The 144,179-nt window shown below is 38.9% G+C and overlaps 1 long non-coding RNA gene and 1 other non-coding gene across 3 annotated transcripts; one reads left to right on the forward strand and one right to left on the reverse strand.

The window, feature by feature from the left end:
* Window positions 1-2,016: 2,016 nt before the first annotated feature.
* On the reverse strand, window positions 2,017-111,750 carry LOC126365764 (uncharacterized). 2 transcript variants are annotated; one of them, XR_007566257.1, is made up of 3 exons: window positions 111,639-111,750; window positions 7,513-7,640; window positions 2,017-2,630 (listed from the first exon to the last, which is right to left on the reverse strand). It is a non-coding gene; the product is annotated as an uncharacterized LOC126365764 (long non-coding RNA). The 2 variants fall into 2 exon arrangements; XR_007566258.1 differs by having other exon boundaries at window positions 7,322-7,640.
* Window positions 111,751-130,838: 19,088 nt separating this feature from the next.
* Window positions 130,839-130,913, forward strand: Trnat-ugu (transfer RNA threonine (anticodon UGU)). The gene has a single exon. It is a non-coding gene; the product is annotated as a tRNA-Thr (tRNA).
* The last annotated feature ends 13,266 nt before the right edge of the window (window positions 130,914-144,179 follow it).

Raw genomic sequence — 144,179 nt, forward strand, 5'->3', positions numbered from 1 at the left:
AACTTTATTAAAAAACTATCAGCATCTTTGGTAAATCATTTAAATGGCTGAAGAACAAAAATGGACTAAGTACTGCCTGGCGAGAAAGAACAGCATCAACACCCTGCAATGCTGATGTCAGGCAGAGTGATGGCCTGTGGTCTGACAGTGGGCCTTGAATTCAGCGGTGTTCAGTCTTGTGCCACAATGATGTACTGCAGTGTTGGACGCCCGTACTTAGACAGTTCAGGCCCAGAGACATTCATCCCAAAGGGAAAGGAAGACTGCCATGTACAGGACATGACTTGCTGCCTCCTGCCAGGAGTCAGATGGCAGTAGGAATGGATGACACATTAGTAGTGTTGTGATGCCAAGTCCCACAAGAAAATTCAGCACAAGAGGTGTCTGACCCAACCTGTTCTCAAATCATTGGCTGCACCTAGCAATGTCCACTTGCCTTGTTGTCTGGTGAGCCCCTGGCAATATGGTGGTGCTGCTGGAGTCTGAATGTCTTCACTTAAAAATATGCTACTATTTAAATGGCTCTGGTGCACAGTTGTTACACTAAAACCATACACCCAGGCACACAGCTCACAAGACTCTTGTCTTGAACTGTTGCCACCACCATGCCCACTCTGGCTATTACCACTCCATGGTACATAGTACTAAACCATCTTGCAATCCTTTTCCTTGCATGTTGCTCTCACTGCTATGATGCCACCCTATGCTTACTGCCCAGTTGTAGCTGGACAAAATGCTACCCTGCAGCTCCCTACAAACTATTTCAAGCTCTACTAAAACTAGTTAGTGACACAACATGATCCATCTCCATGGAACAGACCCAGCCCCTACGTTCTTGCTTAGGATCACTCCTCCACTGCAACCACTTCCAGTTTTGTACTAAGCTGTCAACTTTAGATACTATGCATTAACTATTTTATGGCTAGCTCCTGTCTTCTTCACTCAATAAGTTCACTCTCCATCTTTTTCTCTTATGATCCAGTCCACCAGAACCTTGATTATCCATGAATCAGATTTCCGTATGGCACATTGTCTCAGATAGACAAAAGCTATGCACAGCAAAATCAGAGTCACTATGGTGCTAGGAATTGCCACACTATAGGTCACAGCTACTTGTTGTCTACCTTTCCAATCAATACTGCTGCATGTGCAGCATTAACTGCTCCACAGTCATCTGTCCCTCCAGTGCAGCTATAATCTGACTTTGTGAACAAACTGGACTTGGTTTCCAAACATTATACAAAAAGGTAAGGTTTCACTTAGGCAACTTCCCTAAATGCTCATTTGACCAATACAGCTGCAGTTGTATTATATTTAACAGAGTAAGTCTCATTATGGTAGCTGGTAAATGAAAATTTGGCTCCATAACGTCCACATAGTCCCATTTATCAACAACCTATTGCCTCTTAATTCTAAGTATCTGGCTCCCAAGAGCTTCGCTTACTCTTAGCAACTGGATATGTTTTGCACTGAATATGGCTAACATAAACCTGCTCACTTGAAGTACACTTTGGTTCCATCACCTCCTTTTAGTTTGGATCACCCTCTGCCTTGCCCCTGAACAATTCCATGCCATAAGTACCCCCTCCCATCTGAATCCTTCTAGTAGGGCATAAAGATATCTCCTCACTCTGGCACTGCTACAACTCTCCATCAGTCATTGCCACATGCCAATCTCCATCTTCTGCTGTTACTGGCACTCTGTTCTCTTTCATGTGTAGAAACTTCCCCAGTATTTCTAACCTAACCAGATAAGTGTGCACCATGTAACACTTGCAGAATGTGTGTTTGTGTGCCACAACTATTTTCACCAAATGGCAAACTGAGGACAGGGACCCTCATCATCTCCTAACACCTCAGAAGCCTAACTGTCTCTAACCAGCTTCCTTCACACTGTTACTACATATCATTTCTACCCTAACTTACACACATAACCCTACCCATAACTATCCTTACAATCTATAACACACACAATCAGAATAACTAAAATTGCAAGAATCATAAAAAACATAACAGATGTTAACTACTACCTTACCTTAATGCATATGTCATATGACCTATATGGACCTCCTTCTTTCCTTCTTCCATTGTTCACTCTTCTGATCCTTTTTTTCTAACTTTCTTCCTTGGTTTCACTAACACTGCCCCTGGGATTGCTTCTGGCATACCTCTGAATCATCATAGATGCCCACCTTTCACATTTGTTGACCTCGTTCATAACTGTAGCTTCATATTTACAGGTGACATGGTTTCAGTCACTTCGTACGGACACTGATACCATGTCACAAACTTATTTGTCTTTGCTTTTGGAGTATACGAAGTTGACAACATTACCCAGTGACATACAGTGCCCTGAGGTAAAACCTCCTTATACTTCACTGCCTCCACTTGACTTTCCAATGCCTTGGTGTTTGCTTGCTGAACCTTCTTACAAACCTCTCTCTTGCAATGACAAAAAATCCCTTGGACAGTATGCTGAGGGTCTCACCAAGGCCTTACAGACAGATACTATCCCCCAGTCCTAGTCCACAAAGAGATTGTCCATGCAATTCCCCCTCATACCACAATTCTCCCACTATCCCCTGAGAACCAATCACAAAGCAGTGCCCCCTTCATCAGTCAGTACCATCCTGGAACGAAAAAATTTCATTATATATTGGCAGAATTTGTTTCTGAGTTTGTGTCATGTGAGAATTTTCTACGATAATTGAAGATTAGAGCTTCCCTTTTACTAACAATGTATTCTTTTTTATAGAGTTGTCAGCAGAGAATCACTTTTGTATTAATATTAACATGACTTGTATTCATACATAAAGATAAAACTCCTGTTTTGTACCCAGTATAAGAAATAAAATTATAAAATATATTGATTTGAGATGATAAAGTGGCTAAGACTCACTTTTACAAGGAATGGGCTCAAATATCCATCTGGCCATCCAGATTTACACTCATCAGCAAAAACATTATGCCCACCTCTTTAATAGCTTGTTTGTCCATCTTTGGAATGAAATACATCACTGATTCTGAACATCAAGCATCCAAAAGTTTGTTCATGGGTTTGTGGAGGTATGTGGGCATTAGATGTCTATGCACAGGTCATGCAATTCACATAAATAATGGGCCACTTGCTTGCATGTGTGATAGTGGCACCAGAAAGTGACCCAGGTGGGTTCCACTATATTTACAACAGATGAATTTGGTTGCTGGGACATCAACGTGAGTTCACTACTATGCTCCTCAAACCACTGTAGCACAGTTATGGCTCCAAGACAGTTATACTGCTGAAAGATCACATATCTGTTGGGGAAGACATCGAGAATGAAGGGATGCAGGTGGTTCACACACACACGCACACACACACACACACACATACACACACAAACTCTTTGATTACTACCACAGGTCCCATGCAAGTGCAGAACTATGTTTCCCATAGCATAATACTGCTCCCATCAGCCTGTGTAGGTGGCACGCTGCATGTTTTGAGCTGCTGTTCATTTCAATGATTATGATTTTGGAAATGACCATTGACGTAGTGTAGCAAAAATGTGATCCACCTGAAGAGCTGAAAAAATTTCATTGATTGATAGTTGAATCCTGATGGTCCTGTCCCCCCTGCAATTGTAATTCATGATGTCATTGAATCAGCATGTAAACATGTAGGGGTGGTCTGCTGCAGAGCTCCATCTATAATGAACAGTGTGCTCCAAAATACTTGTGGTACCCCAGCATTCTGCTCTTTTGGCAGAGATGCCACAGATCACCCTCTATCCTACTTTACAGAGCAAACAAGTCTCCAAACCCCATGTTCTCTGAATAGCAGTGGACATCCAACCACTTAGCACCTTTTAGTAGTTTCACTATCTTTCTGCCTCTTTCCATAGATGCTCACAAAAGTATGTAACATGACTAGCTATTGTAAAGGGAAGAAACACTTTATTCATTCACAAACACTTGACCATGGACACACAGATCAGGTCATATTTGTGTTGACAACTGAAATCATCTAGAGAGGAGAACACGGAGGTCCAGTTGCACACTATGTTCCACAGGTGGGGTTGTCTCTGAATTTCCACTGGCCACTAAGGTGACCACATGACAGGGAAAACTCATTGTTGGGCAGCATAATGGCTGCTCATTTCTCATGGCCGCTTTTTGCATCCAGTGCAAAATCCAGAAGGCTCATTTGAAGCAGAAAAGTTGGATGATTATACATGCGAGGATGCACCTTCAATATCCACATTAAATATGTAAGTTAAAAATAATTCCTGAACTGTAGAAGTTAGGCTGAAAAGTGGATTTTGCACAATTAAAATCAGTTTTTCTTACTAAATAAACAGAGAAACATTAAAAGTAGTGGCAATACAGTAAACTTAAAATACACAGGAAATTATTTAATGTATAATTTAAATTGTTTATAAGTATTTATACTTATAAATCTGAAAACAGAGCAAAGCCACAGAAATTATTATTTAGAAATTTTGGCAGATAAAAGAAAACTGATAACAGCATAACATTATTCAGGTATTTCTGTGTGGTTTGATGTATCATATGTGTATAAAAGATTAAAATTAAGAATTTCAGTTTTCATATTCAGTAGTGTAGCTGACTTCAGTGGTGCTCGACAAAGATTTTATGGGTGAACAGTGGCATTTATTTGGCGATTCTATGTTCAGACATTTCTCTAGGTGGTCAGGCTATCTTAGTCTATGTTTCAAGAAACTTTTATCTTGTGAGTGGTGAAATAGCTGCCAGTACATGTCTGCTAATTATTCAGAGTTCCTACTTTTGGACACAGAAATTTTTCAGCATCTAATTGACATTATTCAGGTTGCATGTGATATAAGCTGCACTCAGAAGGTTTCAATCTGTAGCCATCGTGAAATTTATAGTTTGAAATACTGTGGAACTTTAACAGTTTTTTAATGATAAGTCACGCAATTAATTGTGGTTTACTCAGTCAGCCACTGAAATTAATTTTTTGTGAACTGTAACTTTCCATTTTTCTGTGTCATTGTAAATGTACTCAAATTTGTGAAACTTTAAAAAATGTGAGAATCCATACCCAATTTTTGCATAGCACATCCTGCCTGCATTTATATTAAAAACTTTTGTGAATCACTGGCTACATTGCAACAAATGTGAGTTGGTGCCTCATTGATGAAACAGCCAAACTTGTATGTTCAACCACATTTATGGGGGCTCATTGAAGTGTTTGTTCTGTGTAATGTGTGTGTAAATCTTTTCATGCGGTAGCACCTGGAGGCTCCATGCTGATATAGAACTTGTAAACAGTTTTGAACTTTGATTTTTCTTGAAAGGATGAGAGGGATTGTATTTTATTCCATCATCACACCACATGCATGTTTGCATACAACCTGTATGGTCACAAGTACCACATGAACATTCAATCAACTTCACCATTTTCGAGATGCTCATTCACAGAGTCTGTGTAATAATAATCTACCCTTTGTCAAAGTCACTTATCTCAAGGAATTTCCCCATTTTCAGCTCGTAGCTTCACTAGAGTAATCCCTCAGTTGTGTCCGCTCTGCTTACCGCATCACATTGTGGGCTTAAAAAAAAAAAATTAATGGTGGCCCTCAACTACGTACCCTCAGTTAAAGTTTTGGCTGGTTTCATTGTCTATGGGCTGGGATACATAGTTACCGCATTACAAGCCAAATACTGCTGAGTCTACAGTATACAATAAGAATATACACATGAATCAAAAGTTTAAGGTTCCTGTCACTCGCAATTGCAAATTTTGAATGTAACATAGAAATTTATAAATGAAAGACTGCAATTAAATAAAATCTGCAGGTACTATTTTTAATGACTTTAAATGATGAGTATGATAGCAGAAGTATCTTTAAGAATGCCTTTTATTATTGCAAAACACTTATTGGTGTCGGTGGTCCAGCAATTAAATTAAATATAAGTTGGATAACAAGTAAATAATAGATTTCTACTTCACGTAATTAGTTATGCACAAGAACAAAGCTCGCGAGATATTCACTTCTAAACGCATACTGCATCTTCACTACAGAGCCATGGAAATCTCCCAAGTGCACAAGTCGGCACTATGAAATATTTCTATCTCCCGCGATCACGCGCAAACTGCTCAACACTCTCCAAGTATTTCCTGTGACTGTCCATCGCACTTTCCCATCCAGCACTCCCCCATGTCCTGTGTGGCCCGATGCTCCTCTCCCACTTCCACACAGTCTCTCCATTGACTTCGGCAGTTGCCTACCATAGTAATAAGCACTGTGATTGGCTAAAACGCTCCTGCCATGTCTCCAAGCCAACACACACTCACAAACGTATTGAAACACATACAAAATACTGGATTTACATTTAAATAACTTTCTAAAACACAGCAAATATTTGATCATTTTCTTTTTGAATAGTATACAGGGTGCATCAAAAAAATGTATACACACTTTGAAGCACCATAAAAAATTTATTTCCTGTTCTATAATGTCAAATTTCTGTAAATGGAAAGCTTAAAGTCCAATTGGAAAAATAAATGTACTTTGCAAATGTGATTAATGTTCAAACTGGTGGCCTTCAGCATCAATACATTTCTGAGTACAAGTCGCCACTGATTCCGTATATCGTATCAAAGTTTCAAATGAGATTTCTGCGCACACAGCCTGAATCTCATCCCAAAGTGTGTCTGGGTTACATGGTTTACATTTATACACCTCATCTTTTACTGTGCCCCATAAGAAGAAATCCAGCAGTGTGAGGTCTGGAGAGCGTGCAGGAAACTCGATTGGTACCCTGCGTCTATCCACTGGCCTGGCACATTGTGATCCAGGTATGCTCGTACGTCCCTATGATAGTGCGGCGGGGCGCCATATTCTTCGAAATAAAACTCATCATTACCATATAATGTATGAATGGCAGGGAATATGGAGTCAGTAAGCACTGTTAGGTGTGTTTCTCCAGTAACAGTACCTTCAAAGCGGAAAGGCCCAATGAGTCCCCTTGCAGACAAACCACACGACACATTTACACCAGGCAAATTCACAGCCTTTTCAACTGTAATGTGAGGATTACCTACTGCCCAGAACACATAATTGTGCCTATTGACAGTTCCATTGAATTTGAATTGGGCTTCATCCGACCAAATTATGCTACCCATAAATCCTGGTTCACGTATCACCATCTCCTGAACCCATTCACAAAATTCTAACCTTCGATCTGGATCGCCGCCACTTAGCTGTTGCACCAGCCTTGGAATGTACACACGAAACCTGCCTTTCTTCAGAATGCGTAGCACACTACTAGCACTTACATTACTGTCATGTACCGCTTGCCTTGAAGATTTTTGAGGTGAATGCTGAAACAGTTCCAAGACCACAGTTGTGGAATCATCACTTGTAGCTGTACGAGGTCACCCTGATCGTCCTTTAGGCACATCACACACTGTTCCATGAGTTTCAAATTTGTCTCGTAGATGTGTAATTGTTAACCTTGAAGGTGGTTCTGTATGATACTCACTTCTCCACTGTCTTCAAACCGCAGCTACATCCTCAAACTTCCAGTACCACTTAATTATCTGCTTCCGTGCTTCAAAGCTCAAACGCACGTCTGCCATGTTGCAATTACTTCCTTGCCACTGCTGCCACCTGTTGAAGAAACATAACTTTACTTTCTCACAGATATTTAACCTTTTGGAAAGGGAAATAAATTGTTTATGACAGTTCAAAGTGTGTATACATTTTTTTGGTGCACCATGTATATTGGATATAAACAAATACATAGAGGAATAAATATATTTATAAGTATGCTGCTACCAATTTTTCATGTAACTATGGAGTACTTATGGCCTGCTGCGATCAATAGTCATTGGCCACTTTGACCTCCAATAACTCACGTATTATTCAAGTTACATGCCTGTAATTCATACCAATCGACAAAATTGGATGAAGCATTTAGACTTTGGAATTTCATTTCTGGGTGTTACTTGTATAATTTACAGTCAGATACTAAACTTTAAACTAATAAAGATACTGAAAATATGATTACACTACCAGAATCGTGAAAATAATGATAAAGTACATGTTCTTTTTAAGGTATCATGACCCCCCTGGGTATTATTAATTTCTACATAATGTCTGCCATTACAGTTTCACAAAGTTCGCCATCTTTGGCACTCCCACCATACAAATCTCCTTCATCAACACAAAGCCCATTTCTTGACACAGTGTCAACATGGAATTCCTAGCCACACGGCCGCCTGGACCACACACTGGAGCTACCCCTCTTGCTCCAGCTAATGTTCGGCACCACACGGTTGCTGACAAGCCCTGGCTTGCCCAGCGGCCCATGCGGCCATGCCAACTCTGCACTTAAAATATTTTCAGGGCACCACAACTAGTCTGTTACCTCACAACATGCCCACAATGGCATCCAGTGTCGCGATGGGCAGTGGTCATAATGTTTTGGCTTATTAGTGTATGTTGTCTGTTGGTACTTTAAATTAATTTAGTAGAGTCCCGGGACATTCCCTTTGAAAAGGACATGACCCGGTCCATCTCCTATTTAAGCCTATCTTCCTGGCCAATGAGTTTCAAACCTTAATTTTCCTGATTTTTTTTCATCTTTCTGCAGAAAAATCATGTAAATAGATATGTATTTTTTAGTAGCAGATGAATTATTAAATTTATTGCACTTATATGTCAGTAATGATTTTAACTGATGGAGAAGTAGGAGTGGTCATATATTTGTTAAAAAAAAAAGGAAATGCTCTTGATCTGTACTGCACATAGGCTGGAGCATTTCAGTCACTGGAGGATAAAACTGTGCCTTATTTAACAAGTCTGTTTAACAAGTATCTGATGCAAGAAAAAAATCCATGGAAATTAGCCCATGTATTTGGTCATCTTTAAGAAAGAGAATAACAAGAGTCCCAACTGGCAAAGTCCTATTGGCCCACATGCCTTTTAAAAAATTTATCAGAAGTACAAGACAGCTTCTTAACATAGCTAAGAGAACTAAAGAGGAAGGGAGGGCAGCAGTGAAAATGAGTATAGATTCTGAATTGTGAAATCAACAGATTCCATTTAGTAAGTATTTAGCATTGCAAAAATGCAGCAGATACATACACCTTGGGAATAATAGTGGACATAACATGAGCATTTAACGTCACATAGGGCCCTTTTTGTTCTCATAGCTGTGTGACTTGTAGTGGCCTTATACTTTGCACAGAACTTTAAAGGACTCTTGTAGGAATAAGCAGACCAAAGTAATTTGCCCTGATAGTTACATTTCTTGGATATTATTGTGATGACTTAAACACCCTTGAGCTTCTACGTTCTGTTTGTGGTCTGCAACTACGTGTATTTTGTTGTGATCTCTGGTAGTTGACTGATCAGCTACCCACCACTCTATAATATTATTAAAGGCTTCTTTGCAGTAAGTATTAGAACAGTATTTTCATTAGGTTGTGCTTGGTTTTGATATATTGGTGGATTATTGTGCCTGTTTATGTTCATTAAATAGTATTAATTAATTGTGTCAACATGGTGCAGTCCTCTAGCATCAAAACAGTCATATTCCACAATGTAGAGCAAGTATAGGCATCCACTAACAAAACATTTTATTTTGCTTGATACCAGAATTTCAGTCTTCTTATGCTCTAAGTGTTCACTTATGTCATCCTTATATTGAAAATAAACGTTTTTATTGCCAATTCTGTAGATGCAACAATGATTTCCACATTGTGCATTTGAGTGTTGCAGCTTTATACAGCTTCAAAACCATCAGAGTCTGGTTAAACACAATTACGCTAGCCAAAGTGTCGTGATTTTCCAATATCACCCTTGTCATTTTTGGTGTATTTAAAGTTTCACTATTTCTAATAGGTAGTTTCTGCATTCATGCTGCAATGATCCACTTTCCATTACTAATCTGAGTAGTTCATTCATAGCCATAGCACTTGTCATGGATTTTAACTGTATTATAGACATCATTTGATTTGTATTACTAATTATTTCATTGCTGATGTTCTTTCCCTTCAAGACAGCTTGAGGGCTGTCATATGTTAAACATCCTTGACTTTGAACTAAAGCTGTGTACACCTTGTCCATACTGAATATAGCATTTTGTCTTTTCAATATTCTACACAGAAGATCATAAAGCTCTTTCTCATTCTGATGTTTGTTTATTCTGCTTAACTAAATCTGGTCTGCTACCTCTGGTACTGGAAATGAGATTCATCTAGCTTAGGATGAGTTCAATGTCTCAATGTAATAACAAAAATATTCATTTCCTCTATAGTTGTTATGCTCATATTACCTTCTTTTGGTGTACTTATGTTTACAAAACCTCATAAAATTGGCTACGGAGCACTCAAGACTTACCTTCAGGAGAATTTCAAAGCCACCTTCACTTGTACTGTCTTCTAGCTTTGTCATTAAATTAAAGTTGTATTCTCTTGTTATTCTATGAACATGAATGTCATGAAATATATTGTTTTGTTTTGGTTCAAACACCACCTCTTCTTTTATGAAGCATCTTCCATCCACTCTTCTGATCTTTATTTCCTCCTCTGATTCCAGTGTCTAGCAACTTGCTTTTCTACACTCCTTAAAAAAATCTATAGTGTCATGATCTGGCTTCAGTTTTTAAAATTCAACACAAAATCTTCCAGCTGCACCATCTTTCACTTCAATTTTTGTGAGTATTCTCTGTTTCTGTATGACACTTCTTTATCTATATCATTCCTCTTAAATGAAACATTTGCTTCCTTACATCTGATTTTACTTTGCAGTGATTGAAAGCTAGAAATTCTGACAATTCCATATGAATACATTTATCGCAGCATAATGTATATAAGAAAAAATCTTAATTTTTACACCATAAAGAGCACAATACATGACGATGGAACCAAATGCAGACAGTGTTTGCATCTAAACAGAAGAAACAAGTCAAAAACCCAAAATTAGTGTATTATACTATGAAATAAAACTGTACAATAGACTGTCATGAGAAATTAAAGATGCAAATGATCTCCACACTTTTAAAAAATGCTAAATAATAGCTACTACACTGTAAATGAATAATTAAAATAATTATAGACTGTAACTTAGTGTTCATGAATATTTTACTATATAACAGTTCATGATATGATTAGAAAAGTAGAACTAAGTATAGGAGCTGAAATACTGTAAGAGGAATGTTTATTTTAATAAGAAATATTTTGCAGACATTTGACAACATCCATACAATGTATATTGCTCTATGGATGAATAAATTAATTAATCAATCAATGCTTCTGCAGTTAACTAATACTATATTAACATTTTTATTCTCTGATCTACAATCATGAATGTTGTCCCTTTAATTAATGGTGCTGATATTCTTCTCTGTCTGAAATCAGAACATATCTGGTCAGGTCTATGGAGGAATTTTGCTATCCTGAAGATGGTGGTGGTGGGTAGTGTTTAACATCCCGCTATCCTGAAGACCCCACATGTTCATGTCGCATGTCACACATACTCTGATTTAAATTGAAGCAAAATGATCAACTGACATTTCAGTACCTCACCTGATTTTGAATTATCCAAGAGCTCCTTGCAATCTGCCTCAGTCTCTATTTCCACAATCAATGCAGCCTTTCAAGTTGTCATATGTTTTATTAAAATCCCCTGTTGTCTAGGATATGCTAGTTTTGCATCCCTAAATGAAGCCTGAAATTCAGTAGACAGCAAAGAGCATAACTCAGCCATATTTCTAGACCTCTCTAAAGCATGCGATGTCATCAGTCACAGCACCTTGCTTAAGAAACTTGAATCTGTAGGTATTAGGAGCTCAGTCTAGGAATGGATAAAATCATATCTCCAAAACAGAGAGCAATGAGTTGAGCTTGCCATCCAAGAAAGGAACAATATGAAGTTTTACTGCTCAAAAAACCAGACCATTAAGTATGGTGTACCACAAGAATCTATTCTAGGACCAATTCTGTTTCTACTCTCTGTAAATGACTTGCAACTGACCAAGTCCATGCCATAGTTACATAAAATTTGCAGATTTGTGATTTTTTAAGGTCGAGAGAAGAATTACTGCATGAGATTAAAATGTGTACCATCCACATTACAGATTAATTTTCTGTGAATAATTTACTAATAAACACAGAAAAAAGTTACAATGCACTTACACACAGTGCAAAATAAATGTCCACTAACACCAGACATAGAGTTGTTTAGCAGAACCCTTGAAAATGTAGACTCTACAAAATTTCTTCAAATATGGAACTAAGAAGATCTAAGATGGGTCCAATATGCAAAATACATTACAAATAATTGAATATCATTTGTTATACTATCAAAATTCTTTGTAGTTGCACATAAAAAGAGATATTAAAAATGTATACTTCGCTCAGGCAGAATCCTTACTGCAATATGGCTTATCTTTTGGGGACACATCTGCTAGCAAAAGTTGTTTTGCATGCCAAAAGAGAACTGTAAGAGCCATAGAAAATGCTGTCTCAAGAAGCTCATGTAAGCCCTTGTTTAAGAAACTTCCATTCCTTCCACTAGCATGTTTATGTATCTTACAAGTAATAATATTTGTTAGAAAAATCTTAGAAAATAGCAGCAATGTTGTATCAACTAACCAGAGTGTCCATCTGTATAGCACAAAGAGAAATCAGGATATACATGTTCAGCATGCATACACAACACTAAAACAGACTATACAATACACTTCCTAATAACATTAAAACAATAAAAGAGACTTCAAAATTTAAAATTGCTGTCCCTAATTATTTACTGCAATAGTGTCATTATAGTATAGATGACTATCTTGAAACATAATCATATATTGAATAAATGAAATGTTAATCAAAAGTTTATATCCAAAAAAACTGATTGAATTACTTGTGTTAAATATCATGTACGAAAGGTGAATTTTCAGTTGTGATAATATTAAGCCAAAATCAATGTAAATATTCCTGTATGATTTAAAAATATGTATTGTAAATCACAATGGCTTGCCCAATGTCACACTGTATACCTCATACAACAAATGACTAAAAGGACCAATAAAAAATGAAATGAAATGAAATTAGTCTGAAAATATCTCCCTCATTTTCCTTTGCATCCATGTTATCTCAAAATCTAACAATGTATTTCTTTGTTTCCATTAAATAATTATTTTCCTTCTACAACTCTATTACTTGACATTGAGACTTTTCAAGTTGAAATTACTTCATTTTTTATAATTTCCACTCCTATTAATAAATATTTTTTTCTTCCTTTCTGCTATTTATCCTATCTGGATACAGCTACTTAAGTACTTTACATTTGGTATCTACATAAATATTTCAAAATGTTATATAGGCAGAATTTCATTGGGATTCATTATTCAGGTTATTATTTTTAATGTGTTGATTCTTCCAAGATATGTAATTTTCTTGAAAGTGTTACTAATTCAAAGATATGAATAATTAAACTTTTTACCGTAGTAGGACTAAGCAAACACCATGTAAGCTAATACATATTTTTAGATTTAGTGACACTCACTCACTATAAAGACAGGAAATTCTTTGATACTCATTAACTTACAAGATAGTTAAGAGTAAAGCAGTTACATTTTCTATTGTAGATTTTGCCTGTATGCTTTTTAGATTCTGATATTTTCCATTATATTTTGTTGTCCTGATTTTTATGCACAAGGTGGCATTCTTGATTAATTAATTAAGCCATTAATTAAGATTTTTGCACAGTTTATCATAATTTTCAGTATGGTGCTTGTACTTATAAATATGGTACTCCCAATGTGGATTCATGAAATGTTTCCATAAACTCTTCTAAATTCCAGGAGCACCAAAGCAGTTTTTAATGATTATGTGTTTCTGAAATAACAATTTGTTTGTAGGCCAGTCTTTCAGTAGTTAGTCACCCAAAATTATCGGCCCTGGCTGAGTGAGTGAATCAACAACATCTATGTGAAGTATCTCCTGGCAATAACTCATGTATCACATATGTAACAAGTATGTGTAACATGTATGTGACAGTATGTCTCTGAGAAGGTACCATTTAACATCTCGGTTTGCACAATGACTTTTTTACCATTTGATTCTTTTATTGATGTGAATTTATTAAATACATTATCATGTGCAATTTTCTATTTATTATTCTACCAGTGTGTCATACCATTTTTGCGTTCATTGATTAGTGTGCCGTTGCACCAAGATGATGTTATTAATGTTATGTCTGGAAACAGTAGTGTGAACATCTCCAATTATATAAGATATGTGAATGTGAAATTTGACCTGGTCATTGCATAATTTGCACCTCTAATAAACTTGTAAAGAGCCACTTAACTGTAAAAACTGAGCAGAGTAAATCATTTTCACAGTTTTCAGCTATTTCACCATGATGTTGAACTTTGAGACTCTGAGAACTTAACATGATATGCAGATAGGAGATCATTCCATGTGGTACCATGGTCTTCATATCACATTGCAGAATCATTGCGAAAAAGGACTCATGAAATATTGAAATGACAGTGAAGGAACACACTGAGGTGAATGGTGGCAGTATAAATATGTCATAGGACACAAGTGAAACATCTATGTTTAGACAGCAATTAGAACATTTCAAGGAACATTAAAATCTTAATTGTGACACTGTATCAATGAATATGAGATGCAACCACACTGCAAGGTGCAGGGATAAATAGACTGACTGGACAGAGCAGCAATCAATAAGAAACCAGCCAGTTGGGAATCTAGACTGTAAACAATTCAACAAACTGATGTGGGAGTAATGAGAGGGAACATTAAGCAGATGAGAAAACTGACAGCAGTAGCAAAATACACTTAGACAATTTAAAGGCAAAGTTTAATTGTTGTGTGTGGATACCTTTTGCCCAAAATTTCATGGTATTTGTCTTTGTGCTCAATAAGGTTGAGTACTCTTACCTTGACTGAACCGAACAGAGAACAAAAAACAGTTTTGATTCCCTTAGTTAATATAATTAGTAATTATGTAACATGTTGTTAGGTATAACGGTGATACATGGCAAATCCATAAAAAAAATTGATAAGTGTATTATTTTGCTAATGTAAGACATTTTCTATATTCTTTTCATGTAATTTGTTGCCATTCATGAGTATAACCATGGACACTGTCAAGAGTGTCTGGAAATGTAGTCACTGCCAGGACATCTTGATAGTAACTAATATTTTTTTTGCATACAATGGTTCCATAAGCTTTTCTAAATTTCTAGAGCACCATATATTTTCTAAACAAATCTATGGTTAATACTTACAGTTTATCCTAAATAGCAAAATCTAACACAGCAGTTTTTCAAGGGATTATGTAGTTTCCAAAATGATAGTTTATTCATACTCCAGCCCCAGTCTAGCAAGTGAATGAGCAACAGCTATGTTCTGTATGCTCCCACTATTTACTCACATAATATCTATGTAACAAGTTTGTGTACTATCTATGTGATAATTCCATGTATCTGGAGAAGTATGTATCTGAACTGTTGCCACGCAACATCTGGATTTGTGCAGTGTTTGCTTTACCAGTTAATTCCTTAATTAATGTGACTCATTTAAATTGCTATTTTGTACACTGTTCTGTTTAATATTCTACCACTGTATCGTGTCATTGTTGTGTTCATTGATTAGTGTTCCCTGCACTTAGACACTGCTATTAAAATTTTATCTGCAGATAATATTGTGTATGTCTCTACCTGTGCAAGGCATGTGAAAGAGAAACTAGATCTGGTCATTGCATCATTAACAGTGCCAATAAATCTGGAAAGACCCATTTGACTATAAAAACTGAGTAGTTTACATCATTTGCATGATCTCTTAAAACAGCTTTCAGCTATTTCATCAAGACATCAAACTATGAGACTCTGAGGACTGGACAGTCTTACTTTTCAACCTAGAATGGAACATTGCCACGTCCAAAAGCTTTCTCTGTAATTCATTTACAGCTTGTGATTTCTTACAAGCACTAGATTATCGTCAACAAATTGTAACAGATCATAATTCAACCATATTCTTAGACAAATGAAAAACATTTAACTGAATTAAAATATTTATTGTAAACTTTATTTGTTCAGTTAATGTCACCACTACAGTGTTCAAAACTTCTAAGAAACTTTGTCATGCCTGTAGACTGTGACCTGCCTCTCAGCAATTACACCAAATGTAGTCATGGAGCATCAATTATCACACCAATAAAACAGGGAGCAGCTACCAGGAAGGCAGCTAGGTGGTATCTCTTCATGCAGTACTTCATGATGGTTGCTGGCAGTGGCTAAGAATGCAATGCACATCTGTGGATGTTTTCTCAAAAAAGTGACTCGCACTCACCTGGCTGGAAATCACTGACCTCTTCAGGGAAATTATGAATGACTACACTTCAAAATACTTAAGTAATGACACTACATATCTTACACTATATACTGACATAATGTTTTTGTTGTTGTGGTTTTCAGTCCTGAGACTGGCTTGATGCAGCTCTCCATGCTACTCTATCCTGTGCAAGCTTCTTCATCTCCCAGTACCTACTGCAACCTACATCCTTCTGAATCTGCTTAGTGTATTCATCTCTTCGTCTCCCTCTACGATTTTTACCCTCCACGCTGCCCTTCAATACTAAATTGCCGATCCCTTCATGCCTCAGAACATATCCTACCAACCGATCCCTTCTTCTGGTCAACTTGTGCCACAAACTTCTCTTCTCCCCAATCCTATTCAACACTTTCTCATTAGTTATGTGATCTACCCATCTAATCTTCAGCATTCTTCTGTAGCACCACATTTTGAAAGCTTCTATTCTCTTCTTGTCCAAACTGTTTATCGTTCATGTTTCACTTCCATACATGGTTACACTCCATACAAATACTTTCAGAAATGACTTCCTGACACTTAAGTCTATACTCGATGTTAACAAATTCTTCAGAAACGCTTTCCTTGCCATTGCCAGTCTACATTTTATATCCTCTCTACTTCAACCATCATCAGTTAATTTGCTCCCCAAATAGCAAAACTCCTTTACTACTGTAAGTGTCTCATTTCCTAATCTAATGCCCTCAGCATCACCCGACTTAATTCGACTACATTACATTATCCTCGTTTTGCTTTTGTTGATGTTCATCTTATATCCTCCTTTCAAGACCCTATGCATTCTGTTCAACTGCTCTTCCAAGTCCTTTGCTGTCTCTGACAGAATTACAATGTCATCGGCGAACCTCAAAGTTTTTTTTTCTTCTCCATTGATTTTAATACCTACTCCGAATTTTTCTTTTGTTTCCTTCACTGCTTGCTCAATATACAGATTGAATAACATCGTGGAGAGACGACAACCCTGCCTCACTCCTTTCCCAACCACTGCTTCCCTTTCATGCCCCTCGACTCTTATAACTGCCATCTAGTTTCTGTACAAATTGTAAATAGCCTTTCGCTCCCTGTATTTTACCCCTGCCACCTTCAGAATTTCAAAGAAAGTATTCCAGTCAACATTGTCAAAAGCTTTCTCTAAGTCTACAAATTTTCCATTTGTCTGTAAAGAATTCGCGTTAGTATTTTGCAGCTGTGACTTATTAAACTGATAGTTCGGTAATTTTCACATCTGTCAACACCTGCTTTCTTTGTGATTGGAATTATTATATCCTTCTTGAAGTCTGAGGGTATTTCACCTGTCTCATACATCTCGCTCACCAGATGGTAGAGTTTTGTCAGGACTGGCTCTCCCAAGGCCGGCAGTAGTTCCAATGGAATGTTGTCTACTCTGGGGGCCTTGTTTCGACTCAGGTCTTTCAGTGCTCTGACAAACTTTTCACACAGTATCGTATCTGCCAATTCATCTACACCCTCTTCCATTTCCATAATATTGTCCTCAAGTACATTGCCCTTGCATAGACCCTCTACATACTCCTTCCACCTTTCTGCTTTCCCTTCTTTGCTTAGAACTGGGTTTCCATCTGAGCTCTTGATATTCATACAAGTAGCTCTCTTTTCTCCAAGGGTCTCTTTAATTTTCCTGTAGGCAATATCTATCTTACCCCTAGTGATATATGTCTCTACATCCTTACATTTGTCCTCTAGCCATCCCTGCTTAGCCATTTTGCACTTCCTGTCGATCTCATTTTTGACACATTTGTATTCTTTTTTGCCTGCTTCATTTACTGCATTTTTATATTTTCTCCTTTCATCAATTAAATTCAAAATTTCTTCTGTTACCCAAGGATTTCTACTAGCCCTCATCTTTTTACCTACTTGATCCTCTGCTGCCTTCACTACTTCATCCCTCAAAGCTACCCATTCTTCTTCTACTGTATTTCTTTCCCCAATTCCCGTCAACTGTTACCTTATGCTCTCCCAGAAACTCTGTGCAACCTCTGGTTCTTTCAGTTTAGCCAGGTCCCATCTCCTTAAATTCCCAGCTTTTTGCAGTTTCTTCAGTTTTAATCTACAGTTCATAACCAATAGATTGTGGTCAGAGTCCACATCTGCCCCTGGAAATGTTTTACAATTTAAAATCTGGTTCCTAAATCTCTGTCTTACCATTATATAATCTATCTGAAACCTGTCAGTATCTCCCGGCTTCTTCCATGTATACAGCCTTCTTTTATGGTTCTTGCACCAAGTGTTAGCTATGATTAAGTTGTGCTCTGTGCAAAATTCTACCAGGCGGCTTCCTCTTTCATTTCTTAGCCCCAATCCATAATCACCTACTATGTTTCCTTCTCTCCCTTTTCCTACTACCGAATTCCAGTCACCCACGACTATTAAATTTTCATCACTCTTCACTATCTGAATAATTTCTTTTATTTCATCATACATTTCTTCAATTTCTTCATCATCTGCAGAGCTAGTTGGCATATAAACTTGTACTACTGTAGTAGGTGTGGACTTCGTATCTATCTTGACCACAATAATGCGTTCACTATGCTGTTTGTAGTAGCTTACCCACACTCCTATTTTTTTTTATTGATTATTAAACCTACTCCTGCATTACCCCTATTTGATTTTGTGTTTATAACCCTGTAGTCACCTGACCAGAAGTCTTGTTCCTCCTGCCACCGAACTTCACTAATTCCAACTATATCTAACATGAACCTATCCATTTCCCTTTTTAAATTTTCTAACCTACCTGCCCGATTAAGGGATCTGACATTCCACGCTCCGATCCGTAGAACACCAGTTTTCTTTCTCCTGATAGCGACATCGTCTTGAGTAGTCCCCACCCGGAGATCCGAATGGGGGACTATTTTACCTCCGGAATATTTTACCCAAGAGGACGCCATCATCATTTAATCATACAGTAAAGCTGCATGCCCTCGGGAAAAATTACGGCCGTAGTTTCCCCTTGCTTTCAGCTATTCGCAGTACCAGCACAGCCAGGCCGTTTTGGTTATTGTTACAAGGCCAGATCAGTCAATCATCCAGACTGTTGCCCTTGCAACTACTGAAAAGGCTGCTGCCCCTCTTCAGGAACCATGTGTTTGTCTGGCCTCTCAACAGATACCCCTGCGTTGTGGTTGCACCTATGGTACGGCTATCTGTATTGCTGAGGCACGCAAGCCTCCCCACCAACGGCAAGGTCCATGGTTCACCATGCTCACCTTTGCAATCTATGAATGTAAATACTAACAGCCAATTACAACTTACTTCTCACAAAAATGATACCTAACACAGAGCCAAGTTATACCACAACAGGTAAAAGAGGTATCCTAAAATAAGGTCTATATATGTGTCCACTGTTCAGGAACCCAAAGTTTTTGTTACTTGCCAGCAACAAGACTAAGCTAGTGCAGACTCAGCACAGGGAGAAATCTGGAACCACCTCCCAACATTCGCAGTATTCACTGATGGACAAGAAAGGATCACATACAGGTCCTCTTACAGGCATTTAAGGAAAACAAACCAGCAGTACAGTATACTTCTCATTTGTCTACAAGAATTAAGTTTTATAAGCTCCTTTGTGAATTGAGCTCTAAGTAGATTGTTAGTCTGCCACAGACATAAGTGTCTAGTATGTTTTCCATTCACTAGTCTGAAAAAATGCATGTGGTATTGGCTAGAGAGGACATTTTTACAACATCATAAAAGACCAATCATTCATACAGTGCTTGGACAGCTTTAACTGGTGTTTCTACATAGTAAGGAAAGTTTTGACACAATGTAAATAATTTAGGAGTAAAGGAGACCACTCACCAGTCAGTAGAAACATTGAGTCATTGACACCAGCACACAAAAGAGAATTCAAAACTTTACTAGCTTCCAGAAGAAATCCTTTGAAGAATTCAAGTACACATACACATATGCAGAGAGAGACAGACAGACGGAGACAGAGAACACCTGTCACCTGTGCATTCACATCATCCTGGCTAGACAAACAATGCTGGGATTACAGTTTGGCAGGTGGTAGGTAAGGGGAAATGATGCACGAAGCAGGAGGGAGGGTTGCATATGGGTTGGAGGGAGACAGCAGGTATGCAGGCTAGGAATATTAGAGAGAGGATTGGGGTGTGTGTGGGGTAGACATGTGACACGTGGATACTGGAGCCTGTGAGCTGTGACATATAATGAACATGGAGTGCGAGGTGCTGGCAGGATAGAGGAAGGAGAAACTTTTGGGTAGAGGGTGTGGGGACAGCAGGGACAGTTTCCCCTTCCTCTGTTTAGTCACTCTCTCCCAATCCATACCCCCCTGTTATCTTCATAGTGCACCGTACCTCATTGGGTCCAGTACCTGTGTGTCACATGCCTAGCCTGTGCAACTGCTGGTGCTCTCTCCCTTATTCCTAGCCTGCAAAGCTGCTGCCTCCCTCCAAGCTGCTAGCTACCCATCCTCAACTCCTCCTCCCACTTCCCACCACCTTCTCCCTCTGCCTGCCCCATGCAACACAACCTCCATCTAAGTCCATCTATCCCTCTGCTGAACCCCAGTCCTGTCACTGTGAGCCCAGCCAGCATAATGTGGATGCATGTGTAGATGAGTGTGTGTGTGTGTGTGTGTGTGTGTGTGTGTGTGTGTGTGTGTGTGTGTGTGTGTGTGTGTGTGCGTGTGCGCGTGTATTTGTACTGTAGCTCAAGTTTTCTTTCACTTTATTGTGTTCTTGTTGGGAACTTAGTGCTTCTGCTATTTGGTGAGTGGTTTCCTTCATTTGTAAATTATGTAACTGGTGTTTTAAATTCTATTTTGAAAATCCAGCCTGTGTAGATTCCTACAATCATTAATATATGATGTTGTTTTGCATTATGCACCAGATGTAGAGGATTACTACTAACAGATACATATTTGGATGAGGTTCTATTGACAATTAAAGCACACACAGTATCAAAACCAGTTGAATTTTAATTTTTAAAGCAATACAGGCTAGGGTAGTGCAGGGTTGACCACAAAAGCTAGGTAAGATACACATTAGCCATTTTGCTCATCATCAAACTCAACGCAGCCAGGGTCACAGATCAAATGTGATTTGTATTTAATTTCATTTTCTAAATCCATTAAGTTGTATCCTGCTACTAGTGCATGTGGGTGGACATACACTGAGTATAGTGTCACCATGCATGAGAATTTAAATCAACCACCAACTATATCAGCATGTACTGGCCACTAGTGGCCGCCTGTAGGAAGCGTGCAAACAGCATGGTCTCCGCCATTCTGTATACCAGTGACATGCACCTATATACATGCAGAGCACCACTGACTCAGTATCACTACATTCATTTAGTTTGTACTACTCACAGCAGTTGTTCTGTGAATCACTTATGTTGCACCTTCTACATGATATTTTTGTCATGTTACTTGTGGAGTTACGAGAGTCTCATTTCCAATATTGTTCAGAAGTTTATGAATCAAGCCATATTTGTGTTAGTTGGATTAGTTTCATGTCTTAATTGGTTACTACATGATCGGCAAAAAGTTTGGAATGGTTTCTGCATCTGCAGTCTTTTAAGTGTGGCTTCATCAGGTTTAGTCACTATGAACACCATGCTACTGACCCTGATTGAACAGCTCACTTCAGCAGTGACCACATTGTCAGCTTCCATTGACAGACAGGGTACTGTCCATATGATGATTCAGCCGAGGATATTGAAGCTTCCAAAAAATGACTCATACAGCATTTTTTGTCTTTCGGTGTGACAGACTAAAATCTGTGTAAAGCCTTATTCCTCTCGTGAATTCCACCTAAGGTATATCAGTTACTGTTTCCGTTTACCCCTTTACAAGAACCAGCGGCTCTTATTTTTATTACATCTGCAGTTTATGATCCAACTACCTTCACAAACGAATGCATGTCATAGCAGTGCAAGCTGAATTCTACTGATGCAACAAGAAACCAAACCAGTCATGCATGGCCGGAGCAGCCCAACTTAATGGCCTTAGCTGTAAGTGTCAATTTATTTCTGAGGATTACATACTGAATTGGGTCTTTCACTAGATTTTCTTCACATATAATGCTAATGGTTCGCATTGCACCTTGCTGGTGGTTTTATGATGTTTATTGGTTAATCTCCAGGATGCCTTAACTGTATCAGCTGAATGCCATATTGCATCATTGTTAATCTGTTTCCTCAGGTGCCTTGATTGCACTTCCCCTTAAATATATGTAGCTTTGTTTCTTTATATAAATGGTTGAGATCATGTATATTCCATCTTAAAATTAATTAGCCTAGGTGGAAGTTTTGATTTACTGTTACTTTGACTATGACAGTTTGTTAGTATCCTGGTTATTCCTTTGAAAGAGCAGCAGTAAATGAAATTTTTCAATATGGTTCTATGAAATTCATTCCATTTGCTCTCTGACACTTCATTTTGGTAAATAGTGTCCCATTTCTCCTCTTCTTGTTTAGTTTTGAAGTTGCTAATGTTAGTCCAACTCAGAATACACTTCGGACTTATTTTAGTTGCTTTTGGTACAGAAAAAATTAAATACACTAACAATACTGATCAGAGTAATGAAAATCAACACTTCAGCAGTTATTATTATCTTTTACATTTTGTTGACTATTGCATAATCTATTTTATTGGAGCTTGACTCTGTTACTCTAGTGTCAGAGCTTAGGCCAACTATATTTGTGAGATTATATGAATTTAATTTATCTGTTTGTTTTGTATAGGTTATATTACAGAAGATTGTGTCAATATTTACGTGTCCAACTATACTAAGGACAGTGGAGACTGTTGACTTAATTAACCTGTTAAGTCTATCAAGATAGAATAACACATCAGTATTTGGTGGGCAGTGCATTGCAGTAACTTTATTTTTAACTAATCCACTTGAATGAATGTTTACGTAGACCACAACACCAGCCATTTCAATTGTTCTTTCTTTAGTGTATTGTTCAACAAATGAGATTCTTTCAAATGTAAGATGCTCAGTAAGAAATACTGCCGCCTCATTCCCTTTGTGTTCTTCTTCTTCTTCTGTGGCACTACAGTCCAGGATGAACCTTGACCTTCCCAGCGAGCTTCCACCATCTATCACGGTTACATGGTACCCTCCTCCAGTTTCTGCATCCCAGCTTCCGTAGGTCTTCTTCCACTCCATCCAACCATCTTGCTCGAGGTCGATCTTGCCCTCTTTGTCCTCCTGGATTACCAAAGAGAATCTTCTTTATCACCTCAGACTCCTCCATTCTAGCCACATGACCTGCCCATCTTATACTTCCTGTCATATGATTTTTGTTACAGGAGCATTGTCATATATAGTGTTCAATTCTGCATTGTATCTTTTCCTCCATTGTTCTCTCTCATACACAGGGCCAAATATTTTTCTCAAAACTTTCCTCTCTAATCTGTCAAGTAGCCTTGTATCAGTTTCTGTCAAGGGCCATGTTTCTGAAGCATAAGTGAGAACTGGTCTAACAAGGGTTTTATAAAATACTGAATTTTGTTGGGCAGCTGAGGAGTCTTGACTGGAATAAATTTCTCAAGCTGAAATATGCTTTATTTGCTGACATCAGCATAATCTTAGTTTCAGTTGACATGTCATTAAAGCAAGTGACTGTGGAACCAAGATACTTGAAGCTATCAACTCTTTCAAATGTGTATCCATTCACACCGAAAGCTGATGGAATATTGGTTTGATATGCTTTCCCACAGTCCATGTATTTAGTTTTATCTTCATTTATCATGAGACCCATCATCTTACTTGCTTGACTTAAGACTGTAAAAGCTTCTTTCAGTGCTGGTACTGTCCTTGCTATGATGTGTACGTCATCTGCATATGCTAAAATCTGCACTGACTTGTAAAACATGGTGCCCCTGGTTTGTAAGTTTCTGTTAACTGCAGTGCTGCAATATTGTACCATTCTTTCCTAGTAAGTCTTTCTTTCTGAGCATTTGATATCCTTGTTCTTATCTTGGCCATTACAAGAAAATGATCTCAATCCATACTAGGGCCACGAAAGGTTCGAACATCCAAAAAGTTAGAATTATGCCTCTTGTCTATCAGTACATTATCAATTTGATTGATGGTTCTACCATCAGATGACTTCCTTGTGCCCTTGTGTAACTCCTTATGGGGAAACCTAGCAGATTCTACTGTTATATTACGGGAGGTTGCAAAGAGGATCAATTTTATTCCATAATCATTAGTGGATCCATGGTTTACTATGGGCTTCAGTTATGGCCTGGAACATGTCTTCTCTCCCAAGTTGTGCATTAATATCACCCAGCACGATCTTGATGTCATTCCTTGGACACTTATCATAAGCTTTCTCAAGGGCATCATAGAAATCATCTTTTAGGTCTTCAGTAGATTCTTCTGGTGGTGCATGTCCATTAATTATACTATAATTAAAGAATCTTCCTTTAATTCCAATTACTGATAGCCTTGGATTAATGGGTGTAAAATTCATCACCAAATGTTTCTGACCTTTATGAACAAGGAAACCTGTACCAAACTCATGTCTGTTATCAACATACCCCACTCCCTTTCCATTGAATTTCTTGGATGGCTATACTGCTCTCCTTGAGCTTCCCCTGCTGGCCTAACAACTTCTTTAGAGAGCCAGGGCTATATAAAGATCAAACATTCCAGGTACCAATTCATTGGGTTTTCGTAACTTTACCTTTTTTTAAAGGAAGAGGCTGTTAGCCTTGAGCCCAACCCCCATTCTGGAGGATCAGGATTGGTATTAGGCTTCACTATGACTCTAGAGCCCTCCCTGCCTTTGTGTTGTTGCCTGTATAATTATCTACTAACACATAACCCTCTAATTTGTGACATCATACTCAATGTCATTGACTTCCAGTTCATGTTCTGATAAACCAAAACTTGCTACAACCTGGCCTTATTTCTAAGCTACTGCACATTTAGGTTATTATCCTAAAAGGTGCCAGTACTGATCCTTTTTGTTTACCTTTCATTTTATGATAAGGGATTATGAATCAGTGAATTATTACACATGTCTTTCACACTGCACTGTAGCAACAGTATGCTCAATTCCAAGCCAGTTTCCTCACAGCAGGTGCATGGTTCTTTTATAACGAGGGTGTTTAGTTCAACATTTTCATGATACTTTTTGTGCCTAAAAACCTGTTGTGTAAAATCTAGGCTAATTGGATCGATGGATTAATGCAGTTCATTATTAAGTTTCATTGTCTGCTTCTCTAACTTGAGGTTTCCATTTCTGTTTAAGTCAAGTCTGTGCCTGGTATGTTCTCCAAACTCCATTTCGCTTATATCTAGTAGGTGCATGATTTAATTTTTTACACAGTTTCTGTCATTCAGAATTGTAGCATTCAACTTCTCTGTTAAAACATGAATACTTATGGAGATCATGTCACACTTGTGTTGCACAGTCTTGGCAATAACTTCTTGTAATCTGCCTATGATTACAATGTTACTATCTTTTCTCAGGTTGTTTATTTCTGTTAGATCTTTGACTACATCAGTAAATGTAGCTCTGGATTTAACTTTTTAATGCAGAATATTCTCTGTGTGAAACATCATGAAGGGAAAATGAAAGGCCTTCCTTGATGCTGTCTACATAGAGTAAGAACTTTGTGTGCTTCCAGGCATTAGGAGCTTTCTGTTTAGACCTTCATTGGGAGATTAATTACATTTACATTTGCCTGTAATGTTTGTTGTTTCGCCGACTGAATCACGTAGCGCAAACATATTCAGTGACACTGGCTCTTGCTTGTCACTTTCTTGATGGTTTCTTGCTTTGTTTTCATGCTTTATCATAGTCCACTTATATGTATTTGTAGGTTCAACATATTTTGAGTTACTCATTATGTCTGCTTTGTCATCAGTAATTTTTTTCCCACTTTTAACGATTTTAATTCGACTATCACTGTGGCTATTTTCCACCATAGGCTCACTGTTTTCACAAATCCATAAACTTCCTTCATTTAAGAGTTTTGTGTTCCTTATTCCAAGAACACTATTTCTGTTTTGAGGGTTCTGATGGCACTATTCAGTAACTTGATAATTTCTGTTTTTATTTTTATAACACTGTGTTCAGAAGATCTTAAATTTTGTCACAAACACAATCACAATGTGACCAACTAATATTGTCATTTATGAACTTCAGATCCACTTTCCCACACCTTTCATGTCACCAGAAACTGCACTTTACACTTTTTTGGTGTTTCTTACGTGAAGAGTTTTTATAAAATTGGTTTTTAACTGAGACTGATGTAGGACTGCATTGACTGCTGGTGCCATCTGGATCTTAACAGTGATCAGCTGATAGCCAAACAAGTTGGCAATATTGTTACAGTGACATTAAAAGCAGCTATAACCTGAACAATTTTGGCTGCAGCAATATCACCATCACCACAATCACCTGCAGCAGCAAAAGAATAATCATTGGATTCAAATCAGGAACATCACCTCCAAAAGCCTGCAGCTGACACATCATCATCCACATTACAAATACAGAGGGGAAACAACTGAGGATACGTCAATGACTACAGCATCATCAACAATTGCAGTACTGGCAAAACTAGCAGCATCTGCACAAACTCCAGCAAGAACACTAACATATGTGGCGCCACCAATAGTACCAGTGCAGTACTAACAACAGCGTCTGCAGCAGTACCACCATAAAACTGTGATAAAAGCTTCACCAACATCAGCAACAGTGGGACCATCAAACGGAGGGAATAAATCTACAGTAGTGTTAAGTGTTGTGGGTAGACAGAAAACAGTGCCTCCTCTCCATCTAAATGATCTTTCAATCAAAGACGGATGAATAAACCAATAAGAAAAGAAGTGTAAAAGATTTTATAGCCTTTCACTAAAATGTTCTATCTAAAAGGAATAATAGTTTTGATCTTAAAGTTTGTTACTTGAACATTCAAGGAGTAAATGATAAAGAATGTATTGTAAACAATTTTGAAATAAGTTTGCTATTTTTTGTTTGAGTGAACAATGGATTGCTGAAAATGAAATAACAGTTGTTAAATTTGATAACAATGATATTACAAACAGTCACTGCAGAAAATTGTAAGTACGAGGTGGTGTGGCAATCTGTATCAACTACTCACACAAATGCTCTCTTGTGAGACTGGACCTATTTTTTTCCTGTGAAGAAAAGAACTTTGAAGCTCCTGGTATGTTTATTGATAGTTTTAAGTCTGTACTTATGTTCTCTTACATTCTTATTCTTGCATTCTCTTATACTTTTAGAAACATTTGACATGCTGTTAGAGTTTGGAGAGACTAGATGAAAGCATTATGGTTTTGTAATAGGTGGAGTTATGAATATAGATTTTGATATAATAACATTTAAACATAGTGTAACTAAACAGGAAAGTCTAATATCCTAATCCCCAATCTCAGTCTTCCTCTATACTTTTTACCTTCTACAGCTCCCTCTACGACTATGGAAATTATTCCTTAATGTTCTATCATCCTGTCCGTTCTTCTTATCAGTGTTTCCTTGCTAATTCTATGGAGAATCTCCTCATTCCTTTCCTTAACAGTCCACCTAATTTTCAACATTCTTCTGTAGCACCACATCTTGGATGCTTATGTTCTCTTCTGTTCCAGTTTTCTCACAGTCTACATCTCACTGCCATACTATGACGTGCTACAAACCTCCATTCTCAGAAATTTCTTCCTCAAATTAAGATCTACGTTTAATACTAGTAGACTTCTACATCTACATCTACATCCATACTCCGCAAGCCACCTGACGGTGTGTGGCGGAGGGTACCCTGAGTACCTCTATCGGTTCTCCCTTCTATTCCAGTCTCGTATTGTACGTGGAAAGAAGGATTGCCGGTATGCTTCTGTGTGGGCTCTAATCTCTCTGATTTTATCCTCATGGTCTCTTCGCGAGATATACGTAGGAGGGAGCAATATACTGCTTGATTCTTCGGTGAAGGTATGTTCTCGAAACTTTAACAAAAGCCCGTACCGAGCTACTAAGCGTCTCTCCTGCAGAGTCTTCCACTGGAGTTTATCTATCATCTCCGTAACGCTTTCGCAATTACTAAATGATCCTGTAATGAAGCGCGCTGCTCTCCGTTGGATCTTCTCTATCTCTTCTATCAACCCTACCTGGTGCGGATCCCACACTGCTGAGCAGCATTCAAGCATTGGGCGAACAAGTGTACAGTAACCTACTTCCTTTGTTGTCGGATTGCATTTCCTTAAGATTCTTCCAATGAATCTCAGTCTGGCATCTGCTTTACCGACGATCAACTTTATATGATCATTCCATTTTAAATCACTCCTAATGAGTACTCCCAGATAATTTATGGAATTAACTGCTTCCAGTTGCTGACCTGCTATTTTGTAGCTAAATGATAAGGGTTACCTATCTTTCTATGTATTCGCATCACATTACACTTGTCTACATTGAGATTCAATTGCCATTCCGTGCACCATGCGTCAATTCGCTGCAGATCCTCCTGCATTTCAGTACAATTTTCCATTGTTGCAACCTCTCAATACACCACAGCATCATCTGCAAAAAGCCTCAGTGAACTTCCGATGTCATCCACCAGGTCATTTATGTATATTTTGAATAGCAACGGTCCTATGACACTCCCCTGCGGCACACCTGAAATCACTCTTACTTCGGAAGACTTCTCTCCATTGAGAATGACATGCTGCGTTCTGTTATCTAGGAACTCCTCAATCCAATCACACAATTGATCTGATAGTCCATATGCTCTTACTTTGTTCATTAAACGACTGTGGGGAACTGTGTCAAACGCCTTGCGGAAGTCAAGAAACACGGCATCTACCTGTGAACCCGTGTCTAAGGCCCTCTGAGTCTGGTGGACGAATAGCGAGAGCTGGGTTTCACACGACCGTCTTTTTCGAAACCCATGCTGATTCCTACAGAGTAGATTTCTAGTCTCCAGAAAAGACATTATACTCGAACATAATACGTGTTCCAAAATTCTACAACTGATTGACGTTAGAGATATAGGTCTATAGTTCTGCACATCTGTTCGACGTCCCTTCTTGAAAACGGGGATGACATGTGCCCTTTTCCAATCCTTTGGAACGCTTCGCTCTTCTAGAGACCTACGGTACACCGCTGCAAGAAGGGGGGCAAGTTCCTTCGCATACTCTGTGTAAAATCGAACTGGTATTCCATCAGGACCAGCGGCCTTTCCTCTTTTGAGCGATTTTAATTGTTTCTCTATCCCTCTGTCGTCTATTTCGATATCTACCATTTTGTCAACTGTGCGACAATCTAGAGAAGGAACTACAGTGCAGTCTTCCTCTGTGAAACAGTTTTGGAAGAAGACATTTAGTAATTCGGCCTTTAGTCTGTCATCCTCTGTTTCAGTACCATTTTGGTCACAGAGTGTCTGGACATTTTGTTTTGATCCACCTACCGCTTTGACATAGGACCAAAATTTCTTAGGATTTTCTGCCAAGTCAGTACATAGAACTTTACTTTCGAATTCATTGAAAGCCTCTCGCATAGCCCTCCTCACACTGCATTTCGCTTCGCGTAATTTTTGTTTGTCTGCAAGGCTTTGGCTATGTTTATGTTTGCTGTGAAGTTCCCTTTGGTTCCGCAGCAGTTTTCTAACTCGGTTGTTGTACCACGGTGGCTCTTTCCCATCTCTTACGATCCTGCTTGGCACGTACTCATCTAACGCATATTGTACCATGGTTTTGAACTTTGTCCACTGATCCTCAACACTGTCTGTACTTGAGACAAAACTTTTGTGTTGAGCCACCAAGTACTCTGAAATCTGCTTTTTGTCACTTTTGCTAAACAGAAAAATCTTCCTACCTTTTTTAATATTTCTATTTACGGCTGAAATCATCGATGCAGTAACCGCTTTATGATCGCTGATTCCCTGTTCTGCATTAACTGATTCAAATAGTTCGGGTCTGTTTGTCACCAGAAGGTCTAATATGTTATCGCCACGAGTCGGTTTTCTGTTTAACTGCTCAAGGTAGTTTTCAGATAAAGCACTTAAAAATATTTCACTGGATTCTTTGTCCCTGTCACCCGTTATGAACGTTTGAGTCTCCCAGTCTATATCCGGCAAATTAAAATCTCCACCCAGAACTATAACATGGTGGGGAAATCTACTCGAAATATTTTCCAAATTATTCTTCAGGTGCTGAGCCACAACAGCTGCTGAGCCCGGGGGCCTATAGAGACATCCAATTACCATGTCTGAGCCTGCTTTAACCATGACCTTCACCCAAATCATTTCACAATTCGAATCTCCGTCAATTTCCTTCGATACTATTGCACTTCTTATCGCTATAAACACGCCTCCCCCTTCACTGTCCAGCCTATCTCTGCGGTATACATTCCAATCCGAGTTTAGGATTTCATTACCGTTTACGTCTGGTTTCAGCCAACTTTCTGTTCCTAGTACTATATGGGCGTTGTGACCGTTTATTAATGAGAGCAGTTCTGGGACCTTTCTATAGACGCTCCTGCAGTTTACTATAAGCACATTAATATTGTTATTCCTTGTTGCATTTTGCCTACTCCTGCCTTGCCGCGTCTCAGGAGGCGTCTTGTCGGGCCTATGGAGGGAATTCTCTAACCTAAAAAAACCCCATGTGCACTCCACACGTACTCCGCTACCCTCGTAGCCGCTTCCGGCATGTAGTGCACGCCTGACCTATTCAGGGGGACCCTACATTTCTCCACCCGATAGCGGAGGTCGAGAAATTTGCACCCCAGCTCTCCGCAGAATCGTCTGAGCCTCTGGTTTAAGCTTTCCACTCGGCTCCAAACCAGAGGACCGCGATCGGTTCTGGGAACGATACTACAAATAGTTAGCTCTGATTCCACCCCGCGAGCGAGGCTTTCTGCCTTCACCAACTCCGCCAGCCGCCTGTACGAACTGAGGATGACCTCTGAACCCAGACGGCAGGAGTCATTGGTGCCGACATGAGCAACAATTTGCAGTCCGGTGCACCCAGTGCTCTCTATCGCCGCCGGTAGGGCCTCCTCCACATCTCGGATGAGACCCCCCGGCAAGCAGACAGAGTGAACACTGGCCTTCTTCCCCAACCTTTCCGCTATTTCCCTAAGGGGCTCCATCACCTGCCTAACGTTGGAGCTCCCAATAACTAATAAACCCCTCCCCCCATGTGCCTGCTCGGACCTTGCTGAAGGAGCAGCCACATGTCCACTCACAGGCAGAGCGGGCGATGCCACACGGCCAGCCTCCACATTGACCCTCCGCCTCGTGCGCCTCGTGCGCCGCGAACGCCGCTGAACCCGCCACTCCCCTTGGGGAGAGGGTGGCCCAACCGCGCCCGGTACCCGCGAAGACGTCTCGACAGCAGGGACAGTGGGTGAAGCATGTAACACCTGGGGTGTACCTTGCGACGCACCAGACTCCCCACTGCTGCTACACTCCGAGGCAGCAGCCTGAAGATGGCTGACCGCGGCCATCAACACGCTCAGCTGTTCGCGAAGAGTGGCCAGCTCCTCCTGCGTCCGTACACAGCAGCCACACATCCTATCCATCCTAAGAAGTCAATTTACTATAGAGTGTTAATAAACTTTTAAATAGACTGCTAATTCACTAAAGGCGGTTGATTATTGACTAAAGTGTGATTGCTAACCACTCCTTGTAGAAAACAAGGAAAATAGGACTACCTGTCTCTGGACTGTATTCAAAACAAACACTAGCACTACTAGCACTATGGCTGACTAAAGGGACTCTCTGACTGTATTCAAAACAAACACGAGATCTATGGAACACTTAATAGCACTCGACTGTTAAAGCTTCCTAAAAGCAAAAACACGCAGAAGAAGAAGTGACAAGTAAGAAAAATACAGTTAATACTTAAATTAAGGTAGCTCGCTGCACAGCAGACGTGAAGCAGACGGCGGTTAGGGCGACACTGGCCAGGAACGCCCTTTTTTCTAATGCTAGTCCGCTTTTTATGTCCACCTTGCTCTCTTCATCATGGCTTATTTTTCTGTATAGGTAGCAGAATTCCTTAACTTTATCTACTTCGTGATCACCAATTATGATTTAAGTTTCTCACTGTTCTGATTTCTGCTACTTCTCTTTACTTTTGTCTTTCTTAGGTTTACTCTCAATCCATATTCTGTAGTTATTAGACTGTTCAGTCCAGTCCATTCAACATATCGTGTAACTCTTATATTAGATTAGATTAGATTAGTACTTGGTCCATAGATCAAGAATACGACACTTCGTAATTATGTGGAACATGTCAGGTTAAAAAAAGGTGTCTATACAAGATGTTACATTACACAAAATATTATATGACACTTAATTTTTTTCTGACATTCCATGCCATGACTTGTAAACATTATCATTTCACTGGTTATATAATCTTTTTCTTATAGTCACTTCCCCCTTAGCAGTCCTCTTGTGGAGATCTGAATGAGAGACTAGTCTGTAATCTTTTGCCATGGAGAGATCATTATGACACTTCCACTGAAGACAGCAGTTTTATCAGCAAATCTTAACATTAATATCCTTTCACCTTGAATTTTTATCCTGCCCCTGAACCTTTCGTTTATTTCTGTCATTGCTTATTCATTGCACAGACAGGTGCAGAGGTGAAAGACTACATCCCTGTCTTACAAACTTTTTAATCTGTGCACATTCTTGGTCTGCCACTCTTATTTTTCCCTCTTGGTTCTTGTATGTATTGTATATCACTCATCTTTACCTACAATTTACCCCTACTTTTCTCAAGATTTTGAACATCTTGCATCATTTTACATTTTTTCCAGGTTGACAAACCTTTGAATGTGTCTTGATTTTCTTTTCAGTCTTGCTTCCATTATCATCCCAATGTCAGAACTGCCTCTCTGATGCCTTTACGTTTCCTAAAGCCAAACTAATTGTCATCTAACAGATCCTCAGTTTTCTTTTCCAGTCTTCTGTATATTATTCTTGTCAGCAACCGGGCTGCATGAACTGTTAAGCTGATTGTACAATAATTCTTGTCACTTGTTGAATCTTGCAATCTTGGTCATTGTATGGATGATGTTTTCCTGTAAGTCTGATGGTACATCAACAGTCTCATACATTCTAGACACCAATGCGAATAATCATTTTGTTGCGCTTCCCCCAATGATTTTAGAAATTCCAATGGAATGTTATCTATCTCTTCTGCCTTATTTGATTTTTACAAAAGCTCTTCTAAATTGTGATTCTAACACTGGATCCCCTCTCTCTTCCCCATCAACTGATTTTCTTCGTCTACTATGCCATCGTATAAGTTCTCTCCCTCACTGACGCCCTCAATGTGCTTTTTCCACCTATCTGCTCTCTCCTCTGCATTTAACAGTGGAATTCCCATTGCACTATTAATGTGATTGCTGTTGCTTTAAGTTTCACTGAAGGTCATTTTGATTTTTCTGTATGCAGAGTTAGTCCGTCCAGCAATCATTTCTTTCAGTTCCTTCATATTTTTCCTGTGGCCATTTCACATTAGTTTCCCTGCACTTCCTGTTGATTTCATTCCTAAGGTACTTGTACTTCTGTATTCCTGAATTTCCCTGAACATTTTTTGCACTTCCTTCTTTTGTCACTCAACTGAATTATTTTTTTTTTTGTTACCCATGGTTTCTTCACAGATACCTTCACTGCACCTACATTTTTCTCTCTATGACTGCCCATTCCTCTTCAACTGAAATGCCTACTAAGCTATTCATTATTGTTGTATCTATAGCCTCAGGGAACTTCAAACATATGTTTCTTAGTAATTCCATATCCCGATTCTTAGCATGCTGATTCTTCCTCCCTTGTCTCTTAAACTTCAGCCTACTCTTCATCATTACCAAACTGTGATTTGTGTCTATGTCCGCCAATCTAATATCTGATTTCAGAATCTCTGCCGACCATGACATAACCTAACTGAAATCTTTCTGTTTCTCCTGGCCATTTCCAAGTATATCTCCTCCTCTTGTGATTCTTGAACACAGTATTTATTGCTACCATCTGAAATTTATTGCAGAATTCAGTCATTCTCTTTCCTCTCTCATTTCTAGTACCAAGCCCATATTCTCTTCTAAACCCTTTCTGCTACTCTTTCACTTACACCCAGATTTCAATCCCCTTTGACTATTAGATTTTCATATTCCTTTATGATGTGAAAGACCCATTCACTACCGTACCCTCATATCTTTTTCTGTCTCTTCATCTTCTGCCTGTGACATAGGCATGTATACCTGAACTATTATTGTCAATGTTGGTTTGCTGTCAATTCTGATAAGAACAACCCTGTCACTGAACTGTTCACAGTAACTCATACTCTATCCTATGTTCCTATTCATAACAAACCTTACTTCCATTATACCATTTTCTGCTGCTGTTGATATTACCCTGTGCTGTCTGAACTGAAATCCTTGTCTTCATTCCATTTCATTTCTCTGACCTCCACTATATTTAGACTGATCTTTAGCATACCCCTTTTCAAATTTTCTTGCTTCCCTTTCATGTCCAAACTTCTGACATTTCATGCCCTGACTTGTAAACATTATCATTTCACTAGTTATATAATCTTTTTCTTATGGTTCCCTCCCCCTTGGCAGTCCTCTTGTGAAGATCTGAATGAGGGACTAGTCTGTAATCTTTTGCCATTGGAGAGATCATTATGACACTTTTTCAATTGCAGACCACATGTCTTGTGAGTACATGTTATGCGTCTTTAATGCAGTGGTTTCCACTGCCTTCAGCATCCTTATGCCATTGATCATTCTCATGCTCCCCCTTTCAGGGGTAGTTTCCCACACCAAGGACAAGAGACTGCCCTGAACCTCTGTCCACTCCTCCGCCCTCTTTGACAAGCCTGTTGGTATGATGAGGGTGACTTCTTATGCTGGAAGTCTTTGGCTGCCTTTACTGATGATTTTTATTCCAAATTTAGGATTCAAACTCAAGATTGAGGACATTTTGATTGCTAATCGAAGATGCTACACCTATACCAAGGTATAATTTCCACTCTACCAATGACAGACCCACAAGGGATCATGCATATCTTGACAAGATTTTTGTCAATTTTAAAACTACAGAAGAAACATGTGACATGACAGTGTCTCCATTTTCATATTACAATTCTGTACTTTAAATTGTAGTAATTTCTCTCTTGATAAGAGTAATATAAATAAGCCTCTCCCAAAAGTTGTGACATCTATGCATGTCACTAATGATAAAATCGTTGGGCTCTTTAAGTCTCTAAGTGATAGAGACTGATTTGACCAAGATTATGGTGACACACATTACATTTTAAATAACAATTTGTCAGAAAATCAGAATACATCACAATACATGTTATCTTCTTTGTGTTTTGGCTCCTTTTTTCTCCAGATGCAGTTGTGTAGGTTACACACTGTCTTTTGCAACCATAATGAATACCTTTAGAGTAAAGCAAAATGTGATTGGTCTTAATACAACTTTCATTAAAATTGCAAAAGATGGCATTTAACCTGTAAAGTCATTTGTAATGTTTGAATTGGTACCAATTCATTTATCAAATCCTAGATTATAATTCTATATTGTGATTTTTTTTAATACACAGTGCAAAACTTGTAACACACAAATTATGTTGGGTAGCAGGAACACAAAATTGTAAGTGACAGTACTCATCTTTTGATTTTGTTCAGCCATCAATAATAGGGTTGAGTAACTCTTCACAGCAGACTATTATTTTCCATGCTTTGGTTCTGTGAAACATTTTTACAGCATTATAATGAAAGGCAACAGAGGAAAGTCCACTGGATCTGACGGGATACCAATTATATTCTACACAGAGCATGTGAAAGAACTTGTCCCCCTTCTAACAGCCATGTACCGGAAGTCTCTAGAGAAACAGAAGGTTCCAAAAGATTGGAAAATAGCACAGGTAGTTCCAGTCTTCCAGAAGGATCGTCGAGCAGATGCACAAAACTATAGGCCTATATCTCTGACATCGATCTGTTGTAGAATTTTAGAACATGTTTTTTTGCCGCGTATCATGTCATTTCTGGAAACCCAGAATCTACTCTGTAGGAATCAACATGGATTCTGAAAACAGTGATCGAGTGAGTCCCAACTCACTTTATTTGTTCATGTTGTTGTTGTTGTTGTTGTTGTTGTTGTTGTTGTTGTTGTCTTCAGTCCTGAGACTGGTTTGATGCAGCTCTCCATGCTACTCTATCCTGTGTAAGCTTCTTCATCTCAGTACTTACTGCAACCTACATCCTTCTGAATCTGCTTAGTGTAGTCATCTCTTGATCTCCCTCTATGATTTTTACCCTCCACACTGCCCACCAATGCTAAATTTGTGATCCCTTGATGCCTCAGAACATGTCCTACCAACCGATCCCTTCTTCTTGTCAAGTTGTGCCACAAACTCCTCTTCTCCCCAATTTTATTCAATACCTCCTCATTAGCTATGTGATCTACCCAACTCATCTTCAGCATTCTTCTGTAGCACCACATTTCAAAAGCTTCTATTCTCTTCTTGTCCAAACTATTTATCTTCCATGTTTCACTTCCATACATGGCTACACTCCACACAAATACTTTCAGATACGACTTCCTGAAACTTAAATCTATACTCGATGTTAACAAATTTCTCTTCTTCAGGAACACTTTCCTTGCCATTGCCAGTCTACATTTTATATACTCTCTACTTCGACCATCATCAGCTATTTTGCTCCCCAAACAGCAAAACTCGTTTACTACTTTAAGTGTCTCATTTCCTAATCTAGTTCCCTCAGCAACACCCGACTTAATTCGACTACATTCCGTTATCCTCGTTTTGCTTTTGCTGATGTTCATCTTATATCCTCCTTTCAAGACACTGTCCATTCCGTTCAACTGCTCTTCCAAGTCCTTTGCTGTCTCTGACAGAATTACTATGTCGGCAGCAAACCTCAAAGTTTTTATTTCTTCTCCAAGAATTTTAATGCCTACTCTGAAATTTTCTTTTGTTTCCTTTACTGCTTGCTCAATATACAGATTGAATAACATTGGGGGCAGGCTACAACCCTGTCTCACTCCCTTCGCAACTGCTGCTTCTCTTTCATTCCATCGACTCTTATAACTGCCATCTAGTTTCTGTACAAATTGTAAATAGCCTTCGCTCCCTGTATTTTACCTCTACCGCCTTTAGAATTTGAAAGAGATTATTCCAGTCAACATTGTCAAAAGCTTTCTCTAAGTCTACAAATGCTAGAAATGTAGGTTTGCCTTTCCTTAATCTATTTTCTAAGATAAGTCGTAGGATCAGTATTGCCTCACGTGTTCTGCGGAATCCAAACTGATCTTCGCCGAGGTCGGCTTCTACCAGTTTTTCCATTTGTCTGTAAAGAATTCACATTAGTATTTTGCAGCTGTTACTTATTAAACTGATAGTTTGGTGATTTTCACATCTATCAACAGCTGCTTTCTTTGGGATTGGAATTATTATATTCTTCTTGAAGTCTGAGGGTATTTTGCCTGTCTCATACATCTTGCTCACCAGATGGTAGAGTTTTGTCAGGACTGGCTCTCCCAAGGCCGTCAGTAGTTCCAATGGAATGTTGTCTACTCCCGGGGCCTTGTTTTGACTCAGGTCTTTCGTGCTCTGTCAAACTCTTCATGCAGTATCATATCTCCCATTTCATCCTCATCTACATCCTCTTCCATTTCCATAATATTGTCCTCAAGTACATTGCTCTTGTATAGACCCTCTACATACTCCTTCCACCTTTCTGCTTTCCCTTCTTTGCTTAGAACTGGGTTTCCATCTGAGCTCTTGATGTTCATACAAGTGGCTCTCTTTTCTCCAAGGGTCTCTTTAATTTTCCTGTAGGCAGTATCTATCTTACCCCTAGTGATATATGTCTCTACATCCTTACATTTGTCCTCTAGCCATCCCTGCTTAGCCATTTTGCACTTCCTGTCGATCTCATTTTTGAGACGTTTGTATTCCTTTTTGCCTGCTTCATTTACAGCGTTTTTTTATTTTCTCCTTTCATCAATTAAATTTCTTCTGTTGCCCAACGATTTCTACTAGGCCTCGTCTTTTTACCTACTTGATCCTCTGCATCCTGTATAAGGAAAAAGAAGGCATATCAAAAAAGGCTACATACTAGAACTCAGGTAGACAGAGAAAGTTATGTTGAAGAAAGAAACAAAGCCAAACAGATAATTACAGCATCCAAGAAGAAATCTTGGGAAGACTTTGGAAACAGGCTGGAGACCTTGGGTCAAGCTGCTGGAAAACCATTCTGGAGTGTAATTAGCAGTCTTCAAGAGGGAGGTAAGAAGGAAATGACAAGTATTTTGGACAGGTGAATCCTGTTGATGCCTTGGGCAGATGAAGGGAATATTTTGAAGAGTTGCTCAATGTAGGTGAAAATGCGACCAATAATGTTTCAGATTTTGATGTACAATGGGACTGGAATGATGATGGAAATAGGATCACATTTGAAGAAGTGGGGAAAATGGTCAATAGATTGCAGTGCAATGAAGCGGCTCGGGTGGATGAAATTAAGTCGGAACTCATCAAATACAGTGGAATATCAGGTCTTAAATGGCTACACAGGAAATTGAAATGGCGTGGGAGTCAGGACAGGTTACATCATCAGACTGGACAAAAGCAGTAATCACACCAATCTTTAAACATGGAAACAGAAAAGATTGTAACAACTACAGACGTATCTCTTTGATCTCCGTTGTGGGTAAAATCTTCTCAGGTATTGTTGAAAGGAAAGTGCGAGTATTAGTTGAGGACACATTGGATGAAAATCAGTGTGGGTTTAGGCCTCTTAGAGGTTGTCAGGACAGATCTTTAGCTTACGGCAAATAATGGAGAAGTATTACGAGTGGAATAGGGAATTGTATCTATGTTTTATAGATCTAGAAAAGGCATATGACCGAGTTCCTAGGAGGAAGTTATTGTCTGTTCTACATTATTATGGAGTAGGAGGCAAACTTTTGCAAGCAATTAAATGTCTTTACTTAGATAGTCAGGCAACAGTTAGAGTTGACGGTAAATTGAGTCCATGGTTCAGAATAGTTTCAGGGGTAAGACAAGGCTGCAACCTGTTTCCACTGTTGTTCATATTATTTATGGATCCTATGTTGAAACCAATAGACTGGCTGGGTGAGATTAGGTCAACACAAAATAAGCAGTCTCGCATATGCGGATGACTTAGTTGTGATGGCAGATTTGATTGAAAGTTTGCAAAGTAATATTTCAGAGCTAGATCAGAAATGTAAGGACTGTGGTATAACGATTAGCATCTCCAAAACAAAACTAATGTCAGTGGGAAGGAGATATAAACGGATTGAGTGCCAAATAGGAGGAACAATGTGAGAACAGGTGGATGGTTTCAAGTACTTAGGATGCATATTCTCACAGGATGGCAACATAGTGAAAGAACTGGAAGCGAGGTGTAGCAAAGCTAATGCAGTGAGCGCTCAGCTACAATCTACTCTCTTTTGCAAGAAGGAAGTCAGTACCAAGACTAAGTTACCTGTGCACCGTTCAATCTTTCGACCAACTTTGTTGTATGGGAGCGAAAGCCGGGTGGATTTAGGTTAGCTTATCAATAAGGTTGAGGTTACGGATATGAAAGTAGCTAGGATGATTGCAGGTACTAGTAGATGGGAACAATGGCAGGAGGGTGTGCACAATGAGGAAATCAAAGAAAAACTGCGAATGAACTCTATAGATGTAGCAGTCAGGGTGAACAGGCTTAGATGGTGGGGTCATGTTACACACATGGGAAAAGCAAGGTTACCCAAGAGACTCATGGGTTCAACAGTAGAGGTTAGGAGGAGTCGGGGTAGAGCAAGGAGAAGGTACCTGGATTTGGTTAAGAATGATTTTGAAGTAATAGTCTTAACATCAGAAGAGGCACCAATGTTAGCACTGAATAGGGGATCATGGAGGAATTTTATAAGGGGGACTATCTTCCAGATAATGCTGAAAGGCATAATCAGTCTTAAATGATGATGATGATGATGATGATGATGATGATGATCCTCTGCTGCCTTCACTACTTCATCCCTCAGAGCTACTCATTCCTCTTCTACTGTATTTCTTTCCTCCATTCTTGTCAATTGTTGCCTTATGCTCTCCCTGAAACTCTGTACAACCTCTGGTTTACTCAGTTTATCCAAGTCCCATCTCCTTAAATTCCCACCTTTTTGCAGTTTCTTCAGTTTTAATCTACAGTTAATAACCAATAGATTGTGGTCAGAGTCCACATCTGCCCCTGGAAATGTCTTATAATTTAAAATTTCGTTCCTGAATCTCTGTCTTACCATTATATAATCTATATGATACCTTCTAGTATCTCCAGGATTCTTCCATGTATACAACCTTCTTTTATGATTCTTGAACCAAGTGTTAGCTATGATTAAGTTATGCTCTGTGCAAAATTCTACCAGACAGCTTCCTCTTTCATTTCTCTCCCCCAATCCACTATATTTCCTTCTCTCCCTTTTCCTACTCTCGAATTCCAGTCACCCATGACTATTAAATTTTCGTCTCCCTTCACTACCTGAATAATTTATTTTATCTCATCATACAAATCATCAATTTCTTCATCTGCAGAGCTAGCTGGCATATAAACTTGTACTACTGTAGTAGGCATGGGCTCCGTGTCTATTTTGGCCACAATAATGCACTCACTATGCTGCTGGTCGTAGCTTACCGGCACTCCTATTTCTTTATTCATTATTAAACCTACTCCTGCATTACCCCTATTTGATTTTGTATTTATAACCCTGTATTCACCTGACCAAAAGTCTTGTTCCTCCTGCCATCGAACTTCACTAATTCCCACTATCACAGCTGCAAAATACTTACACGAATTCTTTACAGACGAATGAAAAAACTGATAGAAGCTGACCTCGTGGAAGATCAGTTTGGATTCCATAGAAATGTTGGAACACCTGAAGTAATACTGACCCTACAACTCATCTAAGAAGAAAGATTAAGGAAAGGCAAACCTACGTTCCTAGCATTTGTAGACTTAGAGAAAGCTTTTAACAATGTTGATTGGAATACTCTCTTTCAAATTCTGAAGGTGGCAGGGGTACAATACAGGGAGCGAAAGGCTATTTACAATTTGTACAGAAACCAGATGGCAGTTATAAGAGTCGAGGGGTATGAAAAGGAAGCAGTGGTTGCGAAGGGAGTGAGATAGGGTTGTAGCCTACCCCCGATGTTATTCAATCTGTATATTGAGCAAGCAATAAAGGAAACAAAAGAAAAGTTCAGAGTAGGTAGTAAAATCCATGAAGAAGAAATAAAAACTTTGAGGTTTGCCAACGACATTCTCTCGGAGACAGCAAAGGACTTGCAAGAGCAGTTGAAGAGAATGGACAGTATCTTGAAAGGAGGGTATAAGATGAACATCAACAAAAGCAAAACGAGGATAATGGAATATAGTCGAATTAAGTCGGGTGATGCTGAGGGATTTAGATTAGGAAATGAGACACTTAAAGTAGTAAAGGAGTTTTGCTATTTGGGGAGCAAAATAACTGACGATGGTCGAAGTAGAGAGGATATAAAATGTAGACTGGTGTTAGGAAAAGCGTTTCTGAAGAAGAAAAATTTGTTAACATCTAGTATGAATTTAAATGTCAGGAAGTCGTTTCTGAAAGTATTTGTATGGAGTGTAGCCATGTATGGAAGTGAAACGTGGACAATAAATAGTTTAGACAAGAAGATAATAGAAGCTTTCGAAATGTGGTGCTACAGAAGAACGCTGAAGATTAGATGGGTAGATCATATAACTAATGAGGAGGTATTGACTATAATTGGGGAGAAGAGGAGCTTGAGACACAATTTGACTAGAAGAAGGGATCGGTTGGTAGGACATGTTCTGAGACATCGAGGGATCACAAATTTAGTATTGGAGGGCAGCGTGGAGGGTAAAAATCGTAGGGGGAGGCCAAGAGATGAATACACTAAGCAGATTCAGAAGGATGTAGGCTGCAGTAGGTACTGGGAGATGAAGAAGCTTGCACACGATAGAGTAGCATGGAGAGCTGCATCAAACCAGTCTCAGGACTGAAGACCGCAACAACAACATCTAACTTCAACCTATCCATTTCCCTTTTTAAATTTTCTAACCTACCTGCCCGATTAAGGAATCTGACATTCCACGCTACAATCCGTAGAAAGGCAGTTTTCTCTCTCCTGATAACAACGTCCTCTTGAGTAGTCTCCACCTCGAAAATCCGAATGGGGGACTATTTTACCTCCGGAATATTTTACCCAAGTGGATGCCATCATCATTTAACCATACAGTAAAGCTGCATGCCTTCTTCTGAATTAGGCAACATACACACAAACATTCATGCAACTGCAGCTCACACACACATGACCATTGTCTCTGCCTGGAGTGGCCAGTCAGTGACAGTGGTCGTGGGTGTGAGTTTTTTCATGAATGTGTCTGTGTGTTGTCTAATTCTGAAGAAGGCCTTCTGGCTGAAAGTTTACTCGCTTAGCAGTATTTTTGTTGTGACTGTCTTGGAATCAACATTTCCACTATATGGTGAGTAGCAGTCTACCACTTTTATAATATTGTCACTATTCCATTCTGGATTTTCTAAAATTAATTCATTCATTGTTTAACCTATAATTTTAACAAATTTACAATTACAAAAATAAATTTTGGTTCAGTTAGATTGCACTGCAGCATAGATTTGTCACTCAAAACAACAAAGCATATGATAACTGTGTCATAAAGTAGTAATATTAACAGTTTTAACAACATGTATACATCAAGTTTTAATCAAATTTCTAATTTTATCAATATTTATGATATTTTACAACATTAGCTGCTATCGAGTCATGTGTTTGTTTTCAGCAGAAAACAAGTGCGAACAGTATATGCTGTAATGTTTACATATATGATTAATTGAAGTTTTACATACCTGAAAACAGAATAACTTGGATTGTAATCAGTAGTGTCATATTTGCAATGTAAATGAATAGACAAATTCATGAGTTTGAATATTTTGGAAACCAAACTGAATGTGTGTCATGTGGTTTACAGAATATGGCATCAGCCACTTCTCTTGTTCTGTCACATTTTCCCACCATTGATCTTTTTTCCAGTCTTCTACCCTTGAATATACTTCCCAGTAGAAAGAGGTTGATCATTTATATTTTAGTGTCCATAATTCACCACGCTTGTGGTGCATCCACCTCACAGTCCTCAAAACAGCTGAAAGGCCATTTGTCTCATGGTAACAAGATAAGTATTGCTCTACAGTCAGAAGCAGATGTGCAGCTGGTTGTTTAAGTGTAGACAATCTGGTAAGAATCTACCAGTGTTTTGGTTAACAAGAGTATAATTCCATCAGATTTGTAAGAAGAGTCTGAAGACATTGTAGCAGAAGTTTCTGAGCTGAATCAGTCATCCTGCCAAACCAACACAGGTGTGGCAAAACATCAATACAATTTCTGGGAGGTCCCAGGAGAGATCAGTTAGTTGCTGCCTAATCAGCAGAGGGTGAGTGCATGACCTTAGTTTTTAATATGCATAATCTAGCCAAAAGGGATTTGCTCATACACTGTTGCTTTAAACCCTCATAGAAGCACCAATTATACATGAAACTTCCTGTTTACTAAAGACAGTATTGAAAATATACATCCAGAAAAAAAATGCAACATCCCCCAAGGAGCAGGTCATTTTATTGACAATTGAGGTGACAGGTAGTTCATCATTGTAGGAATATCAGACAAAATGAAACACAGATGTCACTGACCCTCATAATACTTAGTGAGGGTGGAAACTAAATCTTCAAGAACTAAATACTCCACCTTACTAGTCAGGAATATTCACTGAAGGCTCAAAACAGTGGAACGCATGGAGGCAGTGCTGTGGATGTGGCTGGTTGTTGCAGTGGAGTTGATGCAGCAGCAGCTTGTGCATTAATGAGTTGCTGGACTGCCATCAGCAGTCACAGGCACAGGCAAAGGTGGTGTAGGAGGCGGGTTAGAGGCCATTTTAATGAGAGAAGTGCTGCGAGAAAATAATTAAACACTAGGCAAATAAAAAAACAGTAGAGCATTGCAGTAGGTCTGCAAGAAATAACACAATTAGTAGCAATGCTCCTCTGAAAGGAAAGAGAGAAATATTAGTGACACACTGTGATGGATAGGCGAAGAGCAAAAACAGTGTTGGTTCTGGAATCCATGGTGCCAGTTGTGTTGGCTACTGTGGGAGTCAGCACTGACACAAACAAGGAAGGAGAGAAGTTGTGATGGCCAGTAGCAGGAATCCAAAATGATCGGTACAGAACACTTCCAAATCAATAGAATTTCTGAAAAGGAAAGAAACATAACTTGGGTGCTTCCTGTGCCTCCTACATGTAATTACATTTACTGTCTATTAATACTCGCAGACTGCAGGCTAAGTAGCATCTTCCTGTTACTCAGTACTGATTATCTTGAAGTCTGTGACGCAACTGGGTCTGACCAGCTATGGGCAGCTAGTTAAGTAAGTTTTGACAGGAGGTGCTGAAATCTGTCTTCCTGGAGGTGTGGCACTGCCAGCTCTTTCCGTTGACACAGGGGTCGGCACCTTCTTGATGCCGTTTCATTGCATTGCACTGGTTGGTGTGCAACTTATGCTATAGGACTGCACTCGTCCAGAACCTGGTCTACAGGTTTGAGACTACTGTTAAAAACAGTGACACACCACTAACACATTGTGCCAAACATGAGCAGCAATACCATCCAGCTTCCCATATGCATTTAATACACTCCTGTTCAACAGGATTGCAAGTACATACTCGTCAGTGGGTGTGGTTGTATCCTGTAAAGGATGTTGGAAACACTGTTCAGCTCTAAACTCTGCACAGTTACTGCCTACAGAGTGATAACAGAGGGTGGATAGACATGCCTTCTGAGTGCCATCTGATCACCAATGACCATGACACATGAACCAGTAACACTACAACCCCTCAGTATGCATATATCACTGAACACAGTCTTTGTTGGTGCTGCATTATTTTTTTTAAGCAGTGTAGTTAAACAAATAAATAAACCAAAAAAGATCGTTGTACGATGACACTAAGAAATAATCCCAAAGGATGGTAATGTGGGTACAACAGTTGGGTTAATGTTTGACTGTTTTTTTATTCAAATAACACACACAAATTCATTTTAATGCTGGCCTCACATTGATCATTACTGAACACAACGTGTATCCAAGGTGGAATAAAATTATTTGCATTGGAAGCAGAACATGCACTGACAGTAACAAATGTGAACTAAAGTTTTGCAACTGAGCAGAAGAATCACTAATACTGAAGTGAAAAACTCAAAGTTCAACAACAGTGTACAAATTCATGGCAATTAAAAAAATAAGTTCAGTCACTGTTAATCCAACTGGGAGTCTAAGTTCACTGGCATTTAGAGTAACAAAATATTATTAAGTCGTGGACTGCCTGACACAGAAAATATTTCTAAGTTTTGAAACAACACGTAAGCCAAAGTGGTACACTGGCCACACAATACCTTCAAACACTTTACCAAAACCAACATCACTCACCAAAAGACAAAGAAGAAAAAACTATGAGCTGTGCTCTGATTACTCAATACAGCAATTTACAACTTGGCCACCATCTTTGAGATTAAACATATTATACGAATTAAACATTTTAAATACATTCAGCAACTACTCTTGGTTTATTAGCAACCTCTTAACACATTATTCAGTTTCAAACATAGCAATAATAACTGGTTTTATTCACCACAAACAAAGCTGCAGTAAAACTGTTCAACATTTCAACTCTATTCATCTTGGTGATGCAGTCCTACATTAGTTAAATGACAATCTTACATATATTAAGTTATCTCATTAAACATACATATGATTTGAGCAAATAATGGAATAACTCTCTCATACTGGTGACACCCATTTGCGTAGTTATGGAGATACCTTTGTTTCCATTTTCTTCGTCAACAAATCCAATACATATTTTATAACTACTTGTTTATTTGTTTAACAATACTAGAAACAGGTTCAATCTGTAGCAGACATCCAGAGCTACATAGTGATGTGTCACCCATGCACAGTAAGTACTTGTAATATTTATTATCTATTTTATAATCAATTTTAGGTTAAATATTAATGAATCCATTAATAATAATTTTATAAACAAGGCAATAATTTTAGAGAGCTCACCTCACTATCGCTTTCTTTATATTTTGCATAGCATGTCTGTAAGTAGTAATCAAACAATGGAAAATTCAGGATGGAATTTTGTGAATATTTTTGTTGTGCCGGTTGTTACTCAGCATCTCCATTATATGGTGAGTAGCAACTTTCCTCTCTAGTACTGTAAGCAGTTATGGTATTTTTAGTGAATAACTGGTTGTCAATTAAATGCATTCAGTTGCTTTGCCATCTTATTCACTTGTTTGCATACCACTACTGGCTGCCTCTTTTCCCCTTTCCATCTGGAGTTCCTGACTTGCCAAGTCACTGTTACCTGCCATCCGAATTTTGCCACTGCTGTCAGGCCACCCTTCCCAGCATCCATCCTTACTTACCTGGTCCATTCACATCTTGGCAACTTGCCAGTCATTCATCACTTAGCAAAACAGTTCTTAACAGATATGCCACTCTCTCACAATGTCACACAAGGTGCCCTGAAAAGATGTAATGAGGAATGGGCTTCTCCAGACCAGCAAAGAATGCAATGTCCAATGCAAGCATCACTACTTTGCTGAAACAAATGATAAGAGGAGCACAGTTGTGGGTCTTAGTTTACTATTGCAGTTTCTCTGGGAGGGAGGCAATTTCTCTAAGTGGGAGGTAGTTTCAGTCTTGTTTAAGGAATGTTACATGTAAACAAGATATGAAAAAAATGGTTACATCCTATATGTGTCTGCTTGGTACACATTCCAAAGGCACAGAAGGAGGTAAGGTGTTAGTGACAGAAGAATTTTTTCATTAGATCATACTCCATGAATTCCCTTTAACATGTTCAGAAAATGTACCCAGCAGAGGAAATAACAGAGATGATCTCCTGCCATAAAAGCATGTGAGAGAAAAAGCATTCATTTGGGTACCAGAGCACATCAGGAACCAGGTCAGGAAGGAGCTGTCATAGCAGCCAAGTACGCTTGTTGGGAATGCACTGTACCCCTGACAAGATGTTTCTTGACTTTCAACTCAGAAGCAGCGAGTGATGCACAACCAGTTGTGGTCAGAGAAAGCAACTTAAGTGTTGTTCTTTGCAACCACAGCTGCAGGATGAAGTTGCATTCATTGCTTTCAGAATAGAGCACTGTTCACTGACACAAGGGGATCTATTTTGGCAAGAGTACTTACATCTTTGCTTATAGTGCTCACAGATAATTTACTTAGTTTTAGTTGCTTACAGATATGGCTGTACCAAGGTGGTGAACATGGCATGTCCACATAACCTAAATACGTTGTACCATAATTTATTATAAAACCAAATTTGCCTTTCTCCTATTGTCCATAATCTTAGGCATTCTGCCCCTATGGGGCCAGGTATTTCAGTATAGTGACACTTTCAATGAATAGACTGAGACTATCCTTTGGTAAATTGTTCCTTTCAAGCACTCCTCTACCAACAAAAAAGTATTTACCTTAATTGATTTTCCTTGATTTCATGTATATTTTGTAGTGATGGTCTTTCCTTCTCTTATACACCCCATCAGTAACCAGTCTTTGTCCTATATAAAGCCATACATCCTCACACAAATACATACACACATATACTTATTAAATTTTCCAAATTTTACCTCTCCTCATCCTTTGTGCAAGTATATCCCATTTCAGTCTCTTAAAAATTAATGTGACACTTGTTTTCTGCCATCTTCCATTATTTACCTGCTTGCTCTCCACTGCACTCCTTCCATCTGCTTTTTGGCAGTTATCTTTGCTAAGAATCCCATATCCCTGCAGCAAGCTCCATCTGGAGTCTTACAAGCAACTTGTCAGCTTTCTCATCTGTACCCTTGCTTGCATCCTTCAGAAACCACATTAACACATGCACAGACATATATGACTTTCTTACTTGCTCACCTATGTGTAGTCCCCACTGTAGTTCTCTAGCACTCAGTGTCACAACCAGGTACCTGAATTGTTGTCCTTTTCTGATATTATCAGATCCCAGCCTCTAGTCATGTCCTGCTGTTCAAGATGATGACCATTTCTCCGAATACAGTTTCTGATGTCTTCTAGGTCTTTCTGTAGACTCTCACAGTCTCCTATGCTTTTCTTACTTCTTTGGAAACAACTGTGTCATCAGCAAATAGTCTTAATTTCCCAAAATGACTGACATAAGTCAGAAACAGCAATGGTCTGGAATTACTGCCTTAATGAGCACCTCTATCTATCACTGCTACCTTTAATGCGAATTCTTCTCCCTTGCCCACTGCTTCCTGTGTTGTAGACATGTTGGCACCCAGTACTCATATGGAAATGTTTCCCTGAATCCATGCTGTCTTCTGCACCACTACCATACTTCTAGTAAACATTGTTTTATAGGGGTGTGACAAAAAGTAAGGCCAAACATTCAGGAAACATTTCTCAGACATAGAGGAAGATAAATGTAATAAGTACATGGCTCCTGAAATGTTTTACTTCCATTAATTATAGAAAACACATAGAGACATAATATAACAGCATTACATGAAATGTTTTCTTACATGATATGTTCAAAATGCCTTCTTAGTTATGTTTTGTTACAATGTACAGTAATTTGTACTTCTTAGGTTCAACAGCAGTGTTTGTTATTCCAATTGAATGAAGGAATAATAATAATAATAATAATAATAATAATAATAATATTAAAAATTTTATTGTCATTTGGCTGATTACAGCAATAGTCAAAGTCAAGAGCATATATTTCTACATAAACTACTATATCGATGTAAATTGGTTTACATAAAAGAGGTACACATTAGAATACAGTATTTTCATCTTCAAAAAATTCATCAATGGTGTAAAATGGATTGTTCACTAGTAGCTTGTATAATTTAGCTTTAAAAATATTTACAGGCAGTTCTTTAAAGTCAAATGGCTCTGAGCACTATGGGACTTAACATCTGAGGTCATCAGTCCCCTAGAACTTAGAACTACTTAAATCTAACCAACCTAAGGACATCACAAACATCCATGCCCGAGGCAGGATTCGAACCTGTGACTGTAGCGGTCGTGCGGATGCAGACTGAAGCGCCTAGAACCGCTCAGCCACACAAGCCGGCTTTTAAAGTCAGCACTTAGTCTATTTAACATCCTTAGTCCAAGAACTGGGTGGGAGTTCTGCAGTTTTGATAATCTATGATATGGCATGTTCAGTTTGTAGTATAATGGCTATGAATATCGCTTCTCAACACAAAATTAGACACATTGTTTCTAATGTATAATAAAACATTGTAGATGAATAAGTTTACTACTGTAAGACACTGCGATTTCATAAACAGAGGTTTACAATGTTCTGTTTTATCAGAATCCGTTATTATTCTTATTACTTTCTTCTGTAAAAGCTAAATGTCATTTAGATGACAGCTACTGCCCCACAGTAGGATTCCATAAGAGATGATGCTTTGGAAGAAGGCAAAATATGCTGATCCCACATAGTTATTGGGAACATGTCTTTTTAAATTTCTAATCAGATAAAAACTCTTGAAAGCTTGGCCAATATTTTTTAATGTGTGGTTCCCATGTTAATTTATTGTCAATAGTAAGACATAAAAATTTTACCATTTCTAATTCTTAGTGGTTAGGAATCTCTCTGGGGCTAAAGTAAAGTGTCTGGGTTTTATTTTCAGTTAACGACTGAACAAGGGTATTTTCGGTCAGTGTTTTCAGTGTACCTAGATCAGAGCTTTTATGTAGAAAAGTTGTGTCATCAGCATACAATATTGTGTGAGAATTTATGAATGTGGGCAGGTCATTAAACATTAGTATAAACAGTAAAGGTCCAAGCACCGACCCTTGAGGCACTCTGTACCTAAAATTAACTAAACAGTAGTAAAATTAACAGAACAGTCCATGGATGTACTGCTGGTCCATAGTGTCCAACGGGCACAATATTTCGGTGATCAGACATGTCGCCATCATCAGGTGCGCTGGCGACTGAGCTGCTGAGGGCAGGCGACCGTCCTGAATTCCCTTCCCCTGCGAGGCGTTCTCTCCGTGGTCTGCACCCGTGGCCGCGACTCGACGCTCACTGAGAGGCTGGCGTCGGCGTCTGTGGTGGCGTCAGTGTAACTGCCTCGTCCACTCTCGTAGCTCGTTCGTTTTCTTTGCTGAGCCTCTTTTTAATTAGACTCAGTGCTGCTTCCCATGCCTTGCTGAGGTTATAGCTGCAATCTCTGTTGAGGAGTCCGCCCCTGGTACAGAGATTGCGGCTATAACCTCAGCAAGGTATGGGAACCAGCACTGAGTCTAATTAAAAAGAGGCTCAGCAAAGAGAATGAATGAGCGACCAGGGCAGACGAGGCAGTTACACCGACTCCACCACAGACTCCGATGCCAGGGGATAGGGGGAAGGGATTTTAGGACGGCCGCCCACCCTCAGGAGCTCAGTTTGTCAGCACACCTGACGATGGTGACATGTCTGATCACCGAAATATTGTGCCCGTTGGACACTATCGATCGGAAGTAGACCCGTGGACTGTTCGAGAAAGAAATTGCAGGGAGAAGTTGAAAAATCACATCATTAACCAAATTTGATTTCTCACTACCAATGCACACAACTTGTTGACAGTTCTCTAGAAAAGACCTGAACATATTCATACTGTTGTCATCAAAACCATAGTAAACTAGCTTATTCAGCACAGTGTCACGCTCTACACAATCAAAAGCTCTGCTCGGGTCACAAAATGTAGCCTGGGCATAGTCCGTAGCCATGAACACATCTAGGACTAATTTTTACGAGGGAGTCCATTGCATCTGTTGTGGATTTACCTTTCCTAAATCCAAACTGTTTATCACTAATTATATTTAGTTTACCCAAGTAGATACTAACTTGCTCATACATAATTGTTTCTAAAATTTTTGAAAAAACTGGGCTTGTGGTTATAGGTCTGTAACTAGCAGGACAGTTCTTTTCCTCTTTTTTATATATGGGCACAACTCTAGAAATTTTTAGTAAGTTGGGGAACTTACTTTCAACTAGGCATTTGTTAACACAAAAAGTTAAAGGATAAATCACACATTCAATAACATCACCAACAAATTACATGACATATCACAGTAAACAACACTAATTGAAGGTTTGAAATTTTTTACTATTTTTAGGATATTATTTGTGTTGACACGTGACTCCATTGCTTGTGTTGGAACGTGACTAAATTCATTGCTCTACTAGAATAACAGATTCTGTGGTGGATAGGTAGTAGACAAATTCCTTACCCTCCTCCTTCTCCATATCTAAACCCACATGACTTTCATTTGTAGTGTATACAGAACTACAGTACAACATGTACAGAATCATTGTGCCTGTATTGTGAAAAGCTGTGAAATAGTACACTGTTTTCCAGGGATACATCAGTGCATCAGGAATACAATGTAAGGGTGGGTATTTTGAACGTTTCATTTACATGATTAATGTGATTATGGAGAGAAGAAGAAAATGAGCTTCATCATGGAAATAAAGACCCATATCCATGTGATATGTTTTCCTCCTCTGTGTGTGAGGAATAATTCCTGTAAGACTGGCCATAACTTTTTGTTACATCCTTTATATGTATCAATGATGCTTTCACATATTTAACTTGCAATACATGTAAGACTAATTGACCTGTAATTTTTGCTATTGTTGCTTGCCCCTTTCCCCTTTTATGGAGATATCACTTCTGCATCTTTCCATTTTTCTAAGAGCACACTATTATTTACACAAATTTCAGATGGGAATCTTGGGTAAGACACAACACTCCAACGCTTGATTTTTAGAATTTCTACACTTATTGTGTCCATCCCTGCAGTCCTCCTTCCACATATTGGTACTATGGCAATATGTATTACCTGTTATTAAATGTCAACCCTTCAACAATATCACTTGTAACCTTCATTCAACATAATTATAATTGATTTTAACAGCTGCTGCTGAATATGGCCATGCAAACAAACATTTATTTCAATTGTTAAGCTTGCTGTGATTGGACATCCATAAGAGACAGTTGTAACAGGAAGAACATACATTTTTTTTTTAAATGCATATATATATTTCTGTGAGTCAAGCAGCTGACCTATTACAAAATATAGGTGACATAGATCATTAACAACATATACCAGTTATACAATTTGTTTGTAAATGAATTGTGTAATTTTAAAAATTAATAATACATCAATTTATTCCTTTATATGATAAAACTTTACAGCACAAGCAGCAGCAACTGTGCAAGTTTTTGATGCACTATGTAATGTTTCCTTGTCAAGCTTACTGTATGGGAATAGTGCCTGTTTCCAAGATGGAATCACTACATGAAAAGGCCTTCTGTGTGCTCTGTTTTGAGGTGTGCAGATCCATAGTTACAATGAAGCAAGAGTTTTGTGTACAGTTTAGAAAACACCCACCACATAAGAATAACATAGGTAAGTGGTACTAACAGTTCATGGAAACCAAATGCCTCTGCATGGGGAAGATGAGGTGAATCCCTGAAGTTCTTGCAGGTCACTCAGTAAAGCAAGCAAAAAATTGTTCATGCCGAAGATTATGGAGTGGAAGGTGATTTTTAAATGGCTATTTTTAACCCCTTCCATCAGCAGACAAAGAGAAAAGCATGAATTTTGTAAAGAGCTGCAGTTAGAAATGGAAAATGCTGGTGTTGCAGGAAGATTCATCTTTTGTGACGAAGCCACTTCCACGTGGTGAAAGTACACAATGTCCTCTTCTGGGGAAATGAGAAACCACAAATGCTGATGGAGCATCAGTATGACTCTTCAAAAGTGAACATTTTCTGTGCTGTGTCTCACAAGGAAATGCATGGGCTATTTTTGTTCAAACAACAAACAGTGACGAATAACTCACTTCGAGACATTTTAGAAACTTGGTTGTTACCTCACCTGAACACCAGTTATGATGATAACACTTTGCAAGTGGATGGTGCTCCACATCATTTTCGCAGGAATGTATGAGAGCTCCTTCACCAATGCTGGATGTGCCAGATGAGACATGTTGCAACAGCAGACTTCAACCTTCTCACCTGCCCACCCCATGTGCAGATTTACAGATTTAACACCCTGCAATTTCTTTCTGTGGGATTTGTAGAAAACTGAACTAATGTATTGCCAATGCCAGTGTTCCTTGAGGAAGTGTGTGATCAGATAAAGCATGCACTGCAGACCATTATGGAGGACATGCTACACCCAGTATGGGAGGAATCTGATTACCATGTAGATGCATGTCATGTGACCAAGAGAGCACACAAAGTTTTGTGGTGAATGCATCAAAATCTTGGACAGCTGCCACTGTTTACATTGTAAGGTTTGCCCATATAAACTAATAATTCAATTTATTAATAGTTTTTAAAACAACACTGTTCATTTATAAACACCCTGTTTCATTTCTTATCATATTTATAGTGTTGAAATAATAAAGTAGATTCAACATGATACTGTAAAGGAAGTAAGAGGTACATATTGTGTAGGACAGAATGAATGACAGAAGCAAGAATAATGTGACTGTGGAAATCATATTTTTTGAAATAAGAATCACATTGCTAGAAACCAAGTGTTTGCATTTGATGTGTAAAGATGACGCATCCCCAAGAGAGGTTTACTTTGACTTTTAGAAAAATACAGAAAATTTCTTACATACATCAGCATTAAGTTACTACTCTTTTGTGATGACAGATGTTATCTACCAGTTTCAGTCCCAAGATTATATAGTTTCAATTGTATAATATTTCTTAGCACAAATAACTTTCTTTTATTTTGCATAAATTTGCTTATGAGCATTTCGACAGGAAACCTCCTGTTTTTCAAATGGCCAATGTACATGTCACAACATTTCATAATGATTGTCCTCCGCTTTCCATTAGTCTTCACAAGAACCAGGTCAGCCACCTTAAATTGTGTTTCTTTCACTCTCCTATTATGTCTCCTCCATACTTTTTCTATTTCTTCTCTTTTTTATACAAAATTACTTTTTCATACAGGGAATTCTTTCATTTCAGTTATTTTTGTTGTACATGATCTGATAAGGCGAAAACATGAACAACTTAAAATGTCTTCAAAGCCACTTATATATTCAATCCAATCTGAATGCTCTTTACTACAATATGTCATACATAATCTACCATAGTCATAAAGTATGAAGAAGTGCCGAGGTTGACAATCTTAAATTCCTGGGATTCCAACTTGATAATAAATTTAGTTGGGAGGAGCACACCACAGAACTGCAGAAACGCCTTAACAAATCTGTATTTGCAATTTGAGTGTTAGCAAACATATGCAACATAAAATGAAAAAGCTGGCATACTTTGCCTACTTTCATTCCATAATGTCATATGGTATAATATTCTGGGGTAACTCTTCAAGTCATACAAAAGTTTTCAGAGTCCAAAAACGTGTAATATGTATTATTTGTGGAGTAAATTCACGGACGTCCTGTAGAAACCTCTTCAAAGAACTGGGTATACTAACTACTGCCTCTCAGTATATTTACTCCTTAATGAAATTTGTCCTAAATAATATATCTCTTTCTCCAACAAATAGCTCAATTCATACATACAATACCAGGAACAAAAATGATCTGCACAAGGACTTAAAAGCACTTACTTTAGTTCGAAAAGGGGTCCACTATCAGGAACACTTATCTTCAATAATTTACCAGAAAACATAAAAAATTTAGTTACAAATAAAGATCAGTTTAAAATGAGCCTGAAATACTTACTAGTGGCCAACTCCTTCCACTCCATTGACGAATTTTTTAACAGAAACAAATAATGTATTTATATATTCATACTATTAGTATTGTTACTTCAGCTTAAAAAAAATTGACATGTTTCACATCCACAAGGATCTCCTCAGCACGGATCTATGGAACGAAAAAATAATCTAATCTAATATAATCCAATCTCCCTCCCACATTTATAGTGGGGTTGCTTGTTGGATGATACACTGATATTATTATGTGTATTATATTTTCCTTCTCTGTACAACTCTTCCATGATTTTGAAGTGAACTGAACTCTCTCCTCAGGAAGAATAATCTCTGGGCTGCTTACATTTCCAAAGAAGTCATTTTTAATTTTTTGTGTTACACTTTTACTGTTTGATCTCTTTATATGATATTACTTTATGAATTTAGGAAACAAGTCTATCAAAACAAAGATATAACTGTACACATCCCTTTTGTTTTCGACAACTGCCCAAACAAGTCAATTCCAACTCCAACCATCTTCATGTGCTTTTTTGGAATGATATTCTGTGTGTGTCCTTTCTTAATTTGGTTACTGATCTGATCAGAGGAACATTCATATATTCTCATGTTATGCTCCGAAAAGAGGCTGCACACAAAAGACAAAAGATGACTTTTGGATGTTGCTTGATGGTAAGATCTTAGAGTGCCACCTGAAGATACTCTCATCGCATCTGGCGATCTCGGTTAGTTAGGTTAGGTTAGTGTTGTTTAACGTCCCGTCGACAACGAGGTCATTAGAGACGGAGCACAAGCTCGGGTTAGGGAAGGATGGGGAAGGAAATCGGCCATGCCTTTTCAAAGGAACCATCCCGGCATTTGCGTGAAATGATTTAGGGAAATCACGGGAAACCTAAATCAGGATGGCCGGAGACGGGATTGAACCGTCGTCCTCCCGAATGCGAGTCCAGTGTGCTAACCACTGCGCCACCTCGCTCGGTCTCTGGCGATCTCAATGGCTATGTTGGTTCAAATTCAGATGCATACCAATACCATGGTAGTAATGGGGCTGGACATAGAAATGTAGATGAGGAAAGAATATTGAAATTTGCATAAACACACAAACTAATCATCACGAACATCTACTTCAAGTAGGACCAGTGGTCACACATGAGCCAGATACATTTAAATCTTGTACAGTGACAGGACCTAAGCTTATTTTTGGATGCAAAAGCTGTTCCATATGAAACAGTTGCTACACAACACTGCGTGCTAGTTGTCAAATTGAGCATCAACCTCCAAATCAAAACAAAAGAGGATGCAATGGCGCAGCGCGTACTAAATGGTGGTGGCTCAAGGAAGCAAAAGAGACATTATTTCATGTGTCACTCATCCCCCTATTACTGACATAGTTACAACAAAGGTTGTACTGAGTGACCATTTCATAACAGTGGCCCAGGAAAAATTAGGCAGCACAAAACCAGGGCAATGTAAAATTGATCGCCAAAAATGGCTCTGAATTGAGGAGGTGAAGAAGGCTATGCACTTTAAAAAGCAGCTATACCAAAAGTTCCTTGACGCTAAGACAGATGAAAACTGGAAGGATTACTGTGAAGCTAGGAGTGCAGCAAAGAAGGCAGTTGCAGCAGCCAAATCAACCCACTTCAGGTCTGCGATAAACTAGAAACACCTACTAGAGAATGAGAAATTTATTGACTGGTGAAGCAGTGCCATAAACAAACTGCAGACATTAAAAAATTATGTGGAATCAATGATGAAGAATGCAAACTTTTCACCGACAGAAAGAAAATATCATAGTGATGGAGGAAATACTTTGAGGAAGTTTGCAATGAGGAGTTTCCACATGGTTCATTTCCAGTGTTAACTCCAGTAGAGGGACCCATTGCACCAGTCACCAAGGATGAGGTTGTCAGAGCACTCTGAAAAATGAAAAATGGGAAGGTAACAAGGCCATATGATCTTCCTACAGACTTGTGGAAATCAAAACACTGGGAGTCAGCTGAATGGTTGATGGATTGCTTTAATAAGATAATTGAGGAGGGAAAGATTCCAGCTGACCGGACATGTAGCACAACAGTTCCAGTTTGGAAGCAGTAGGGAAGTCCAGCTGAATGTAACAACTATCACCCAATACACCTTCTGTCACACACCATTAAATTATTAGAGTGTGTCATTGACAAAAGGATCCAACAAATTATCAGTCTCTCTATCATTCAACGTGGATTCATGAAGGTGTGTGGATGACAGATGCTATCCATGCAGCTCGCCTGCTTATCAAAAAGCACCATGAGAAGTCAAAACATCTTCCTTTGCCTTTCTTGACCTCAAAAATGCCTTTGACCGAGTGCCACATGAGTTAATTTGGCTTGCCCTGAGCTCATTACATAGGTCAGACTGCTCTACCAGAAGCCAAAGAGCCAGATACAGTCAGCTGCCGGACTATCTGACAACTTCCCTATTTCCGTGGGAGTTAATCAGGGATCTGATCTCTCACTGCTCCTATTTATCACTGTCTTGGATACTGTCACAAGAAACCTGCAGAAAACCTCACCGTGGATGTTACTGTATGCTAATGATGTGCTACTGGCTAGAAGAAATGATCTACAACTTTGAGTCCAAGCCTGGAATGTAGGACTATGACTCAATGTGTTGAAAACATTTCACCTTTCCACAGATTTAAATAACTCTGTAACCATCAGAATCAATGGTGTTGACCTCCCAGCAGCAAGGAATTTTAAGTACCTGGACTCGACAATTGCTGCCGTTGGAAATCTCAGTGTAGAAATCTCCCACCGCCTTACCAGCACGCGATTCACATGGCGTTCTGTTACTAGAGTACTATGTGACAAGAAAATTCCAAACAGGCTCAAATCAAAAGTTTACTGATTGGTAATCTGTCCAGTTGCTCTGTATGTGGCTGAATGCTGACCTTCACCAAAGGAAGTAGAGAAAAGACTTGCTGTTATGGAGATGAAAATGGTCAGGTGGACATTGGGATTAACATTGCATGACCACATCACCAATAATGAAGTTTGCAGGATCATACGGGGTTGCACCAATAGCAGACAAAATGAGAGAAAACTGCCTACGTTGGTAAGGGAATGTCCTTAGAGCAGACAAGACAACAGTGGCAAAGACTAGCTTCAACCTAAATGTAAATGGAAAAAGGCCAGCAGGACGACCAAGGCAGTGATGGCTTGACATCCTACATGATGACCTCAAGATCTCAGGCCTTCACCGTGATCAGCCACAAGATCATAAGAAGTGGCGACAACGAGCCAAAACAGCGGACCCAGCCAGCATGAGGGACAAACGCTAAGCATGAAGACGAAGACGATTTCTATATAGCATGAGTAATAAGGACCAAGAACACTGCCCTGCAATATGCCTATTTATGCTTTCTTTGCTTCTGAAAAACATTTGATTTTCTGGTTATTGTGATCTGAGACGATTTCTACAACCTGAGTTCTATCTTGAAAATAAGATTCAAACCATTTCCACACAACTTCTCTTACTGCCATTGCCACCATCTTGTTTAACAAAATTTGGTGATTTCCTGTATTGAATGCTTTCGATCAGTCTAAGTTAATTCCCACTACAGATTTTTTTATTGTCAAGATTCCTGACAATCTCTCCAGTATAGGCACAGATGGCTGATTCTGTGCTGTGGCCCAAATGTAAGCCATGTTGATTACAGTTCAGAAGTTTGTATGCATCTAAGTAATTTCTGAGTCTGATATTCATCAATGTCTCTAAAATTTTGGAAAATAATTGGAGAAGGGAAATCGGTCTGTAATTTTCTGCCTTATATGGATCTCCTTTTTTAAACAGTGGTCTAACATTTGAGATTTTCAACCTCTGTGGAAACGCCCCTTCGCTGAATGACATATTGACAAGATGTACCAAGGGCTTTATAATTTGTTCAGCAACTTTCTTAATTAGTGACACAAGCACTTCATCCACACCTGCAGACATTTTTGGTTTCATACTCTTTATCATCTTTAATATTTCATTTTCATTTGTGAGAGTTAACATTGTACTACCGTCTACTTTTGAAACTGTTAATTTCTGATGTTCGTAAAGTTTTTGCTTAATGACACATATCTGCCTGAAAATTGTTACTATTGTAATTTGCCAGAGTTTCATCTTTCAATTCTATCTTTAAGTACTATTCTAATTCTATCCTTAAGTACTACTTCCTGATCCATAAGGCTTTTACCTGTTTCCCTTTTCACTATTTCCCCATAGTTCTTGATTTATTTCCTGATTTTCTTATTAATCTATCATTACTCAGTAATTTTGCTTCTGTAATTACCTTAGGAGCCAGTACAGGATTTCAATTTAGAGTTAAGGATTTTCATTGTCCTGGAGGAATTTCTAATACCTGTCATAACCCAGGAATTAGTATGTAAATGCACATTTGAGTTTGTTCTGACAAGGTTTTTAGGAAAACACATGTTGAATTTTAACATGTAGAAGGAAGAGAAAACATTATATTCATCATTTGTGCTTGTCTGTAACAACACTTCTGACCATGATTGGTTAACCAGTGTATTTGCGAAATGACTGTGACTGTTAGAGGTGAAAGTTCTTTTGAACATTTGATGTTAAGTATTTTTAGTCAATGGGGCTGTGAGAATTTTAAATGATTAGTGCATTGTTATTGGATATTCCTAGGCTGACATTAATTACATCAGTATCTATGGTTCCTATATTTGTGAAGAAATTATCTATGAGATTTTCTGAAGAGTTTGTTACTCTTGTAGGGCTAGTTATATGTGGATACAAGTTGAAGCTCTGTAGGGCATTCAGGAACTGATCTTTAAATGCACTTTCAGTTAACAAGTTTGCATTAAAGTTTCCACTTATAATTATTGCTGTTTTTTATCATCATTGTGTTGAACAATGTCTCTAACTTATTTCTAAAAATTTCAGAATCACCACATGGTGACCTGTACACTGACATTATTATTAATTTACTCTTATGCTTTTTCAGCTGTACTGCTGCAACATCAAAATGTTTTTCTTCATTCATAGATTCAGCTACAGACAAGTTTTTATCTTTTACAACATGTTTTACATAAATGCAAACATAACCATGTCTTCTTTCCTTCCTGCAATAATGACTGACTAAATTATATGTATAAATATTAATGTTTACTAGTTCATAACTCTTTCACCAATGTTCTTGAACACAAATACAGTCCATACTAGCTTCACAGGCTGCTACCTCAATTTCTAATATTTTATTTTTAATACACTGTACACTGAGGCTCATTATTTTTTAATTATTAAAAATAGCTTGAGAAGAATTCATACCTATGCTATCCCATGTTACTGGCTGTTCCTTTTTGAGGCTCAGTACCAAAAATCAGTAAGAATTATGTGTTTCCTGCTCCTTGTATTTATTACCCCTGGAGGTTCTGCCATTCTTGATGTTGCATCTGATATTGTAGCTAATGTTTCTGTGGATGATGGAATTGTTTCTGAATCTGATGTTGCAACAGATAAGGAGATGCTGCCAGTTCTGATGTTGAATATGTTGTAGCAGTTAATGTTTCGGTGGATGCTTGACATTTTGTTGAAGCTGTAGTTTCACTGAAAGCTTGAACTGTAGAAGCCACTGGAGTTTCAAAGGATGTTTGTGCTGCAGTTGAAGCTGATAATTGATGCTCTGATTATGTTGATTTGGCTACTGCTGTGGTTGATGTCCGTGTGGCGGATTATAGCACTGGTTCTTCTGATTTCTGGCCTAGTCACTGATGTGGCTAGGTGAAAGAGTGATATGTCTGCAGCTGATGGAGATGGTTCAGCTGTTATTGATGATTTTGACACCACTGACGAGTAGTCAGTTGTGGCTGCTGTACTGGGAGACACTGCAGACGCAGATACACATTGTTTTACTTAATTTAATGTAGAAAATTCATCTATTGTTGCCAATGATTAAGGGACATCAGCTCTTTCTGATTCCAATGATTCTGATATTGCATTAAGTTCTTTATCAGACAGTGTGATAGTGTGTTGAACTATCGTTGATAGCATTCAGTATTTAAGCACTGATGGCTTCTTTCCCTTTCATGTTTCTGTGAAGTTCATGCTTTGTAGAATGCTCTCTGCAATCACAATTTATTCTTACATATGTAGCATTATGATAATCTCTAGATATCTTAGCAAAAAGTCTGTTGGCAGGAGTAATCTCAGTATTCATGCACGAGTTTTCCCCAGGATCATACCTATGAGGAATACTGACAATGAAAAATTTAACTTCAGGCATTTTGCACATTACTTTCTTTAAAATTTTTGTAGCTTGTCTAGTTTCATTGTAGTATATATTGTTGGCATCTCCAATTACCAAAACTTCCTGTAGCAGAGCTACTAGTTTGATTATGCCTATTAGTATTATGCTTTATTAGTACTCATAATTTCAGCTATACCTGTTCTATGGCTGCCTGCATAAATAAAGGTTTCATGTCTATTTTCCAGGATGTATTTCTTGCTTCGTTTACAAATAGTACTATATACTTTGCGTTGCAGGCTCAATTCAGCATTGATCATAGAACTGTCCATATGGATGGTAGTACAGTTCAATTGTTCTTCCTTCTCTGTGTTATTTTCAAGCACACTAAACCTATTACTTAGTTCTATAGCAAGTTCTGAGATTTTTGTCATAGGTCTGGGACGGTTTTTTAGTCTGACACTGGAGAACTCATGTTGGCTAGCTTTTGATGAATTATCCACTCTTCTTACCAAATTTTGAAGCGTATGAGAAAATCAAGTTCTTTCCTAAGTTGATTCTCTACATTCACTTGCAAACCTGCACTGTACATTTCAATACCACCATCCTAACCATTACATTCCATACCAGAGTTGCAATTATTTCGAACTTCCATCTGTGAGAAACAATAGATGCGACACCATTTATGATTGAAGGCATAAATTTTTAATCCATTTAACAGAATTTCATAGCATATAGTACACTTCACTGATGAAATATTGTGACAATTTATAGAGCAATTGTGTACTCACCGCCATCTTGGACTCATGTTCATATTATATTCTGTATCCTCATCCAAGTACAAAGTCTTTTCTTTCACGAATATCATTTTCTACTTATGAAATAAAATTCTCCCAGCTCTACTGTTTAATAGACCTACAAAAGTAATTCACTTCTGTTGTTATTCTCTTGTATTCATTTTTGCTTTCTGTTGTTTTGTTTTGTAAACATCCAGTATTTTAATTTATTTGATTTCTTCCTTTGACTTCTTATCCATTAGCTTCTGAGGCAGCTTTTCCTATTATAGTTTTGATGTTCCCCCATTCTTGCTGCAAATGTTTACCCTTGCTTATTTCATCGTTACATTTATTCAGTCAGTCCATAACTTATCAATTTGCTTTTGTATGTGTCTTGTAAGTTAAGTAGAATTTTTCTTCACCTTATTTCTTGATAATTATTAAGAACATTAAACAACTGCCAAAATGATTGTACATAAACCAGTTGTGACCAACTTTCACTTCATTCATTTTTATTGTTCACGCACATTTTATAAAATCAGCTTGCTTGTCTTAATAATAATAATAATAATTTTACTATCATTAAGCCATTACAGAAATAAAAATCACACACATAATATAATACAGTTGTTAATTTAAAAGAAACAACAGACTAGTTATTAACATTACATTTTTATGTTACAGTCAGTAAATTCCTTTATATCGTACAGTGGGTTGTCATTCAATTGAACTTATTAGATCAGTAAGCTACATGGTCTATTATTAGCCTACGGAACATTAACAGATAATGACATTATTAAACATGCTGTTTTGAAGAGAATAATGTACAGAAAGTTCTGGTTGAAAATTATGAATCATTTGGGAATAAAGAATATGACTCACCAAATGGCAGAAGAGCTGTGCCATTGATAGCTGCACAAACAAAAGATACAGAGCTTGGCCAGCTTTCACAATGCACTTCCTTTTTCAAGCTTGTAGTAAAAAACATGGACACAAACACACACATTCACTCACATACACACGCCTGTCTCGCTACATTGTGCTCAGTCGACTGCCATCTCTTTCCTAGTCTATGATCAGTGTACTGGAGTGAGTTGGGGGTGGGTGGGGTGGGGTGAGGGATGGGGAGAAGCGGGAGGCAGGAAGGTTGGTGGGAAGCATTTAGTGGCTTGTGGGAGAGTGGGGAGCTTCCCGTGGGCTAGCAAGGACCGGGGGGATGCCCCAATAGTGTCTTCATGTGTGAGTGTGTGTGTGTGTGTGTGTGTGTGTGTGTGTGTGTGTGTGTATACCACATCCCCTGACCCAGTACCCCTGCCCAAATTGTGTCCCCACATCAGCTAATTGGGTGCTTTTATCTCATGCCCTAATCTAGGAATTTGCAAGTCCAGCCATCAGCCATCTGCCATCTGCCACCTGTGTCGTTCCTGCATCCCTCATTAGCCCATAGATTGTTTCCCATTGTCCCATGAACTACTATGTGCTTCCCCCAAATCCCCTCTCTGCCTCCTGCCTCTCTCGTTCCCTCAGGCCACACCACGCCATACACCCCACTTCACCCAAATTCACTCACCACGGGCCAAGAAAGAGCTGGCAATCACCTGAGCACCATGTAGAGAGACAGGCATGTGCTTGTGAGTGAATGTGTGTGTGTATTTGTGCGCATGTTTTTTCCTACAAGTCTGAAAAAAGAAGTGCATTCAAGAAGCTAGCCAAGCTCTGTATCTTTTGTTTGTGTACCTATTGATGATGCAGTGCTTCTGCCTTTTGGTGAGTCACTCCCTTTATTCCTAAATAATTTGTTTTGAAAAGAAATTTACGTATTTACTCCCAGATGCAGGCTGACATTTCTATGTCATGTTGGTTTCCTGATGTGTACCAACTTTCTGTGTGGTGACTATTTAAAGACACATGTAGTATACAAGTGACAAAATAGTAAAATACTGAGTTATTACTTTCCAGATACTAACTCAAAAAGCAGAGAAAGAGAAATGTATGAAAACAAAATAGGTATTGAAGTTTTAATTGAATCAACTTTGGGTTCTTGGTGAAACACTGTAAATTAACTAAACAAACACTGTTTTTAGCCTTGTTTCACAGTTTATTATTAATGTTATTGCAGATTCTAGGTGTATGTGTGTGTGTGTGTGTGTGTGTGTGTGTGTGTGTGTGTGTGTGTGTGTGTGTGTGTGTGCTTGTGTGCATGTTTTTTCCTACAAGTTTGAAAAAAGAAGTGCAATAACATTAATAATAAATTGTGGAACAAGGTTAAAAACAGTGCTTGATGGGCTTGAAAATGGGCTTAAAACCTGAAACCTAGGTTGTGCAATAACATTAATAATCAAATGTGAAACAAGGCTAAAACAGTGTTTGTTTAGTATTGAAGTTATTTTAATTGACTATACGCCATACAATCATAAATTGGCACAATTAAAAATACTATTTTATTATGTGGACATTTTAATATGCATTGAAATTTCCAAAGCATGCCAAGAACATCCTGGAAAGTTACACTTCATAATTCAGATATTTCATAAACTAATAGGCTAAAGAAAATTCTGGCAGAATGTAAATAGTTTAGGAGCAGAGGAGACACTTCACGGAATATCAGAAGTGTTGAGTCATTGACAGACACACACAAAAGAGGAAACACATGTAGAAGATCTATAGAAGAAACAACTGCATACTGATGATGATGAAGTTAATCTAATTTAGAACCAGAACCAGATATTTTAGAAAGTAAACTGACCCAAAACAATATTGCTAAAAGCAAGGCTAATCAATCTGATGGAGTTCCTGCAGAATTTTTCAGCATTCAGTCACTGGAAAGAATGCGATGAAAGTGTTGCATTCAATATGTCATAAAATATGGAGAATCCAATAGTGGCCAAAAATAGGAAAAGGTCAGTACTTAACTTGATTCCAAAAAAAAAAAAAAAATAGTAATTTCCAAAAAATTTCGCACATGCTATCAAAGTCATGCTTAAAACCTTACAAAATATACTTTGCTAGTATATAGACCAAGAGCTACCTGAAGAACAAGTTGGATTTTGCAAAGGCAGAGGGAACAGAGATCAAATTGCGAACATCCAATGGATTACAGAGAAGGCAAGAAAATTTCAGAAAGGTGTGTCGCTCTGCTTTATTGATTATGGTAAATCCTTTCCTTGTGTTGACTACAATAAAATATGGGAGGTACTCAAAAACATGTGAGTACCATATCACCTTATTTACATCATACAGAATTGATGCTCTGACCATGGTGAGATCTATTTATGGAGCAACTAAATGGCTCAAGATTCAGCAAGAAGTGCAGCAAGGCAGTATATTGCCACCTTATTTATTCAGTCTGTATGTAGTGCACATTATGAGCAAATCAGAATTAAAATAACTGGGATAAATACCATATTTGCAGAAATATAGTCTGAGTGCAAATATAGGCCACATAACTTTTGACACAAGGGCATAATAAAAAGTAAGTCTCGAATATAGGCTGCACTACTAAATTTGTGATTAAATTTGATTAGACTGTGAAATCATCTGGTTTGTGATTGATGATGGGAAAGGAGCATACTAGTTACATGGTTAAATTTAAATTTTCCATTATCAGCTGTGCAAAGGAACACAGAAAGTGGGAAACTGGTCACAAATTTCATGTTGATGAAAAAAGTGAAGCAAAACTCTTAAATAGTCTGAAAAGTTGGTGTTCATTTTGAGGGCAAAAGTGCAAATATCCAGATGTGGAAAAAACTTAACTGGGTTGATTCTGTAGTTCAAAACAGGTCATGTGGATATGCTACTAGAACTGAAATAGTTGAAATTGAAGGCTGCAAAACAGCACATAAAATAAACATTTCATCAAGGGAATTTAATGCTTCTTGCAGGTGGATTGGTGATTCACACAATGTAATGATCTATCTTTTTGTCACAGAACTGCAATTATGCAAAAACTACCTAAAACTTATGAAAAGAATTTGATATCTTTCCAGTGTTACATGATACAACTTCGATGCAAACATTTTTATTTACATCCCCAGATAGGAAATGCAGACCAAACACTGGCCTATTTTGATATGGCAAACAGCAATACAGTACATAATGTAAGGGAATGTAATGTGCAAATACATATGCATGGTGATGAAAAGTAGTATGGCACAACATTGTTGAGCATTACTGCTGATGGATAACAACTGTAAGTGCATGTGGGTTTTCATTGGAAAGCTTCCTGCTTGTTACTATTATAAGAGGGGAGCTGGTCCTAGATTGGATTTCAGTAGTGTGGAGTAAGCAGCCAGGAGATCTGCACTCAGAATCAGTGCTTCTGTTGCATAGTTTTCATTGGCATACTGGTGACTGACATAAACAAAAACTGAAAGAAGGAAATCGTGACCTATAGACGATTCCTGGTGGCATGAAAAGTGTATTTCAGTCTTTGGATGCATGTATCAGTTCTCTCTTCAAAGTTAGTGTAAGACAATTTTCTAGAAATTACTTTGTGAACAAGAGAACTTTGATACCAAGAGGCCATTTGCAGTGTGTGTCTGTTTCAGACCTGTGCCACTGGATTTTGGCTGCTTGTTGCTCAATATCAAAAGAACTAGCTATGAAAAGTTTCTAAGAAACTGTAATTTTCAATAATCTTGATGGGACTGAAGATGACCTTCTTTGTGATAGTGTCTCTCAGCAGCATTCTCGATCATCTACAGATGGTGAAGAATCAGATGCTTGTGATACTGACAAGGGAACCTCCCCATCGCACCCCTTTCAGATTTAGTTATAAGTTGGCACAGTGGATAGGTCTTGAAAAACTGAACACAGATCAATCGAGAAAACAGGAAGAAGTTGTGTGGAACTACGAAAAAAATAATCAAAATATACAAACTGAGTAGTCCACGCGCAAGATAGGCAGCATCATGGGTTAAGTGAGTTCAGGAGCACTGTGGTCCTGTGGTTGGCGTGAGCAACTGCGGAACGAGAGGTCCTTGGTTCAAGTCTTCCCTCGAGTGAAAAGTTTACTTTCTTTATTTTCGCAAAGTTATGATCTGTCTGTTCATTCATTGACATCTCTGTTCACTGTAATAAGTTTAGTGTCTGTGTTTTCTGACCGCACCGCAAAACCGTGCAGTTAGTAGACGAAAGGACTTGCCTCTCCAATGGGAACCAAAAACATTTGATCACAAGGTCATAGGTCAACCGATTCCTCCACAGGAAAACACGTCTGATATATTCTATATGACACTGGTGACGGCATGTGCGTCACATGACAGGAATGTGTTGTCGACCCACCTAACTTGTACACCTGGTGAATGGGTAAAAAGATTCTTCTACCTTGTCTGATTTAGGTTTTCTTGTGGAAGTGATAATCACTCCCAAAAAAGTGATGAAAACATAAGAGTTTGTCACATAAATTGCAACAAATGAATGCAACAGTTTCGCAGTCACACAGTTTTCCCTGTGCTCTTTCAAAACATTTCTTTTTAACATTTTCAAATTTTTCCATTTAGGTGTAGCATGCCCGTACTACGTCACAGTTACCTCGCATCAGACGGATGGACGGACAGATGATAATTGCCTGAAAATAAAAAATTAAACTTTTCACTCGAGGGAAGACTTGAACCAATGACCTCTCGTTCCACAGCTGCTCACACTAACCACGGGACCAAGGCGCTCCTGAACTCACACTACCCTTGATGTTGCCTATCTTGCACATGAACTACACAGTTTGTATATTTTGCTTATTTTTTTCATAGTTCCATACAACTTCTTCCTGTTTTCTTGATTGATCTGTGTTCAGTTTTTCAAGGCCCATCCACTGTGTCAACTAAATCTGAAGGGGGGTGCGATGGGGAGGTTCCCTTGTGAGGTGGTGGGAAGTGACTGCGCCTGATTTGTGTAGGTACAAACAAGCAGATGCAGTTCCACAAAAAAGGTTGCTATTCTTCCTTCAAGAACAGCTACTGTACTTCTGAACAAGGTGTAGGTTTTCTGCTATTTTCTTCTTAAGTCTTTGATGGTTTACAAAAGCAACTTGTAATTGTAGTAATCTCAAACCACAAGATATATGTACATGTCATTCTGAAATAGAAGATTTGTGATCTGAAGGGAAAAAATCTCAATTATAATCTGACGTTTTCTCAGTCCAAAATTTGGGAAAAAAGTGCAGCCTATATTCATGTAAATAGAGTATAAATAACCACAGACATGCAGATGATACCATACTGATGGTAGAAAGTGAAGAAGAGAAAGATACTCTTACTGAATGTGAACAATGAAAGTAGCTCCTATGTTCAGTTATCTGAGCTACCAACAGTGACTGCTGCCATGACAACAAGAGACGCTTGTTACTTGGTAGAAAGGCAATGTCCAATCTTGACAAAGTTTTAAGGTCTAGAGCCAATTTTTCACTTGTGATGTACAGATGTGAGGCCTAGGTCATAAAATATATCTCTTTGAATTGTAGCACTGGAGGAAACTCTTTAGAATACCATGGACTGCAAAGAGAACAAATAGGTCAGTACTACAGTAAATAAAAACCAGAATACTCCTTGGAAGTTCTGATACTGAAAGAAACCCATCTTACTTTGGGCACATAAAGAGAAGACATGATTCACTGGAAAAGACCTTAATGCCAGGGAAGAGCAAAGAACAAGGGGATAAGGGGAAGGTGAAAAAGGATGAGATAGATCAATAGCATCACAAAGCCAATGGATTCTAACCTGGAAACCCAGTGGGAGAAAGTTCAGGGTGGAAGAAACTGGTGTGGTTTAGTTCATGGAATCATGAAGAGTTGGAAGTGACTAAATAAACAGAGGGGGAGAGGGAGAGGGAGAGAGAGGGAGGGAGGGGGAGGGGGAGAGGTGGAGAGAGGGAGAGGGAGAGAGAAAGAGAGAGAGAGAGAGAGAGAGAGAGAGAGAGAGAGAGAGAGAGAGAGAGAGAGAGAGAGAGCTGGAGGCAGCCATACTGCTCATCACGTGTCATGTGATTTCCAGTGTCAAAAGAAAGCTTTGATTTGCTCTCCATTACAAACTAAATTATTTTTAGAACAGGATCTTAGGTGGCCATTTGGCAGAGCAATCCCAAATTAGTCTAGTGTGATATTCATTCAGTATTTGTTTGGGGTTACTCTAGTTACACATGGCAAAAATTGAGTTCCAAACATCTGCCAAAATGCCAGAGAAAATGTGTAGGATGACTTTTAAGAGGGGAGTTATGTATGCAGATGAGCCAAAACATTATGACCACTGCTCACTACAAAATTAAATGCCACGTGGTCACACTGTGGGCATATAATATAGTAAGAAAAGTAAAAAGCAGAGTTGAGACAATGGGGAACCATTCTAGCACACATTATGGGCATATAACATAGTAAGGAACGTAATAACCAAAGTTTAGACAAATGGGGAATCATTCTATCAATGATACCAGCTGAAAATGGGAAAAAATCCACTGACATTAGCAACTTTCAAAAAGTGGAGACCAGTTTGATCCAGCACCTGGGAATGGGCGTCTCTGAAATGGTGAATCATGCTACTATCATTAGCATATATAAAAATTAGTCAAAAGATGGTGAAATCCTTAGTAGTTTTCAAGCTGTTGGAAACCCATGCATCACCGCAGAACATAAAGCTCAGAGGCTTCCCCACTCCACAGAGCAGACTGTGTGGCAATCTGTGGCAAAGTACAGTGCTGGTCAAGGAACAAGTGCTTCACAGCACACCACTCAGCACATGTCACTGACACAATGGACTCTGTAGAAGACGACCCCCTACCCCTGGTATCCCAGTGACATCATCAATTACAATTACAGTGGGTGTGAATCACCAAGCTTGGGCCTTGGAAATTTATTGCCTGGTCAGATGAATCACATTTCCTTATGTCTGGATGTACTGTCACCAAGGAAGACAACTACTTGAAACATGCACCATACTACAGATACAGGCTGTTGGATGAACTGTTATGCTACAGGGGCTATTCACATTCTTTCATGGAAGCTATGGTATCAACTGAAGACACCAAGACAGCTATAGTCTGCATGAACAATGTGGTTAACCATCTGCATTCCTTTTTGCTTTATGTCTTTCCTGACAGTAGTGGCATCTTCCTTCAGGATAACTGTCTGTGTCACAAGGCCAGAATCACGCTAAAGTGATTTGAGGAGCATGGTAGTGAACTCAAGCTGATTGATCAGGCATCAGATGATCTGAACCTGATGTAACACATCTGGGATGCTATTTTGTGCCAGCTCCAAGCCCACAAACCACAAACCTATAAATTACGGGACTTGCATGACCTGAGAGTAGACATCTGGTGCCATGTACCTTGCGAAACCATAATGTTCTTGTCAAATCGATGTCAAGCTGAATGGCTGTGTTATTGTACCGGTATTTTGAATATGGACTAACATGCTATGAAGCATATTTTATACATTTGTGTTACAAATTCTTAAATATCACAGCGGCCTAAATTTAATTAAAAAATAATGTATTATTCTTTGGAATTACTGACTTTACATGTGGAAACTTGCTATATTTAAACCAACGATTTTCATCTACATTATACCACACATACTACTAGGAACTAATTAAGATTTTATCTGCAGAATATTCTCTGGCTAAAATAATTGATTTCAGATTAGATTTAAAATTTGTTTTATTATCTCTTAGACATTTTATGTTATTGGGGAAATGATGCAAGACATCTGTGTTTGACTGCAAGTAAATAGCAGCTGTACGTACTTACTTCTGTTATGAAACGAGCAGGTATCTATATTTAAATGAAACTTAAGTTGATATCTTAGACATTGGCTCCTTTTTAGACTTTTTAAAAAGATCCTGTTAAAATATCTAACTTAATTAAGAAGCTCCTCAAAGAATGCTACTGGTGAACAATACACATTTCTTTTGCTTTGTATACTCAATTACTTCTTTCTACGAAATCATTTGTCCCAGAGAATACGCAAAATATGCTTGGACATTCTTTGTTCATTTCTGAAACCAACAGTTGTGCAAAGAACAAAAGTTGATGAATTTATCTGCCTGAGTAACTTAAACTGGAACATTCTGCACCATTTACTGACTCCTATTTTTGTGTTGCATTTACTGAAGGTATTAATCTATTTGCTGCACAGAACTGAATGTACTGTTGTAGAATAAATCTGATGAACTTTTGTTCCATATGCCCATAGTGAGGAGATTCTCAGGGATGAAAAACGAAAACATTATATGAAAAAGTATCGCAATATTGTGTCCTAAGTGACATGGGCCTCGAGAATGTGGAAATATTAAAGATATTTCAAGATTTAAATCTATAGCAACATCTATGCTTTGCAAACCACTGTGATGTGCATGGCAGGAGGTACTTCATTTTGTACCAGTAGTCTAGGGCTTCTTCTTGTTCTTTTCATTTGTAGAGTGTGGGAAGAATGATTGCTTAAATACATATGTGCATAATCTAATCAGTTTAATTTTGTATTTGTGATCCCTATGGGAGCAATACATAAGTGATTGTTGTATACTCCTAGATTCCTCACTTACAGCAAGTTCTTGAATCATGGTAAGTATGTGTCCATGGGATAGTTGGCATCTCTCTTCACGAGTAAGACAGTTCAGTTTTTTAAGCATTTCCATGATGACCTCCCATGGTTTAAACATATCTTTATCATTCATGCTGCCTTGTTTGTATTCACTGAATAACCCCTGTTAGTCCTATTTGGCGTAAGTCTCACACACTTGAGCAATATTCTGGGAGGGGTGGCATGAGTGCCTTGTAAGCACTCTCCTTTATTAACTGATTACATTTTCCTAAAATCCCACCAACGAATCAAAATCTGCCACCTGCTTTACCTATATGACTGTTCCGTTACATATCCCTACAAACCGCCATTCACAGGAATATACATAATTGAATGATTCCAGTTATGACTTGTTGCCATTTCAATAATAGAATACTACATTTTTTAGTTTCCAAAGAGCAACATTTTACATTTCTGAACATTTAAATCAAATTCCCAATCTTTGCATCTCTTTGAAATCTTATCAAGGTCTGACGGGATGTTTGTACAGCTTTTTCTGGACAGTACTTCATGATAGATAACTGCCATATCTGCAAAAAAAAGTCTAAGGTTACTATTAACATTGTCTGGAGGGTAGCAAGGGGCACAACACACCTCCATAAGGTATACCTTAAGTTACTATCTACATACATCAATGACTCTCCATCTAAGATGACATGCCGCTTCCACCCATGCAATCTTCTGTGACCTAAGCAAAGCATTCGATTCAGTGAATCACTCAATGCTGCTCTATAAATTAGAGAGATATGGGATAAGTGGTAGTGCCCTCCAGTGGCTGACCTCATACTTGACAAACAGGAAGCAAAGAGTTATAATAACATCTAACTCTGCAAATTGCCCATCAAAATGGGAAACTATCTCACTAGGTGTTTCCCAGGGCTCAGTTTTGGGACGAATTCTCTTCCTGTTTTATAAAAATGATTTTCCCTTGAATATCAATGCAAAGTCAGTCCTATTTGCAGATGACACTTCAGTGCTGATTGAAAGAAGTAACTCTGCAGAAATCATTGACTGTATTGTAAACACTTTGGATTCTCTGGAAGCCTGGTTTCAATTAAATGGTCTGAAACTAAACATTACAAAAACACAACTCACACAGTTCAAAACAAAACACTCTAAATCAAGTGAGGTCTATGTCCTACATAAAAACGAGAAGACAGAACCTGAAAGCACATTGAAATTCTTAGGACTAAACTTTGACGAAAACTTAAGCTGGCAGGCACACTCAGAACATTTAGGTAACAAATTAAATAGCCTTTCTTTTGCAATGTTAATATTACATGATGTAATAGACATGGAAAGCCGAAAAATTGTGTACCATAGTTACTTCGAATCTGTCATCAGATATGGCATACTTTTTGGGGTAATTCAAGTTATATGGCACGGATATTAAAACTTCAAAAAATAATTAGGAAGATGTGTGCTGCACATCCAAGAACCTCATGTCACCCATTGTTTAAAAAAACTGAATATATATTATGTGTCCTGTCATTATACTTTTTTGAAATGCTATTTTTTCTGTACAGTAAACCTGAAATTTTCAAAGAATTTCACTTCAAACACACTTACACAACTAGTCAAAAACAAAATTTTATGCTGCCTCAACACTGATTTAAGCTATATTTTATGACTCCTCAATACATGAGCATGAAAATATACAATAAATTAAAGGGCTGTGATATTCTGAGCATGGAAATTGGTCACTTAAAGAAAAAAATAGGTGGACTCTTATTGGAAAAATATTATTATTCAGTGGAGGAGTTTATGAATGACAATGTGCTAATTTAAACAGGGCACTAACATTTCTGTAAATAAAAAACTTTTTGTGCAAATTGTAAAATTATTGTACTGCTAGAAAATTGTTTAATAATTATACTTGTTATTATTTTAAGTCTGTAAACAAAATCCCTTAAAATATATACTGACATGTACTGGAGACATGATCTGAATATTGTATGTTATGAGATGAAATAAATCAAATCAAATCACCCTCCCAAGACATCCTCAAACCTGTCATATTTTGCATGGTACCCCATATAACAATCTCAGGTATGGTACTGAGTCAAATTATTTTTGGAAGTCAAGAAGTACTGCATTTACCTGACTGCCAAGATCCATAGCTTTCAGTATGTTGCATGAGAGATGTGTGACTTGTTTTTCATATCACAGACATTTTCAGAATCCCTCCTGGTTGGCATGGAAGTGGTCATTCCATTCGAAATACCTCCTCACATTTGAACTCAGAATATGTTTTTAGATTCTAGGACAAATGGATGTCAAGGATAGTGGACAGTAGTTTTGTGGATCATTGGTACGGTCCTTCAAATTGAATTTATTATAAAGTTGTAATTTCAAGAATTCACGTCTGTCAACCTCTTCTATCAGATTTTCATCACAATTATGGTAATGGAATGTCCTCATTGTGATTTTGATAATGACACCACCAGTAAGCTAAACAAGTTACAAATAATATATAGCACCATAAAAAACACATTCAATAATAAGATCAGGAGAGACAAAATTCTACAAAGTAATGGCACACCTATTCTCACATATGGAAGGTAGACCTGGACAATAACAATACAGATAGAAGAATACAGCCAGCTGAGATGAAATTTTTGAGGAAAGTAGAAGGATGTACTCTGAGATATCATACAAAGAGTTCTGAAACAAGAAAAAAATGGTTCAAATGGCTCTGAGCACTATGGGACTTAACATCTGAGATCATCAGTCCCATATAACTTAGAACTATTTAAACCTAACTAACCTAAGGACATCACACACATCCATGCCCAAGGCAGGATTCAAACCTGTGACCGTAGTGGTCGTACGGTTCCAGACTGAAGCGCCTAGAACCGCTCGGCCACACCGGCTGGCAACAAGAAAAAAATTAAATATATTTTGCATGGACAAAAAACCGAATACAGAGTAACAAAATGGGAGAAGTATATTGAAAGAATGGGAGCAGAAAGAATAATTAGATGTATGACAGGCTATATACCTAAAGGAAAGAGAGATACAGGAAGACCACAGAAAAGGAGGCTTTTGTGAAGACAGAACAGGTATGAACCTGCTCGTTGAAGTAAAGAAGAAGAAATTCCTTGGAGAAATAAAAATACTTTTAGGAGCAAAGGTAGCAACACAGGCTTTTGTGAAGACAGAACAGGTATGAACCTGCTCGTTGAAGTAAAGAAGAAGAAATTCCTTGGAGAAATAAAAATACTTTTAGGAGCAAAGGTAGCAACACAGTGAATAGTTGAAGCACTGTATTGATAAGTGCATCAACAGGGCTGAGAACATTGCTGTCTTTTGGTAAAATTCTTCTTTAGACTTACAGAGTACACTTACACATGTATAGACCTGTACAGCTACATTGCTCCCATTGACTGCACTGAGCCAGCTTTGCAGTTCAACAGAGGTGAAGAGCTGTCTCGTGTGAAGTGAGCATGTACAGAAATGAGATGGGGAGTAGGAATGAGGTTGCTTGTCATTTTAGACATGTACTGAGAGGAAACCTCTTACAGGTCCTGAACTGCATGAAGAAAGCCTTTTCTACGTTTGGATGCAAAGAGTTCTCTAAGAACCATTTACTAATATCCACAAAAATTTCGTTGACTGCTCTTACGAAAACTGAACTTGATTTTAAAACTTCTAATTCTGATTATATATGTCAAATGGAAAGACATCCTTCTATAAAAGGATAGAAATGAACATAAAAAATACTGAAGACCATGGAACTCTATTAGTGATTTCTCTTCAGCCATTAAAATTTTGTTTCCATCTTGATTTATTTGAATTATTCAGCGGCACTTTTACATATTTTTAGTTAACTATGGGCTCAAGCCAATTGTTTTTAACATCTTTAATTTCATAAAAATTAAGCTTTCCTTGGAGATTAGATGCTTTGGACAGATCCTAAAAAATATCAGATGGTTATATTGTGCTGTTTAAGAGCTTTTAAATTATGTGTACATAGGTGAGGTAATGAGCCACCTATAATTGGTACAAGGTAAACTGAATTTGTTTGTGAAGGTGTGCAGCCCAAGGGACGAGTATGTGTTGCAGCTGTGTGGCCAGCCAAGCCACACCAGGTGAGCCAGATACAGAGAGCAGCAAAAGACCAGATGTGGGGAAAATCCTAGTATGGGAAATTTGGATCACCCATCAATTGCTTGAGAGGACCAGCTATGGTCTCAGCAATGGTGGACTTTGTGACAAGCTGATAGACAGTGTCTTACGGCTCTTTAAGAGTCTATAATAACTTACAATAAAATATTAATACAAATCTGAATACATCAGCAATCCAAGAAAAAAGTGGTGCAGTTAATGACTTAACAATGCTTCCAATATCTTTAAAAACTACAAAGGTAATATCTCACATCGAATAAACATTTTTACAATAACTCTCTGAATTAACAACTTTTAATCACATCATGTAATTTCAAAAAACCTTATCTCAGATGTGCTAAAGCTATAATCCTTGAAAGCTACATATCTGTATCTGTTTTATTTGTTGATTTACTATAGCTTTTTTTTAATTATGATTCTGTCACAAAGGTATAAATAATTATTTAAATAACATTTAACAATAGTCTGTTGTCATTTATCGTGAGCACACTTGCACAAAACTACTGGCTCTTATCCATTGACAAACTTTTGTTTATAATTATTGTAAATGATCTAAGTGTGACTGAATATTTCTTTATTTAAATATTCTTGTAATATATTAGTTTATCCCAGGAAGTGGTCATGATGAGTCAAATCATGTTTGTAGAACATCAGGACGATGTATTTTTGGTGGGAATGGCCTTCAGCCAATGGAAAAGCAGACAGTAGTGGAACACTATGCGAATCGACAGGAGACTGGGAGGTTTTGAGAGAGGAGCTCAAGGGAGCTATTAAGGACACTTTATGTTGAGTTGTGGAAGAAGGCAGACCTGCCTGTGGTAACAAATGGTATTTGATAATGAAGATGTTTGGGTCTGGGTGGTGAACAGCTGCTAATGTACTTTTTAACTTATGAAGAGACTTTATGTTTCAGGAGGTCTGGATGTGCTCCAGAATAGGACTCTTAACTATTTCTGTTCTGGTGTAACCACAGACGCCGGAATGAAGAGGTGGCATGCAAGAGCAGAGAAGGCAGTGAAGAAAGGGCGTGGAATTGGTCTGCACTACACCAGGTGCGCCTCCTGCAGCAAGTGAATATATACGCAGCTCCTGTTAGCCTCGGCCATTTAGATCAGCCTGAGTCTGAAACATGTTTAGTACCTCACTATCAGAGTTTAGTGTTTTCGTGTCACCTGTTGTTAGTGACATTTTCTATAGCCAAGTTAAGTATTGGCAATTTGCTTTCTGGAAATAAAACAACTAATGTTATTTGATTAAATTGTTGTATAGCATTCCAAGAATGCTGCACCTCATAGGCACCCTATTAAGAATGAGGGGGGAAAGACGTCACAATTTCCACTTGATTAACAGAACTGAAAGTAGACAGAGTATAAGTTACTGGCTTCAGCAGCAAGAAAGTGGTCATGTGTGTGTGACTTGAGGTTTTGTGTGTGTGAGTTGGGGTTTTGTGTGTGTGTGCTTATGTGTGTGTGTGTGTGTGTGTGTGTGTGTGTATATTTGCAATACAGGTCTTGACGGCCAAAAGCTCACTTTCTGACAGTCTTTTCGTTGTGCCTATCTGTGATTCAACATCTCCACTATACAGTGAGAAGCAACTAAGCTGTTTCATAATATTGTTACATTCCACCCTGGATTTTTCATGGATTGATTTACTTACTACTCCATGTATTATGTGTGTTAATTTGTGAGTTATCATGTTGAACTCTGAACTGTTTTGAGCTGGTGAATATCTCATGTGCTGTGATTGTGAAATGGACTTTGTTTTCATGTCTCTTTGATGACTATTTAATCTAGCAAATTTGCTACCATTCTTGTAACACTCTCAATGTAATGTAACTGCATTTGATAAGGATATTTTCTGTCTGTATTTTAATTGAGTTTCATAGGACCACTTCCCACTTATTTGAAGTGTCCTTACTTCTCTGTTATCTACAGCAATTACAGATGTTAGAATATAACCCTTGTTATTAAATTATTCATTTACTTTTATTCTGTATTTCTTTATCCTTTATTAAGTTGCAATTCTAGCCCATTCATAGACTGACTGCAGGATCACAGCTACAGGTTATTATTTGCAGTGAATTAGCTGCAGGGCTAGAAATCATACGTGTGTGGTTTGACCCTGTGACTACAACAAGTTATTCTTTCTCAACAGTTCCATGCGTAGCCCAAGTACCTAAAGTACAAGCAACTGCAGGTAATGATACAACTGGTTTGCTCATATGGGGTACTGTTAGAAAGAGCAACTACTCAGCAACAGTAATCATTAGGTACCAACACAATCTGTAGTATTTGATTAATAACTGTAGTACTTTTTGAGTAGACTTATAAATGGCACTATCAATTGGGTAAACTTTCTTGATCTAAAATTGTACTAAGTAAATTGTTTCAACATAAGTGTAATACCACCCTTGTGTAAATTAGTTTCACAAATATTTTAGAGAAATAGATCACTATGCCTCCCCCATGAACCATGGACCTTGCCGTTGGTGGGGAGGCTTGCGTGCCTCAGCGATACAGATGGCTGTACCGTAGGTGAACCACAACGGAGGGGTATCTGTTGAGAGGCCAGACAAACGTGTGATTCCTGAAGAGGGGCAGCAGCCTTTTCAGTAGTTGCAGGGGCAACAGTCTGGATGATTGACTGATCTGGCCTTGCAACATTAACCAAAACGGCCTTGCTGTGCTGGTACTGCGAACGGCTGAAAGCAAGGGGAAACTACAGCCGTAATTTTTCCCGAGGACATGCAGCTTTACTGTATGATTAAATGATGATGGCATCCTCTTGGGTAAAATATTCCGGAGGTAAAATAGTCCCCCATTCGGATCTCCGGGCAGGGACTACACAGGAGGATGTCGTTATCAGGAGAAAGAAAACTGGCGTTCTATGGATCGGAGCGTGGAATGTCAGATCTCTTAATCGGGCAGGTAGGTTAGAAAATTCAAAAAGGGAAATGGATAGGTTAAAGTTAGATATAGTGGGAATTAGTGAAGTTCGGTGGCAGGAGGAACAAGACTTCTGGTCAGGTGACTACAGGGTTATAAACACAAAATCAAATAGGGGTAATGCAGGAGTAGGTTTAATAATGAATAGGAAAATAGGAATGCGGGTAAGCTACTACAAACAGCATAGTGAACGCATTATTGTGGCCAAGATAGATACGAAGCCCACACCTACTACAGTAGTACAAGTTTATATGCCAACTAGCTCTGCAGATGATGAAGAAATTGAAGAAATGTACGATGAAATAAAAGAAATTATTCAGATAGTGAAGGGAGACGAAAATTTAATAGTAATGGGTGACTGGAATTCGAGTGTAGGAAAAGGGAAAGAAGGAAACGTAGTAGGTGAATATGGATTGGAGCTAAGAAATGAAAGAGGAAGCCGCCTAGTAGAATTTTGCACAGAGCACAACTTAATCACAGCTAACACTTGGTTTAAGAATCATGAAAGAAGGTTGTATACGTGGAAGAACCCTGGAGATACTAAAAGGTATCAGATAGATTATATAATGGTAAGACAGAGATTTAGGAACCAGGTTTTAAGTTGTAAGACATTTCCAGGGGCAGATGTGGACTCTGACCACAATCTATTGGTTATGACCTGTAGATTAAAACTGAAGAAACTGCAAAAATGTGGGAAATTAAGGAGATGGGACCTGGATAAACTGAAAGAACCAGAGGTTGTACAGAGTTTCAGAGAGAGAGCATAAGGGAACAATTGACAGGAATAGGGGAAAGAAATACAGTAGAAGAAGAATGGGTAGCTCTGAGGGATGTAGTAGTGAAGGCAGCAGAGGATAAAGTAGGTACAAAGACGAGGGCTGCTAGAAATCCTTGGGTAACAGAAGAAATATTGAATTTAAATGATGAAAGTAGAAAATATAAAAATGCAGTAAATGAAGCAGGCAAAAAGGAATACAAACGTCTCAAAAATGAGATCGACAGGAAGTGCAAAATGGCTAAACAGGGATGGCTAGAGGACAAATGTAAGGATGTAGAAGCTTATCTCACTAGGGGTAAGATAGATACTGCCTACAGGAAAATTAAAGAGACCTTTGGAGAGAAGAGAACCACGTGTATGAATATCAAGAGCTCAGATGGCAGCCCAGTTCTAAGCAAAGAAGGGAAGGCAGAAAGGTGGAAGGAGTATATAGAAGGTTTATACAAGGGCGATGTACTTGAGGACAATATTATGGAAATAGAAGAGGATGTAGATGAAGACGAAATGGGAGATACGATACTGCGTGAAGAGTTTGACAGAGCACTGAAAGACCTGAGTCGAAACAAGGCCCCCGGAGTAGACAACATTCCATTAGAACTACTGACGGCCTTGGGAGAGCCAGTCATGACAAAACTCTACCAGCTGGTGAGCAAGATGTATGAGACAGGCGAAATACCCTCAGACTTCAAGAAGAATATAATAATTCCAATCCCAAAGAAAGCAGGTGCTGACAGATGTGAAAATTACCAAACTATCAGTTTAATAAGCCACGGCTGTAAAATACTAACGCGAATTCTTTACAGACGAATGGAAAAACTGGTAGATGCAGACCTCGGGGAGGATCAGTTTGGATTCCGTCGAAATGTTGGAACACGTGAGGCAATACTGACCTTACGACTTATCTTAGAAGAAAGATTAAGAAAACGCAAACCTACGTTTCTAGCATTTGTAGACTTAGAGAAAGCTTTTGACAATGTTGACTGGAATACTCTTTTTCAAATTCTAAAGGTGGCAGGGGTAAAATACAGGGAGCGAAAGGCTATTTACAATTTGTACAGAAACCAGATGGCAGTAATAAGAGTCGAGGGGCATGAAAGGGAAGCAGTGGTTGGGAAAGGAGTGAGACAGGGTTGTAGCCTCTCCCCGATGTTATTCAATCTGTATATTGAGCAAGCAGTAAAGGAAACAAAAGAAAAATTTGGAGTAGGTATTAAAATTCATGGAGACGAAGTAAAAACTTTGAGGTTCGCTGATGACATTGTAATTCTGTCAGAGACGGCAAAGGACTTGAAAGAGCAGTTGAACGGAACGGACACTGTCTTGAAAGGAGGATATAAGATGAACATTAACAAAAGCAAAATGAGGATAATGGAATGTAGTCAAATTAAATCGGGTGATGCTGAGGAAATTAGATTAGGCAATGAGACACTTAAAGTAGTAAAGGAGTTTTGCTATTTAGGAAGTAAAATAACTGATGATGGTCGAAGTAGAGAGGATATAAAATGTAGACTGGCAATGGCAAGGAAAGCGTTTCTGAAGAAGAGAAATTTGTTAACATTGAATATAGATTTATGTATCAGGAAGTCGTTTCTGAAAGTGTTTGTTTGGAGTGTAGCCATGTATGGAAGTGAAACATGGACGATAACTAGTTTGGACAAGAAGAGAATAGAAGCTTTCGAAATGTGGTGCTACAGAAGAATACTGAAGATAAGGTGGATAGATCACGTAACTAATGAGGAGGTATTGAATAGGATTGTGGAGAAGAGAAGTTTGTGGCACAACTTGACTAGAAGAAGGGATCGGTTGGTAGGACATGTTTTGAGGCATCAAGGGATCACAAATTTAGCATTGGAGGGCAGCGTGGAGGGTAAAAATCGTAGAGGGAGACCGAGAGATGAGTACACTAAGCAGATTCAGAAGGATGTAGGTTGCAGTAGGTACTGGGAGATGAAGCAGCTTGCACAGGATAGAGTAGCATGGAGAGCTGCATCAAACCAGTCTCAGGACTGAAGACAACAACAACAACAACAGATCACTATGGAAAGTCCCTTGTATTACAGAGAAGATCAACATAGAAATATCGTAATATGTCTTGAAAAATAATCCCTGTGCTAGAGATGCAGTACACAAAGGGGCAGTCAAATGAAAACCAAGTACACAACACAACAGGACTGTGGAATTGTTTTATTCAAAAGTAATCACCACACATGTTACAACATTTATCCCACTGGGAGATGAGACAATCAATTCCTGTTTCATAGAATGCAGTTGGCTGCTGACAGATCCACTATCACACCCACTCATGCTCTTCTTTGTTCAACTGAAACCAACATCCACACATCTTTCTTTGCCAAAGATGTGAAATCAAACAGTGAAACATCTAGGCTGTACAGCAGATGCTGCAGTGTTTCCCGAACAAATCACTGAAGCATAGCCCTCTTTCGATAGGTAGTGCAGGGGCAGGCAACATCATGCACTAGGATGATTCTGTCTGACAGCTTTCTTAGGCATTTTGCCTTAAAGCACACCACAGTTCCTGTAAAGTGTTTTCATAGGACTGTGCATTCATTATGGTTTCACACTCAAGTATCTCAATGAGCAGAAGGCCCCTGCAGTTGAAAAAGATCATCATGACATTACTGGAACTACGGTGAAAAACTTTGGGTTTCTTTGGTGTAGGAGATGTGTGATGTTTCCACTGTTGGCTTTGCCATTTGCCATCAGACAGTGAGAATGCTGTCAGACAGAATCATCCTGTGAGATTATAATGCCCTCCATCACACTGCCAATTGCCCAAAGGCTACAATTCAGTGATTTGGTTGGGAAACACTGCAACATCCTCCATACAGCCTGCATCTTTCCCCACACATTTTTCATATCTTTGGTGACCTTAAGCAAGACAAGTGTGGACATCAGCCAGATGAGGAATTGCAAGGGTGGAAGTGGCTGTGGCTATGTCAGTGGACGGTTGCTTTCTAGGAAACAGGAATTGATAATCTCGTCTCCCAGTGGGATAAATATCTTAAAGCATGTGGTTGTTACTTATGGTGGGTGTTAGCTTCTAATTTGACTGCCCCTCATACATACCACTATAGACATAATTCATTAAATTATCACAAGTCTTCTGTATGCTGTTCTAAACACCATAAAAACCACACAATCTTTCATATTTGAGAAGTTTCATAATTTTATTACTATCACTGGAATATACCGGTAATACTACTAATTGCTTAAATTTTTGTTGAATGACACTGTCTATACAACCTCATCCTCCTTAAATTGCACTGGTTGTCTTTTTTATGCCATGCAATTATTAAAAATATATTCAACTTGTGAACTATCTGTAACAGAATGGTCCTTGCTAAACTGTGCACTTTCTAGTTGTATTGTCTTTCACTTCACAATATTTTACTTGCTCTCAATTTATTATCAGCATCAGTGATTTCTGTTATAATATGAATGTTTCCAGATCTTTTTAATAACTTTTCTTAATATCATACACTTTTTGTAAAATGTAAGTGATACAGAATATCTACTTGTTCAGAGTGTTGATAAATTTGTCTTCTTCATTTAGGATACATTTAATACTTCCACGGTTTACATATTTTTAATTAAATTCTGGACAGTCTTTTCATAGAACTTATATAAAGTTAATATCACTGTTAACTGCAGCTTCAGATCTAGTAAATGTTTGGAGACCTAAAACAATAGTCCTACATAACTCTCTGAAGAGAGTTAGTTCTCTACCTATTACTGACCTTTCTTGCAATAAACAGTATTAAAGTAACTGTTAGTATTTTAATATGATTCTGGAAAATCCTGTGCGGAACACATCTTGGTAAATATGCAAATAAATATGGAATGAAAAATGGCAACTCACCTTACATGTATACATACATAGCTACATCATGTTATGTGGCAGTTTTTGACAAACTGATACATAACCGAGTTATTATTCCTTTATTTAAAGTACGAGAACTCTGTAAACAAATTTAGTTTCATTCCAATGTTGATTAAACCTTTTTTTTTAACAATGTAGGGAAAGATAGGTTGCTACTTACTGTAAAGAGGACAAGTCAAGTTGCAAACAGGCATGATTAAAAGACATTCACATATAGCTTACAGCTACAGCCTTCATTAGTAAAGAGAGACAAACACACATACACACAACATTCTCACACACACACACACACACACACACACACACACACACACAAAAACACATGCACGCATACACATATGCTTCAAGATGCTGGAGTTGGCAGTCGCATGTGCCTGAGGTGTGCTTGCTTGTATGTGAATGTCGTGTGTGTGTCTCTCTAACTTACGAACGCTGTGGCTGAAAGCCACATGTCAGTGTCTTTTAATTGTACCTATCTGCAACTTGATGTGCCCTCTTTACAGTTGGTAACAAACTATCTTTTCCTACATTGTTGATATTCCTACATGGAGTTTGCATTGTTTGATTGAAACATATCTTTAATATATCAACGTGGGCTATGGACCCAAGTGGTATTTGTTGGGGCCACCCCTGTTGTCAACCCAGTTTGCAATAGTTCCCTTTACACAACTTTTCATTAATTTCATATGATTTCAAGGGTGGGGTGATCTCCCTATCAATTAGGTCACCAGCTATGGGTCTTACTAGCACCATAAGGGCATGCTGAGTACCTAACCATAGTCCCACATAATATCTTGTGGACTCTGGTCCAGGATTCGGAACTCTGCCAGTTTTCTGACATACACAGTTGTCATAACACATAGCCTGCACCTGCTATACGAACGTCTGAGTCACAGCTCTCGTACAAGAAAAGTAATTTAAGTAGTAATAAACTGTTTTTAACACTTTAAACTAATTTATTACGTTAATTATCGTGCTCTTCAAGCGTACCACTAAAGGTTTTTGTCTTACTCGCTTATTTTCACAGTAATCACATACAGTTTGTTTTGTTTACATATCGCGACCAGGCCGAGCTATTGAGCTTTCAGATTAAACTTCATACCGCAATTTTAAGTGCATTTACTGATAGTTTAGTGTGCTAAATACGTTTGCTGCCCCTTTATATCTGTAGAGTATCGTCATCTCTTAAGTAATTTCCAGTAAAAAACTTCTGAATCACTTTTTACATAGTCGCGAGTAGGCCTAATTTTTCGTACACGTTTTTCATTGTTTTCCGGTAACTTAATTGTCTTTCTGTCACTAAAATCGATTTGTACCATGAGTGTAAAGTGCCTGACATGCCGTAGAATCGTTAGCTCCGGGATCTGGTGTGATGGATGTAGTAATTTTTTTCATTGGGGCGATTGTAGTGGTGTGGGAATTGAGAAAATGAGGAAGACTCATGAGTGGTTCTGTAGGCTGTGCAGTAGAGATAGAAAGATTGTGGAACAGGAGGAGAAAATTGCTGCTCTTCAGGATGAGTTAGATGAGGCTAGGCGAGAACTGGGCAGGTTAAGGGGGGAGAAGGGTAACAGGGGTGGGAAGTGGCAACAGGCATAAGGAAAAGGCCAAGAAATTCTTCTAACAACTTTGTTATTAATGTACAAAATAGGTTTGACCTGTTGCCTCAGTCAGAAACTGATGAGCCTCTCACAGAAATAGACGTAGACAGGGCTCAACAAGCTTCCAGCAGCAAATTGAATAAGAATGTAGCGAAGTCTGCAAAGAGAAATAAAGCCTTGTTGCTAGGTAGTTCGCATGCTAGGGATGTGGGCCAACTTCTGCAGGATGAATTAGGGTTAGAATACCAGGTCACAAGTTTTTTTCAAACCTAGTGCTGGACTGGGGCAGGGTTACAGAGGATTTAGGTTCACTATGTAGAGGCTTTACTAAGGAAGATACCATGGTTATTGTGGGTTGGCCGGGCAACAGTATTGACAGAGATCTGGGGTACAGCATAGAGTCTGACCTGGCCAAGACTGCATCAACATCGAGTCATACCAGTGTTGGGTTTGTGTCGGTTCTGGAGCACCACGACCGACCTCATTTGAGCTCTTCTGCCACGAGAGTTAATTTGGAGTTGGAATGGCTACTTGGATCTGGTGCAGGGTCACACATTGGTGTGGTTCCTGTTGATTCACTCTGTAGGTGGGACTATACTAGACATGGCCTACACCTCAACAAGAAAGGGAAGGGTAAACTGGCTGGGCTGATAGCAGGAAATTTAAAGGGGGGAGGAACTACATCTCAAGGTGGAAACTCTTTTTTAGTGTAAGATTAGTGTCCAGTGGGAAACTCAGCCAGGCAAGTACTAAAGATGTTAAAGAAGTTCAAGATACTCAGTAAAGTGAAAAATAATGTTAGTATATTTCATTAAAATATTGGGGGACTGAAGAATAAAATTGATGAGCTTCTGCTTTGTTTAGAAGATACAGAAACTGAGAATGTAATAGATGTACTATGCCTGTCTGAGCATCACATTGTCACTGATATGCAAAAGGTTAGCATCAATGGGTACAAAATAGCTGCACATGTAAGTAGAGATAATATGATGAGAGGAGGAGTTGCCATATATGTCAAAAGCTTCCACAGTGAAAAAATTTAGAAACTAAAAAATTTTTTGTAAAGCAACATATGGAAGCATGTGCCACTAAACTTAAACTAAATGATGGTACTTTCATAATTGTAACAGTGTATAGGTCCCCCTCAGGGAATTTCCAGCTATTTTTAGAAAACTTGGATGCTTTGTTGTGCTATCTGTCAGACAGGGGGAAGCAAATTATCATTTGTGGGGATTTCAATGTTGATTCCATGAAAGAGTGTAATAGGAAGATTGACCTTGTAGTATTACTCAGTTCTTTCAATTTGAGCTCTGTCATTGATTTTCCTACTTGGATAACAAAGAACAGCAGTACATTGGTAGATAACTTTTTTATAGACCAAGATAAGTTTAAAGACATAAATGCTTATCCTGTTGAGAATGGTCTTTCAGATCATGGTGCACAGCTAGTTACAGTACATGACATAGCTCCATGAGGTATATCAAATCAGTCTTTCAAAGCAGTGCATTCTATTAACAATATAATTATTGCAAACTTTAGGGAAAGCCTACAGCAGCCGGACTGGGATGAAGTGTATAAGGAATCCGATGCAAACTTGAAATATAACTTATTTCACAATACATTTTTAAGTGTATTTGAAAATTGTTTTCCCAAGAAAATTCCAAGAAAACATATAAAAAACCTTGGCTAACTAAAGGAATAAGAATATCTAGAGGGAGCACTGACCCCGAAATTGTACAATATTATAAAACCTATCGTGCGGTACTAAGAAAAGTTATCAAAAAGTCCAGAAGCATGTGTATCATGTCTGAGCTCAGTAACTCTGATAATAAAATTAAAGCAATTTGGAATATTATTGAAAGGGAAACAGGGCAACCAAGAGCACAGGAAGACTTTAGTGCCATAAAACTGAATGACAAGTGTACTGACAAACAATCAGAAATTGAAAATATTTTCAATAATCATTTTTTAAATGTTGTGGAGAAAACAGGATATAGATCTTCACTAGAAGAGGCAAGGCTACTAATAGAAGAGCCCATACCAGTGCAGTTTGAAACAACTGTAATTCCACCAACCTCTCCCTCTGAAATCAGTAAAATAATAAACTCACTGAAATGTAAAAGCTCTTACGGAATTGATGGCATTTCCAGCAAGATACTTAAAGCTTGTTCCCCACAGATAAATAGGATTCTCAGCCACGTATGTAATAGCTCTTTGGAGCAGGGTGTTTTCCCCGATAGACTGAAATATGCCATTGTAAAACCATTGCATAAAAAGGGGGATACCTAGGATGTCAACAACTACTGCCCAATCTCTCTTCTGACAGCTCTATCAAAAATTTTTGAGAAAGTAATGTATTCAAGAGTAGCCTACCATATTTGTAAAAATAAAGTACTAACAAAATGTCAGTTTGGTTTTCAGAAAGGCTTTTCAACACAAAATGCTATAAACGCTTTCACTGATCAAATATTAAATGCTCTGTATAACCGGACATCACCCACTGGTATTTTTTGTGATCTCTCAAAGGCCTTTGACTGTGTAAATCATGGAATTCTTTTAGATAAGCTAAATCATTATGGTTTGAGGGGGGCAGTGCACAAATGGTTTAATTCATACTTAACTGGAAGAATGCAGAAAGTTGAAATAAGTGGTTCATGTAATGTTAAAACAACAGCTGATTCCTCAAACTGGAGGGCTATCAAGTACGGGGTCCCACAGGGTTCGGTCTTAGGTCCTTTACTGTTCTTGATATACATTAATGACTTACCATTCCACATTGATGAAGATGCAAAGTTAGTTCTTTTTGCTGATGATACAAATATAGTAATAACATCCAAAAACCAAGAGCTAAGTGACGTAATTGTAAATGATGTTTTTCACAAAATTATTAAGTGGTTCTCAGCAAACGAACTCTCTTTAAATTATGATAAAACACAGTAGATACAGTTCCGTACAGTAAATGACACAACTCCAGTAATAAATATAGACTTTGAACAGAAGTCTGTAGCTAAGGTAGAATTTTCAAAATTTTTAGGTGTGTCTATTGATGAGAGGTTCAACTGGAAGCAACACATTGATGGTCTGCTGAAACGTCTGAGTTCAGATACGTATGCTATTCAGATTCAGATTCAGATTCTTTATTGGTCATTCAGCATTATTACATGCAATAGACTTCATCAGTTCACTTAAGCTAATATTTTTATTAAATATATTTAACACATTTAACAGGGTTATTGCAAATTTTGGTGATAAGAATCTCAGTAAATTAGCTTACTATACCTACTTTTATTCACTGCTTTCGTAATGCATCATATTCTGGGGTAATTCATCATTGAGTAGAAAAGTATTCATTCCTCAAAAACGTGTAATCAGAATAATTGCTGGAGCCCACCCACGGTCATCCTGCAGACATCTATTTAAGGATCTAGGGATCCTCATAGTAACCTCACAGTATATATATTCACTTATGAAATTTGTTGTTAATAATCCAACTCAGTTCAAAAGTAATAGCAGTGTGCATAGCTATAACACCAGGAGAAAGGATGATCTTCACTATGCAGGGTTAAATCTGACTTTGGCACAGAAAGGGGTAAGTTATGCTGCCACAAAAGTCTTTGGTCACCTACCAAACAGCATCAAAAGCCTGACAGATATCCAACTAACATTTAAAAATAAATTAAAAGAATTTCTAGATGACAACTCCTTCTACTCATTGGCTGAATTTTTAGATATAAATTAAGGGGGAAAAAACAACAACAACAACTTAAACATTAGTGTCATGCAATATTTTGTGTAATGTAATATCTTGTACAGACATCTTTTATTAACGTGACACGTTCCACATCATTACGAAGTGTTGTATTCATGATCTATGGAACAAGTATTATTCTAATCTAATTTAATCTGTTGCCTAATTAAGGTTTCTGTGATACTTTTTTCATGTGCTTCCCTTCACTGCTAACTCCAAATGTGCAGTAATATACAATTTAAAGCATTTTCTTTTCTTCCATTTTAGACAAGAAAACCTTAATAATAACCAAAGAAAACTGAATAAAATAGATTTAAGTTGCTTGCACTCTACTACTTTGTGCTTCTTTACAGGAAAGGTTAGTGAGTAAAGTCCATAGTTTCCTTGTTTCATTGCTGAAGACTTTTTGGGAGATATTGTTATGTTTGTTTTTTGTGTTGTTTTTGGAAGAATTTACTGTGTTTTATTACATGCAGGGAACCAAACAACAGTTTTTGAAATTTTTTGGTTGTTAATTTTTGGACATTTGTGTATGGGTTAGCAACAGCAATGTAGGTGGCCCCAGCAAGAAAGTGCCAAGTCACATTTTTGGACAAATGAAACTTTGGGTCAAGCTGCTGGAAAACCATTCTGGAGTGTAATTAGCAGTCTTCAAAAGGGAGGTAAGAAGGTAATGACAAGAATTTTGGACAGGTCAGGAAAACTGCTGGTGAACCCTGTTGATTCCTTGGGCAGATGGAGGGAATATTTTGAAGAGTTGCTCAATGTAGGTGAAAATATGATCAGTAATGTTTTAAATTTCAATGTACAATGAGATAGGAATGATGACTGAAATAGGATCACATTTGAGGAAGTGGAGAAAATGTCAATAGTTTGCAGTGCAATAAAGCGTCTGGGTAGATGAAATTAAGTCAGAACTCATCAAATACAGTGGAATGTCAGGTCTTTAATAGCTACACAGGATAACTGAAATAGTGTGGGAGTCAGGACAGGTTCCATATGACTGGATAAAAGCAGTAATCACACCACACTTTAAACATGGAAACAGAAAAGATTGTAACAACTACAGATGTATCTCATTAATCAGTGTTGTGGGTAAAATCTTCTCAGGTATTGTTGAAAGGAAAGTGCAAGTATTAGTTGAGGACAAATTGGATGAAAATCAGTGTGGGTTTAGGCCTCTTAGAGGTTATCAAGGATCAGATCTTTAGCTTACGGCAAATAATGGAGAAGTGTTACGAGTGGGACAGGGAATTGTATCTATGTTTTATAGATCTAGAAAAGGCATATGACCGGGTTCCTAGGAGGAAGTTATTATCTGTTCTACGAGATTATGGAATAGGAGGAAAACTTTTGCAAGCAATTAAAGGTCTTTACATAGATAGTCAGGCAGCAGTTAGAGTTGACGGTAAATTGAGTTCATGGTTCAGAGTAGTTTCAGGGGTAAGACAAGGCTGCAACCTGTCTCCACTGTTGTTCATATTATTTATGGGTCATATGTTGAAAACAATAGACTTGCTAGGTGAGATTAAGATATGTGAACACAAAATAAACAGTCTCGCATATGTGGATGACTTAGTTGTGATGGCAGATTTGATTGAAAGTTTGCGAAGTAATATTTCAGAGCTAGATCAGAAATGTAAGGACTAGGGATGAAGATTACCATCTCCAAAACGAAAGTTATGTCAGTGAGAAAGAGATATAAACAGATTGAGTGCCAAATAGGAGGAACAAAGTTAGAACAGGTGAGCGGTTTCAAGTACTTAGGATGCATATTCTCACAGGATGGCAACATAGTGAAAGAACTGGAAGCGAGGTGTAGCAAAGCTAATGCAGTGAGCGCTCAGCTACAATCTACTCTCTTCTGCAAGAAGGAAGTCAGTACCAAGACTAAGTTACCTGTGCACCGTTCAATCTTTCGACCAACTTTGTTGTATGGGAGTGAAAGCCGGGTGGATTCAGGTTAGCTTATCAATAAGGTTGAGATTACGGATATGAAAGTAGCTAGGATGATTGCAGGTACTAGTAGATGGGAACAATGGCAGGAGGGTGTCCACAATGAGGAAATAAAAGAAAAATTGGGAATGAACTCTATAGATGTAGCAGTCAGGGTGAACAGGCTTGGATGGTGGGGTCATGTTACACGCATGGGAGAAGCAAGGTTACCCAAGAGACTCATGGGTTCAGCAGTAGAGGGTAGGAGGAGTCAGGATAGACCAAGGGGAAGGTACCTGGATTCAATTAAGAATGATTTTGAAGTAATAGGCGTAATATCAGAAGAGGCACCAATGTTAGCACTGAGTAGGGGATCATGGAGGAATTTTATAAGGGGGACTATGCTCCAGACTGAACACTGAAAGGCATAATCAGTCTTAAATGATGATGATGATGATGAATTTTTGGACATTTGCATGTGAGTTAGCAACAGCAATGTAGGTGGCCCCAGCAAGAAAGTGCCAAGCCATAATTTTGGACCAATGAAACTGACAGTGTCTTTTTGTACAATGAGTTATACTGCAGATCATGGCATCAAGTGGTTCTGCAAAAATCTGATGAGATGACACTGTTTTTAGGATCCTGTCCTTGCCTGAATGCTTTACATATCTTTCACATCAGCAAGTCAATGTCAAACAACACAATGAATTTGATGGAAGATGGCTTCCAGAAAGAAACTGAACTTTTCTACAGAAAACATTGATGACGACAAAGACTCTAGTTCTCATTATGAATATTTACCATATTCCGAGGATGAATTAACATCAGAAAGTGAAACTCAGGTATGTGTTTCTTGGCATTATATCGTTCTCATCGTTCATCATGTGTATTTGCTGGTTGGGCAAAGTGTGGATTTCTGTTTAAGAGACAAGATTCTGATACTAATTTACTTGTCTTTATGAAATGATTACAGCATACATCACTTCACACCATTTAGGATCCTTAATTTTATATATATATCAAAATATGCTAAAAGCAAAATTATTGCTTCACGTTTTCTTGACTTAAAGGTTCAAAATCTAAGTTCATGAAAAATTTAACAGGTATTTTGAATAGTATAAACACTTGAAGTAATAGATTGTTATTATGAAGTGTTTACAACAAAGTGCTTTTAATCTCTATACTTATATTTCCTATTGTGAAGATGACAGTAATTCCGTTTCATGGAGAAAATACACATCACACAAGACACTGCCATTCAATAGTCCTCTGTTAAGAGTCAACACAGGTGAATAAGTAAAAGTGAGTAAAACGCATTTAGTGCCAGTATCCATATTTGCACTTCCAGGTAAAATACATACAACACAACAACCAAGGAACATTTAATTGCATACGTAAAACTCAGAGTGTACAATAACACCAGAGAGGTCTATTATATTCCACATGATACACTTCACTGCCATTTCACATGAAATATATTGTTCATACAATTCCAACACCCCCCTTTGAACACATAATTTGTGGCTTGCCTTCACGATATAAACCAAATAGTCCCACAATCTTTTCAGGATTATCTTTGTCCAAGGGTTTTGTCAGAATTTCAGCCAACATGTCTTCTGTGCGCAGGTATTCCACGTGATGTTCTGTTGCTCTATGTGGTCCAAATAAAATGGTGCCTTATATCAACATGTTTTGTTATAGCTCTAGTGACATCATTTTTAGCTAGGTTAATAGCTCCTTTATTGTCACAGAAGATTGTTATGGGTTCCACTATTAAATTGGGTTCTATTTCACATATTAATTTTCTTAGCCACAATGCTTCCTGTGTGATGGGCCATATACTCGGCCTCTTCGGTACTCAGTGCAACAGTTTTTTGCTTTTGACAGTGCTTTTGACAGGACCATGAGATGAGGCCTCCCATTAATTTAAAGCAGCAGCCAGTAGTGGAGTGCCTATCTCCCAATTCACTCCTCCAGTCTGCATCACTATAGATTCCCAGTTTTGCATTACCTTCTCTATGGTATCTTAATTCGTTGTTTGAAGTTCCTTTTAGGTATCGGAATATCCTTTTCACAGCTTTCCAGTGCTCTTCCTTTGGGTCTCTGCAATATTTGCTCACTGCATTAGTGGCAAAAGCAATGTTGGGTCATGACATTTGAGGCAAATATAACAGACTACCCACTGCTTCTAAATATGGAACATTCTAATCACGATCCACATCTGTCTCATTTCTATTTAACTTCACTCCTACTTCTATTGGAGTAGTTATGGGTTTACAGTCACTCATGCCAAATTTCTTTAAGATTTTTTCTGTGTATGATGATTTATTTATTCTCAATTATTGTCTCTCTTCATCCTTAGTAATCTGCACACCTAAATAATGTTTAACTTCTCCCAAATAATGCACTTTAAACTTGGTTTGTAGCTGTTTCTTAAAAATTCTCATTTGGGTTTCGTTTTCAGCTAGGATAAAGAAGTCATCCACACATATTGCCATTATTATTATCCCTTCTCTTTCACTTTTATAGTATATACTGGGATCTGCCTTAGAGTGCTTCATATTCAGATTTATTAGAGTTTTATGAAGACATAAATTCCAGCAAGTCTTCACTCTGTTTAAGTCCATAAATTCTTTTTTGCAAATGCCAAATCCTTTCCTTTTCCAGTCTGGTTTTCATAGATTCTCTTGGTGAAATGACATAATAATAACAATAATAGTAATAATAATAATAATAATAATAATAATAATAATAATAATAATAGCTTTATTCAACATCGAATGGTACACTGCACATGTACAAAGAAACAGTAATGATTAAAGTTATTTGTACAATACCCAAGACACATTCTTCTGAATACGTCATTAATTTACAGCAAAATTACAATAAGATGTTTACTGATTTCTATTCACATAATTTCACAAAGCATTTGTTGTTCTTCATATAAGTATGGTACTCTTCTAATGAGTAGAAAGGGTGTTTTACTAAAAATTTCTTAAGTTGATGTTTCAGTTTCATTGTAGGAAGAGCCATGACTGGACAAGGCAGTGCATTAGCTAATTTTATACCTGCGTACTGAGGCCCCCTTTCGCAAAGTGCTGTTCTGTGGCTGCCAATGTAAAATTTTCTTTATTTCTAGTATTGTACTGGTGGTAATCTGAATAAGTGTTTGGGTGCAGTCTTTTCACAAGCAATATGGCTTTGAGAATGTATGTGTTTATAACAGTTAACACCTCTGTTTTTGGAAACAAGTTGCGACAAGATTCCCTATATTTTGCTCCACAGATTATTCTCACACCCCCTTTTTTTTTTTTTTTTTTTTTTTTTTTTTTTTTGAAGAATGAGTAGCTTATCTAGATTAGCTTTGGTTGTTGCCCCTCAAATTTCAATACCGTAGTTCAAGTGAGAGGAGAAAAGAGCATGGTATGCAGTCTTTAGGACTACGGTGTCTCTACAGAACTTGCTAATAGTACTGATTGCAAATATATTTTTTGACAACTTAGTTGCTAGGGAGTCAATATTTGTGTCCCATTTCAGGTTGCTTTGGATTGTTATGCCAAGAATTTTACACTAGACTCTTTCTTTACCAATTCGTTGCCCATGTATAATTTAATTTCAGTATTCAAACTACTTTTGTTAAACTCCATCAAACATTTTTTACTGGTGCTTACATTTAAATGGCTTTCATTAAAAAACTGAACAATTTCTTTTGTCACATTATTGCACTCAGCCTCTAGTTCATTACATGATTCCTTTTTACATACAATGGACGTGTCATCGGCATACAGAACAATTTTGGAATTTATAGTACAGTATTTAATATCATTTACATAGATCAAGAACAGAAGGGGGCCCAACACCGAGCCCTGGGGCACACCATATTTTATGCACATGATCTCAGTTTTAAGTAGAACAAATTGTTTTCTAATGCTCATATAACACTTTATTAGGTCATAAGCAGCGCCGCTAATGCCCATTTTCCATAGCTTGTCTAATAGGATGTCAACATTCACACAATCAAAGGCTTTTTCCAGGTCTAGGTATACACCTGCCACATGTTCCTTGCTTTCGATACCCCCTATCACCTCTTCAATTAGTTGAGCAGCTGCAGTGCTAGTCGATTTACCTTTTAGGAATCCATATTGATTTTTGAACATCAGGTTGTGTTTGTTAAGAAAGTTTATAATCCTGTTGTATATAACTTCCTCAACTATTTTGGAAAAGACAGGAAGGATTGAGACTGGTCTGTAGTTTTCTATTTTGTTGTTGTCACCTTTCTTAAAAATGGGTGTTACCTGTGCTATTTTGAGTCTGTCTAGAAAGGTGCCTGATTCTATTATATTGTTGACTGCTGCAGACAGAGGTACAGCGACATTTAGGCTACAGGCTTTTAAAACATTAGTATTTAGGCCATCATGCCCAGCTGAATTAGAGGGTTTTATAGAGCTAATGATGCCCATATTTCCTCCTTCAATTTCCCATTTAAATATACTGTTTTTACATCCATGTGATGAATTGTTAAATTTCATTTTGCTGCCAAGGCTTAAAGGTATCTCACTGAGGCATACATGAGATTCTTTGTAATCTACCCCCTGCTTTTGCAAATATCCTTTTATTACAAGTCATGCTTTATATCTTGGTGATGAACTTTCGGAACTCTTCAGAGCGAATACCTATCTTGCCTGTAATGGCTTCTTATCTGCTGGTATATTTAGCCATTCAAATGTTTCATTCTGAGGTAAAGATTCCAATTCTTTCCCCATCACTTCTTTCCATTCTTGAGAGTTCAGGCCGTTCATTGCTTCTTCTGCTGTTAAAAGACTGGGCTACATAATTTCAAAATTCAGATATTCTTTTGGTTTTGGTACACGAGAAGAACGCCTTACATTGTTCTCTTCATATTGTTCGTCCTCAAACTCATTGTCATCATAAATAATCTCAATTTGCCTTTGACTGTCCTCTTCCTGTTCTTCACTTTCTCTTTATTCATAAAGTGTCACTCTTGGAACTAGGCGCAATTAACTTTGTAGTCTTGCTCCCTTCAGATTCCTTTCTATTTTCAAAGAATACTACATCTCTGTTTGTAACAATCCTTTTAACAATGGATCCATTAATTGGTAGCCCTTTGAATTCTCACAACAGCCTACAAAAATATACTTTTCAGCTTTTGGGTCCCATTTTCCTCTTAGCTGTTTTGGAATGTGCACCATTGCATCACACCCAAAAACTCTTATATTGCTTAGGTCAGGTTTCCATCATACCCATATCCCATAGGGGGTTTTATTCCTAAATGCTTTTGTAGGTGGTCTATTGTTCAAATATACATCTGCTCAAAACTCTTTTGATAACCCAGCACCAGTTATCATTCTCCTTGCACTCTGCTGCTGTTTCACATGAAATATATTGTTTACACAACTCCAACATCCTCCAAAACAACAAAGATCAAGAAAGAGGGTGCAACTCATGAAGAAGGTTCATAGGAATAAAAAAGGAGCAACAAAGGTCATGAATATGCATCTACTACAGATAATCCTGTTCCAGCATCAACAATAAGAGAAATGTGTAAGTGTCCATTAAAATGCTTTCAGTTGGATAAAGAATGTGTTCACTGGATTTTGGGCCTTGGGAGATTTTAATAAGCAAAATGCCTACCTCTTTGGCAGTTTGGCAGTATAGAAGCATGTTCTGTAAGATGGAGATGCAAGAAAAATTCTCCAGAAAGTTGTTGCAAAAACAATATTTTCATTTTATAGAGCAAAAATTAATAGAAAGTCAGTGTGAGTTTGTAAAAAATCATTTATGAGCGTTCATGGCCTGCACAATCACAGAGGCGTATCAACAATATAATACTTAGAATAACAACCTCAGATGGAACACCTTCTTCTGGTAAACGACATAAACATATAAAAAGGTCTAACGTTTATACCACGATGCAGTGAATGGTGTCCATGCTCACATTAAGTCCATTCCCAAGTACTGTTCTCATTACAGTAGGTCACAAAATCCTGAAAGAGTCTACTTGGGCAGTGATATGAATATCACACAGCTGTATGAAAATTACTGTCAGTACTGGAAGGATGGCATCAAGGGATCACCAAGTTAGTATTGGAGGACAGCGTGGAGGGTAAAAATCGTAGAGGGAGATCAAGAGATGAATACAGTAAGCAGATTCAGAAGGATGTAGGTTGCAGTAGGTACTGGGAGATGAAGAAGCTTGCACAGGATAGAGTAGCATGGAGAGCTACATCAAACCAGTCTCAGGACTGAAGACCACAACAACAACTGCAAGGATGCAAACTACAAGCAGTATCTGAAAGTAAGTACAGAAAAAATATTATGTGAAGAATATATTATAGGCTTTAAATTCCCAGCAGTAGATACATGTAAAACATGCAACTCCCTCCAGATAAAAACAGAAAATCGAACAGAAGAAGAGAAGTCTGTTACACACATAAAAAGGGACTGCACTTGCATTTTGCTGAATCTTTGAAGTCCAAACTAAATGAATTTTCAGAGTTGTCCAAGCATGATCCTAATATGCATGTGATATCCACAGATTTGCAACAAACATTGCCCACTCCCAACCTCAGTTCCTCTGTTGCCTTCTACTCAAGAAAATTGTGGATATTTAATGTTGGAATACCTGATTGTGGCCAGACTATTGGACACATGTTTGTATGGGATGAAAGTATTATATACTGAATGGTAGAGATGAGATTGGTAGCTGTATCCTCAAATATATGAAAACAACACCCATCTCTGCAAAAAAACTTACTGTTTTACTGACAGCTGTGGGGGTCAGAACAAGAAATGGAATATAATGGCAGTTTGAAGATATCTGGTCCACACAAAGTGGTTTGAAGAAATTGAGCATTATTTCCTTATTCCTGGACATACGTACTTGCCTCTGATATGGACTCTGCTAAAATTGAGAAGTATCAGAGGGGACAATCCAACATATACTCTCCTTCACATTGGAGAGAAATAATTGCTTCTTGTGGCCATAAACACAAGTTCACTGCCATAAATATGGAAAATGGTGATTTCTTTGATATAACAGGAGTGAAAAATGGGCTGCTTACTACTAATAGGAAACAATGTGTTAGTGGTGTTCAGCTTAAATTTTCAGAGTCTGTATGCTTCAGATTTGAACAAACCAACCCATGAGTTGAACATGGAGTTTGAAGAGATATCTACAAGGAAGAAAGGGAACACAAGTACCATTGCTCCAAGACTGAAATACAACAAGCCTATTGAAATTAAGAAAATCTAACTGAATGATATAACGAAGGTAATGGATTATGTTCCACCAATCTACCATGACTTTTATCACAACTTTCTGCCTGCTGCTGTTACTGATGAAGATAATGGAGAAGAAATATTTTAGGCTTTTAGGCCATTGTTAGATCTATTTTTAAAATGCAACATTGTCTGTGAAGAAAGAAAGTAAATAAACATTTGTTTGTAAGCACTTATAATGTTAATGAAAATATTTGTCTAATATGGGTTACGTTTTTTGTTCAACGTAGTGCCAGGCAACATACCACCTCATTTTAAAATATTAGTTTCTATTAAGGTAGTTTAAAATATTTATATTATGTCTCATAACACAAAATAAAATACACCAGAGAAACATATTACTTGGGTTCAACCAAAATTTAATCAATCACATAATTTTAGGATTTGTTCAAATATTAATATGGCATTATCTCAAAAGCATAAAACTGTGGCTTGGCTTTTCCTTGCCGGGACCCCCTCAATTTGTGACAGTGTCCAGTACTTTGCGTGAGACTGGTACAGGAAACTGCTTTACTGTTTTAATTTCATTGAGTATTCCAGTGCCCACTTCGACTTTTGCAGAAATTGGGTGAAGTTTTGGCGGTGCTGGTATTGGTTGTGGTTTAGTAGTATTAAAAAAGTTGTTGCTTTCTTAGTAGAGAGAGAATTTCTAGATCACTATTGTTAGTTCTTTAAATAGTTCTTTAGTTGTAATTGAACTTAGGTAGTGCAGATATTAAGTTTCTTCGGTAACTGCTTAAATTTTACCAGGAGTGAGAAGTGGGGGCTTTGTCTTAGGTTTGTGAATAGTGGGTTATGGTGTGGGATTTGTCCAAAGTATTTTCATTGGGGGAGGCGGGGAAGGAATGCAGTGGTGACACCAGTGGGCATTTTAGTGATATCCTCTTGTGGGAATGCAGAACCTGTAGCAGAAATAAGTTGATAGAGGAGTGTAAGTGTAAGATCTGTGTCCTTAAGGTGCAGTTACAAGATGCAAAGGAGGAAATAGTTTGAGGAGGGTGAAGGGTGGTGGGGAATGGGAACTGGCAGTTGATAAGAAGGCAGAAGGAGGAGGAGATATTCAGAGAGTTGCACTTTGCATATATGGAATAGATTTGACCAGCTGTTCAAGTTGAATGGAGAGGAGCTTCTCACAGCTGTAGGTGTATGAAACATTCAGTAGTCCTCAGCAGTTAGGAAACCTAAGTCAGTTGTAAATTCTAACAGAAAGACGAAGGTTCTGCTGCTAGGTAATGGTGTGGGCCAGCAGTTGCAGGAAGTGTTGGGGAGTGAGTACCAGATCACCTGCATTGTGAAGCCTAGTGCAGATTTGGGCCAGGTCACTGACAGCATAGAGGAGTTATGTAGGAACTTTACATAAGAGGATCAGGTAGTGACTGGGTGGAGCAGGGAATAGTCTTGATAGGGATGGGGAATATGATGTAGTGGTGACCTGTAAAAATAGCTACTCAAACTGGTGGCACTAATGTGCACTTTGTGCAGCTGTTTTGTCGTCATGATCAGCCTCATCTTAAAGTTGATTAGATTAGATTAGATTAATACTTGTTCCATAGATCATGAATACAACACTTCATAATGATGTGGAATGTGCCAGGTTAATAAAAGATGTCTGTACAAGATATTACATTACACAAAATATTGCAGGACACTAATGCTTAAGTTAGTTTTTTTCCCTCCCTTAATTTATATCTAAAAATTCAGCCAATGAGTAGAAGGAGTTGTCATCTAGAAATTCTTTTAATTTATTTTTAAATGTTAGTTGGATATCTGTCAGGCTTTTGATGCTGTTTGGTAGGTGACCAAAGACTTCTGTGGCAGCATAATTTACCCCTTTCTGTGCCAAAGTCAGATTTAACCCTGCATAATGAAGATCATCCTTTCTCCTGGTGTTATAGCTATGCACACTGCTATTACTTCTGAAGGATTATTAACAACAAATTTCATAAGTGAATATATATACTGTGAGGTTACTGTGAGGATCCCTACATCCTTAAATAGATGTCTGCAGGATGACCGTGGGTGGGCTCCAGCAATTATTCTGATTACACGTTTTTGAGCAATGAATACTTTTCTACTCAACAATGAATTACCCCAGAATACGATACCATACGAAAGCAGTGAATGAAAGTAAAACATCATTTACAATTACATCACTTAGTTCTTGGTTTTTGGGTGTTATTACTATACGTGTACCATCAGCAAAAAGAACTAACTTTGCATCTTCATCAATATGGAATGGTAAGTCATTAATGTATATCAAGAACAGTAAAGGACCTAAGACCGAACCCTGTGGGACCCCGTACTTGATAGACCCCCAGTTTGAGGAATCAGCTGTTGTATTAACGTTACATGAACCACTTACTTCAACTTTCTGCATTCTTCCAGTTAAGTATGAATTAAACCATTTGTGCACTGCCCCCCTCAAACCATAATGATTTAGCTTATCTAAAAGAATTCCATGATTTACACAGTCAAAGGCCTTTGAGAGATCACAAAAAATACCAATGGGTGATGTCCGGTTATACAGAGCATTTAATATTTGATCAGTGAAAGCGTTTATAGCATTTTGTGTTGAAAAGCCTTTCTGAAAACCAAACTGACATTTTGTTAGTACTTTATTTTTACAAATATGGTAGGCTACTCTTGAATACATTACTTTCTCAAAAATTTTTGATAGAGCTGTCAGAAGAGAGATTGGGCAGTAGTTGTTGACATCCTAGGTATCCCCCTTTTTATGCAATGGTTTTACAATGGCATATTTCAGTCTATCGGGGAAAACACCCTGCTCCAAAGAGCTATTACATACGTGGCTGAGAATCCTACTTATCTGTGGGGAACAAGCTTTAAGTGTCTTGCTGGAAATGCCATCAATTCCGTAAGAGCTTTTACTTTTCAGTGAGTTTATTATTTTACTGATTTCAGAGGGAGAGGTTGGTGGAAATACAGTTGTTTCAAACTGCACAGGTATGGCCTCTTCTATTAGAAGCCTTGCCTCTTCTAGTGAAGATCTAGATCCTATTTTCTCCACAACATTTAAAAAAAAGATTATTGACAATATTTCCAATTTCAGATTGTTTGTTAGTACACTTGTCATTCAGTTTTATGGCACTAAAGTCTTCCTGTGCTCTTGGTTGCCCTGTTTCCCTTTCAATAATATTCCAAATTGCTGTTAGGTGTGTTAACATGGGGCTGGAGAAGGCACTGCTGGCGTAAGGCATGGCTCAAATAGCAGTATTGAAAGATGAGTCTATCAATAGAATGGGTTTCACTAGGCATGGACTGCACCTCAATAGGTATGGGAAGGGGAGGCCGGCAAAGAATATAGGTGACAGTGTAGTGGGTGGTGGTGGGATCCCTCATGGAAAATTTCTGTAGTAGTTGGTGTTAGGGCCACACCTTTTTTTTAGATTGAAGTCAGCTCCTAGGTATAACTGCTTAAATAAAGTCCCTCAACAAAGGAATCAGCTTCAGAGGACTTCAGGTATCCAAACAGAGAAGGAATTAGTGTATTTCAACAAAATATAAGAGGCAATAGGGATAAACTTTGTGAACTGCTTATAGATGTTGACACTGACATTATTGTTGTAACATAGCACCACTTAAACAATTTGACAATTCAGAGTCTTCCTTTACCAAGATGCAGGTTAGGAGTTCTTTGCAGAGTGGAAGAGTGGCCATGTACATAAAAAACAGTATTCCATTTGAGTCTGTAGACGTATCACAGTACTGCACTGAACAAGTACACTATGTGATCAAAAGTATCTGGACACCCCCAAAAACATATGTTTTTCATATTGGGTGCATTTTGCTGTCACCTACTGCCAGATACTCCATATCAGTGACCTCAGTAGTCATTAGACATCATGAGAGTGCAGAATGGGGTATTCCACAGAACTCACGGGCTTTGAAGGTGGTCAGGTGATAGGATGTCATTTATGTTGTGTGCCTGTACATGAGATTTCCACACTCGTAAACATCCCTAGGTCCACAGTTTCTGATGTGATAGTGAAATAGAAATGTGAAGGGAAACATACAGCACAAAAGCGTACAGGCCGACCTTGTCTGTTGACTGACATACACTGCTGACAGTTGAAGAGGATCATTAAGTGTAATATGCAGACATCTATCCATATCATCACACAGGAATACCAAACTGCATCAGGATGCTAGTACTATGACAGTAAGGTGAGGAAACTTTGATTTCAAGGTCGAGTGGCTGCTCATAAGACACACATCACTCTGGTAAATGCCAAACGAAACCTCGCTTGCTGTAAGGAGCGTAAACATTGGATGATCAAATAGTGGAAAAATGTTGTGTGGAGTGACAAATCATGGTACACAATGTGGCAATTGGATGAGTATGTGTGGGTATGGTGAATGCCCGGTGAGCATCATCTGCCAGCAGTGTAGTGCCAACAGCAGAATTTGGAGGTGGTGGTGTTGTTATGGGGTGGTCATCTTCTTCATGGGGGGGCGGTGAACAGCTTTTATCCCTTGTTGTTTTGCATGGCACTATCACATCACAGGCCTAAACTGATGTTTTAAGCACCTTCATGCTTTCCACTGTTGAAGAGCAATTCAGGGCTGGCTACAGCATTAGTCTGAATTAATAAGAAAACATATGCCATCACATGTGTTCTCACTCAGGTTCATGATTCTGCATATCATGTGTGATGCTGGCATTTTTGGCCATGTGACACTGTTGTTCATCTATTTACTGTATCACGGAGAAATACACTAAATGCAACATTTGGTATGTAAGGAGAATTTTGGTAAATAGAGTAGTTGTAGAAACCAATGTAGATGTGAAACAGCTGAACAGTGAGCAACGGAAAAAAGTGGAACAAAATATCAATGCTTAATGACCCTCTTGTGGGAGAGGAGTGGTTTAGTATTCAAGTAAAGGTCAAATATAACTAAATATTCCGCAAAAAACAGAAGCACTCAGTTGTCGATAAGCTCATGAAAGAAATAAAACTTGCTAGCTTGCAGAGTTATCCTTTCACAAGCTAAACTAAAATAAATACACACACACATACAAAACACACACACACACACACACACACACACACACACACACACACACACACACATATACAAAAAACACACACACGCACACACACACAGATGCACGCACACACACACACACACACACACACACACACACATGCCTATGCCTTAATGTGATGCTGGTTAGCCTAGATGTATTTTCAGAGATTGGCCTGTAACCCTGGTGCAAAAACTTTTGAGGAAGATAACTGACTGAATAATCTTGAGGCACATCATCTACAGAGTTGCAGTTTGTATGTATCATACGGAAATCTTTTCATATCTTATCATGTGTTTCTTTATGTTTTTTAATTAATTTATTTATTTATTTATTTACATGTCAAGTTCCGTAGGACCAAATTGAGGAGCTAATCTCCAAGGTCATAGAACGTGTCAGTACATGAACTTACAACATAAAGGTAATAGCAGATAAAAATAAATGTTCATGAACCTGAAAAAAAGTCAGTCCACAAGTTTAAGTAAACACTATCAGCAATACAATAAGAATCAGCTTAATTTTTCAAGGAACTCCTCGACAGAATAGAAGGAGTGACCCACGAGGCAACTCATCAGTTTCGAATTGAAAGTGCGTGGATTACTGCTAAGATTTTTGAATTTGAGTGGCAGCTTATTGAAAATGGATGCAGCAGTATACTTTACACCTTTTTGCACAAGAGTTAAGGAAGTCCGATCCAAAAGGAGGTATTAACCGAGTGAAAGCTGCTTATTCTTGGAAATAAACTAATATTGGTAACAAGAAACAACAATAAGGAATATACATATTGAGAGGCCAATGTCAAAATACCCATCCTTGTGAACAGAGGTCGAAAAGAGGTTCGTGAACTCACACCACTTATTGCCCGAACCGCCCGTTTCTGAGCCAAAAATATCCTTCTAGAATGGGAAGAGTTATCCCAAAACATAACACCATACGACATAAGTGAATGAAAAGAAGCAAAGTAGACTAATTTACGTGTCGAAGTATCACTCACTTTTGATACCGTTCGAATAGTGAAAATGGCAGTATTAAGTCTTTGAATAAGATCCTGAACGTGGGCTTTCCATGACAGCTTACTATCTATCTGAACACCTAGAAATTTGAGCTGTTCAGTTTCACTAATCATATGCCCATTCTGTGAGATTAAAATGTCATCAGGTTTAGTTGAATTGCGTGTTAGAAACTGTAAAAACTGAGTCTTACTGTGCTTTAACATTAGTTTATTTTCTACAAGCCATGAACTGAGGTCATGTACTGCACTACTTGAAACCGAGTCAATGTTGCACACAAAATCCTTTACTACCAAGCACGTGTCATCAGCAAACATAAATATTTTAGAGTTACCCATAATACTAGAGGGAATATCATTTATATAAATAAGGAACAGGAGAGGCCCCAACACTGATCCCTGGGGCGCCCCCCACTTGACAGTAGCCCACTCAGAGCCCATATCGAAGCCGTTATCAACATTGTGAATAATGACCTTTTGCTGCCTGTTGCTAAAATAAGAGGTGAACCAATTGCGAGCTACTGTCTTTATTCCGTAATGGTCCAACTTTTGGAGCAATATTGTGAGATCAACACAGCCAAATGCCTTTGTTAAATCAAAAAATACGCCAAGCGTTCCAAACTTTTTGTTTAGCTCACCCAGTACCTCACAGAGAAAAGAGAATATAGCATTTTCAGTTGCCAAACGACTTCTAAAGCCGAACTGTACATTTAATGGCAAATCGTGTGATATAAAATGATCAATTAACCTTACATACACAGCCTTTTCAATAACTTTTGCAAACACTGATGGCATAGAAATAGGTCTAAAATTATCTACATTGTCCCTTTCTCCCTTTTTATAAAGCGGCTTTACTACTGAGTACTTAAATCACTCAGGAAACTGACCATTCCTAAAGGAAAAATTACAAATATGGCTAAATACAGGGCTAACATGTGCAGCACAGTACTTTAAGATTCTGCTAGACACTCCACCATAACCATGGGAGTGATTAGATTAGATTAGATTAATACTTGTTCCATAGATCATGAATACGACACTTTGTAATGATGTGGAACGTGTCAGGTTAATGAAAGATGTCTGTACAAGATATTACATTACACAAAATATTGCATGACACTAATGCTTAAGTTAGTTTTTTCCCCTCCCTTAATTTATATCTAAAAATTCAGCCAATGAGTAGAAGGAGTTGTCATCTACAAATTCTTTTAATTTATTTTTAAATGTTGGTTGACTATCTGTCAGGCTTAGCCTTCAGTGATTTAATTATTGACTCAATCTCCCTCTTGTGTGTATCACAGGCGAGTATTTCAAACGTCAATCTCCGAAAGGCATTTGCTAAGAAATTTATATGATTTCCTGTAGAAACTAAATTTTTTATTTAATTCGGAAGCAATGCTCAGAAAATGATTGTTAAATACTGTACATATATCTGATTTATCAGTAACAGAAATATTATTACTGCGAATTGACTTTATATCATCAACCTTGTACTGCTGGCCAGACACTTCCTCCACAACTGACCATATGGCTTTAATGTTATCCTGTGAATTAGCTATTCTATTTGCATACCATATACTTTTTGCCTTGCTAATAACATTTTTAAGTACCCTTCAATACTGTTTGTAATGGGCTACTGTAGCTTGATTGTGACTACTTCTAACATATTGATATAATTCCCACTTTGTTCTATATGATATCCTTATCCCACTAGTCAGCCAACTTGGTTGTCCATTACTGCTAGTACCCCGTTTAGAATGTTCTAATGGAAAGCAACTCTCAAAGAGCATGAGAAATGTGTTATGGAAAGCATTGTATTTATCATCTATATTATCGGCACTAAAAACATCTTGACACTCTTGTTCCTTGACAAGTATTAAAAAAATCTCTATGGCTGTTGGATTAACTTTCCTGCATAGTTTGTAATTAAATATGACATAGGTTTGAGTACAAAAACCTTTCAGTGTTAACATTTGTGCATCATGGTCTGAAAGGCTATTCACCCTTTTACTAACAGAATGCCCATCTAATAATGAAGAATGAATAAAAATATTGTCTATGACTGTGCTACTGTTCCCCTGCACCCTAGTTGGAAAAAACACAGTTTGTATCAGATCATATGAATTTAGGACATCTACCAACATCCTTTTTCTTGCACAATCATATACAAAATTAATATTGAAGTCACCACATATAACTACTTTCTGGTACTTCCTACAAAGTGAATCGAGAACCCTCTCTAGCTTAAGCAAAAATGCTCTGAAATCGGAGTTAGGGGACCTACAAACAACAGCAATTAGAAGTTTAGTTTCACTAAATTCAACTAATGCTGCACAACTTTCAAATATCTGTTCAGTGCAGTGTCGTGATATGTTTATGGATTCAAATTAAATACTGTTTTTTACGTACAGAGCCACTCCCCCACCCCGCAAGGAACTCCTTGAGAAACAGCCCGCTAATCTGTAGCCTGGTAAAGGAACCCTCTGAATTATCAAATTATTTAAGTGGTGCTCTGATATACCAGTAATTTCAGAGTTAACATCTATTAGCAGTTCACTAACTTTATCTATGATACCTCTTATATTTTGAGGAAATATAATTGTGTTAAGTGTCATAGTACATAAATCTTTGAATATTATATCATACTTTTTCTTCTGTTTGTTCACTTGTAGTCAAGTGTCAGTGTCATTTATAACATAATTAAGGTATTACATACACCCATCAACATTTACAATATGTACTCATATTTCTTTGTACAGCAACATGAGTGTTTTGACTATACATGTTACGATCAATTTTATGAATGTCATCTCAAATGATTATACGCCAAATACAAAGGAATAAAAAAATACAGTTATGCTTTAATAGGCTCAAAAGTTCAATAAGTAACCTGTGTACCATTATTTGTATGAATATTTTTTGTTTAAGAAGACATCCATGGATAAGAGACAGTTTCATGGCAATGTCACTTTCAAATTTTTGTATAGTATATTCAACAATTGTCAATGAGAGATTAAGAGCTGATACCTCTCATTTATGTGTAATACTGCTGAAACTTCACCTAGACACCAGAAAATTTTGTGGATATGTGGAGCCTTCACATTAGTGTTAGTTAGTATTTGAACAAGATTGTGGCCTTGCCATCAATGCACACTAACCCATCCTATAATATGAGGCATGAGCACAGCAATCTTAATGATCAAATCAAAGTAAAAAGAAAAATTAACTTCACAATCCGATTTAAAATTTATTTGATATATTTGTGCTAAAACAAGTCCCAGAACAAATAAATTGGCATCAGTTTTGAAAAAAGCAATGGAGATACGATGTTACATTGCAGTTTTTGACAAACTGACACTTAGCCTAATTATCATTCATTTGTTTCAAGTAGGAAAACCACATAATAAGTTTAACTCTAGTAAACCTTTACCATCATTCTGTAAATTGATGAAACCCATCTTTATTAGGCCCTATGTCTAGGTGTGCGGTGGCCCCATGTTGTCATGTTTGTCAACACCACCCCTATTGTCAACCCAGATTGCAGTAGTTTCCAATACATGACTTTTCATTGATTAATTTCACATGATTTCATGGTTGGGGCTATCGCTTTACTGATTAATAAATCACCAGCTACAGGCCTTACTAGCGTCACAGGAGTGTGCTGAGCACAAAGCTGTAGCCTCACAATGTTGTAGCACTAAGACTTCATTAATGTCATGTGTTGCGTTAAATGAAGCAAGTGATGTTAACAAGAGGAGGGGGATGGAATAGCAAAGAGAAGGGGGGAGGGGAGGACCTAGGGTCAGAGGAGAGAGGCTAGGAACACAGTGGGAGAGAGAGAGCTTGACCATGATGAGGTTAAAAACTTTCAGGAATGGCGGGGGAGGGTAAATGTAACAATCTGAGGAATGCAGTCCTGCTCCAGAAATGACCAAGTCAAAAGTTATAAGCAAAAATCATTCTGATACCTCAGACAATGGGATACATGTACTGGTACTGCTGTTGCTAAGGTTGAAGGGGAGGCAACTTTTAGACACAGTAGTATGCACCAAAACAAAACAAGCAAAAAATGTTTAGTAAACTTGGGTTCCAAAATGCATACCTTAAGAGCTATGAGCATTTGTCATCTTCGATGCCGTACCATCAAACCCATCTCTTCTACAGGACAAGTGTCCATAGCATTTTAGTGGCCTTATTTGTTGGGCATTTTTTCCAGTTGTGGTTCATACTCCCTCCTCCAGAAATATGGAAACCATAGAGCTTGCAGTAGAAGAGAAGTGTTTCACAGTATTGAAGATGTATTTGTTCATAGCTCTTAATGTATGCCTCTTAGAGCTCATGTTTACAAGTCTTTTTTCCTTGTTTGGTTGGTACTATTACCTCTGAAAGTTGCCTACCCTACAATCTTAGCCACAACAGTACCGGTACATGTATTTCACTGTCAGATGCATCAGAGTGATTTTCAATAACTTTCAACTTGGTCATTTCTGGCATTACATTTACCCTTCTCCATCATCCTAGAAAGTTTATAATATCATCATGGAACCAAACTCTATATGGTGAAATAATACACAATGATTTAGTGTTGGATACAAAGGAGGAAGGGCAAGAGTGAGATTACTTAGTATACAGTGGTGGTAGAAATTCATGCATCTATGAAATGAAAAAAAAGTGAGTGGAAACAGGCCCCCACTTTTTAACTATCCAACCATCACTACTAAAACACTGGAAGGGGGCACCCTTCTCAGTACCCAACATCCTCTTGGACAGATGAGTTGCACCCTCTGGCAGACTTTTGACTACTTTCCATCACACCTAATAACAAAAAGCCACCTAAGAGCCTTTCTGATCAACTGCCAAGTGATATTCTGTCATCTACTCAACTAACAAAATAGCATGTTCCATTCTTATGCTGACCCTAATTCACACAGCTTGCTACTTGGGTCCCGTGTATGGGGGTAATCCAGGTGCGTGGCCTGTCCATGCTTTTGCCTATCAAATGTTACAGTCATAACAAGTATATCTTACAATGTAAGAAACAAAACCACCTGTGAAAGTAGCAGTTCATTTTACCAAATTCATCGAAACTTCTGGACAGACTTTTATGCAGGCCTGACTACCAAATAACCCCTCCATTAACATAAGTGACCAAAGCCAAGGCTTACCACCAAGGGGTTGAGAATACCTGTGAGGACAACATAGTTGACTTCAAAGACTACTTCATAATGTTTGCACCTGTATTCTTTGGTAAACCCCTCCCTATCCCTGTCTACCTGCCCTCCACTGCCATAAAACTATTTTCCAACATCACCTTCTCTGAACTGCATAGAAAAATAGACAACCTAGATAGGAAATTTCTTTTAAATAATTTACTATATGCTGATGATACAGTGATCCTAACAGATAAGGAAGATGACCTTCAGAAAGGAATCTACTTGCTAAAACAAACAAGTGCAAAATTTAACATGGAAATTTCAAAAGAAAAATTAAGACAATGGCCTTCATGGGGAAAGAACCAATCAGAACCAAAATAGTGATAGATCAGAAGATTTTAGAGCAAGTAAACCATTTCAGTTACCTTGGATGTGAAATGACATATGGCTACAGCACAGATATGGAAATTAAGCTTAGTAAATTTAGTCAGGTATGTTGAACAATCAACATGAACCTAAAAAACAAAACCAAAAAGGACCCTACATTTTACAAAACTGTTGCAGTTCCCACACTGCTCCATGGGAGTGAGACATGGGTGATTACCAAGAAGCAACAAAGTCAGATTCAGGCACAAGAAATGAAATTCCTTAGAGGCATTATATAAAGGTTGCAAAAGGAGAAGACTGGCTAAGAAATCAATATATTAGAGAAGAACTGCAAATTTTTAGCCTCAATCATGAAATTCGAGTATACAGAAGAAAATGGAATGAACATCTACAAAGAACTTCCCTTAAAAGCAAGGAATTATAAGTGCCATGGGAGAAGAGACAGAGGAAGACCGCGACAGATATGGGTACTGTAACAGGCAATACCTGCGTAATACCTGAAGAGAAGATGAGAATAAAAATTTGTTGATATAATCTAATTTTTTCTTAAAAATTTTCAACCCCTTAGGGGTCAAATTCCCAAAAAACAGTGAAACCCATTTTTTTTAAATGTCAAACAGAGAAGTGATATACCAAAGTTCATATATTTAGCTAGAGAAAATACTTTCATAGCAAAATAATGTCAAAGAAATTTTCATCTCCTATTTAACCCCGTAAGGGGGTTGAATTTCCAAAAACACTGAAACACTTTTTTATTTAATGTGTAACTGAGAAGACAACTACCAGCTTTCATAGATGTAACTTTAAAAATACTTTAGTAGTTCTATGTTAACGATTTATTTTCAAAAAAACTTTAACACGTTTTCCTACCATAGGGGTTAAATTTTCAAAAATGCTGAAAAACATATTTCTTTATTTCTGATTCAGAAACCAAATACCTGCCAATTTTTGTGGGTATAGCTTCAAAATTGCATTAATAACAATATTTTTCAAAAAAACCTTTGATACCTTATTTCACCCCCTAAGGGGTTGTATTTCAAAAATTTCTTCTTATACGACCCTCCCCTATATCCTTAGCAGTTTGAGCTGGGCGATGATGAGTCAGTGAGTCCGTCACTCGGGACATGTCATTTTACATAGAGATATTACATAACCAATTGCATTACATAATAAAGTTTTATAATATCGTTCTTCGTTTGTATTTAAGTTAGCGACTCTTTGGCACTTAGTTGTAACTTTGTGTTTTAAGTTAATATCATTTAGTAAATAAGAATAACGAGTTCAATTTGAAGTACAGTATTGCATTTGGCCTTTTAGGTCTTATTGTTAATTTATTTGTAACTTCTTCGGGCTCTAGTTGCGCCGCCAGATCACGATGAACACTCATTACGGGTACATGAAGGCCAGGAAATCTTTCTTTCCCATTTCATTTCTAATGTAAGATTTTGAATTCTTGATTGCAGAATCATCTTTCAAGGATCGCTGTGGGCAGTTGGAAAGTAGCTAAAATGAAAAGACGCATTTTTTATGAAAGGGAAAAACTGTTCATCACACTGATCAGTAGCGAATATTGCTATGTCAGATTTTTGCTATACAGATTTCCAGTGATTGTGGCATAAGCCTATCTCAGATTCACTCGAAGGCATTATGCCTCAATTTCAAGCAGAAATATTTGTGTTCTTTAAGACTATTTTGTCCTGAAGTTGTTTTCTCAGGCAGAAGCATGTAAATCCCTTTGATCGTTTCTTCACATGGTTTAAAATGTACATCAGCCGCTGTAATCACATGCTCACTAAAAGGGTGAAATATATTTCAACGGCAACGTACGAGTATCAATATTTATTTTAAAGAAAGTATAGAACTTACATATTTGTGGTTTGTGCCAAATGAAAGGACAAAGCATCAAGCTTGTTCGTATATCTTCGTTGCTGGTAGAGGGCATTACATTAGCTGCTGCTGGAAAATGGCGTCACGTAAGGAGAAGGCGTAGGAGTGTTCTGTGATAGTCCTACAACGAGACAAAATCTCCAGTTACTGTGCTGCGAAATTTTCAAAGATAATAGTGAAGAGAGGCACCGGATAGAAGGAGTATTGTTGCGTGGTTCAGGAAATTTAAACAGACGTGCAATGTGTTGATTCTTCCGCAAACAAGGCGGACTTCGGTCAGTGAAAACAGGGTCTGACCTGTGCATTAGGCGTTCTTCTGATGCCTTCCAAATCTACTCGACGGACGTCTCGTGAATCAGTGATTCCAAGGACCACAGTGCGAAGAATTTTACACGACAGATTGCAGTCGCCTGCGTATAAATTACCGATACGACACGCTTTACAAACAAATGGTATTTCAGCAGTTTTTGCGACGAGGACTTTGGCATGAATGAGTATCTTCAACGAATCTAATGTCCAGATGAGGTTACAAGCATAATGCGAGGATATGGGGTTCAGAAAGTCCACAAATTGCCTTAGATCACATTAGGGATTCTCCTGAAATGAATGTGTGGTGCGGTATAATGCACAACAGAGTCCCGAGCCCTTTCTTTTTTTTATCGAAAAATAATTAATAACTAACATCTCTCTGGATAGACCAGAACAGCTTGTGGGACTGTAACTGTGACACTTGCAGCGTGATGTGGATTTCCAATAAGATGGTGTATCACCACACTGGGGATTTCATGTTAGAAATTTACATAATGAAATATTTACTGACAGTTGGATTTGGCGTGATTGTCCCACTGCCCGGTCAGCGAGAGCACCATACATAATGCCTTGGATTTATTTTCGTGGAGCTATGTAAAGGACAAGGTTTACAGTACTCAAGTACCTGATCTGTTGCGGCTATACACAAGGAACATTGTCAAATGTGTGGCATGAAATCCAATACCCATTAGACAATCTTCGAGCAACAAATAGCGCACATGTTGAAGTTTACTTATATTATAACAAAAGACTTGCTAATTCACCCATTTATCACAAACCACAAATTTGTGAGTTGTATAGTTTTTGTAAAATGTATTTAGATAATTGTACAAAAACTTTAGGCCCACTTTCTATTTCTGCACTTTTTCCTGTTACATTGCTATGCGGAGACTGCCTTCCAGTCGTTCTTGGAACAACTATGGCACTGGAACTCATCTACTCTGGATACTCAAAAAAGATTGAGAACTGATTTTCTTTCCGAACATTTTTTAAAACTACGTTTAATTGTGTTTACATGACTGAAAGTGTTGATGAAGTACACATTGGCTCTCTGCATTGCTTTGTTTAGGTTCGCTGTTATGAATAAAACTTTTGTTAGTACGTCTGGCGACACGACAAACACTATTTTCTATGGCAGTCTGCAGTTGGTATGCTTGAGTGGCGACATCCCAACTAGCACCATCTCGAAGTGTCCTAGTGTTGCGCGTACTACAGGAAGCATTCTACTAACCTTTCAACAGCCCGCCAGGTTAGCCGTGCGGTCTAACGCAGTGCTTTCCGGGGGGGAGGGGGGGGGGGGGGGGGGGAAGGCGTTCCGGTCACCAGCACGAATCCGCCCAGCATACTAGTGTAGAGGTCCGGTGTGCCAGCCAGTCTGTAGATGGTTTTTAAGGCGATTTTACATCTGCCTCAGCGAATGTGGGCTGGTTCCCCTTATTCCACCTCAGTTACACTATGTCAGCGATTTCTGAACAAACACTTTCTCCATGTACGCGTACACCATAATTACTCTAACACGCAACCATTGGGGTTACACTCGTCTGGTGTGAGACGTTCCCGGTTGGGGTCCACTGGGGTCCAAACCGCACAATAACCCTGAAAGAGTGGTTCGGTGTGGGGCGGCGGAGGGGTGATTGGAGTGCTGTAGCCTGTTGTGGGGTTGTGTACCATTGAGGGCTGCGGCGGGAACAAAGCCTTTCCATCGTTTCTAGATCACCAGTTCCATAAATACAATACAGTACAACCTTTCAACAGCCACACGCATTTTGGACCATCGATTCTCACAAATTAGGTAAGCATTGAATGTGACGAATTAATTTGTGTCGCAGTTTGTTTCAAAACCTAGTCCCGAAATAGAGACTGTCGAAAAAAGTTTACCATTCTTTTAAAGTTTCCATACAGTCTCATATCATAGTTACCGTACACGAATGCGCTAGAACTAAATTGAGAACGTGTGCCACACAGTATACCATCTGGGCTATCGGGTATAGTTCTGCTGTTATTCACACATCTCGTAACCAGCCACTCATCATTGCAATGCTATCAAAGCCTTCCCTGATCAGTTTTTCCATATCCAAATTATGAGACAATCATCGTTGCAAATGCTTGGCCTTTCTAGAGGAATTCAAGAAAATCTTAACAATCGATGTTCCAGGTGAGCGGTCTACATAACACTAATCGTTCTTGCTGTGATAAGTGTTGTGCTTTCTCACCCTGTACATTACAAAAACATGCCTCTTTGCCCCATTTAAGAACCTGCGCTTGAACGCCATAGTTCAATAACTTCTGTTGCTTGAGAAATGACTGCTCTTTCGCTTTCTGTGAGCGCCCAATTTCTTCTGAACGATCTCTACGGCACACTTACGTAGAGGGCTGGGATTTCGAGATTTTCGCACTGCAAAATAGGTCTTGGAGTTTTCTAAGCCTGTTCTTGAGATATGTGCGGCGTTTTTCATCTAGCTAAGCCAGTTACAATCTTTGAAGAATTTTGTTACAGTCTCTCACCAGTCAAACAATCCTGTGACTATTCGCACCACCTTCTACTGTTGATAGCACTGACAAATCGAATAATCGTGCCTGACTCTTTGCAGATCATAAGCATTTTTTCATATTATTTTCAGCTTGAAAAAAAAACGCTCAGTTTTGCAAGAATCGTTGTTTTTGTTGCAGCGTCAGGACGACATCAAGCAAACTCGGCAGCTCTGCTTAATCTTATGTGACAGATTTTATTTTATACTTGTACTTAAAACAAAGTTCTTTTCAAAATTAGCTGTGCTATAAACAGAAGAGAAAGGTCATGTCATTGAAAAACTTTAACTGCTTCATTTTTAAGATTTTCGTCACAAGCTGTAGATACGAAAAAGGATTATATTCCTATGTATGTGTCTATAAAATATTTCATTCCTTAAAATCAGGTATTGAGTTGCGAATTAATGTTGTCAATCACTTTTAAAAAAAAGTGTTACCTGAAGCCCAGTTACGGACTTTTCCAGCTTCTCGTCCTCACGAAACTCGCCGAATAGTTTCTCTGCAGCTTAATTCATTTCTTAGGCAATTTCACAGGCACCAACTCCATGAGGCCTGAGGGGGCCCGAGGACACTCAAAATTTAAGAAATTTGTTAGTTATATTATGCTCTGTAAAATCACAAAATTATGTTCGAGTTTTTTATTTACCTTGTTTGACGATAGTTACCTTTTAAAATACATTCGGTAATGAGTTAAAACCAATAATTATTACGGTAGTAAGCAGGTTAACTGAAAACGGGTGATGTGAATCGTGATAGTGTTACGGTGCTGTGGGCACACTTAAAATTTGTCCCAGTGGGCGAACCTTCGGGTAAAGTCTGTCGCTGGCGGGCCAGCGCTGCGGCCGCGGCGACATCAAAAGGACTGGAGCAGAAGAGCCTGAAACCTTCCGCCTCGCGTAGCCTTCACGCTTCGAGACATTACGACGCCGTGGCTATGTAAAGCCCACCCTGCTGTCGCAGTCATTCAATGTGGATACTTTCGTTCAGTGCATGCTGCAGACTTGTTGAGTGTTCCTACTTTAGTGCCTAGTGTACTATTTTATATGACTATATTTTATTCGTTTACTTTAGTCTCTTAGTGTGTTGTGAATTACGTTTGCAATGGATAAATTTGTTACCAAAAACGCGTGCTTGGAAGTCGATGATACTGCAAGTCAGCCTCCAACAATTATTGTGTCGTCAATTACCTCGTCGCCTTCAGGCGAGAACCGTTCACAGCCAAAACCTGGATAATCCGATAAGGGAAAATCATTTCAGAGGTCTTGGTTGATCAAATATACATGGCTACAATATGAAGCATCTACCGAAAAAGTTTTTTGCAAATCCTGCATAGAGGCAGATGCTAAAAATCTATTACAGTTTTCTTCAAAAAGAGAAGCTGCATTTACTTTTGTAGGGTTTTCTAACTGGAAAAAGGCTTTGGAAAAATTTCGTCTTCATGAAAATACGTTTACACATAAAGAAGATGTTTGGAAACTAAATTCTATCACTAACCGAAGTGTGGCCTCCCAATTGAATGAATAGTTAGATAGTGGTATGAAGAGAGGCCGTTTAGCTCTTGAGACAATTCTTACTACCATGCAGTTTCTATGCTCACAATGACGCAATTAGAGGGCACGAAGATGTAAACTCAATTTTTTTTCAACTGTTGGAGCTCCGAAAGAACGACATACCTGAGTTTAAAGATTGGTTAGGGCGTTCAGGGTATAAGTGGACGTCCCGCAATATTCAAAGCAAGGTCATTGATCTACTAGGAAAGTCTGTGTTGAGAAAGGTATTGGCTTAATCAAGAAGATTGAACATTTTTCTGTTATGGTTGACGAAACAAGAGATTCTTCGATTCACGAACAAGTGTCGTTTTGTATTCGTACCGTCGATGATTTCTTAATCATCAACGAAGGCTTTATTGGCTTATACGAGGCCCTCAACACTGAACCACAAACTCTGTTTAGTATTTTAGAGGACGTTTTTGCTCTCCTGATTCGTCAGTGGATAACTTAAGAGGACAGTGCTATGACGGTTCCTCGAATATGAGAGGTAAGTTCAAACGACTAAAAAAAAGTTAGTTTTGGATATACAACCAAAAGCTCGTTATGTGCACTGCTCTGTTCACAGTTTGGACTTGGCAGTTGTAGACAGTCTGCGCCATCTTACGTCTATGAAGGATATTATGGCTTTAGCCAAGGACTTAATAAACACCACAAGGGAATCCAACAAAGGGATGGGACCTAGCAGAAGCATACGCTGTGAGAGCCCCGACGACCAAGTTGGTCTACGACCCCTTTGCCTGACTCAATGGGCTATGCGAGCTTCTAGTATTTTGAGAATATTGAAAAACTTTGAAGAACTTCTAGAGTTTTTGAAACAGTATCTGCAGAGGACAAAACAGTGGCAGGTTATAAATGTGCAGGCTACCTTGAGTCACTGTTAAAATTCAAGACTTATTTCTTTTTACGTCTTTATTGCCATGCAAGGGACCCAGTTGAGGATGTTAATGAAAAAATTCATCTGTTGCTGATCTGGAAAAAATGTATGAGGGCTTGATCTGTATACTGAATGGCAGGCGTGATAGTTCTGAACACTTTTGGGAATTCTGTTTAAAAGAAAAACCTTCACAAGTTGATGAACTTTCGCTTCCTCGGAATCGAAGTATACCAAAGAAGTATGAAAACAACGAAGTCAGCTCACCGCACACTTTCAAAACCCCAAAGGAATACTACAAAGCTATTTACATTGAAGTTTGTGAAACGGTGCAATCTTGCATTACTGAGAGGTTTGCTTCAACTGGACTCACACAGGTCATTGCGATTGAACAAGAGTGCTTGCTTTTAGTGAACAGAGCTGAAACAAATTTGGAAACATCAACTGAGTTTTTCAAAAATTACCTAGAGATTGAGAGACTGCGCTTTGACTTGAATATGTTAGCCGATATCGCTAATAAAAAACAACTGGCCTTAAAAAAAAAACATACATGATCTAAGAAACTAAATTACACCAGAGTTTGCAGTTGGAGAAATGTTATGTGAAGTAGTGAAGTGCATTAAGCTTCTCCAAGTAGTTCCAATCACGACAGCAACAGCAGAACGGTCATTTAGCGCCCTTAGACGGCCGAAGTCATATCTCCGATCAACAATGGGACAGAAGCTATTGAGTAACTTGGTTGTTCTTCATGCCTACCGAGATGTTTTGGATGAATTGGACATCCAACCACTCATCAACGACTTCATATTCAGCAATCAAATCAGACGGTCGACACTTTCACCTTTCTAAAGACACTCTAGCCCTAATAATGGCATTTAGAGCAATATTAAAATAGAGAATTGAATTCATACATAATGTTAAATTTTTCGTTTCGAAATATTAGTACTAGTTTAGTATTGTGTTACTATAGTACTGTATTAGTTATTTTCAAATACTTAAATATTTTTAGGGTGTAAGACCCAATTAAAACTCGCTATTTATATACTTCTTGACTGAACGTATTAGGCATACTGATTAACTTTATTAACTGTATTAAAGAATTAACTTTGAGATATTGTTTTGATTTAATGAACCCTGAGCCTTATTCAAAGTAAGCTTAAATTAGCTATTTCACTTATTAATCAAAGTGCTATTACTGAGCGACAGCAATATTTTATGTTTTGTCTACTTTCCCGGAGTGTCGAGTTATCGAGAGTCCAGTTTTCGGAGTTCTAATGTTGATCATATGACTCTAAAATGCTAAAAAAAAACTTTAAAACTCACTATTTTTCACCTAATACTTGGAAAATTTCCTGGGGCAAGACCCCCAGTATCTACATCTACATCCATACTCCGCAAGCCACCTGACGGTGTGTGGCGGAGGGTATGCCCCCCCCCCCCCGCCCCCCAATATTTTTTATAAGTCGGCGCCCCTGGGCGATTTACACTCAATGCCCGTCTTTGACAGATGTTGAAAAATTTGTCAAGCAGGTTTACTTATGATCCTTTGATGCAACCGAGCAATATTCGCATTAGTAAGACAGTTCGGGAGGATAACGATTCAAATCAGAACCTCCCATCTAAACTGAAGCTTCCCCCAAATCACTTCAGGCAAATGCTGGGGTGGTTGCCCTGAAAACAATACGGTCAACTTCCGTACTCATCCTTCCCCTGCCCGAGTTGCACTCCGACTATAAAGACTACGTCGTTGCCAGGACTAAAACCTTAATTTTCCACCTTCCTTTCTGACAGTACCGTTCCTACGAAGTCAAATGCGGCTGCAAAGTCCATATTATCAGATTGCAAGGCCTAAGTGCTGTATTAATTTTTTTCTAGTCGTTTACATTAAACCTGAAAGGGTAAAATTATATTTTTAAAACCTATTGCTACACTTCATCAGTTACATTTCTTACTCTTCCAAATTATGTTTGTCAGATCTGCCCTTAACTATTTAGATGATTTCTTACCTGCCAGGCCAACCGTTTTATTTGGTGTGTGTAGCGTTACCTTTGAAGTACCCACAGGACAAGTACGCTCGTCCAGATTGGAGTTTCCCATCGCTTGAGGTAAATACTGGGATGATTTCTACGAAAAGGACACAGCTGTGATGAAGAGTTTTGTAGATGTTCTCAGCTGTTTCGAAACTCAGGGTTATTTCTTGATTAGCGTCTTAGCCACCATAGTGCCATTAGAAATTACGTTCAAACTGTGACTTGATTCTTGCACATCGTTGCATACAGCACTCATTACGGATACTCCATCGTAGCCTAGGCTGAAACACTTGCTCACTTATAATCCTTTTCGTTCTGTATGTTCACTTTACAGATGTTCATATTCTACTGCAAACTCATCTTTGACCTGGGTAAAGGAGATAAATGATTCGCATACGATTACATCTGAACAATTAAGAAAACAATCTTTCGACATTATAACATAGCGAAAGATTTTTCTTGACTAGTCGATTTTACTGTTTAATCCACTTTTTTCCGACTTTATTTTTCTTCATTTTTAGTATTCCACACTTGAGCTGGTAAAAATGGCACCCTTGTAGATCATTTTGTTGTCCGTCTGACAACTTGTCGATCTGTCTGTCGGTCCGGCTACTAAGAACCCTTTTTTTTAGGAACGGATAGAAGCATCAAGTTGAAAATTGTGTCACATACTAACGTCGAAAGTCAATTGGTGGAGGAAAACACTTCACCATTTAAGTCAGTTTTATCAAAAGATACGCCCACTTACGTCACTTATTACGTTACTCACAAACTCACTCATCAAAATCTAAGGATACTTTCCGCTGATCTAGAATCATGAAATTTGGCAAGAGGCAAGATTTCACTGTACAAGTAACGGAAAAAATACGACAATCATTATTTTTTAATTATATCACATGAGGAAAATATTTTTTGTCATTTGTTGTCTGGCTGTCTGGCTACCCGTCTGTTAAGACCCCTGTCTTTCAGGAGCGGGTAAACGTGTCAACTTCAAATTTATGGCATACGCTGAGGTCTATGATCCCTTGGTACTGTAAAATAATTTAAGCTTCTAAGTCAATGCAATCAAAAAATACGACCATTTACGTAACATATTTTGATATTCGCAAACTTGTCAAATTACAATAGCAAAAGCGAAATTACGCATAAAATTTAAAATTAAAACTTACAATTAAAACCTTCTCGAAAGTCTTCGAATTTCCGGGACCATTATTTTGCTATTACCGATGTTGATAACCGGCAAAAATCGTCTAGTTTCTCGATTCCCGGGACGGATGAAGTGTCTATACATACAATTAAGTTTGTACGGAACACTCGGCGCGCGAGCCCTGCTTGTACTTGACCAGCTTTTTCTTTCCTATTATTTTTCGTTCCGAGGTTTCCTTAAGCCTTGTTTACACCACGGCACTAGGTTGCAGGCAACTGCGCTACCGGCCACTGCGCATGCGCGCTGCGCGTTTGCACAACACGTTGGTGAAACTAAAAACACTTTCGGCGTGTTGTAACTGGCGCCACCACTTGCACGAGTTTTGAGGTTATGTGTGTTCGTAGAGTGTAGACAAACTGAAATATGGAGTGAGGAACGAAGAATAATTTTTGCCCTTTGGATATCTATGCTTTGCATAGGTTTTTTGTGGGATTTCAGTGATACTGATTACAAAAATAAGCAAGTTGTCCACTTCTTTGTTAAGGAATATTGTTGACAGGAGGGAAGGCTATACAAATTCAAGAAGCTACATTCTTTATTCAATATTCATCTGTTTAAAACGTCGCTGCAGTGCTCCACAGTCACATATGTTAGAGTTTTGAAATATTGACACTGTAAAGATCTCTCTTCAAGACAGTAGTTTGCAAACCATTCTCTTCTTAATGAGGCCTGCTTCGAGTAATTATTGTTGCTAATGTTATAATTATTACTGTTAATGCTAATAATTATTGGTGTTAATGAAATAGCGTCATCACCAACTAAAACCGTATTTTATAGCATGCCAAGTGTTCTCGATTGTATTGTACGCAATATGATACATAATTTCAGTCCTGGAGACAGTGCTTCATGCATTACAGTAGCTTTATTCCTTGCCGCATAATTAATTCTGTTTAGGAGAAACGTGAACAATTCTGGTGACATTCTAAGACGATTAAAAGAACTTCTTGGATCTTCCGTTATAAATTATTTCAACAAGGACGCTGAGCAACCAAACTGACGTCTTTTCTTCGTCCAGTTACGAATCGAAACACGTTTTTTATTTTTTCCTTATGTAGTGATTCCACGCAACAAGCTTTAACTCCATCACAACTCATGCTACGTGCAGCAATCAAAACTTTCATTTCAGACGCGACTCAGGGACCCACAAAGCGACGAAACTGAAGTGTATACTGGTGTCGCCGTGTCTACAGTCATATATGAAAGCACTTGCGTGCAACTCATTCCACGCAACGAGTGGCGCAAACCAATGTCGCCGTGTACACTAGGCTTTAGTCTGGGATCATTGCCCTTGTCGTCTGTGCTTAGTTACGTTCTGCTAGTACCGCTGGGTAATTTATTTAACTGTGCGAAAACTGTATTCCTAATATCCTCTCACAGGAAACAGCATATTGAGACGTGACGCAATTGCCAACAATACAGGAATCTCTTCAGCGGCACACGCTGTTGCTTAGCATCAGTTTGAGACGTGGCGACCGGCGAGCAACGTAAATGTGTCCCTCTCCTGCAAAATCTTAAGAAAACCCAGTAAGAGCACGAAGCAAAGATAGCAGTCAGAAGGTAAGCCATCTGCGTTCGCCAAGTCGTGGCACATAGGTGTCAAATTGCTACAACTTCCTCCGGACGCTAAACATAAATTCTAGCAGACATATATATGTACCAATCATCGAAGTCTTCGACACTGCAGTTATATTCAGGGCAATGTGATTCTGCAAGCCATTTATCCGGAACGTTTATCAAGGTTTGTCTAAGACAGTTTGCGTTCGAAAAGGTTGAATTTTACACATTTTGTAGTTATAGAAAGATCAGAACACTAAAAACTATAGTTCTTCTCGGGAGTTTTCATGTTAAGTGATCTTTGCATTCGCTCGTATAGATATTGTTCGACAAACCGAGTGTGTCACTGTGCCGTCTTGAAATACAAGTTTGCCTGCATATATCGCAAGAAATAATGAATTTTTATAACAGTTACTAATAGTTATAGACTAATTTCAAAGATTAAGTTTGTCAGAAAAACAATTTCTTTTGTAAGTCATAAGTGTGTAATAAGCAGAATGACATGTGGTATGCTTCCGTATAATTAGATAAGGTTACTCGGACTTGACCTTTGTACTGGTGCGGTTCTTACCCTCAATCCCAGCCCAGCGAGCTCATAATTTCTTGGCTCACCGTTTCCGTACTAGTGAATCGGTTAAGGTCGTTGGAACTCGAGCTGCCAACTTTGGCGATCAAATGATACTGTGCGCAGTACACCTTAACTATAGTCATCATTGTTTACTGCTGTGTTTCATTTCGGTGATACGTAATTTGTAGCAGTGCGTATCATTTCCACAGGACCTCTTAAGCCATTTTGATCTGACAACAATTAATAATCGTGCACACAGAATACACAGGGAGCAGTGGCTGGTCGTAGTAGCTGCATCGATAGAAGTCGAAAGACTGTATGATTACAGAAAGATATTCAGTTGCGTCTGCTCGGTACCAATCATAGCTTTCAACATTGAGTGCAAAGAGTATCTTCACTGACCTTATAATTAACTCATATGATTTCAAGGTCAATTACATATAATATTTCTGCGATATTTAACTCCACGTGCTAAATGTACGAGTATTTGTCGTACTGAAACACACAAAGTGTTGTAGCTAAAGTTAACTAAATGACTCAGATATCTGTATGTCAGAATGGATTCCAAAACAAACTTTAATTATTATAATATACGGAAAGACTCCATCTGACTGATCGAGTTTACATAATGTTCTGTTTTAATGTTCACTTGCTTGTTTTTTCGTTTCTTTTTTTCGGGTGGGAGGAGGTCCTCATCCTCGAGAGCCCTGGATCAAGCCCCACTAATCCGAAGCATCATGCGCCCTTCACTACAGTCACGTTTCTGTTTCAAAGTATAAGCTGTTTCGACTAGTTGCAAATATCTTCCTTTTATGTCTTAAGGAACATGCAGTGAATTCATGGTTTGACAGACGATGATTTTTATATCAGTCATGTTTCTCATACTTGAATCTGTGGTAGTAGTTTATCAACGCACTTTATCAGTAGAGCTTTTGTAATATCTTCCATGCCAGAGACAGATCTCATTTTACTACATTACAAATTTTTTTTCTTAGGTCTAGTACGCACTGATTCATTGTCCAAACTGAGTGTTTTGATTCTTTGTCGCTGACACATTGATGACGGAATTATTGTAGCAGACTCTTTGTTGAAAATGTACTCGCCCTGGCACATACTAGAATCGTAGCGGAATCCCTAATTTTAATTTATTCATAATTTTAATTTATTGCTGAAAAATTGTTTTATGTAAATAAAACAAACTTACCTCCTACTTTAAGTTGGTTTCTTCGGAAAACGTATTACTTTATGTATAAAAAATAGAGAAAACTGTTAGGATTTGCGTGTGAACTGACGGAACGTATTTCAAAGCATATACAGTGAAGAATGACCTCACAGGCTAGTTTACGTGTGGTGGACTTTCACGTAAACTACTGCAGCATATTAAACGAAGCTAACATACGGAAATGGTTTTTTTATCGTAGCGGGAGAATGTTTGATGCAGTACCTCACTGTAGACTGTTAACGAAGGTCGGGCATACGGAATAGGTCCTTAGGTACGTGCGTGGCTTGAAGACTTTCTACGTAAGAGAGTGCAGTATGTTGACCTGGGTGAAGAGTCACCACGCTTCACGTCGAATTAATGGAAGATATCGAAACAATTCAGAGGTGTGCTGCTAGGTGTAATCAGCACGCAAGTATTGCGGAGATGCTTCGTGAAATCTGGAAATCGGGAGGGAAGACGACGCACTTTTCGCGAAATTCTATTGAGAAAATTTGGACAACCGGCATTCGCGGCTGAGTGCTGAACGATTCTACCGTAGCCAGCATACATTTCGCGCCAAACCAGTTGCAAGGAACTTTTTCGCCCACCGTAAAATTTTGGTTTTTGTGGGAAAGGTTTCTGAAGCATTACAGTGAAACCATGCTCAATATCTCTCATTGATTTTCCTGTATGAGGTCGTTCTTGAGCCGACGTGCTCATTACGATCCGTTCCTCTATTGTGTACGTGGATTCATCAGCCATAATTTCGATGACCACTGAGGCGACAAAAGTCATTTGGAAGCGATATGTGCATATACAGATGGAAGTAGTATCACGGACATAGTGCATTGCCGGAGCGGTCATTTGTACTCAGATGACTCATGTGAAAAGATTTCCGAAGAGGCAATGGCCGCACGATGAGAATTAATAGGCTCAGGACGCGGAATGGTAGTTGAAACAAGACTCATGGGACATCCATTTCGGAAATCGTTGGGGGTTTCAATATTTCAATATTCCGTGATCTATAGTGTCAAGAGTGTGCCGAGAATACCAAATTTTTAGGCATTACCTCTCACCACGGACAACGCAGTGTCAGACGGCCTTCACTTAACAGCTGAGAGCAGCAGTGTGTGCATAGAGTCGTCAGTGCCAACAGACAAGCAACACTGCTCGAAATAACGGCAGAAATCAATGTGGGCCGTACGACGAACGTATCCGTTACGACAGTGCGACGAATCTTGGCGTTAATGGGCTATGGCGGCAGGCGACCGACGTGAATGCTTTGGCTGACAGAGCGACATCTCCTGCAGTGTCTCTCCTGGGTTCCTGACCACATCAGTTGGACCCCGGACAACTGAAAAACATTGGCCTGATCAGATGAGTCCCGATTTCAGTTGGTAAGAGCTGATGATAAGGTTCGAACAATGAACCCAATTTGTCAACATGGCACTGTGCAAAATTGTGGTGACTCCGTAATGGCGTGGGCTATGTTTACTTGGAATGGACTAGACCCTCTGGTCCAACCGATCGTTGACTGGAAATGTTTATGTTCTGATACTTGGAGACCATATTCTGCCATTCATGGACTTCATGTTCCCAAACGACGATGGAATTTTTATGGATGACAATGCGCCAGTTGCTGGGCCATAGTTATTCGCCGTTGGTTTGAAGAACATTTTGGACAATTGAAGCGAATTATTTGGCCACCCAAGTCGCCTATCATGAATCCCATCGAATAATCGAGAGGGCAGTAATGAGAACTTCCAACGACCTGAGTCCATGCCGCGTGGATTTGATGCACTACGCCGGGCATAAGGAGCTCCGAAACGAAATTCGAAGGTATCCCTTGGCTTTTGTCACCTCACTGTATATCAGCACCTGCAACAATAACAAACAACTGATTAACATCCATGTATTACATAGGGTTAATGGAACTTTGTGATCACGCTGTAGATGTAGACGTAGTTACAAGTATCTCTTCCAGGAAACGAGTAAATGGGATGTGTGTGTTGGTGATAAGCCATACGTCAAACTTCCCGTTCCCCATGCAGACTTTTGCTGAAAGATATATTTCTGAATCACATTATATGAATTTAGTGAACAAGTTTATCCACGCAATCTTCCTGATCGTTGTCCTGCAAGACGTCTTAGTTGTTGACAATAAATGTCAGCAGTGATGTGTACACCTCCGAGAAGCATTTCGTAGCACACCACACTGTCGTTGTACCGCTGGGTGCATAAAATCACCTTTTGTGGATGCGCGCAGGTCTTTGTACGGAGAGTTGTTGCTTTGCTTGGGCTCAACAATTCCTTCCTTTTCCTTACGTTAGGGTGACGTCACCACTTCTTGTCACTCGCAACGATACAGGATAGGAATGGTCGGCGTTGTGCACGAGCCAATTGATGACGAGCAAGCAAAGGTGCACATGTGGTCACCCGCTGATTTTTGTGATCTTGGCTTAGAGCGCGCGCTATCCACAAAGCCGATTTTTGTACCTTCCCCATTGTACGCAAACATCGCACGATGCTGGAATGATAACAGTTCATTACATTTGGCAGTTCTCGAGTACACTGACGTGGATCATTGTAGATTAATGCGTTTAAACGAACTTCATAAAACCCGGAAGGTCATCCTGAACGTGGAGAGTCACTCTAATGTCAAAACGATCCTCCACAAAACGAGAAAACCGTTTTCTTGCCGTGCTCTGTCCAATGGCATTATCTCCTTCCACGGCGCAAATGTTGGCTGCCGCCACTGCTTTCACCCCTCTATTGAACTCAAGCAGAAGAATATGTTGGAAACGTTCAGATTTCTCCACTTGGCACTCCATTATCTAGCATCCAAAGCTCCACTCACTATCTCCAACAGCACCTCTCAAACAGCAACAGTGAACTACAAGCCGGCCGCTGTGGCTCATCGGTTCTAGGCCCTTCAGTCCTGCCTCGGGCATGAATGTGTGTGATGTCCTTAGGTTTACGTAGTTCTAAGTCTAGGGGACTGATGACCTCAGATCTTAAGTCCCATTGTGCTCAGAGCCATTCGGACCATTTAAGTGAACTACAAATAAAAATGACTATCGATAAATAAACCCATAGCAACCGAAATATGAACATGCAAAACAAAAACGCTACGAACTTATGCGCCGACGTCATACAATCTGGTAGACGTTTTAGTTCTCTAAGGGCGTTAGTTGAGGGAGCAGTCGAATAAAGGCTGATAAATTTCTGTAAAAAGCATGAAGACTTGAAAATGATCAGTACTCCCTGAAAAGGCAAGCAGCTGTCTCTCAACTGAAATAAATGTAATGTGTGTAAAAGAAATGAGAATATCTGGTATCTATGGCTGCACGATCGGCGTCACTCACTGACATGAGACACAACCATCAGTTAGTAAAAAAAGTCCGGAGCGATTTACGGTGCAACGTTCCAAAAATTTAGCCACGAGGAGAGCAGATGCCAGACCGATTTGTTGAAGGTATCCCACATAAGATAGATTCATACAAGCAGATCTTCTCTTGAATATTGTTTGTCAGTTTGGGACCTTTACCAAATTAGATTGACAGTAAAGACAGAAAAGATTCATAGGAGATCTGTATCTTTTGTTGCGGGTTTACTCACTGTCAGTTACTGGACGAGTCACAGAAATTTCCAGTAAAATACAATAGGAGATGCTACAACAAAGACGATACGTTTGCTGCGGGAAGCCTTACTCTCAAAACTCAGATAGGCCAATACAATTTAACAAAGTGGTTGAAAGAAAGTTCAGTTCACACCAGTCAACAAGAAAGATGGCAGAAGTGATCTACAAAATTACCGACCAATATCCTTGGAATCCTTTTGTTATAGACTCTTAGAACATATCCTGAGCTCAAATTTAATAAGGTGCCTATCTCGAGCACTCGACCTTCATATCAAACATTGTGGTCTACGAAAACATCGATCATGTGAAACCCATCTCTCGCTTTTCCCATATGATACTCCAAAAACCTTGGATCTAGGAAATCAAGTATATGCAATACTTCTTGACTTCCAAAACGCACTTGACTCGGTACCACACCTACGCTTATTATTGAAAGTATGATAGCATGGAGTATCAAACGAAATTCGTGAGTGGGTTGAGGAATTTTTGGTACGGAGGGTGGAGCAAGTTACACTGGACGCAGAGTCATCGAAAGATGTAAAAGTAACTTCGCGTGTTCATCAGGGAAGTCCATTGTGGCCATTTCTGTTTATATTATACGTTAATAACATTAATGGTTTTGCAGACAATATTAGTAGTAATTTCAGAATTTTCGCATATTATGCAGCCATCCATAATGAAGTACTGTCTGGAAAAAGCTGCACAAATACCCATTCACATCAACGTAAGATTTCAAAGCGGTGTAGGTATTTAAAACTTGCTTTATACGAGGTGTGTCTATAAAATAACGGGTCTAACGCTGTCACAGATTCTCATTCGAATGTGGTATTTCTGGTGTCTGCTGAAAAATTAGAGTGGCTGTGTCCATCGTTTGTGTAAGAGCTGTTGTTTTGTTTATCCGGGGTAATGATACGTGGCACGTCGGTTCATTACGTATGCGGTTTTCTGAGTGGTTCAAGCGTTCTCGAGATAGCAGAGAAGACATTGAAGATCAGTCACGCCCGGGAAGCCCTACAACACTAAAAACGAGTGAAAATATCGAAAAAGTCGATAATGCGATTCGATCTGAACCTCGGTTGACTATTCTGTCGACTGATGGAACTGCAGGAATTGACAGAGAATGCGTAAGGCAAATTTTACGTAACCGATTTAACAAAAGAAAAATGTATGCGAAACTGCTGCTGAAAATTCTCACGATCTAACAAAAAGATGCTCGTGAAAATGTCTGTACTGACGCCTCGAATACCATTAAAAATGATCCTAATTTCTTGGAAGGAGTGATAACATTTGAGGAATCTTGGCTTTTCACTTATAATCCAGCGTCATGATAGTTGTTTTTTTTTCGATGTTATGAAATTGTATGTGTTCACTGGATTCCTGAAGGTCGAGCTATTAAGCAACATTACTACCTTGAAACTCTTGCTCAAGTCGTTGAGAAAATAAGAGAAAAAAGACTTGAAATGTGGAAGAACAAGTCATGGCTTCTGCAACTAGACAATGCATCTGCTCGTACCGCATTGACTGGTAACAGATTTTTAGCAATGTACAGCATCTCACCTTATTCTAGCACCATGTGACTTATGTATTCCCTAATGTCAAATTTGCGTTAAAAGGAACTACACTTCGTTTCCAACAGTGGAAAATTCACGTGGAACTTTGTAGGGACAGAGGAGGGGAGTATATCGAGGGTGAAATAAATATGTATGTTTTTGAAATGAAATGTTTTACAGCAACAGCCACACCTCGTATGCTCAGAAAAGTAAAATTTTGCACTTCATAAAACGAAGAAACATAGTGTTCTATGCCTACAGTATTAATGACTCACCGCGCGGGGTAGCCACGTGGTCCAAAGCGCCTTGTCACGGTCCGCACGGCTCCCTCCGTCCTAGGTTCGAGTCCTCCCTCGGGCATGGGTGTGTGTGTTGTCCTTAGCATAAGTTAGTTTAAGTTAGATTAAGTAGTGCGTAAGCTTAGGGACCGATGACCTCAGCAGTTTGGTCCCATAAGACCTTAGCACAAAAATAAATAAATAAATAAGAAATAAAAAAATAATGGCTCTCAGTTGGAAGTGGTCAGTTCATACAAATACCTGGGTGTAACAGTGTCAAGGGATATAAAATGGAACGATCATAAAGGATATATCGTATGAAAAGCAGCTGGGAGACAGCAGTTCATTGGCAGAAAACTAGGGAAATTCTTTCGAATACTGACATACAATACACTCGTGCGACCAGTCTTTCAATATTGCTCAAGTGTGTGGGATCCATACGAAATAGGACTAGCAGGGAATATATAAGAAAGGGCATCACCAATGGTCACACGTTCGTCTGACTCATGGGAAAGCATCACGAAGATGCTGAAAAAACTAAACCTCCGAACGGTTGGGGACAGGCGAAACTATCCCGCAAAAGCCTCCTTAAAAATTTCATGAATTAATGTTAAGTTGTGAATCTAGGAATATACTACAACTCAGTACATGTGGGTTCGCGGAGGCAAAACCAGACTAACTGCAGAGCGCGCGCCCGCATCTCGTGGTCGTGCGGTAGCGTTCTCGCTTCCCACGCCCGGGTTCCTGGGTTCGATTCCCGGCGGGGTCAGGGATTTTCTCTGCCTTGTGATGGCTGGGTGTTGTGTGATGTCATTAGGTTAGTTAGGTTTAAATAGTTCTAAGTTCTAGGCGACTGATGACCATAGATGTTGAGTCCAATAGTGCTCAGAGCCATTTGAACCATTTTTTTGCAGAGCGCGCAGAGGTTTTTAAGCAATCATTCGTCTCGCTCTCCGTACCTGAGTGGAACGGAATGAAGCCCTAATTACTAGCGCAGTAGGGAGTACCGTCTTCCTTGCACCTTAAGGTGGTTTGAAGAGTAGATACAGTATATTATTTTCTCCAAGTTACATATAATGCAATGGCCAGAAAGGAAAAATTAAAGAAATTTGGTTGTATAAAGAGGAGGGTTATAATTTTTATTTTACACTATCCGCAACTGGAACAATAGAGGCTGGAAATGGCTCCTGTATGCCATGTATCGTCCGTTCTGCACAATGCTATGTACAAATGTACACCGTCCAGCCACATTAATGTGACCACCTGTCAAAAGCCTCAATAAACACCTTTTGCAGCGCGTACTGCTGCAGGAAGAAAGTCAGTGAGATTCTGAAAGGTGCCTACAGGGATGTGGAGCCATGCAGACTGCAGTGCTGTGGCCAGCTGCGTTCAATTTCCCTGTTCAGGATCAGTGACGAGAACATCCCGATCTAGATGGTCCAACAGATTCTACATTGGGCTCAAATCCGATGAGTTTGGTGGCCTAGAGAGTACGGTAAACTCATCCTGGTGCTTTTCGAACCGCACAGACACCCTGCAACCTATGTGACACGTTGTAGTGTCCTGCTGGTAGATGCTATCCTTGCAAAGACAAACAAACTGGTTGAAGGTTGGACATAGTCCCCACGGATAGATGTATAATTATGTTGGTCCATTGTGCTTTCTAGAATGAAGAGATCACCCAGAGAATATAAAGATGGTATCTGTTCTTTCATGTCTGTGCTGGATGCACACGCATTGCCTGAACTCGGAACTTGGTAAGATTGTCTGCCGCGAGTAATGAGTGTAAGGGGCAGGGACACTACGCATGTAGTGTGTGGACATTCATTTGGGAATGTGAGTCTTACGGGGAGCGTGCAAGGGATAAATCCCTGCAGTCGCACTATTTCTGTGCTCTCGGTGGCTCAGGTGGATAGAGCGTCTGCCATGTAAGCGGAAAATCCCGGGTTCGATTCCCGGTCGGAGCAAACATTTTCAACTTTCCCCGTTGATGTATATCAACGCCTGACGACAGCTTACGGTATTGATTTAATGATCATTTCACCCAGAGAATTCCACGAAAAAATTACCCAGACCATAATCCTTCCTCCTCCGTCTGGACCCTTCCGAGGAATGTTGTAGGGCGTTTGCTTTCAGACTTTCACTTCCGACGGAGCATAAAATGTGATTCATCTGAAAAGATCACCTTTCGCCATTCATTGGACGTCCAGTTGTAGTATTTATATATCTACATGACTACTCTGCAATTCACATTTAAGTGCTTGGCAGAGGGTTCATCGAACCACAATCATACTATCTCTCTACTATTCCACTCCCGAACAGCGAGCGGGAAAAACGAACACCTAAACCTTTCTGTTCGAGCTCTGATTTCTCTTATTTTATTTTGATGATCATTCCTACCTATGTAGGTTGGGCTCAACAAAATATTTTCGCATTCGGAAGAGAAAGTTGGTGACTGAAATTTCGTAAAAAGGTCTCGCCGCGACGAGAAACGTCTATGCTGTAATGACTTCCATCCCAACTCGTGTATCATATCTGCCACACTCTCTCCCCTATAACGTGATAATACAAAACGAACTGCCCTTTTTTGCACCCTTTCGATGTCCTCCGTCAATTCCACCTGGTAAGGATCCCACACCGCGCAGCTATATTCTAACAGAGGACGAACGAGTGTAGTGTAAGCTGTCTCTTTAGTGGACTTGTTGCATCTTCTAAGTGTCCTGCCAATGAAACGCAACCTTTGGCTCGCCTTCCCGACAATATTATCTATGTGGTCCTTCCAACTGAAGTTGTTCGTAATTTTAACACCCAGGTACTTAGTTGAATTGACAGCCTTGAGAATTGTACTATTTATCGAGTAATCGAATTCCAATGGATTTCTTTTGGAACTCATGTGGATCATCTCACACTTTTCGTTATTTAGCGTCAACTGCCACCTGACACACCATACAGCAATCTTTTCTAAATCGCTTTGCAGCTGATACTGGTCTTCGGATGACCTTACTAGACGGTAAATTACAGCATCATCTGCGAACAGTCTAAGAGAACTGCTCAGATTGTCATCCAGGTCATTTATATAGATCAGGAACAGTAGAGGTCCCAGGACGCTTCCCTGGGGAACACCTGATATCACTTCAGTTTTACTCAATGATTTGCCGTCTTTTACTACGAACTGCGACCTTCCTGACAGGAAATCACGAATCCAGTCGCACAACTGAGACGATACCCCATAGCTCCGCAGCTTGATTAGAAGTCGCTTGTGAGGAACGGTGCATGAATCAGGCGCCTGCTGCAGACGCCCATATGCAGCAACGTTCGCTGAATGGTTGTTGAAATGACACTATTGGTAGCCCATTGGCTGCTCAACAGTTGCACGTGTGTTCTCCCCTACGCATCTCCCCAGCTGTCGTTCTCCCTTGTCATCTATACTCCGCGGTGCATCACAGCTGCTTTGGCGCCGGTTTTGGATAGCGTCATTTTGTCACCCACGGTATACTTTAACTACGGCGGCACGCGAACAGTTTACAATCTCAGGCGTTTCCGAAATGCGTCCGCGCATGGCCTGAAAGCCAGTAATCATGTCATTTTGGACGTGACATAAATCGCAGCGTTTCCGCATCACGACAACGACTGCACTGTTTTCCGCATCCCCCAAAGCGCTTTATATACCCTCCACTGCTAGTTTCGCCACGTGCCGTCTGTAAGCGGTTATTTCACGTAGACGTCGAACGCAGGCGGTCACATTAATGTGATGGGATGGCGTAGACATAAACGTAGCTGTAGATAAGCGACGTCTTTCAAGAAACTGACCAAATACAGTGAAAGGGTGTGTAAAGCACGAAATTTAAGAGAAAATACTAATTATTTACCAGTGAAAATCGTTTATCAGCTTAATACAAAAGCAAAGGTAAATACGTCATGCTCACGAATGGAACAGTAGAAATACGGCTTGTGGCTAAAAATGTAATTAAATATATTAAAACTACAATAATATTCCACCGGAAGGTTGGTGAACACCATGGTGCTTTCAAATGTTCAAATGTGTGTGAATTTCTAAGGAACCAAACTGCTGAGGTCATCCGTCCCTAGTCCTACAAACTACCCAAACTAACTTAAACTAACAACACACACACTCAGACACGAGGGAGGACTCGAACCTCCGGCGGGAGGGGCCGCGCAGCATGGTGCCTTGCTATGTGAATTCTAGTGAAGGTTGCTTTGCTAACCTTCTTCTGACCTGAGAACTGGCTCACCATTACAGTCACTGGGAGACCTACATTTCATCACGAGGTGGAAATCATTATGCAACTCGACGTTTGGCATACACTAAGTAAGACAGGCCTTAGGACATCCATCGTTGTCTGAAAAACGGCACCCATACTTGAAAGAAAGGAACTAAAGCAAATACCACTCTAGATTACTGGAATCGAAAATTGAATTTGCTTGTATTTTGGAGCCTAGTTGGTCTCGTAAAGCGTCAGGGACTAATCTGTAGGTGGCTTTTGATTTTTTCTTTCGCATAACTTGGCTTTTACCTGTATAGCGTTTTCAGTATGTGGATAATGGCAAACTACACCATGTATCAGATTCCACACTACACGTTAAAACTCCCAAATAAATCTCTAGGTTAGCTTCGCTCAGACAGGAAGACAGTAAGGACATATTACCTCCTGCAGCGTGCTGCCTTTTTAGGCTCCATAATTTTTAAATAAATCTTTAGTTTTACTGCGTGAAAGAGCCTAGCCTTGGCTGGGTTCAGTTACCCTTCTAAGTTAACATTTATAACTAAAAGGCAAAGGATCGTATTCTTGTAAGCAATCTTTGGATTGGATTTGTTACTGGCGAAAAGATTTTCAAGCTATTCGCCCCTCTTTTGAGTATTTAAACAACACTTGTACGTCAAGTTGATCAGGTTTTTAGTTCATGAGGTCTGATAGCTATGTGAAAGTTTGCGACCAGTTTACATATTTTTAATTCCCGAGCTCATTCAGTGACGAATTCCCGGGTCCAACACACAAGTTTCTCGATTTCAGGATGGGCGGCGCCAACGGCTTGCCACGAAGCCAGCCAGCCGAAATAGACTTGGACGGCCTCCCGTAATGGCGAGCCAACTAACTCGACAGCGTAGGTGACGGCCGATCCGTCTTTCGAAGTCTGCCACGCTCACCTCGCATGCGAGGGCTCACTGCGAGATGGTTGCAACATTATCTGGGGCGTCCGAGTCGTGTGCCTAAATTACAAAGAGGTCAAGGATGAACCATTCGTCAGTAAACGCCGATCCATCAAAGAAGAGAGAGAAGTGAAGAAAAGCAAACGCCTAGTTATACGCAGTACGACGTACCACACAGAGCTTCTTGAACGGATCAAGCTAACAGTTGTAGAACAGCTACCACTATCGCTTACGGAGAACAGTATGGACATGAGAAGGGGTCTGATCATGCAAAAGACGAAGAGGAGTATAGAAATCTTAACCAGGAGCAATACACATAATGCCATGATGCCAGCCAGCCGGAGTGACCGAGCGGTTCTAGGCGCTACAGCAGGTTCGAATCCTGCCTCGGGCATGGATGAGTGTGATGTCCTTAGGTTAGTTAGGTTTAAGTAGTTCTAAGTTTTAGCAAACTGATGACCTCAGAAGTTAAGTCCCATAGTGCTCAGAGCCATGAACCATGATGTCATATTCTTGTCCTAATTCTTCCCAAAATGTTTAGCTGTAGCGGAATTAGTTCGTTCCGTTAAAGGATATCCATCATTTTTTTGCTTATTCTTACGTACTTTGGATCCCAACCCAAATCACGTGGCAATAACTAGATCTACGTCAGTATTCTCATCTTATCACGTACACAGTGTCACATTCTGCTTGTCGCTTTTTAGTTTATACACACGGTACCGCACCCCACATTTAACGATATTTTCAAAGATTCCTCGATTGTGCCTTACACACAGGTGCAGACGTGACTTCCACTCTCGCAACCTCTCGTAGAAATGAGCTGCTGGAGAGAGAAATTCGTAGATGACGACGAAAACTTTCCACAACTTTAACATGGTATATCTTGGTTTTAAAGTTGTCTCATAAATAAAAATAAAGCGCAGTTACGTCAGTATTCTTGGCAAGTTTTACTAACGTGGCCGTCCGATCCAGTGCTCCGGTCGCAGGTTCGAATCCTGCCGCGGGCATGGATGTGTGTGGTTAGGTTAGGTTTAAGTAGTTCTAAGTTCTAGGGGACTGATGACCTCAGATGTTAAGTCGCATAGTGGTCAGAGCCATTTGAACCAGTCCAGTGCTCCGGAAACTGTTCATCAGAGGGCTGTAAGCCTGTCGCTCATTTTACAGACTACGGATGTACATGTTGTAGATGTCAGCACGTAGCTTAGAGGGCGCCTTCATTGGGAAAGAATTGGCAACACATGGAGTTGCACATTTCAGAATGCTAACCTGGCAAAAGAAAAGGGACGATCGGTTCCATATTTCCTTATCCCTTGTCGTAAAGTAATATGTTGGGTTCCTTGATCTTCTGAACACAAAAGACAAGCAAGGTTTCCGGTTGGAAAATATCGTGTGTTCTAACGGATAACCATCCAGGGAACGGTTAAAGACAACACTGTCAGTGAACAGAATTTTCAAAACAAACTCCTTATTGTTGTTACAGTGTTCAATGCTTCCCAAAAATACTATCGCTCAACTGAATCGTCTTCACTTCAATGCTGATGGAACCGAGCGATGTGGCGCAGTGGTTAGACACTGGACTCGCATTCGGGAGGACGAAGGTTCAATCCCGCGTCCAGCCATCCTGATTCAGGTTTTCCGTGATTTCCCTAAATCGCTCCAGGCAAATGCCCGGATGGTTCCTTTCAAAGGGCACGGCTGACTTCCTTCCCCGTCCTTCCCTAATCCGATGAGACCGATGACATAGCTGTCTGGTCTCCTTCCCCAAACAACCCAAACCAACACTGATGGAATTTCAGTTTACATAGACTCAGTTAGTAAGGAACATAATAAGGTAGTTATGGATCTTGGATACAACAGTCTCGGAGAAACTGCATCACGGTGACGTTTTCTGATTAACAAAGTTCTTATCAACTTGTAGACAAAAATGAATAATATTCTTTCGCGGTTCAAATGTACGCTATTGATCTGCAGAGTCGCGGCTACTGTGAATCCCCTCCAACAGATAAACTATGATTACATTTACGTTAGTTATAATGAAGTTTAGCTCGTACGCAAAGGAGGATAAAAAACCGCGATTCCAGAGGCTTTGACATAATATATAAGTCATCGTAGAAACCCATTTCACCTGTAATACAGTAAGTTCAGATTTTAACGCATTGGCAATGCCGAAGTCTTTAAAGATTATCTCATTTGGAAAATAACGGGCTGAGAAAACAGCTGAAGCCCATGTAAGCAGTGGTCTGTGTACGTAATCGCTTCCTGTGGCGGATGAAAACTAGAGAAATCCAACTACTCACAATTAGTGGTCCCGCATCTCCCTCGATGGTTTCCCTTAGGTGCTCAATGGAAATGTGATTAGGTAATTTATAGCACACAGTCGGTCTAAGGACCGTGGAATGTTCCTCTAGCGATTCTACACAATCTGGCAGCGTTAAACCTTCTGAAGATGTGAACCGCCTGTTGCGTGCTGTTAGCGAACCAATGCCGGTTGCACACACAGCGGATTTTTCCGCAGCGGTCAGTTGACCGTCGCCGCCGTCTCCGCAGTGGTACACAGGAGTTAAGTAAGAGCCTGCATTAAGCGGAAGAAAAAAAACGGGCGGTAAATCTGCTGTGTGACCGCCGGCTGACACTGGCACCGACGGCAATTCTACTGCCACGGCCAAAGTAGTGGCGCACTTGACCAAATGCACGCTTACACACGTAGCGGTTTTTCTAGCGGCGACAACTGTTTTGTTCAGTTGAATAGCGTCGAGTCGGGGTGTTCACAGTTGTTAACTGGTTTCTACTTTCGGACATGAGTAATCTAGACATAGATAATGAAATTTTAATTTAATTAATTCAAGAAAGTCCTGTTCTGTGGGACAAAACCTTCGACATATACAAAGAACGAAATGCTACCAGAAACGCTTGGAATGAAGTTTGCAACGGAATTCGTAGCGACTTTGATGTGTTGTACGAAAGGGAGAGAATGATTTTGGTAAGTACATGCTTTTTCACATATATGTACTACAAGAAACTCGATTTATAGATTCTAGCCGGCCGAGGTGGCCAGGCGGTTCTAGGCGCTACAGTCTGGAACCGCGCGACCGCTACGGTCGCAGTTTCGAATCCTGCCTCCGTCATGGATGTGTGTATGTTCTTAGGTTAGTTAGGTTTAAGTTGTTCTAAGTTCTAGGGCACTGATGACCTTAGCAGTTAAGTCCCATAGTGCTCAGAGCCATGTGAACCATTTTATAGATTGTAGAAGTGATGGCGCTCACTCTTTGCAGTGGAACAGGAGCTTCACATTGCAGGCGTTTCCTGGCTTAATTATTTATTTATTTATTTATTATCGTGACAAACATGGTGGGCTATTATTAACAAATGTTTTATTTTACAAAAACGAACATTATTGAAAAACAGTAACAATGTCACATTTTTAAAAAGTATTATTATTTTTGCAGCTTACTCCTAGTAATACAATAACGAAAAATAGTCATGTACGGGAATACTTGTGTTCAGTGTGAAGGCGGTCTATTCCACAGTTATCTGTTCTCGACATCATGCCGTTCGGAATGCCCTTATATCATGGACCTCTGCCAGGAAACGCTTCCTACACTTGAAACAAAATATTTGCACAGAATGTCTCTCACACTGTTTGCTTTGAGGCCTCCTCTTACAGTATTTTCTGCCTGAATATCTTCCAGCCTTATAATTGACGTTGTATCCTCAACAATGTACCCATCTCTATCCCTAACATAATTATGAAGAATAATGCAGGCTTTAACAATGTCATTGGCAAAATGTAGTTGGACATTTAATGGTCGACGGAGTATTCTCCGTTTGTAAGAATGCTCGGCGCAATCAATAGCTGAAGATTCGTTTGTCGATTGTTAAATGTGTTCCAGAACAAGGCCTTAGCAGATGTTTATGTAGCCCAAATGCTGCATCACCAACAAAAAAATGTGGAACTTTCGAACTTTCTGTGCCTGGTAGGCATTTCCCATCAGGTAGATTTTTTGAACTGCTTTCAACAGATTTCCACAGCTGAGTCTGTTTAAAAATCGATGAGTCACAATATTTTCCATAACTACCAATATGCACATAAACAAATCGGTACTTCGTATCTGCAATGCCCATTAACACAACTGAGTAGTAGTCTTTATAATTAAAATACATAGATCCACTTTCTATTGAACTCACAATGCGGACATGTTTTCCATCTACTGCCCCAATGCAATGAGGAAAGTTTGCTGGATGCTCAGATCCATTTGCTACGGACGGCCACATTTCATTTGTAAGGGGAGGTATGCACTCACTTTGCATAACATTCCACAGTGCTCGATAAACGTCTCTAACCATCACTCTTACGGTTGAGATTCCTACTCTGAAGGAATAATGAAGGTCGGTGAAAGTACATCCACTTGCTAGATATCTGAAAAAAATTATTTAAAATGTGGAGAGTTAACGAATTATTATTCACAATTTTTTGTAATATAAAATAACTGTTGTGTATTTTATCGTAGCCAATGTAGGCGTTAATTAAAAATGGTTCAAATGGCTCTGAGCACTATGGGACGTAACATCTATGGTCATCAGTCCTCTAGAACTTAGAACTACTTAAACCTAACTAACCTAAGGACATCACACAACACCCAGCCATCACGAGGCAGAGAAAATCCCTGACCCCGCCGGGAATCGAACCCGGGCGTGGGAAGCGAGAACGCTACCGCACGACCACGAGATGCGGGCAGGCGTTAATTATTTTCATTTTTAGGTAAGGAAGTGATAAAACGATGGAAACATTTACGTGACACCTTCGCCAAGGCTGAAAAAGGGCAAAAGAAAGCAAAACTAGTGGCTCACAAGCTACAAAAAAATAAAGTACATATTTCATGACGAACTCCAGTTTTTAAAGAAAAGTATACGAAACAACGGAGACTACAGAAAGATTCGGCGTAGAAGAAAAGAAGAAGGATGAAACTGATGCCCCTTTGCAACCTCGTAAGAACACAGACATGAGGTAAACGTGACAATTGGAACAAAGGAAAAACCTCTGTCCGCCACCAAACCTCGAAAGAAGTACAAGAAAATGGACGAAATAGATCTGAGGCTTTTAAAGGCATTGGAAAAAATGGAACCTGAGAAACCAAACTCCCAAGTGTCCTACCAAAGTCTGATACCAAATACTGAGAAGTTTGATAATAATGAATGGCTACAGTTTCAAATGGAAGTTCTTAGAGTGATTTCCAATATTAAGAATCAGAAGGTTGCTGCTTATCGCTATCAAAGTGACATCACACAATCCGTTTCCCACATCCAGCAACAGAGCCAATCAACGCCATACCATCTCCAACAACAGACCAATCCACTGCCACCTCAACAACATTTTCTATGCTATCTCTTCACAGTACTCACAACCGCCACATGACCCACATTATGCCCCACCAACGATTCCCTCAGTTTCAACTCAAAATGCACTTTGTACTCCAGTATCCCAGCCAGGGCGTACCCATTCTGCATTCAGAACTGTGGCTTTGTATCCCTAACAAGTTTTACATTTCCCAAATTACGACCCACCATCGATTCCCTCAGTGTCTACCGAAGATGAACTACCTACTCCACCTTCCCAACCCGCAAAGGAAAAAAAATCTGCACCTGAACATTACGACCCACAACGGAAAAAAATATCTGCACCTGAACATTACGAAAATTTTCCTGTTAAGTGTTGAAGCAGATTTTGAAAGCAGTTCTTCAGTAAATTCGAATTCTTTCACTACAATGGACATCAATTTCTAACACTGTATTGTGTACTAATATGTGTTTGTTTATTTAAAGTTATGGTAATGTAGGTATTTTGTATCTTTCTTCGGAATTTTATCAATAAATACCGTTACTTTAAAACTAGTTTGAAAATGATTATCCCAAACTTACCTCAGTGCTATTGCCAGCATTTCTACAGGCTGAATAAAATTCCTCATTTTGGTATTTTTCCGCTGAATAGTTTCTTTCAACCGCCCGTGGAGCCTGTCAAAGGCAGACACCGACATTCTGAAATAATTGAAGAATTTCGTGTTATCCTGCCTCAACTCTTCAAACAACGTGTAGAAAGCTCCAGCCTTCCTTCTTCTTTCATTAATTGGATGAACCCAAATTACTCGATTATTTCTTCTCCTTTTCATTAGTCGACGTAATAACAGTAAACTTATAATTCGCACTCTGTTCATTTCAGACGACACCGTGTGCTTAAAAGCAACAAATACTTCAAATAAAGTAGTAAACTTGTGTGAACTGGTTTGATCATGAACGAGCACTGCCAGTAAAAAACTGCGTGACTCGTTTAGATGCCCAAGCGCGCCGCAAAGCGAATAGCCTGCAACACAGTAAGCTACGGAGATTTTACCGCCGTGTGTGTAAACGCTTGAGTTCTGCGAGCGACGACGGTCAACTGATCGCTGCGGAAAAAATCCGCCGTCTGTGCAACCGGCCTAACGAATGCACATCACCTGACAGTGTGTTCCGATGTTGCTCACCATTGAGCGACATTGGAACGCATCGCAAGCCATGTCATCGGAAAATAACAACTTGTACTGAGACTTATCAGTCCGGGCAATCGTTTTCCTGCGATCATCCGATCGAGGTGTCCTGCATAGGCTAAAATCTTGGTGAGAAGAGGCGCTCGTGGGGGTATAGGCTTCTCAGTCCATAACAAGAAGATTTTTCTGTCGGTTATGACTAGCCCCCCGCCTTCAGGCAAGACTCGAGACAAGATTTTAGTCAATACGTATCTCCTTACTTCCAAACTTCACAGGGAATTTCCTGTATACTTTCAGATGCTAGCACTCCTGGAATAGAGAATACTGCGGAGAAATGGCTTAACCATATTGTTTCCAGAGTAACCTTTACATTCTGCAGCTTCCTGGACCGGACCTTGTCTTTCGTGGGCAGTGCTTTTAACGGCTAAGCTGTCCTGTTAGACTCATGACCTCCTTCACAGTCCATGGCCCCTACTTATCATTCTCCAACTGTAATAACCACAAAGTCAACGAGATATAAAATCTTAATTGTCATTATTTAGACGAACTGGACCGAACTAGAGACTTGAACAGAATATGGAAGGAATTGCCACTAGAGCCGCCTCATGCGTTTTAGAGGAAATAGCTGAATGAGCGAGCAGGAATTAAAACCCTATGTCTCCCGAATTAAAATCCAGTGTCTCAACCACTTCGCCACCTCGCTCGGTTCCTCAGTACAGCGAGAATTCTGATTAGCTACCGCAAGCTGAAATACCGGGGCTATTAGCCAACTATTGTCGTCTGCCCACAAGAAGGGCGTTATCACTGAGTACTTTACACAGAGATTTTGGTGAAAATGTTATTCATTGGAGGTGAGCCCGACTGGTGGCAGCCCGCTTCGATAGCAGCTCCTACGTTAACCACTTCATTAGCCGGCGCATCGTAGCCTCTTCATTATCACTCTCTACGTAGCACAGTTAGAGATCAGCAGTCACGGCAGTTCAGTTGACAGACTTTTGTTAGTAGCGGTCGCTAGGAACAGAAGTGTTACTTGTGTTTGTCTATTCTTAAGAAGACTGGTTAATTTGTATTTCACCCTTTGTTTGCGACACATCTGTGTAATTGCACTAGAGGATGATCATGTCTAAAGGTCTACAAGAATTCCCAGATCAAAATTAAGTACTTGTACTTGTGTTGGTGCAATAAAACTCACTAATTTGACTGATTGTCTAGCGAACCGAGTGTGCAGGATTAGACACAACAATACCCGGATGCTCATGTTTCGTCATCTGTTATAACCTTCATTAGAAGTTCTGGATCGTTGTAGACTTCATTCAGCAATTTGGGCGAAGTCTAGGCTGCATTGTTTTTGGTCGAAATTCAACAATGGTTCAAATGGCTCTGAGCACCATGGGACTTAACATCTGAGGTCATCAGTCCCCTAGAACTTAGAACTACTTAAACCTAACTAACCAAAGACATCACACACATCCATGCTCAAGGCAGGATTCGAACCTGCGACCGTAGCAGTCGCACGGTTCCGGACTGAAGCGCCTAGAACCGCTCGGTCACCACGGCCGGCCCAAATTCAACAATTTCGGAACAGATATTACTGCTACACGGTTCATGCCCAAAACATCTGAAAAAATTTTGGCTTGAGCTTAAGCATATGTCGACATCGTCAGTAACCTCTCTGATGGTGATTCGGCGATTTTCCAGAAACATTGTCTTTACTTCCCTCACATTGTAATTCATGTGCTAAAGCGTCCAGGGCAGTCGTAGTTTTCAATGTCTTCTAGACCCTCTTTGAAACGTTTGTACCACTCGTAAACTCTTGTCTTAATCATAGTACATTCGCCAATAGCCATGGTCAACATTTCGAATGCGGTGTCGCACTCTCTTCCATTTTTCAGGCAAAATTTAATTCAAATAGTTTGGTCCATCTTTTTCCAAAGAAATAATTCGCCGACCATTCGAAAACTCGTATAACCATGTCGACTGTCAACAATAAACTAACTATTCAAATTAGTTAAAAATGAAGGCGTATGTCAGGAACACGTGTACCAACGACAAAAAAATTTTGAAAATCGCAAGTGTAATGCCCACGAATTTAACAAAAAATGCCCGTTACTTTTTGATCACATCTCGCAGACGGCTTCGGTATCTGCAGCAGAAATACCAGAGAAGATTGTGCGGCCTGTAGACGGATATCGAGCCTAGCGGTCGACCGTGCCAACAGGATCAGGAATCTCGTGAAACACGGCGCAGACGTAACCGTGTTCTGAAAGAGAAGGAAACGAGTGAAAAAAGGAGAGGGAGGAAGGAGGACAACGTCCTTTCGTGTTAACGAATGGACTTTCTATCTTGATGTGGCGTCATTGTTACGCTTATCCGTATGGCGGAATACGCAGCTCAGCACAGGCCGGCTATGCCTCGTTGCTCATGTATATAATTGTCTGCTAGGTGAGAACGCAAACTTCAGGTCAGACGACTCGAGCCGCGGGTCTATGATATTTCCGAATAGGGGCAAAAACTTCATAACTTTTAAACGTCAAAACTTAAAAAAAATCGATTTTTCAAAAATATTTTCATGTTGTAGCGCACGTCTTTCTGGAGAGTTTAGTATATAAAACATATATGTTCGAGGAAATGTAAGACATGTTATTTGGTCTTAACTGCACCAAAGTGCAGTGCTATGCTTCTTCACACAGCTTTCTTCTGCTGCACGTCAGTGTATTTCGCTCTGTGAAATTCAAACGTGTATAATGGGAGCCGTCAAACCTATATTCGGGACAGTGGAAATTAAAATGTCCCGTGGTGCCTCTCCTGCTTCCAGTCTGCTGTGTGAAAAATTTTTGAAGTTTGTGGTGAGGTCTTAAGGGACCAAACTGCTGAGGTCATCGGTCCCTAAGCTTGCACACTACTTAATCTAACTTAAACTAACTTACGCTAAGGACGACACACACACTCATGCCCGAGGGAGGACTCGAACCCCCGACGTGGGGCAGTCAAGAGAATAACTCTTAAGAAAATTTGAACTTTTTATGGCCTATTAGCTTGTACCTTTCTCTTTTGTGTGACATAAAACTAAATATAGGAAACATAAAAGCAGTAAAGACAAGGAACAAGCAAGACAGCACACATTGGTCCAGTCCTTCTGTACCAGCATTTTTTCTCTCTAATCTTGCTACAGCTTCACACGGCGTGCTTTCCTTTCTGCGAAAGAATCTATTACCTTCTAAAAATTCGTCAAACGTTTTGCTGCATGAAAAATCAAAATCTCGCTGTCTGATACTGAAGAAGCTGTCAATACGGACAGTGCCGAAGAGCGGTGTGGTTTCTCTACTTGATTACGTCTGTTTTGTCACTGTCCGCTAGATAAAACGAAACATGTCTTTCTAATATTGCAGCAATTGTAACGCACACCAAGTAGGCGAAGGAGTTTTGGCACGAAAGGTCATTTTTATGTACCTCATTTACAAAAATAACACGACAGAATATAAATCCCGATGTTCCAATATGAAATGCGTTAGGCCTATTACAAGCAAAAAGTCTTATTTTAGGAA

The sequence above is a fragment of the Schistocerca gregaria genome, chromosome 1, assembly GCF_023897955.1.
Source record: "Schistocerca gregaria isolate iqSchGreg1 chromosome 1, iqSchGreg1.2, whole genome shotgun sequence".
NCBI classification, from domain to species: domain Eukaryota; kingdom Metazoa; phylum Arthropoda; class Insecta; order Orthoptera; family Acrididae; genus Schistocerca; species Schistocerca gregaria.